The following is a 143,647-nucleotide window of genomic DNA, read 5'->3' as shown; positions in this document are numbered from 1 at the left end:
TTTAAGTCTAGAATAACTACTACCTACTGCTGATGAGTGTCTTCATTTACATATTTGACATGTATGGACATTTATATTAATCCAAAAAAGGAAAATTCTACAGATTTACAGTAAATGCTCTGTACTTCTAATGGACATTTCTGTTAATCCAAAAATTCTAAATTCAGAAAAACACCTATGAAAAATCATTCCAGTAAATTCCTTCATATTTACGCAGTATATTGGCCCGTATGTCTATGGACTTTTCTAACAGTGCAGGTTATTCCAGCTGTAAACATAAAGGCTTGTTCATGGGAAGGCAGTTTTAGTAACAAAAAAATCAATTTACTTTTTATTATGTATCAATGGTTTGGCAGACGAGGTCCTCCATAAAGTGTGCAGAGCTGTCTCATGTTACCAGGCTACGTCAGTGTCGTCTCTCTCTCCAGCCTAAATAGAACAGGACAGGCCAGAGGCCAGCTGACCAAGCACAGGCCTGCTGCTGCTGCTGCTCATTGCCATGGAGAGACTGGAGCGAGCTCTGTTCCGTCTGGAACAAGGTAGGACTACTATGCACTTAAAGCAAAGCATGTGCTGAACACACTACACCACAAATATATAGCACTGCTATATTTTCAGCCAGAAGTACAATGCAACTGTACTAAACCTAAATAATACAACACACTCACCATATTTTACATGTTTAACCTTTCAAAGTGTGGTCCTGCAACTGGGCACTTTTTTCCAGTCTGGTCTTTTCATTGCAAGGCTATCTGATTGAAAAGATTAATTCATCTTTTCAACCTGTTATTCAGTCAGTAAGCTTCACAGGGAGCAAGGCTCTTTATTTTAGATTTAACATAAATAAGGAAAGGAATGGTTATATGGTTAATCTCATACCCAATGCTGCATTCAAATTGAATTAATTCCTCATTTAAAAGAACCCTTATTGTAAACAGGTGCACCATCGGTTAACAGTGTATTCTGGTAGTCCTCATTTCTCCTGCTGTCTTCAGGCTTTGAGTTGCAGTTCCGTCTTGGCCCTACCCTCCAGGGTACGGAAGTCCAGGTCTACACCAACTACCCTGCAAAAGGCCACAAGTTTGATCGCCTAAAGTTCCGTCCTTTGGACTGGGTCTACCCAAACAGCCGGGAGGATGACTGTGATAAATACTGCATCCTGGACCTAGTGGTGGCTGGATCCTACCAGTACTACTTCTCCTGTGGGTAAGTTGCTTTGTCACCACTACTGCATTTTTATATATTCCATAATTAGTGTATATTGTATTACTACTGTTAAGTTCTTCTGTTATTACTGTCACTTCCCTTTATTACTTATTTACTTAAAGGTGCTCTAAGGGTTAGGGTTAGGGGGAGGGGCTAGCCTCGTTTTGTTTGAAAATACTTCAAACGTCAACAAGAAGTGCCATCACCCAACATTGCTTAGAGCACCTTTAAAGTGGCTATATATAGCTTTCAGTTTGTGTTGATTCTTTGGACAAAACTGGTAGTGTTTTTTAAACGTTACAGATGCATCGTTGCATTTCAAGTGTTGCATACGGTAACTTAGCTTACTTTGGAGGTATCGTGAGCTAAACCTGGTATCACTGTCACTGTGGTATGAGCCAAAGCATTAAAGGAACACGCCGACTTATTGGGACTTTGTCTTATTCAACATATCCCCCAGAGTTAGATAAGTCCATACATACCTTTCTCATCTCCGTGCGTGTTGTAACTCTGTCTGATGCACCTACCGCTAGCTTAGCCTAGCACAGATCCTGGAGGTAACCGGTTCCCTCTAGCCTACTGCTCCCAATAAGTGACAAAATAACACCAACATGTTCCTATTTACGTGTTGTGATTTGTCTAGTCACAGCGTGTACAAATAACAAGGTCACATGAGACACAGCCATCTTCTAACCGTGTACATACTGGGAACTATATTCTCAGAAAGGCAAAGCACTGCTACTCTCTGCTCGGGGCTTCTCAGGTGCTGCAAACAAATCACTCCGCCCAAGTAGCAGAAGTAGCAGGGCTTCGCCTTTCTGAGAATATAGTTCCCAGTTTATATACAGTTAGAAGATGGCTGTGTCTCATGTGACCTTGTTATTTGAGTGAAACAGATCACCCTCCAGACTGTTACACTGAAAACCATCAGTCCAGATGTAGTGAACAGCAGCAGTAACCCATTGGTTTATATTTAACATGTGCATCAGTGATGCTACGGTTTAAACAGACTGTGCTTACGTGTGTACGAGGGAACAACTTGTGCATCAGAGATCTGTGCGTGATACACTCTCCTGTGGTGTTGTGTTTACTGTTGCTCGGAAGCTTCGGAACATGGAAATTAACAAACAAGTGCAAGAGCAATAAATGGACTACAGTGCCTGGTAAATTGACTCTAAATTGATTGAATCATTTAGAGCTACTTCTTTACTTCTTTCACATGCATGTCCAATCCATTTGGTGTTCATGCATTAAACTGATATGTGTCAATTGTGAGTGTTTATTTTTTTCTGTTTGACAGGGATAAAGAGAAAGTGGGTGGAGGTTACATTATAGTAGATCCAGTGCTAAGGGTGGGAGCCAATAATGTCATCCTTCCACTGGACTGCATCTGCAGCCAAACATACTTGGCCAAGTGCCTCGGCCCATTGGACAAATGGCTTGACAGGGTCAGGGTCGCAAAGGAGACTGGTAAGTGGACCAGCAAACAAACAAACGTTTCAATACAAGTATTTTACATTTACGATTCAGATGTTTGGATATTTTGTCAATATATTTAATATATTGTTGACCAGCAGTGAGCACAATTGAAACGGCTGTGTTTATTATTATTCTCTCCAATGAATCCCATTTCTAAGGGGCTTAAGTTGCATGAAAACTCATCAATATTTGCACATGCATCCGAACTAGCGAAAACTCTCTTTTTTTGCTCGGGTATGACAAAATGGCTTAATAGCACCCCTTACAAATGTTAAAAGTTGAAGCCCCCTCTTTAAAATTTCACATACACAAAAGGAAATTGGTACGCATATGTAACATTGACACATACTAAAAATCCTATTGGGGGTGTACCCTAAACTCAACAGGAAGTCAGCCACTCTGAGTTTACAGTTCAGTTTAAGCCATTTCTAGGAGTCATACTTTAACAAACTCCTACAGATTTAACCCTATTGACTTAAAAAAAAAATCTGTGCAATCTACAGACCTTAAAGGAACACGGCGACTTATTGGGACTTTGTCTTATTCACCGTATCCCCCAGAGTTAGATAAGTCCATACATACCCTTCTCATCTCCGTGTGTGTCGTAACTCTGTCTGACGCACCCACCACTAGCCTAGCCTAGCACAGATCCTGGCGGTAACCGGCTTCAACTAGCCTACTACTCCCAATAAGTGACAAAATAACGCCAACATTTTCCTATTTACATGTTGATTTGTATAGTCACAGCGTGTACAAATAACAAAGTCACATGAGACACAGCCATCTTCTAATCGTATACATACTGGGAACTATATTCTCAGAAGGCGAAGAACTGCTACTTTGGCGGAGTGATTAGCGCAACACCTGAAAAGCACCGTTGTTACTCTCTGCTCCTCACCACGGGGCTTCTCAGTTGCAGTGATTTCTCTCCCAAATGATTTGCCCAAAATTTGTCAATCAAACTTTACTAATGGTGTAAGATCTGCCCCCAGGGACAGATTAACCTATCTAATTTATCTTTCCGTGCATTGATCTCTTATGGAACTTTTTACTGTGCTTTGTTTGTATGAGCTCTGGCAGGTGCCTCTGCCATATGACTGACCTATCCAACCCAGTGACATTAACCCATGACTTTAAGCTATATCTAAAATGTTACTATTATATATAATATATACACACACAAATAAACACTCTCTTGGCTCTGTTCTGTGTAGGTTACAACATGATCCACTTCACCCCGCTGCAGAAGCTTGGTGTGTGCTACTCCATGGCTGATCAGCTGGAGTTAAACCCTGACTTCTCGCCTGAGGGGAAGCACTATACCTGGGGAGATGTCGGTAATCTGGTGGAGACGCTGAGGAAAGACTGGAACATGGTCTGCATCAGTGATGTGGTCTATAATCACACAGGTAATGTTGCAGTTAGATTACTGAATGACAGCTGTGTCGTTTGGAGTCGTTTTGTTTCCCTTTTCATACTGGATATCTTGCTCCTGTATAGGAGGAGAGTGGGCTTTTAGGGCTGCAACTAACAATTATTTTCATTGTTGATTAAAGTGGCTATATGTAACTTTCAGTTTGCGTTTATATTTATTGTAGGGACTGCTTTGGACAAAAGTGGTAGTGTGACCCGGGCGGCAAAGGCTGGCTCTGGGGACATGGAATGTCACCTCTCTGTGGGGGAAGGAGCCGAAACTTGTGCGGGAGGTGGAGCACTACCAATTAGATCTGGTGGGGCTTACCTCAATGCACAGTCTTGGTTCTGGAACCATACTCCTGAATAGGGGTTGGACTATTTTCTTCTCCAGAGTTGCCCAGGGTGTGAGGCGCCAGGGGGGTGTGGGGATACTCACAAACCCCCGGCTGAGCGCAGCTAAAAACTCTGACTGTTGTTTGTGCATATGCACCAAACAAAAGCTCAGAGTATTCAGAATTCTTGGAGACCTTGAATGGAGTCCTGCATGGAGCTCCAGTCGGGGACTCCATAGTTCTGCTGGGAGACTTCAACGCATGTGGGCAATGATGGAGACACCTGGAGAGGAGTGATTGGGAGGAACGGCCTCCCTGATCTAAACCAGAGTGGTTGTTTGTTGTTGGACTTCTGTGCTAGTCATGGATTGTCTAGAACGAACACCATGTTCGAACATAGGGATGCTCATAAGTGTAGGCCGAAGGCCAATGATGATTTTATAATTGTATCATCTGATCTAATGCCGTATGTTTTGGACACTGGTGAAGAGAGAGGGGCGGAGCTGTCAACCGATTACCATCTGGTGGTGAGTTGGATCAGGGGGTGGGGGAAAACTCTGGACAGACCTGGAAAGCCCAAATGGGGTAGTGTGGGTAAACTGGGAACTCACCACCAACTACCAGTGTGGCTCCACATACGTGGTCGTAGCGATCCATCTGGAGGCTGACCTGCCATGGCCACGACCCAGCCACAGCATCAGAGCCACCCACTATCTTAGTACGCTTCCTGGGCCTGGTGCCACAGCCTGGGACACACAGGGAGACAGAGGAGGAGACAAAAATCATGATAGAAATTTTGAGCATTTTCAGTTTTTAGTCACAATTACAGGAGTATAAGGTTGAGTTTTGTGAGTGAGAATTTACCACAGCGCAGTTCATCAGAGCCGTCTACGCAGTCTTTGACTCCATCACACTCAGGGTTAACCTTACTTAGACACTTTCCGTTGGCACATTTGTATGAGGATGAGGAGCAGCCTTTAAGTTCTAAAGAGAAGGAATGACATCATTAGGCAGTGTGAAACAAATTGCACTTAAAATAAAGAGAAATGTACTTATAAATACAACATATTGCAATAAAATACACTTAAATTGATCAGTCAGTGTAACCAGTGTTGTCTGATGTCATGAAAACTCACACGCTCTGGTACAGTTGAGTTCATCGCTGCGGTCTTTGCAGTCAATAACACCATCACACACTGAAGACTTTGGCAAACAGACATTGTTGGGACACACGTGGTAACATTTACCTGTTGGAAACAAACACATATGTTTTAATCATCAAACTACGAACAAGCACATGCATGTGTTGGGACGGTGACAGTCTACTCACCACAGGCACCCTCTTCACTGCTGTCTGCACAGCTGCTCTGGCTCACACACTGGCTGCTTTGAGGCTTACACTGGCCATTCCTACACAGCACTTCACCTGGCCTGCAGGATGCTACATGTTTTACACATATGTGCAAAATATGCACATAGAAACACACAAACGCATACAAATCTGAGTGTAGCACAAAGGTCATGTCTTTCAGATTAACTGTTAAGAATAAAAGACTGTGTGGGTCAAGTGAACAGCCCTTTTGTATCTACAATAGTGTCTTCAGGCAACAGACTTACAGCATTTAGCCTCATCTCGTCCATCTAAGCAGTCTTTTACTTCATCACACACCTTCCTCAGAGGGATGCAGCGTCCATCTCCACAGCGTAAATGCCGAGGACAGGCTGGAGATAGGCAGGCATTTACAGTGTTGCTAATGGTAACTTAGCCTACTTTGGATGTATTGTGAGCTAAACCTGGTATCACTGTTTTACAAGCCAAAGCATTAAGAGATTGTTGTAGCAACCAATGTAAAAATGACTTAGATTAATATACCTAATTTCATAAAAATCCAAAGACGCTTTATACAAGTACAGGGGGACAAGGGCAAAATTATTTTCTTGATTAATCAATTAGTTGTTTGGTCTGTAAAATGCCAGAAAATGGTGAAACATGTCGATTAGTGTTTCCCAACGCCCAAGCCTCAAATGTCTTGTCCACAACTCAAAGATCTTCAGCTTAGTGTCAGAGAGGAATGAAAAACTGGAAAATATTCCCATTTAAGAAGCTGAAATCAGAGAGTTTTCTGTGCCCAGGGGCCCATTGTCTCATAGTTGTTCCATGATTATACTGATTATATACAGTAGTTTTGATTCATGGTAGTGATTTGATTTTTGGATAACAGTTGAGTCTCTGGCAATTTGTAACAACAAATGTTTAGGGAGCTCCATACTGTGCATTTGCTTTCTAGTCTCACCTTATGTCCAGACTGGTCTTTTTGAGTTGAGGCAGACGGTTTGAAACCGTTCGAATGTGGAGAATTGGAGAAGCTTATTGCAGATATGTACAATATTTATGAAGTTTAAGCAGTGTTATTTAATGGTTGACAGATTCTAAGGCCTTCTTCATATTTAAACACACTTCCCTAAATACACCGCCCTTATCCAACTTTGACTCAAAGGTAGTTCCGTTTCACAGGCATTCACAAAAGCAGTTTACTGTCTCAGTTAAACAATTACTCCTGAACCCAAATTGTAATGAATAAAAGAACTTAATCTGATTAAGATAATCAGTAGGCTGGTCAGTTACCCATCTCCTACAGTAACTATCTTAAAAGTACGAGAAGGACTTAAGGTGATTGTGCTCACCATATTGTTCTTGGGGTATATATATATATATATATATATATATATATATATATATATATATATATATATATTATGTCTAGTTTGGATGGGTTATTATTTGGGGTGATTTAACTGACAGATGAAACATGGACAAGGGTAGGTGATAGTTGAAAAAGAAAAAATAAATGTGTATATGTACAGTATGTGTGTATGCATGTGTGTATATGGGTATGTATGTGTATATGTGCGTGTCAGTAGGTATATATTCATGTACTGTATGTGTATGTATACATATATAAACAAGTGAATAATTAAATTGTTTGCATACAAGTACACAAGTAGAAAAAAGAGGTAGAACCAGAAAGGTTTTTTTTTACTTTTTCTTTCTCTTTTTTGAACATGGGAATCCTTATTTGAATCATTTACAATCATTTTGAAAGATATGTTTGCTGAGTATTTTGTTTTTGTTGGTTTTTCTTGCTTGTTCTGAAATGTACAGTAAAGGCCAAAAGTTTGGACAGACCATCTCATTCAATGTGTTTCTTTATTTTCATGACTATTTACATTGTAGATTATCACTGAAAGCATCAAAACTATGACCACCCTTTGCTTTTTTTGATAACTCTGCAAACCCTTGGTGTTCTCTCAATGAGCTTCATGACATTTCACCTGAAATGGTTTCCACTTCACAGGTGTGCTTTGTCAGGGTTAATTAGTGGAATTTTTTCCCTTATTAATAAAAAAGCAAAGGGTGACTACTTTGAATAATCTAAAATATAAGACATGTTTTCAGTTATTTCACACTTTTTTGTTATGTACATAATTCCATAGGTGTTCATTCATAGTTTTGATGCCTTCAGTGAAAATCTAAAATGTAAATAGTCATGAAAATAAAAAGGAAACGCATTTGAACGAGAAGGTGTGTCCAAACTTTTGGCCTGTACTGTACATGTTCTTATTATGATTATTTGTTCAAAATAAACTAAACTACTACTACTACTTAGGGTAAACAAATTAATATACAACCTTATTTGGGCCATATGATTTTATGAATTTGAGAATTATAATGAACTGTTTTAATAATTGCTGTGTTTGAGGAACTATTGCAAGGGTTGAACACACTTTGTGTGTGGTACAATGTGATATAAAGTGACTGTTGTTTTCTTCTGTGCTGTATCCTATTTTTATCTGCTGCAGTGACTCAGTATGATGAGTGAACATATCTTGTTTTATTTTTAACAAGGATAGTGGCAGTGCTGCGGTGGAAACATACCACAGTTGGCCTTTCCAGCAGGCAGCTGTGGCTGTTGCATCACCGTCTCAGTTTCCTCATTGACATTTCGTCTCTATTCATGCTGAAGGTCATATACATAGATAGACTGCTAATAGAAACAGGGTGCACTTTGTCAAGACATGACAGCTAACTTTACATAGAAAACCTACCCTGACGCGGAATTGTTATCATCAATGTATTGTCAAGCAACTCCAAATTCAACTGTCAAAGTCAAGTCAAAGCAATTTCATTTATATAGCCCGATATATCACAAATCACAAATTTGTCTCAAGGGGCTTTATAATATGTACAGCATACAACACCCTCTGTCCTAAGACCCTTGATTTGCATAAGGAAACACCCCCTGTTAGAAAAATTATGCTTAGAATGGTTTTGCTTCAGTTTCTTTGTTAAATCATTTGCATCCGAACTGCTGTTTTAGTATGTCTGTCTTTCATGTGTTAATCATGAAAGCTGAGTGACCCTGGAAAGAGCACAGGATGTATCCCTGAGGGCAGAGTGCATAATGTAGAGGAGATGCCGGGCCTGACCAGAGACAAGAAGAAAAGCTACTGATTGCATGAACCGAATAACTAACTTGACTCCTAACTCCTTTAAAAAGAACAAATAATAATATAATAATATTAAACAACCTTCAGTCATTTTCTGTACTTATGCTGAAGTGCTGTAAACTGACTCAAGTAAACAAACTTTTAAGAGAACTCCAGTGATTTTGTACATTCTTTGATAGATAATTGATAGATAAACAGAAAATTACAGTATAGCCAATCAGGATGACATAATTATAGAATAGATTGTAAATAAAAATAAGGAAAGGATTGGGAAGGATGTCAAGCAACTCCCTGGTGTTGCAAAACAGATAGAACCTGAGCCACACAACCAGTGTTAAAGTACTTGAGATCGGTATTGGTCTTAAGACCAGTCACTTTTTGAAGGTCTCAAAATCGACCGCATTTCTATTGGTCTTGTCTCGGTCTCGGATGAAGAGGACTCTGGATTTTATTTCCAGACCGGTCAAGTTGCCTCCGCATTGTCTGATTTTATGTGTCAACATCGTTACTGTGATTGGATGTAAAACTTCCTGCTTCAAATGCAAACAATAACTTGACTCAATTCTAAGTTGAATGTTCTTACCATTAACCCACTCTCCCCGCCCCCTTAAACACGTACTCCCAAGAAAGTGAATGCGAGAGACAGGAGAAGCTCTGGCTGTCTCGGTCTTGACTCTGTCTCGCCCTGCCTTGGTCTTAATCTTGACTTGGTCTCAACCCCTCAAAGTCTTGGTCTTGACACGTTTTTCTGCCATCCCGGATATGCTGTGTGGACTAGCCATACCTTGCTTCGCAGCGCTGTGGTGGAAGGTCTGGCAATGCGAGACTTACTATAATATTACTGTACTGCAGCCAAGCCCCCACCTGCCAGAATTCCTTCATTCGGCTTTATGCACCTTCTCACTTGCTACAGTCAGCCAAATTACAATGACTAGCTGTCCTGTCACTGCGGGCAGGATATCCAAACTCTTCTCCTGCTCTGTCAGTGCTGGAACGAGTTACCTTCAGCAGAATCCCTCTCCATCTTCAAAAAGATAATTCATTTGTACGCTCTTCTTTTTTCTTCTCTTACCTTGTCTCCTCCTCTCTTCTCTTGTCTCTAGCGGTTAGCAGTGGGTGGATTCACCTCCATCCTGAGTGTGGTTACAACCTGGTTAACTCTCCTCATCTGAAACCAGCGTGGCTCCTAGACAGAGCCCTGTGGCATCTCAGCTGTGAGGTGGCTGATGGGAAATTTTCTGAACAAGGAGTACCAGCACTCTTTCAAGATGAATGGAACATGAATGTGAGCATATGCATTCTTAATTGTGGGTACTTGTGTGTCGAAGTTAATGTCATGTTAAAACCTCATGGACATTTTAACATCTTATATAACTTCAGTCAGGAACTCTCTCGGCAGATTTAACTATATATTGCAACGTTATGGAAATACAGCTATGCTTGGCCCCGATGGCTGTGCACATTTACATGCACACCAATATTCCACTATTATTCTGAATATGACAATATTCCGAATTTGATACGTAAAGGTCATGTAAATAGTATATTCCCGATATTCCGAGTAAGGCCTGTTTCAAAATTTAGCATTTTCTGATTAAGACGTGTGGGATATGTCGGTATTATTCACTGTTTGGAGATGTATACAGCGCATTTGGAATATGTGTCTCAATCTGGGTTTTTACCACAGTTTACAACCAGTTTGTGGCCTCTTGCCTGTTTATGACTTATTGTCAGCTCTGTGCGTTGCTATGGTTGCTGTACACAAACCAACCAGCTAACAGTTTGGAAGGCTGCAGACCCGATAAGAAGGAGAAGCACAGCTACTTTTAAACTATTTTAAACTTTGAATCATGTTAGGACTCTGAACTAGGAAGGTGGAGGCAAAGCTTTGCCAGCAGCAGCAGTGAGTGAAGCAGCGTCAGTGTAGCAGGGACCAGTGAGGAGGGAGGCCCATTTAAAAGGATCGGCTTGATGTGAGAACGGCTGTGATCGGTGTGTGACTGATAGAAATGATGATACAATAAGAGCGGGGTTGATTTCTGTGTCACTATGCATCATTTCACAAATCTTATATCTTTTTTACCAGAAACCAGATTTGTTTGTTTTTGATGTTGTTCCCATAACCCCTTGGATAATAAATCCGCACAGTGCAATGAAACTAGGAGATTTATTTCATGTAGAACTAATTGGCAACAGCAAATATGTTCTGGCAGAAACATATGGCCTAATGCTATATGTGTGTGCATGTGCGTATGTCTGTGTGTGTATGTGTGTGTGTGTGTGTGTGTGTGTGTGTGTGTGTGTGTGTGTGTGTGTGTGTGTGTGTGTGTGTGTGTGTGTGTGTGTGTGTGTGTGTGTGTGTGTGTGTGGCCCTGCGGGGCGTCCTGTGGCAGCAGGTGTTCTCCAGGCTGAGGCTGTGGGAGTTCCTGCAGGTCCGTGTGGATGAAGCTGTGGAGCAGTTCAAACAGCGGCTGCAGGCTGGTGAGAAAACAATGACCAAGGGACATGCTTCAGTCACACACCTTTCTAAATTAAATTAAAGTCAAAGTATAGTAGTAGTAGTAGTAGTAGTCTTCATTGAGATGAACTTGAGATAAGTGTCCACTCACATGGTAGGGGGACACAGGGAAAATTGATAATTTACAAAATGATTCCACTGATGAGTCTGTAAGAGTCTTGCCAAATTTAGCTTTGTTGTAAAATGTGGATGAGACTAATGTGAACATTTGTGAAATATATTGCAGTTTCTTATAATTAGCACACCCGTCTGTCTGTCTGTCTGTCTGTCTGTCTGTCTGTCTGTCCGTCCGTCTGTCTGTCTGTCTGTCTGTCTCTCCGTCTGTCTGTCCGTCTGTCTGTCTGTCCGTCTGTCTGTCCGTCTGTCCATCCGTCTGTCTGCCTGTCTGCCTGTCTGCCTGTCTGCCTGTCTGCCTGTCTGCCTGTCTGTCTAGGTTCAGGTGTCGGGTCCAGTCCAGAGTGTAAGAAGCAGCTGAAGGTGGTTCAGGACCCTCAGCACCGACGCTTTGGAAACACAGTGGACATGAACTCTGCCCTGGATATTTTCACACCTCACAGGTGACTCTTCTCTCTGGCCTTGGACTTTACCTACTATGGGACAGGAACAGCAGGCTTGACTGTATATTACTGTAACTAAGTGGAGTGCAAAATCTGTAAATAAAAAAATCTGCAGTTTTTTACAGTAATACGAGTAGTCTCGCATTGCCAGATCTATCTCCACAACGCTGTGGAGTAAGGTCTGTCTACACCACAGATACGTTCTGGGATAGGAATAAAAAACATTATGGGTTGTTTGCATTTCTTTAAACCAATCACAATCCTCTTGGGTGGGGCTAAGCTCCAGATGCAGTGACGTGAATCTGCAAAATAGTCTCGGGAAGGAACTTGTTTTGGTGGAACATTTGCACCCTGCAAAAGAAAACCCCACATACAATATTAAATAAAGTTCACTGTTGACACAATACAGTAACGTGAGTTATGTATATTAGCTGATACATGGTTAAACCTCATTAGCTCTTACCAGTGTATCGCCGTGTGTACTTTGTCCATAGCATCCCGCACGTGGCTCCCACGCCAGATGTCGCTGACCTTCTGCTCTCTGTGCGTTGCTGTTCTCAGTTTGCTTCGGGAAACAGCAAACAACTTCAAACTAGCAAGCAACGCGCTGAAAAAAGTTTCAAGAAAATTTTGGATCGTGCAACAAGGCAGGCCTAGCTTGGTTTGTTCGGGAAATGATTGTAAAGATTTACAAAGAAAATGTTTACAGCATTTCCTCTCTAACTGGGACGTTTTGGGATCGATTGGTGAGATTGCTGTGGACGAAGTACACACGGAGATACACTGGTAAGAGCTAATGAGGTTTAACCATGTATCAGCCAATTTAAATAGCTCACGTTACTGTACTGTGTCACCAGTTAACTTGATTTAATATTGTATGTGGGGTTTTCTTTTGCAGCGTTTTCTCTTATCGGGCTGCAAATGTTCCACCTGTGGTGGCATTTCCAGAAACACCATGAAGTGGTATGATGAGACTAAAGGGAAAGCTTAGACATTAGGTCATCATAGGTCACATCATATGTGAATGTTTTGTTTCAGGACAATCTCCTTTTAGAGGTCAGTGTAAGCTGTGTAACAAGGTGACATAGTTTCTCATGTGCCTAGAACTATGCTCAAGGTGACCATCTTTTTTTTGGCGCCATCGATATCTTGAGATATCACATACTCGATAGTTGGGGCTAGGAATATACAGTAAGCATTAGGAAAAGGCTCAGGACCTCAGAGTTGGGGAGGACACTCCAGAGTAGCACATTGTGGTTAAACTGTACTGTCTTCCTTAATCTCCACGATCAACATCAATAAATTCTTGTGTGTAAGACAAAGTCTCCAGAACCTCCATGTATCCTATAGAAAGCTGTTACTAAGTTTTTCCTTAACACCACCAAACAAGTTCCTTCCCGAGACTAATTTGCACCGCCACCGTCGTCCAAGAAAATTGTGATTGGTTTAAAGAAATGCAAACAACCCAGGGCGTTTTTTTCCTCCTATCCCAGAATGTGTGTGTGTGTGTGTGTGTGTGTGTGTGTGCGTGTGTGTGTGTGTGCGTGGTAGAGCCAGACCTTACACCACAGTGCTGTGGAGATTAGCCAATGGTTGATGGTTTAATTCCCCCTCTCTCTGGTAACAGTATGAGCCCATCAGACATCCAGGAGTGCTGTATCTGTTTCAAAAAGAGACTGGAGGAGCTGAACTCGGGGTTATACAACGAGATGAACCACCACGCAGAGCAGGTGTGTGTGTGTGTGTGTGTGTGTGTGTGTGTGTGTGTTTGTGTTTGTGTGTGGTTGTGATTTTTCAGATTTTACACATTCCTTTTTTCAGTTCTTGCTGACCAACTTTCTTTTGGTTCCAACCCCACTGCTAATTTTTCTCCTCAGGCGATCAACTGCATTGTGGGAAATGTAGTTTATGAGCGTCTTTCTGATCAGGGGCCAAAGCTGGGTCCGGTCACAAGGAAGTACCCTCTGTGTAGCAGGTAGGCGCTCCAACCCTCTGACCTGTCACCATGTGTAGGATTTTTTTAAATCTCAGTATCTACATTTTTTCACTATTTTGGGTTAAAATAAACGTGTATGGACCAGTTATTGACTGTAAAATGAATCTGACAAGAAAAAGGCACAAGGAAATATTGGGGGGGTAGTGTATAGAAATAAAATAAATGTAAGAGTCTCCCTAAATTGTCCTTTTAAATTATTCTTAGAGATTCTAAGAATGTTTGTTATTGAAAAGTGTAATATCAGAATCAGAAATATATTTAGAAATAAGTTTTTTATTATTATTATTATTATTATTATTATTTATATAAGGTAAGTAGCACTTACAAGGAATTTGCTTTAGTTGATGGTGCATATATAAAAACAATAATATAAAATAAACAAACAATATATACATACATACATACATACATACATACTGTACATAGATACATAAATACATACATACATACATAAATACATACTGTACATACATACATAAATACATAAATACATGCATACATACATAGGTACATACATAAATACATGCATACATACATAGGTACATACATAAATACATGCATACATACATACGTACATACATAAATACATACATACATACATACATACATAAATACATGCATACATACATACATGCATACATACATAAATACATAAATACATGCATACATACACAGGTACATACATAAATACATACATACATACATACATACATACATACATAAATACATGCATACATACATACATCTGCATTGTCATACATACATTGTTTACGTTTATTTCACACGTCAACATTGTATCATTAAACGCTTTTCAGAAGGTACAATAATCAAATGTAGGCCGCTTGAAATTGGGAACCCCAAATAAGCTACTGAAAGCTTTTCGGAGGCTGTATGGTACAGTATGTACAAAAATGTAGAGGGATGGGCAAAAAGTTCAAAAAGGAAAAATAATTTATAGAATGTGCAGAGGATACTATTACTTGGTTGGATATTATGTTTTGATCTACATGTCAGTTCCTGTGCCTCCTCCAGGTATTTCTCCTTCCTCTTTAAAGATATGACCCTTGATGAAGAAATGCAGCTGATGGAGCAGAGAGAGAAGGCGTGTCACTTCCTGGCCCATGATGGCTTTGTGAAGGGAAATGACCTGCTCAGGAACTGCGCTGAACCACGTAAACAAACTTGGCAGGCGCAAAAGTGACCAATGCATCACCCTATACCATCTTGTCTTATTTATTTATCTATTTATTTGTAGTAAGAGAAACACCTCAGCCAAATTATCGTTATTACTTTTAGAAGTAGCAGTTGTGTTTGTATTATTATTGTTATTAATGTTAATATTTGTGCTATGAGTCTTAGTTTTTCTGTTTGACTGTGCACTTTACTGGATACTACATCTGTTGTGGCATATTTCTGTGTTTAAGTTCTGTTAATTACTTTATATAACAAATGCTAGCTTGGCTGAACATTTTGATTGTCAGGGTGCAGACCCATTCATATAAAAACAGTTCCGTTTAGAGCTAGTAGCGGTAAAATCCACAGGGTGTCTTTATCATTGCCAAATCTCCACAGGCAGCCATTGAAATCACACAAATGAACAGAGAGATATTTGCACCACCATGTTCCTCAATCTGCCATTTCTTCCTCTCCTGTTGTCCACAGGCTCAGAGGCCTACTTACGGAGAGAACTGGTCTGTCAGGCTGACACTATCAAGCTTCGTTATGGAGAGAAACCGGAGGACTGTCCTTATCTGTGGGCTCATATGAAGACATACACAGAGATGACAGCCAAAGTCTTCTCTGGTGTATGCCTGGTCAACTGCCTGTCCACCCCTCTGCATGTGGCTGAGGTATTCTCTATCTACTATTCTGTGCGAAAATGCAAAATCCTCCTGAGCCTATACTATTGAAGGTGTTTTGTCAAAATGTGCGATAAAATATAGATCTTTGATCCTTGAGACCAGAAGCATTGCTACCCCTTCTTTCCTCCCTCTCTCCATTAAAAGAGCATCTAGCTCTAGCTGAAGTGCCTGAGCATCCATAGCAATATCCAAGGCAATTAGAAACAAATAATGCAAAAGTAGAAGTCCTAGAGTGAGAGGACACAGTACACACAGTACAGCACAGTAACACACTGGTTTATATTAAACGTGTGATTGCACTGTAATCAGACTGTGTTTGACCTGTGTAGATTTGAGCGATCCACTTGTATCAGAGATCTTTGCATGCCACACAGAGCGACCAAAAAGAGACCAGAAACTTCAGTCAGCCACTCACAGCTGTTGAGTTTACTGGGCCATTTTTACATTGAGTGCAAGCAGATCAAACGGTGAATCAACCCGTACAGTGTGAGCATAGTTGCATGCTTCAGCCGTCCAGAAATAATAATAATAATAATAATAATAATAATAATAATAATAATTGAAATGTATGGTGTAAGTTAATGCAATGTAACAGATGGACTTAAAAAAAAGGTTGAGTGGTAATGATAATGATTGGTCACAGCCATGCTTGATTTATCCATATATACTAGCTTGGTACTTATATATACAATATATTTTATTAAATATATACAATATATTTATAAAAATAAAACATATCAGAACTTGTCAGCAGTAGAAGAGTAAATTCCTGGAGTTATTTTCATGATTGTCCTATTTGCGTCATGAGTAAACTGCATACCCTTCTCCACTGTCTGGAGAGCCTCTGGACAGGATACACTGACACATAGTATCATAATGAATTAATACTGATAATAAAAATAATTTAAAAATGAATCATTAAACGAATGTAAACTCTGTAAAGCTCACTAAAGTCACTAAATCCGACCATAAATTTGACAAAACAATCTTACTTCAAGGTATTTAGTAGCTGCTCTGGGTCATAGTGTGCTTGTGCTTAAATGTCCTTTTTCTAAGCACTTATAGAGTAACTTAGTACTTATTAACAGCAGGCTAGAAACACATTGTTTTACTGCCCTCTCCAGTTGAAAGAGTGTCATGAAACCGTGCCATGTATTATGCTGCTTAAGTACACTTTAAGAACAAATATTACTGGGACAAGTACAGAAAATTGCAGATGAAAATTGAATATCCAGGAATTCACATAATAGTCACTACCATTGACTATCCATATAATATTTCATAATTTAGGACTGTGACCATACACAGTCCAGCCATATTCTAGGTTTCGACCTAGCCTTGTTTCTTGGTATTTTGTACGTACATGGACATACAATTGGTTTATTACAATATATCAGTGTCCAGTGTGATGTATGAGGGCCCGTCCGTTACATTATTCACAATTACCTTACACACATACAAGTGAAATGCTCTCACACATTATTGAAACGCTCTCATATAAACTACTGAAATGCTCTCATATACACTACTGAAATGCTCTCACATACGCTATCTTCATACTAGTTTCAGTAGTGTATATGAGAGCATTTCAGTTGTGTATATGAGGCCATTTCAGTTATGTATATGAGAGCGTTTCAGTTATGTATATGAGAGCGTTTCAGTAGTTTCCATGAGAGCGTTTCAGTAGTGTGTGAGAGCATTTCACTTGTATACGTGTGAGGTTTCAGTATAGTATGTGAGCGTATAATTTTTCAGTAGTTTATATTAAAGCAATTCAGTACTGTGTGTGAGAGCACTTCACTTGTATGTGTGTGAGGTAACTATGAATAACGTCCCAGACGGCCCCTCATAGAAGACCGGTACACAAACAACCCACGCAACATACGATTATTTGTTATTAGTCCCATGTTCTCATTCTTGTTACTGCTGGCTTTACACATACTGCCGTCCTAAAAATGTAGTCTTTGGGTTAATGCTGAAACATTTAAGGGGCATTCCTACATTGACCTGGTATAATAGAAAACACCCATTTAGCTATGATGGATAGACACCAGGTTAATTGCTGTGTACATAATGTGTTGGTCCCTGTAGGCAATGCTGGCAGCAGCCAGAGCCATCAGGCCTAACCTCTATGTGATGGCCGATCTCTTTCCCAGCAGTCAGCTCATTGACAATGTCTTTATAAACCGCCTGGGAATCACCACTTTGGTGCGAGGTACTGACCCTGACACCGTCACCTCGCTCCATTTCTGCTCGCTGCTCTGCTGGAAAATGCACAGTTTGAACAAAACACTGAAAAGTCTGCTGGATTGTAAAGAACTGCAGTGATTTGTTTGATCTTGGAATGACTCTCTTTTCTTCTTTTTGTTTGTCTCTTTTGGCTTTTTAATGCAATTGCCTCTGACATGTACATGCATCTTCCATATTTCACTTTTATTCTGTCATTTCAAATGCGTTTTTTATTGTTACATAATACTTAACTAAATATCCTTGGCTCCCCTATTATTTTCACTCGTTTCTCCGTTCCCATCAACCAATACCATGGTTAATCTGCATGCCGCATGTTCAATCTTTTCTCCTTTTTTTTTGCATATCTGCTCTGTCCATCTATGCATCCACATCATTTCCCTCCCTTTTGTTGTCACTCTTCTTCCTATCTCTGTCTCCCTCCTTCTCTTTTTGATCTTAACTCTGTGCCCACCTTTGCATGGTGTGGGGGTGACCATGCTGGCTGTGATTTGGGTCTGCAGTACATGCTCGATCAGGCTCGTTTTCTGAGGCCAGACCTGTATGTGGTGGCTGAGCTGACGATTAGCAGTGAGGAGCTGCAGAATGTCTGTGTGACTAGGCTGGGCATTACCTCACTCATCAGAGGTAAGCACCCACACCAGCAGTGTGTGTCATTTGGAACGCAATTTTTTTACATTACATATATCCATCTCTGGCTTAAAATGGCTCTTATTCAGATTTTATGTTGTATGAGTTGGGGATGCACACTGCAGTTTCCAAATGATAGAATATTTTTGACTAATCACAAACTTTAGTCCAAGAGCCAATCACGGAAGTTTAGTATGCAACAAAATTAACGTAAACATTAAAAAGGTTACTTTAATTCTTAATTTTGTTTACTTGTATAACAGGACAAAGCAACTAAATGTGGGAACTTAGTCAACAGGAATCTAAAGCTACAGAACCAGAGAGCCAAATGGTAGAATAGAAAAACTGATGTGGAAATCCCTGCGAATAGATCAATGCATCGTTCCCACACATTAATAAACTTTAAAAGAGAAAATAAACATATTTGGGGAAGTGCTTAGTCAAGTTGTGTTAGATAAGATATAAGCATAAGCGATCGAAGACATCCAAAATGGACCTCTGACCTTCAGAATAAGAGAGGGAGTTAAATAGTGGCAGGGTTATGTCATTTGTTATCTATACTCATTGAATTAAAGCACAGATTAATACTTGATGTCAGACAAACAAAATATTATGACCATCAGCAAGTCAGAGGAGCCGAGTGTTAATCTGTCCTAATTGTTAAGGGGGACCTTTTAGGCTTTTTCGTTTATTTTCTGTCATATCTATAATGTTGCAGAGTTGGATGTTCATATTAAACATGGCAAAAAGCCTTGAATAATGAATTAAACATATTTAAAAGAAATCCCCAAAACATAGTATAGCCAAGCCAAAAACCTTAGATTTCACACTGGTCTGAACACTCTGGTTTAAACAGTTACTCTCATGCAGGGGTCGCGTTTATTTTATATATGGTCATCTTTGCAGATGTTGTTCATTACCACATTCCACAAGTTGAACCATTAGTTTGAATACATATGTAAAGCCTCTAATAACTTTTATATATATATATATATATATATATATATATATATATATATATATATATATATATATATATATATATAAATATATATAGGTGATTATAGATGGAATTAAATAGCATTTAACGGCACTCTAATGAGTTGGCATGCTGCATCACTACTTTGGGATCGCATGTTTTCATATCCAGTCTTGTTATTATTCCAGACCTGGCTGATATGATGTGAGGCAGCTTCTTTTCCTCCGTCTCTCCATCAGATGCTATGGGTGCAGCAGAGCGTCAGAAGGAGGAGGGCTCGCTGTCCTGGTTTGGCGCGGAGCCTGTAGGTGCCTTCTTTCAGCCCAGCCTTCGGCCCCTGATCCCAGCCGTCACTCACACCATGTTCATGGATGTCAGCCCGAACAATCACAGTCCCATCCAGGTCTGCTTTCATCTAGGACAGGGGTCTTCAACGTTTTATAGGCCAAGGAGCCTTTGCTTAAAGAGAGACAGAGTAGGGACCCCTTACTACATATACTGTAGACAATTGAGTCGCATATTAAACTTAACTGGTTTACTGGCATTTCTTTAAACCAATCACAATCGTCTTGGGCGGTGCTAAAGGCCGGACACAATAATGGTGCCGCTGCAAAATAGTCTCGAGAAGGAACTTGTTTTGGTGGAACATGTGTACGTTCAAAAGTTGTTTTAGTCGTGCAACAGAAAACTCAGAAACAGAAAAATCTGAGGAGCAGTAAACTGCTAACTGCTAACTGCAATTAACTGATTTTTCTGAGTTTGGATGGTGGATTTATGAGGACTATGGTTAACAGTTAGACCATAAATCCACCATCCAACACAAAGAAAGAGCAAGGTAACAGACATCCGGCGGAATTTCCGGTGGCACCTGAACAATCCTGTAAATAAATTTGCCGTCGATATAGACTAAAATAAACAATTCATAGTGATAGATATTTATAAATTACCATCCATCCAGTGTCTGAGGGACAGGGGTGAAAAAAATAAAACATTAAAATGAAATAAACAAACAGTAAATGCAGAAACATATATGTACAATATGACTTTTTAAGAAAAAAGAGGCTGTATGGACAAGTGCAGGATGTGCAAAAATGTTAAGGGATGTGCAAAAGTGAATGTGCAAAGGACAGGTACAGTATATAGTCTGTTTGTTTTTAAGGAATCATATCAAGTGAAAATCACCTAAAATAGCTTGTTCCAAGCCAAAAACATATATAAAACAAATAAATAAAATTAAATATTTATTTATTTGACAGGGACAGAGTTAGCTAAAAGCTCATTTTCATCTGTAGCACCTGGGCAGGAAACACACAAGCATGTTTTGGTTCAGTCATGCTCTCTCCATCTCTATTTATTCTCCCAAAATTCAATTGAAAGACTCACCTCGTTAGAAAATGTCATTGTGCACAGTGACAGAATGTGAACGACCACATTGTAAATATCAAGCTTGTTACTGAATTGTTGATTTGGACCATACAGGCCAATCTTAACCTGTTGTGTTGTTTCAGACGTGTTCAGTATACGACTTCTTGCCCAGATCTACCCTGGTTTCTATGGCCTGCTGTGCTACAGGCAGCGTCAGAGGATATGATGAGCTGCTTCCTTGTCAGGTAAAATCAAATGGACGTAAAGTACCACAGCATGGCACGGCTCTCATTGTTGACTGTACAGGGACTTTACTGAAGCTCAGATGGTGTTCACGTTTTAAAGTGCTCATATTATGCTCATTTTCAGATTCATAATTGTATTTAGAGGTTATATCAGAATAGGTTTACATGTTTAATTTTCCAAAAACACCAATTTGTGTTACACTGCACATTGCTGCAGCTCCTCTTTTCACCCTGTGTGCTGAGCTCTCTGTTTTAGCTACAGAGTGAGACCTCTCACTTCTGTTCCATCTTTGTTGGGAGTCGCGCATGCTCAGTAGCTAGGTAAGGACTACTAGCCAGTCAGAAGCACAGTATGAGGGCATGCCCTGACAGTACCTAGGTAAGGACTACTAGCCAATCAGAAGCAGAGTATGAGGGCGTGCCCTGACAGTACCTAGGTAAGGACTACTAGCCAATCAGAAGCAGAGTATGAGGGCGTGCCCTGACAGTACCTAGGTAAGGACTACTAGCCAGTCAGAAGCAGAGTATGAGGGTGTGCCCTGACAGTACCTAGGTAAGGACTACTAGCCAGTCAGAAGCAGAGTATGAGGGCATGCCCTGACAGTACCTAGGTAAGGAATACTAGCCAATCAGAAGCAGAGTATGAGGGCGTGCCCTGACAGTACCTAGGTAAGGACTACTAGCCAATCAGAAGCAGAGTATGAGGGCGTGCCCTGACAGTACCTAGGTAAGGACTACTAGCCAGTCAGAAGCAGAATATGAGCACTGTTAAAGCTCATCCCAACTCTGGTGCGGATCAAACAAACCAACTCTGGTCTGCAAAACGCGGATCTCTGTTCACTTCTAAGTTTGCTAAAGTTCAGTTAACTTCAGGTGAGAACGCGATCCGACCCAAAAACAGGAAGTGAACCAAAAACAGAGCATTTACTAACCTGTAATTTCAACCTTGCACACAATTTACGGACCTATATAGCCTATGATTTCAATTCAATTCAATTCAATTTTATTTATAGTATCAAATCATAACATAGGTTATCTCGAGACACTTTACAGATAAAGTAGAGTAGGTCTAGACCACACTATAATTTACAAAGCCCCAACAATTCCAACAATTCCAGTAATTCCCTCAAGAGCAAGCAGTGCAACAGTGGCGAGGAAAAACTCCCTCTTGGGAAGAAACCTCGGACAGACCCAGGCTCTTGGTAGGCGGTGTCTGAGGGGCCGGTTGGGGGTGTGATGAACAGTGGCGATAGTAGTCATATTAATAATGGAACAGATTCTGGATCTAGCGGGGAGCTGCAGGGTTCAGCAGGAAGCAGCATGACATTGCAGGGCACCGCTGAGCTCAGCAGGGAGTGCAGCAGGACCACGGCGACAGCTGGAACCAGGATCTTGGTGCCGACGTTCTCCAAGGAAATACGCTGGGGGAAAAAACATAAGGACTCCGGGGAGTAACTCCCCAGAAGCTAGGATTAGTAACAAGCATTTCTGGGATGGGATACACACAAATAGTAATAGTAAAAGTAATAGAAAGGGAGAGGAGAGAGCAGCTCAGTGTGTCAAAGGAAGGAAGGAAGTCCCCCGGCAGTCTAGAACTATAACAGCGTAACTATAACAGCGTAACTAAGAGAGACAGGTCATAAGGAGAGGTAGCTTTTTCGGGCTTAGAACTCTCCCCCTGCCGGATCGGGCTTGGCTGGCCTGCCTCCCTCTACTTTGTTATGTATTATTAATCTAACAATTATGAAGAGAAGCAGGTGGGCCAGTTAGGTGAACACTGCAACTCCTCACTCCCTAACTATAAGCTTTATCAAATAGAAGAGTTTTAAGTTCATTCTTGAAAGCGATTACAGTTTCTGCCTCCTGAACCCAGATCGGGAGCTGGTTCCATAGGAGAGGAGCCTGATAACTGAAGGCTCTTGCTCCCATTCTACTTTTAGAGACTCTAGGTACCACCAGTAACTCTGCATTCTGGGAGCGCAGTGCTCTAGTGGGACAATAGGGTATTAGGAGCTCTTCTAGATATGATGGTGCTAGACCATTTAGAGCTTTGTAGGTCAAGAGAAGGATTTTAAACTCAATCCTGGATTCAACAGGAAGGTCGTTGTAGCACCGTCTACAAATGTATCAATTTGAGAGGGACTGAGGTTAACATTGAGGTCCTCTGTTATGTTAAGGCATGACATAGAGTCGAATGCTGCTGGAATATCTTCTTTAAATTTAGCTATAGCACTGTCAGATAGGCATCTGGTGTAGAAGCTTTTATCTAATTTAATATAGTCAGGTAGTAAGAATTCGAAAGTGATTAAAGAATGATCTGTTAATACCGAATTCTGCGGAAATATTATTAAATCCTCAATTTCAATACCATATACCAGCACAAGGTCGAGGGTGTGGTTAAAACAGTGCGTCGCCTTGTGCACACTCTGACTGAAACCGATTGAATCCAGTAATGAGTTGAAAGCAGTACTAAGGCTATCATTGTCAACGTCCACGTGGATATTAAAATCACCTACAATAAGTACTTTGTCTGATTTAAGGACTAAACATGATAAAAACTCTGAGAATTCAGATAAAAAATCAGAATACGGACCTGGAGCCCTGTAAATAACAACGAATATAATTGGCTGTAATGTTTTCCATTTTGGATGTTGAAGATTAAGAACAAGACTTTCAAAGGAGTTATAATTTAATTTAGGTTTAGGAGTAATTAACAGGCTTGCATCAAAGATGGCTGCAACTCCCCCTCCTCGGCCTGAGCCTCTAGGAATTTGAGTATTAATATGACTGGGAGGAGTGGCTTCATTCAGACTAACATAGTCTTCATGGCCCAGCGATGTTTCCGTAAGACAAAATAAATCAATGTTATTATCGGATATCAACTCGTTTACCAATAATGCTTTAGAAGACAGAGATCTAATATTTAATAGTCCACATCTAAGTTTCCTATTTTGTTCTATCGTTTCAGTCGTTTTAATTCCAATTAGGTTGTTAAGTATAGCGCATCTTTTGTTTACCTTTGATTTAACCGATCTGAGTCGGGGAACAGACACCGTGCTTATTAGACTATGAGTGGGCGACTGCTCCAACGGAAGCACAGAGGGGCGCGTAGTACTGCACCCCTGATTACTAATATCAAACTTGGGTTGTCATGGTTTATGGCTCCGTCCCAGGTGGGATGAATGCCGTCTCTCTCCATCAGACCAGGCTTTCCCCAGAACGCCCCCCCAGTTATTCACATAGCCCACATCGTTAGCTGGGCACCCCCCCGACAACCAGCGGTGGAAGGATGACGTACGGCTGTACATTTCATCATTGGTCAGGTTTGGCAGGGGTCCAGAGAAAACGACATTGTCTTTGCGTATGCACAAAGTGACTCAACGTTAATTTAAGGGATGATAACTTTCAGATCCATAACCTAATATGACCACACATATCGCTGGTCGTCTGTGTGGCATCATCATCTCTCTCTCCTTCACTCGCTGTCTGTCAGCTGCTCATTGTTCGCCTTCTTCTAAAATATTAGAAACACTAAAGCAGAACCAGAAAACCCAAGACGTTATAAATATGGTGTTGCTCCATTATTTCTGAGAGCAGAAGTGTCCAGTTTCAAATATTCTGTCATATGTTTACAGTGTTTGGTGCGTTTGACAAAGTGCAGTGTGAACGCAAACCCAACCAAATGAAAAATGCAAAAATATTGCAACTTCAAGCCTGAATCGCACGAGTCCACCGAACTACAGGTGTGAAAGCGCCCTAAGACAAACCAAGCCATAGAACACATTTATTGTATGTACTCCATCCAACACATATATCCAATATAGTCCAACTGATGTGTGTTTGGATAAGCACACAACTCTGCCACTGGACATCATCTGGGAAAAAGAAATACCCCGAGAGGATTTCAATGCACTGGTCGTTAGCTGTTGTGTGTTTTGTCATTTAGCCATGTAATGACGAGAATAGACTTAGACTAGAGTTTTTCTTGTGAGCATGAGAGTGTGTTGTTATGTTGTGATAGATTTAATGTCAATGCGTTCATTAGATTTTGTAACACAGCACAGTTACTGGATGTTTAAGTGGCCTTTTGAGCCTGTGGGTGGCAGTAGAGTAAAGGACAAGGGGTTACTAGGTCCAGTAGGTTTTACCATATGGGCTATGGAATGCCATTTAAATGTCTATGAATACATTATACATACATGTACATTTAAATATATAAATGTGTCAATTAAGTTCAATAAATGAATAAATAAATAAATAAATAAATAGGTGTCACTTTTATTAATTTCAGGGAACTTTTATTTTATGATGTCACATTTATTTACTTTCCCCTCTTACGTTCAAATGTATTTGTACATAACATTATTTAATATTGAATAAAATGGCATTCCATTATGGGCAGCACTAATATTAACAACATGGTCTGATCTACCAGTTAACACAGCTATACCTTGGTCCAGTCCCCACCTGGCACAGATAAAACTGAGCGTTCTGATGTGTTTTGTGAGCTGTTCAGGGCTTGACCTTCCGTGTGCTGTACAGATCTCAGCGGTGAGGGAGGACCATCAGTACACCTGCTGGAACTCTGAGGCCCGGACACGTGACCAGGTCAACCTGCAGACTGGGATCCTGGCTGGGAAGCTGGCACTGAACCGGCTTCACCAGGAGCTGGCTGCTGAGGGCTTTACCCAGGTCTGTTCTCTCTGTTACGGTGGAATGTCAATTTGAACCCAAAGGGGTCCAGGTTTATCAAGGGGAGGGGGCAGGTCTGCGGTACTCCGAGGCAGAGTAGAGTGGTGCAGCAGGTCAGATGAGAGGGCTTGTGTCAGTGATCCAGTGGGTGATATCCAGTCCAGTAGAATCCAGTTCCTTGGGTGCCTGGGTAGCTCACCTGCTAGTGCATGTGTCCATATACAGAGTCCTCGCTGCAGCGGCCGAGGGTTTGGTTCCAACCTGTGGTCCTTTGCTGCATGTCATCCCCCCTTTCAATAAGCTTAGCATTTTGAAATCCTGAATTTAAAGCTTTAAAGCTTTAGTGACTTTTGGGTATTAATGAACGTCCATTATGATCATGGATCAAGACTTGTATCATGTGGATGCGCCGACAATTTTGTTGTCATTAGTTAGAATTCCTCATGGGGGCGGCAGAAACTACACACAGGCTTTTTTCTTTGCTTGTAATGGAGTGATGTTGCATGACTGATGAGTGGGTGATGACATCAGAATGGAAAGCCTTGGAAAATCGTTTTAAAACCTCTATAACTTGCTCTCACGCCCTCAATGTTTACTTGTCATGCACAATTTATATGTAACTAAAAATGTAACTATTCTTGTCTTTTTTTTGCCAATGTGCTCTTTTAAGCTGTAGGCCTTATAGTTTCTGAATTATCTGCCTCAAAGCAACAAGATACCCTCTTCTGCTTATCATCCACTTCAATGTTGTGTAGCTTAATCCAGTCTTGAGCGCAAACTCTTTTTTTTAAATGTGATATGAGTAATGTTTAACTTAATTTACAAAAATAACATGTCTACAGTTCAGAAAAGTCTTGGGATGCTCAAAGTGAAGACATTTTTAGAAATAGAGGTTTAAGGTTTTCAACTGCAAAGCATGAAAACCAGCAGTGTGCTGTCATTCTCTGAGATTCTAGTTCTCCGAGGTGTCACTTTTCAGCTATCACTATGACAAGCAGCTTATGAGCCACACCTGCTGTTTTTTTAACCATGACACAGCACTTTCGGCTATCTGCCTGCCTGCCTGCCTGCCTGTCTGCCTGCCTGCCTGCCTGCCTGTCTGTCTGTCTGTCTGTCTGTATTATTCAACGTTTGAAAGACATTCAAATTAATTAAACCATTTCCACTTTTGCACATTTTCCTACAAATTCACCTTTTTCATAGACATTGAAGCCAGCAATTCAGTATAGTGACAGCTTTTCAGAAAACCTGAATATTTATATTATATTTATATTATATATTTCACTTTTGTTTCATACATATTTGGTGTTATTTAACACTTTAATGAAATGTATACTAATTTAATCCTTTTCTACTTTTCCAACTGTTCTCACTGCTTTACCTTCTTCTAACGCATTAAATCCAGCAGTCTAGTTTAGCTTAAGGAATTTAGCTTTTCAGCATTCACAAGCACTTAAGAAAATGAATTATGAAAGTAAACACAACTGAGGAAGCAATTGTGGGGGGACAACCCATACATCATTATTTGTTTTTATTTTTTTGTGGCATTTTTAGGCCTTTATTTGATAGGACAGCTTAGACATGAAAGGGGGAGAGAAAGGGCTGCAGGCCCAAATCAAACCCGACGCCGCAGCGGCGAGGACTGAGCCTCTTTACATGGGGCGCACGCTCTACCAGGTGAGCTATCCAGGCACCCCGCACAGATTAATGCAGTAAGTAACATTGTTAATATTTGAACTCAACTGCCAAACAAATACAACCCCCCGCCCCCTTCAGAAGCTTGGCACCCAAGATTCACGGACTGGCTGGCAGGCACATTACCCCGCCCCCTACCATCAACTGACGCTGCCTGTTGCTGATTGGCTGGAATAGTGTTTTGTGGCCCATTTACACTATGTATTTACTGTGTATTAACACCAGTTTTTTTTTCCAGCGCACACAGAAGATAGAGAGCTCGGGGACCGTGAGGAGATATTAACTGAATTTGACAAAAAGTGTATTGGATTAACATACCTTACTTTACCTTTAACGAATGATCTTTTCAGTGTCATTAGCATCAACTTTGCACATTAAACTAGATGCCATTGAATCTAAAAAAATATATCATAGCCTTCATATGTAATGAACTCAGTTGAATCCCTACATAGGACGTGACCTCAGTGTTCTCATTGTTCTCAGATAAAGCACATTGGTATCGTCTGATTTGTTTGTCAAATTTGAAATCGGGCCTTTCTGGTTGGATGTGCAGGTGTACGTGGAGCAGCTGGATGAGGGCGTGGTAGCAGTGACCAGACACTGTCCCAGCAGCCACCAGTCTGTGGTGGCTGTGCTGCGGAGGGCCATCAAGAACCCAGAGACACAACGTCATACAGAAGATGTTTCACCGATGTTCATACCAGGTGATAGTCATACAAATATATCCTGATCCGAAGCTCATATCTTTTTTTTCCTGTTTTTTATGCACTGAAAAAAATCTTTGAATCTTTTGAATTTACTTGATTTTAATGTGTATATCGGTCCCACATGATCAGAATGTGGCTAACTGACTTTAACTTTTTTTCTCTCTCGCTATTACTTATTTCTTGTCAAACCAACATATTTTATTCACATTAGACTGTCTATTAAAATTGTGTTAATTTAACATATTATTTTTCAGTTACAGTAATAAGAATTTATTGTGTAGTAATTTCACCATGTTCAGGATACCTGATTTTTAGACTAACTGCAATACAAATGTATTGTGTAATGTTAAGTAATTTCATCATGTTCAGGATACCTGATTTTAGACTAAATGCAACTTGATTTCTTAAAGCTAGTATTATTTAAAGGTATTATGTAACGTTAAGGCAATTTCATCATGTCCCTGGTACCCAAGTGGGGTCTCTAAATCTAACATGATTTGTTAAAGTTAACTCTATCCAAAAACTGTAGCCATCGGTTCCTTGTTGTGTGTGTAGGTAAATACAGTTGTATGTGTATCTGAGTCAGAGTTCTGTACTCAAAATTGTCTAAATTGAGTATTAAAACTTAGAACGTACCAATTTTACCCAACACGAATGACTTTGTGCAGTAACCATAAACAGATTTCACAGAGGGATCAAAAATCTTAACCTCTACATCAACAGCAGTGGATTTAACCACACAACTATGCAAGCCACAATGTTTTCAAATCGTTGTATATTCTGCATACAGTGCAATGGTTTTAAATATAAAGTAACCTCGCACTAATCATATTCACAGTGTAGCAACAGGAGCATAAACATACTTCAAAAAAACACATCTACTTAAATAAAACATATCTTCATAGTGGACTTCGAACAGCAAAGACATTTATGATACTTCAAACATATCTTCAGTGGACATGGCAAAGACAATTATAGTACTCTTCACATTAGATTTAAAAGTGCAAATACAAAATACTGTGAATTGTTATCACAAACAGTGCTCTCCCGAGCGCAAATAAAAAAAGAATACAATTTCTAAATCAAACATGGCACAAAGTGAATAAGGCAAAATAAGAGCTTGTGCTTTGTTACTAAGTTTACTCCTAAGCTTAAAGGGTAACTTTTTCAACCTGGACCCTATTTTCCTATGTTTTTGAAAATTGGTCCAGCATTGAGCAAGATCGCTGTGAACTGGGCTGCAATGTTATATAGGGAAACTGTGCATGGTCAGTTAGTGTCCACTAAAAATTCAGTTTTTGCTGCTGACAGACTCAGATTATTATTCTAAGTGTCTGACAACATTATAGAAAGGATCCCTACAGAGATAGGCCTTTTTGTTAAAGAGTAAGATCCTAAACAGTACTTTTAAGTCGGGTGGGTTTGGTGATTGTGATTTCGGGGCTGTTTCATGTTAAACAAAAAGGATCTTACGCTTTAACAAAAAGGTCTATCTCTGTAATGTTGTACAACAATTAGAATATTAATCTGAGACTGTCAGCGGCAAAAACGGCACTTGGACGTAAATTGAAGGTGCGCAATTGTCCTATAACTCAGTGAGTCTGCGCTAGTCTTAAAAATAGCCTCCATTTGAAGTTTGTAGCAACGTAGAAGAACTGACATAGTAACTTTAGCTAAATCTGAAATGTTTTTTTAATAATTTACAACAACAATAACTACTTTTCTGGTTCCAGTGCGTTAAATCTGAGGACCTGTTGTCAGGACCTATGGATGTCACAATGGGGGTGCCACAAGGCTTGATTATCGGGCCGACTCTTTTCTCCCTTTACATCAATGATGTGGCTCTTGCTGTTGGGCACTCACAAATCCACCTCTATGCAGACTACACCATCCTGTACACATCGGGCCCCTCATTGGATAATGTGCTATCAAACCTCCAGGAGAGCTTCAATGCTATTTAGCTCTCCTTCCGAAACCTCCAATTACTTCTAAACTCTGGCAAAACCAAGTTCATGCTTTTCAATCGATCGCTGCCCACCCCTGCCCATCCAATTAGCATTACCATGCTGGATGGGCTGGAATTAGAAAATGTGACAGCGTACACATACTTAGGTGTCTGGTTAGACAGTTCCCTCACCTTCCAGCAACACTTCAATCTAAAGTTAAGTCTAGGATCGGTTTTCTATTCCGCAACAGGGCCTCCTTCACTCATGCTGCCAAACTCGCTTTGGTGAAAATGACAATTTTACCAATTCTCAATACCCAATTTTAGTGATGTTATTTACAGAACTGCCTCAAACTCTCTCCTGAAAAAACTGGATGTTCTCTACCACAGTGCCATACGATTTGTGACCAGAGCCTCTGTTAACACCCAGCAACCTCTATGCATTAGTTGGCTGGCCCTCGCTACACACTCAACACCTAACTCACTGGTACCAACTCATTTACAAGTCCGTGCTAGGCAAAGTCCCGCTGTACCTAAGCTCACTGGTCACAATAGCCCTACCCACCCGCAACTTCCGCTCAAGCAGTTACATCTCCTTGGTCACCCCAGAAGCGCACACCTCCTTTGGCCGCCACTCCTTCCAGTTCTCAGCTGCAAATGACTGGAATGAGCTACAAAAAACCCTGAAACTCAAAACCCTTATCCCACTAACTACCTATAAAGCACGTCTGACCAAGCTCCTGTCCGATCACTGCATGTCCTAATTGTTCTCTATCATTCATACATTGTTTTTATACACCCTATCCCACTGCCTCTGTTATGCCCCAACGCACATTTGCACATATCTGTTTATGCGCTTTTGCACTTTGCATCTGCCCTGGCATGCAAAACTGTATTTCTCCCCACCATTGTTGCATTGCCTTGTTGTCACACAACTTTTGTACATCTACAACTCAACAAATCACAACAAATCTACACTGACCTCACTATTTAAACCACTACCTGCACTAACTGTATACTGACTCTTTACTACACCTCAGCATTTAGATAGTTCTGTCTATTCATGCATATTGTGCTAATATTGATCAACATCACTATCTAGTCCACACTTCGCACAAACTGTACATTGACTCTTCACTTCATCTCAGCTGTTATCATTCATATAGACTGTTTTTACATGTATGCTGTGTTATTCCTGATTCTGCTTCACTACCCAGACAAATATTTGCTCTAACTGTATATAAATTCTTTACTATATTCATTATTCAGACAGACTGTTTGTTCATGTTTACTGTGTTATTATTGATCCACATCACTATCTAGATTACATATTGCACTAACTGTATATTGACTTCACTACTTCTCAGCATTCATATAGACTATTTCTATATACTGCGTTATAACTGATCACAGGATCCACATCACTATCTTGACCACAATTTAATTTGCACAACCTTTATTCTGACTCTTTACTACATCTCAGCAACGTTGAACATTGTCTTTTCATGTATATTATGTTATCACCATATCACTTTTGCATATAAATCGACTTACTTACACCTCACTTTGTGACTGCTTTGAACTGCCTACTTAATCTGTACCTTTATTGTCTGTTGTATTCTGTTTTCATGCACTATATTGAATGTGAAACTGTATGTTGTCTTTTACGCTTATGCTTTTCTTGGCCAGGTCGCCGTTGCAAATGAGAACCTGTTCTCAACGGCCTACCTGGTTAAATAAAATAATTTTATAAATTGGCATTTATTTAAACCAATCACAATCGTCTTGGGCGGCGCTAAGAGCTGGACAGAGCCACGGTGCCTCTGCAAACTAGTCTCGGGAAAGAACTTGTTTTGGTGGAACATGTGTATGTTAAAAAGTAGTTTAAGTCATGCAACAGAAAACTCTGATTGGACAGATAATCTAGCTAGCTGTCGGGATTTATCCTGCAGAGATCTGAGGAGCAGTTAACTAGTCCTCATAAATCCACCAGAGTTTAGAACGCCAACACAAAGAAAGAGGAAGGGGACGGACATCCGGCCGATAGATATAGACAATGTAGAGCCCCAGTATGTATGTGTATAACTGTGTTTATTTTATTTTAACTGAGAAAGAAGGGGTGATAGAGAGAGGAATTCAGAAATGTCAGCTAAGCTGGACTTTTTTCCTGTCTGTTTTGCCTTCAAAGGTCATATTCAAGAGGTGGTGTTGGAGGCTGTAACCAACTCCAACAAAAAAGAAGACAAAAACATCAATGGCCTGCCAGAGTGCACTGTAGAGATCCAAGAACACATCCAGGTAGAGACTTCAGCCATCTTCAGTGGTGTGGGATTCTGGATACATTTAAACTTTCTCATGAGTTTCTGTGTCTGCACTGTGATTAGTACTTCTTTAGTATATTTGAGCTGTAATAAATGGTCTATAATAGGCAAAACTCTGCTATGGTGCATACAAGTCATACTTCAAGTAGCTTTATATCTAGGAATTTAAACCATTTCAAATTATCTTCCAGCTGAAGGACAGTAAAATGGTTAAAAAGGCAGACATGGTGTCCAAACACAACAGCGTTTATCAGGAGATAATGTTTGAGAAGTTCACACCAGGCTGCGTCATCATCTTCAGGTGGGTCAACCTGGGGATGGACTGAAAGAAAAGTGCTGTCCGTAGTTTATCAGAATCATTTGATCCGCTTTATGTCATGACATGCCTGGCTTGGATCTACTTGTGTTCTGTCTTCTTCTACAGGGTGACTCCGGAGCCCAGGTCCCAGGAGCAGCTGGGGGCTCTGAGACACCACCTGATCCAGTTTAGTTCTCAGTACCAGACCGGCTCACTGGCTGAACACAGTACACCATCCATTCTCACCGCGCCGCTGAGGATGTTCGTATGCCTCAACAACTATCTATGTAGCCATCATAATGACTGTGCAACAAGTAGTTATCATCATGACTGTGCGGTAAAAGTATGAGTATTGGTGCAAGAATCTGATAAACTAAATTTAGAATGTTGATGTTGATGCATGACTTGGCAGATGACGAAACATGCAGGTACCCTTCACAATTGGAAAAATGTTTTGCGTACTGTTGATGTCAATGACATTTTTGTGGGTGACTGCAGAATGCAAAAGAGAACACGTAGTCTCATCAGTTGCCAAGTCCTTACGCTTTTTGGCAACAGGGAAAATGTAGCTGTGCAACAGTGATGATTCTTAATACGACTATTGTCATGAATCAAACTCTTAACAAGTGCCAATAATTGATTAGTTGTCGGTTTGAGTTGTTTTTGATTTTAATTGATTCTAGCTTCTAAAGTGTGAATATTTTCTAGTTTCTTCTCTCCTCTGTGACAGAATATATTTGAGTTGTGGGCAAAACAAGACATCTAAGGACATCATCTTGGGCTTTGGGAAACACTGATCCACATGTTTCACCATTTTCTGACATTTAATAGACCAAACAACTAATCGATTACTTCAACAAAATAATCAACAGTGAAAATAATCTTTAGTTGCAGCCCTACTCAAGGAGCAGATTCATTAATGTCCCCACCAGTTAAGGCGAGGTCATTGGAAAAACAAGCTACTAAAGATGTTTATTTTGTTGCTGTGTTTACCAATGTATCAAGATACAGCACTTATATATATTTGTGGGGAGAGTGTTGTATACCAGCAACATCTCACTGTCTCCCAAGAGTCGTCCTCCTGCTGTAATAGTGCTTTCAATAATCATTGTCATTCCCGCATTCACTTCATCAGGTGATCGGAGGATAAATGTGGAAACACAATCATGTGTTTCAATGATGTCAATGGACTTGTTGCACAACTACTGAAACACACCCATCATCAGTGTTTCCTTGAAGGGATTCTAAGAAATGTGTTGAATACATGTTGCAATTAACGTGAGAATGAAATTACCTGGTCTGGATAAGTGTATATCTTTCCTAACTCTAGAGGGATTTGTGCTGTGTTGATGACTCACCTCAGACTTGGTACGGTTTGACGATGGAAGACAGCCGATAACCCGGTCCTCCGGTGCTTTGGCCCTGCTCCCCTGCTCAGCCTCACCTGGCCAGCCCTGTTCTTCCTTGTTGTCATAGTTCTGATTTTAAAAGTGGGGTAGCTCATTCCGTCAGGTAGGAAATATCTATCAGAATGGACTACTTCCTCTTCAAATGTAGTTAAAAGTAGGGTAGCTCATTCTATCAGGTAGGAAATATCAATCAGAATGGACTACTTCCTCTATAAATGTAGTTAAAAGTAGGGTACCTGATTCTGTCAGGTAGGAAATATCAATCAGAATGGAAATCTTCCTCTATAAATGTAGTTAAAAGTTGAGTACCTGATTCTGTCAGGTAGGAAATATCAATCAGAATGGACTACTTCCTCTATAAATGTAGTTAAAAAGGTGTATACAAAAGTTTGTGTTGTGGGAAACACTAGTTGTTCAGTCATTGTGCTCAGTTGTGTGCTCTGTCGAGAGTCCTGTTCTCTAAATGGCCACCCCCACACACCTGTTGATTTGAGGTTATATCAACACACAACCTGTCCCATGTCACGTGTCAGTACTTTACCTATTGACTTACTACTCAAAAAACACGAACTGATAACATAACACGTGCCTTACAAACTGTTGTGCAGTACATGAGTTTCATGAGCCTTTATCCTGCGCATAGATGTATTTCTCCGTACCATGTTCATCTGCTTACTGTCTACTAGGTCTGCAAATAACAGTTATTTTCATTATCGATTAATCTGTGGATTATTTTCACAAACTATCGACTAGTTGTTTGCTCTAAAATATGAAAAAATTGTGAAAAAGGTTTTCAAAGCCCAAGATGACATCATCAAATGTCTTGTTTTGTCCACAACTCAAAGATATTCAGTTTACTGTCATAGAGGAGAGAAGAAACTAGAACACATTTAAGAAGCTGGAATCAGAGAACATAAAACAATGACTCAAACCGTCAGCCGATTATCAAAATAGTTGGCGATTAATTCAATAGATGACAACTAAGGGATTCATCTTAGCATTTCTACTGTCTACCTGTCAGTTCGTCACCACTGTCATGCTCTTACTTCCTCAGCATCATGTCAAAGCTGACTCTGGCTGACATGAACATGCTGCTGTACCGCTGTGATGCAGAGGAGAGAGAGGATGGGGGAGGATGCTACAACATCCCTTCATGGTTACCTCTCAACTATGGAGGCTTGCAAGGTATTTAAAAACACTAAACAAAAGCCACACAAGTTCAAGGTATGCACCAATATAATCATTCTCATTTATCCCAGAATGTATGCAGCGTGAATATTCATGCAGAGGTTGTGGTTCTTAGGGCTGATGTCAGTGATGGCAGAGATTCGTCCCAAGAATTATCTTGGTCATCCGCTCTGTGATAACCTGAGGCAGGGAGACTGGTTGATGGACTATGTCTCCGAAAGACTGTTGGCCAAAGGTGGAGCCGTGGGAGAGGTGAGCAACAGTCATGTTACCAATCGGGGCCAGACTTTATCTGGATAATGTCATGCCAAGTGTATCTAATGAAGGAAACTACTGCACTTTAAGTTACATGGAGATTCCGCTCAAAGCCAAACCAGTAAACACTTGAGCATGGAGCTATACTCTTGATCTTGGAAACAGTAGTGTTGCAAAATAATTTCAACGCATAGGGGTTAGGATATTAGCTTATCCTTACTTGTACACTAATCTGAGAATAAGCAAAATGTCAGTCTGTCACCAGTCCCCCAAGGATGTGCGCCTTTAAAGAAAATTGAACATAGCAGCTAAACAGTGGAATTGCAACTCCTAGCCCATCACGTGATGCTCTTTGGCCAAAAAGACTACATATACTCACAAAAAAGAAAGACACATCTGTAAATCAGTGGAAATCTTTTTTTTTTTTTTGAGCGCCACAACCCCCGGGAAATCACTCAAAGAAATTTGATCATTCAGTCCGATAACATTTGGAAAGTCTACATCCATTGGCTAAGCCCTACTTACCTATGCACAGTATTCTGCCAACAAACAACATGTCACTGATAACACCTGTATCATATGATCAATTTGCACTGAAATACAAAAAGAGGTGATCAAAGTCAAACGTGACAGGACAGAGCTTTAACTGCAGCTCAATCCCTGAGTCTGACTAATATCTGATTTGACAATGTAAATCGAAAGGATATAAAACAGGAGACAGGGCTGGCAGAGCAACGAGTCAAGCTTGTCAAACCGCTTTGTTGATCCAACCAGAGTTCATAAAAAAAAAAAAACATTAATGCAATACTTCACAGTTAGGCTGTTTTACCGGCCACAACTTAACTATTGAGATTCATAGTAATTTCATTATGAAGAGCATTCATATAAAAAAGTCTAAGAACTTGTCTGCATTAGTGTGGGTTTGGGTCTTGGAGCTGCTGAGTCATATGTGGTCTTTATGCAGTGCAATGCAGCAGAGAATCTGTGCACTGTTGATGTTGACCTTTGACCTACAGGTGGGCCAATGGTTCCAGGCCATGTTTGGCTACCTGAAGAACATCCCCCGCTACCTGGTGCCTTGCTACTTTGACTCCATCATCCAGGGAGCCTACACCAGCGCTCTAGAAGCCATTTTCAAATACATGTCAAGGTGTGTTGCTTTTTCATTTCTCTTTCCTTTCTCTAATGCTTTTTGATGGAGGGCTTAGTAAGGCTACATCTACAGTACACTACTATACGTTTTGGTTTAAAAAAGCGAATATCTATTGCTAAGTCCAGGCTTCGCATTTACACTAACACTGGAGTTTCCAAGTCCTTAAAACAGAGACATTTGGAAACACTGACCCATGCTTGGTATGAGAACTCTGGGGTTACTTTGTCATCTGGACGGACATGTCTTGAAATGAAAAATAATACTCATGCAATACTCATGACACACTGTGACAACTCTGTGTCCTCTGGCTACATTAGCTTTGTGCAGAATGGTTCCAGCCTGGTCAAACAGCTGGCGCTGGGTTCGGTGCAGATGTGTGGTGTGGGTCACAGTTGGGGTTTGCCCACACTCTCTCCTCACCTTAAAGATGTCCCATGCCACCTCAGTGAAGTCACTAACCAGGTGGAGCAGTGCTGTGTGGCACTGGCAGCAGGTATGAACTTGCTTTCTCATTTCATTAGATAAGATGAGGTGAGACAGGTGCATTTTAATCCTGAAACATTCTTGTAACCCATGCCACCCAAATAACATAGTGAAATTAATATATACATTACATTGTATACTAAATATATATGGTATTATAAATTATACAAAATACACAGGGGTGTCCCAACATCAGAATTGTTAGTCGAATCATGTTGGTGGAGGCGGGTGCAACCGTCGGTCATGGATCATAGAAAGTGAAACTTTAATTAGTCATGGGGCGTTTGGATTTATTTACTTACTTTAAAAAACATTTATTAAAAGCTTCAAAATTCCCTGACGAGACGAAACTGATTTAGAACGTTGCAGGGGAAAGTTGCAGCGGTCTGAACCGGCCCGGAGCGCCAGTAAGCACAGTATATGGTCTTGCAACTTAGAGAGTGAACAAAGAGCGCGAGCGTCGTTAAAACAAAGCAGGGAATCAGAGAAATAAAACGTTTTCGCCGATTCATTACTAGAAATGTAACTGTAGCAAGCATCTCACTATCACTAACGTTATCCACATTCATATTTAGACGCAACAAATGTTATCCAGCTACAATACAAGCCTGAAAGTCGAAAGTTAGAACAGAAGTACAAAGAGTCGTTGTGCTGCAAGTGGGTGCAAGTTTACACTTGTCTCGTCCAGAATCTTTGGTCTGAACTGGACTTTGGGCTTCGTCAATCAGGCTATTTCCTTCAAAGAATTGAATATTCGACTATTGGGGGTCACCCCTAATACACATACTAAAAATGCAGAAAAGCCTTCAGTGCTCTTCCTTCAATTAAGCAATCCTCTCCAGTTCTGATATAACTGATGCTATTACAACATCTATGCTAGCAACCATTGTTGTTTTGAACCAACAGTCTCTCTGTGTCTTTACACACCTAAACCACACCCAGAGCTGCCAGTAGCTCCTCACATGATGTTGACTGGTCAGTCAAAGTGGCTAAAACACTAATGCATTACAAAGCCTGACATGGTGGATTCTCCTGTGATCTCGTGATATTGCAAGAATCCAGCTGCTGTGTATTTTTATTTATTTTTTATCTTTATTTGACCAGGAAGAGACTCATTGAAATTAAAAATATCTTTTTCAAGAGTGTCCTGGCCAAGATAGGCAGCAGTACAACCACACATACAGTACATACAAACACAAAATACACAAAAACACTAGAAATATAAAACAACTGAAACAGCAAGTCCTTCAAAGTCAACCACAATCCTAAACACATCAGGCAAAACATCTACAGCCTGATGTGGCTGCCTCCAAGTCAATCAACACCAGTGAGACCAATGAGATCAGTAAGTTTTTAATGGATTTCTGTAACTTGTTCCATGTAGAGGGAGCAGCAAACTTAAAGGCCTTTTTCCCCAGCTCAGTTCTAACCTTTGGAACAGACAGAAGGAAAAGATCCTGGGAACGAAGATTGTAAGTCCCGGTACACTGTTAACAGTCTACACCAGACTATTACTATTTTTATGTTATTTTATTTAACCTTCATTTAACCAGGTAGGCTGATTGATAACAAATTCTAATTTGCAATGACGACCCGGTCAAGACAGAGCATAAACGTGCGAGACAACATAAAGTTACACATTAAATACGCAAAATATAAACATACATTATACAGTAAAGAATCAACCAAAAATGCAGGTCTAATGTAGAGTCAATAAACAGTTTTTGCAATGTAATGTCTAAGTTGTATGGCAATAACGCAATACAATACAGTAGAGTGTAGTACAGATATATGGTATGATTTAGTTATGGCACTTAGTGTTGCATCTATGTTACTACATTACTATGTTAATCTCATGTCAGTGTTTATATATTTTAACACTTCCAACAGTAACTTGGAAGTGCTTACTTCCAAACTTCTGTGAGACCTCGTAGTGGCAAATAATAGCTTCAAATACAAGTTCAAGTTTATATGTCCCACTCTCAACATATGTCTACATTGGGCAGTGAAATACAATACAGTACTTGACCAAGTGAAGCAAACATTGCTATGGATCCCCCTGCATCTCTAAACTGAACATTTATAAGGGTGAGAGAATGATTATATAGGGTATTTCACACTGTTCCTTAAGGTTTTCCTAATAGGGTATGTAACATTGGTTGGGCTGAAAATGGCCCAAGTGATTTTCTGTGGGCCATTAACTACCCTGTGAATATGGCCCTATTTTGAACAAGAGCTTTTCTTTCAAATATGGTATGCTCATGAATATTTAGAAGAGCTGTGCGCCGATTGGTTGAGCGACCCACATACGCATGCATTGGAGTCTCATATCACACACACACACACACACACACACACACACACACACACACACACACACACACACACACACACACACTGTCTGTTACATGCCCAGACATGCCCGGGCGCGAGCAGGCTGCAGCGGCTGTAGCTGAGACAAAATGTTTCGTCACTTTCATTATAACTAGTGTATTTGTAACGTTACCCTTGGGACATAAAAAACCTAAACCCTTTTCTCTGGGCCAGTAGGTTATTCTGTTGTACAGTCTGGAACACTGCATTTACGACCATGGTTCATTTTCAATATATTTGAAAAACTTCCAAACTTAGTTCTTTCTAAAGTCCTACATAGCGCAGCTCGTGTGTGAGATCATGACAGAGCTCCAGCTCAGCGGGTCTGTGAAGGGGGAGAGACCGGCAGGGAAGGCAGCAAACCCGGCCAGCAGCCACCACGTGTCCCGGCAGATTGTGGAGCTTGTGAAGTCCGACACTGTCTTACCAAATTTGCAATTAGAAAACGGCCCATATTTGAGCTTTACATAGTTGATTTCTTCCATTAAAAAGTCTCAGAAGTGAATTTAGTGGTAAAATAGCAGATGAACAATGTATACAATTTCAGAGATCTGTGTGACCTAGATTCAGAAGACTAGCTGACCTCAGGTCAGTTGTGTAGCCTATGTAAATGTTGGGGCGTGACAAAGACTAGAGACTAGAGCCAGATGAGGAGGAGTTGAGAAGTTGACCTCAACTTTTAGCTTTGTTGAGATTCGCCCGTTTTCAGCAGCAGTTTCAAATTGTGAGATTTGCAGAGGAAAGAGGTGTCAATGGGATTTTGAGGTTCTATGTATGTCCTATTTACCCACCAAACTGTCATTATTCAACTATAACAGGGTAAAATTGGTTTTGCATTCTATCACCCCTTTAAAGGATTCTAGAGTGGTCTATTTGCACTCGGAAGACGAACTTTCCGAGGTCAAAGTCGGACACACGCCCCCTGTGCATCAACAGTAGTGAAAGCTGTACTAACCTACAGTTATTAGCACTTCTGTCTTATTTGTGTCTCACTAAATCAGTCGTACAGTCCTGTCCAACTTCTATCAGTGGACATATTGTTACGCTGTTTGAATGCACAAAAAACTGCGTAATGGATAACTGGTATTGCTAATGATGGCTAACCTTGCTAGAGCTAACCCCACAATGAAAAATCTGACTTGTAAATGGATCGCATTCAACTTGGGTGTGACGTCATTCCCAGCTCCGGCTTCCGAGTTCCGAGGTGAATGGAACACATTAGCCTGGTGATATGCTATAGTTTTGTATAGTATGCTATGTCCTCTAACAGGTATTGTGTGTATCAAAAGCCTGACATATCTTATTCCTCTGTACCTTAGAGCTCCATTGTTGTTGTTAAATGCCACACCTTTGACCTGAGTGAAATGTTCATTCATTACCATGAACACACTCTGTAGTTTAGTTTAGATTCAATCGCCTCACACCGTCCTGTTGCCACAAATACTCACTACAGCACCAAATGTGGATAACTGCTACAGCCAATGCTAATAATCCCCAACAAATGCATCATTTTCTCCTCTTTGAGTCCCATTTGCTAGAAATGTCAGCCATTTTAGAATATCGCTGAGTGTTTTACTATACAAATTAAACCATGTATTTGTAAGCCGTTCTTAAAGATTTAAGTCTTCAGTAGACAGAGTGGAGAAGTCAGAAAGAATTAAGAGACGGACTTACACATAAGAAACATACATCTAAACACCAGCATTATCTTTTAATAGTATTGATATAAACTTTGCAAGGCACAGCATGTAGGTTCTATCTAACGTTTGGTTCATAAAATAAATAGTATTACATAGGCCATAAATAAGTCCGTAAAATAACAGAAAAAGTTATTCAACTTTGTGTTGTGGCTACAGTAAATATACATTTCTGTTATTCAAAATTCTCTCATACAAAGCTGCCCAGTTAGTAAACTTCTGAACACTTCCGTAATGCCAAAAAAGCAACAACCGTCACAAAAGCAACAAAAACACTGGGAAAAGCTTCAAAAAGTTTGAAAAAACCCAGACAAAAATGTCATTAAAAAAATGTTGAAAAAAAAGCAGCAAAAACTTAAAAAAAACCTTCGACAACGGTAACTTCTTTACTCTCCTAAAACCCACCACCGTGGCTGACAAAAGTTGTCGGAGCACAAATGATGCAAAAACTGTGAATCACGTTCTACGGACAATGCTTGTTAAAATATAATCATGTTAATACACAGATATTTCTTAGATTGTACCCAGACCGACTTTTGCCCTCAGGTAATGGTTGTTTGTCTTTCCTTCAGGTCTACCTCACTTTTGTACTGGGGTGTTACGTTGTTGGGGCCGTGACACCTTCATTTCCCTGAGAGGCCTGCTGTTGCTGACTGGCAGACACCTGGAGGCTCGGTGAGTCCACCACACAGCTCCACCAGAGGGGAGAATATGGGCTTCGAGACCTTTAGGGCTTTGAGACCTTTAGGGCTTCGAGGCCTCTAGGTCTTCGAGGCCTTTAGGGCTTCGGCTTCAAAGGCCTTTAGGACTTCGAGACCTTTAGGGCTTCGAGACCTTTAGGACTTTGAGATCTCCACCTATCTTGCGAGTCTGTTTGCTTCATCATTGAACAAATTCTAAATGGAGGTTCTTGGGGTAACGCCCAGGAAATCTTGAGCATCAACCACTTAATTTCCTGCTTGTGGTGAAATTTTCTGTAACAATTTGGGCTTTTTCTGCATTAAGTTATGGTGCAAATGTCTTTATTCATGTAATTTTTTTTTTTTTTAATTATCTTTTACGTAATTAGGTGGCATTTTAGAGGAATTGTTTAATTATGTTGGTCAACCTGCTCTCACATGACCAGACTGTATTATTGACTGTATTATTATCTATTGACTTCCAAAGAGTCTAGTGGCTTAGTGATAAAAATTGTATACAGATGTGTAACTTTACATCACATGATTGCAAAGTATCAATACTGGAGCATCCACAACATGTCATCTGAGGTCCTGTTTTTAACACCTGTCCTGTGTTATCTGATCACAAAGGGGATAGCTCTAAGTCTAAATGTCTCTGTGTTTATGTTCCGGTGCTCTGCACATATCTGAAACCTGTCTGCCTGCTCTTTTCTCTGACTCTTTGGAGCTTTGTTTCCCACTGTAGCCTGGAACATATAATAATAATAGTCTGTTGTTGCTATTTAGAAGCCAACGAGCCCTGGGTGACCTGCCAAAGGAGCTGATCTCATTTACATGAGTCAGTGTCTTTGTAAATAACCCTCTGAAATTGCAAAACTGCAACAAGTCCGCTTTTTTCCACTGGATTTTTTAAAAAGCCGTTTCAATTTAGCATTGCCCCTTTCATATGCTATTTATACTAAAATGGACTTTGCCTAAACACATACAATATTGTGTGTTGTAAGCACCGTTGATAAAAGGTCACTAGCAGATATCAACAAACCAGTGCACTTAGTGCAGTATTGTGATGTACAGTAACAACATAGTTCATTATATATTTTAATGGGACAACACTGAAGAAATTACACTTTGCTACAATGTAAAGTATTAAGTGTACAGCTTGTATAACAGTGTAAATGTGCTGTCCCCTCAAAATAACTCAACACACAGCCATTAATGTCTAAACCGCTGGCAACAAAACCCCTATGTTAAATTCCCATAGAGGCAGGCAGATGTTTATTTTTAAAGGCCAGTTATTTCATGGATCCAGGATACTATGCATCCTGATAAAGTTCCCTTGGCTTTTGGAATTAAAATAGCCCCACATCATCACATACCCTTCACCATACCTAGAGATTGGCATGTGGTACTTTCCATAAAGTCATCTCTCAATGCAAATCAAACCAGCTATTAGGCTAACCTAACCACCAAAACAAGTTCCTTCCCGAGGCTATTTTGCAGAGTGACGTTGCTTCATATGACGCTTAGCGCTGCCCAAGACGATTGTGATTGTTTAAAGAAATGCCAATAAACCAGAGCACGTTTTTCTCCCATCCCGGAATGCTGGGTGGACTAGCCAGACCTTCCTCCGCATAGCTGTGGAGGAGGGTCTGGCAAAGACTATTTATAGCCTAAACTAATTTGTAATGCCCATCCCTGGATGGGCCTTAAAAACTCAAACAACTCAACAATAGATGCATACATTAAAATTCAAAACTCAGAACTCATCAAGAAAATACAGATTATTAAACCACTGTCCTGATTGTCACAGGAACATCATCCTGGCCTTTGCAGGCACACTGCATCACGGCCTGATACCCAGCCTGCTGGGCCAGGACAGCAGTGTGCGCTACAACTGCAGGGATGCTGTGTGGTGGTGGCTGCAGTCTATCCAGGAGTACTGCACACTAGTACCAAACGGTGTTTCCATCCTCAAGTGTCCTGTCCAAAGGATGTACCCCACCGACATGTCTGGGACTCAGCCTACTGAAGCCTGGGTAGGACTGTGTGCTGTATTCTAATTGGTTCTCAACGTGAGCGAGAGCCACTGCTGATCAAATCCATACGAGCCTAAGCGCTAAAATTACCTTTTTTAATATATTAGCATCTCATCAGAATAGCAGCGTCCTCACAAGGGCGGAGATCAAGCTAGGAGAAGACACATAAAACACTTAGACCACCGATCGAAAGTTGCTGGCAAAAGCTATCTCACTGAATCGAGCCGTAGCGTAGTTTACCACAGAGGTGAATGGACGAACTGGCAAAGATTGGTTGCGGAGCTGGAGTTTATCACAGAGCAGTTTGATCGTACCCTGGAAATCCAGTTCTCGCGAGAGCACAATTTGAATTCAGCGAGTCGCTCTGGCATTCAGTAATGATGCTCATTAACTATGCCCTTGTAGCCGAGCTGCACCAATCACATCGGTATATCTGATATAGGCGGGACAGAGGCGAGCTAAACAGATGACGACAGCGCTGCAACATCAAAGTCATTAGTAAACATTGCAAGATGGCTACAGATGAACCAGTTGTTTGAAACGGCTTTGGCCACAATGAACGAGTTAGACTTGGCTTTTTATCTGAAAGAGGAAGAGAATGTAAATGGAGTATTTATATAGCGCTTTTCTAGTTTTAATGATTACTCAAAGCGCTTTACATAGTACAGGAACCATTCACACACTGTCACCGAGGCTGCCATACAAGGTGCCACCTGCTCATCAGATAAACATTCACACACATTTACACTCCGATGGCGCAGCATCGGGGGCAACTCGGGGTTCAGTGTCTTGCCCAAGGACACTTCGGCATGGGACTGCAGGGCCAGGGATCGAAACACTAACCTTCCGATTGGCAGGCGACCACTCTACCACTGAGCCACAGCCGCAGACAGCACTCCAAGAGTTTAATCTACCAGTTAGCTCCGCTGGTAGCTAAGAGTTTAATCTACCAGTTAGCTCCACTGGTAGCTAAGAGTTTAATCTACCAGTTAGCTCCGCTGGTAGCTAAGAGTTTAATCTACCAGTTAGCTCCACTGGTAGCTAAGAGTTTAATCTACCAGTTAGCTCCGCTGGTAGCTAAGAGTTTAATCTAACAGTTAGCTCCGCTGGTAGCTAAGAGTTTAATCTACCAGTTAGCTCCGCTGGAAGCTAAGAGTTTAATCTACCAGTTAACTCCGCTGGAAGCTAAGAGTTTAATCTTCCAGTTAGCTCCGCTGATAGCTAAAAGTTTAATCTAACAGTTAGCTCCACTGGTAGCCAAGAGTTTAATCTACAAGTTAACTCCGCTGGTAGCTAAACGTATGGGGCTCTGGGTACGTCACCCCTTGTATTGTTGTGATTGGTCATAGTGTTATCCAATTGCGTGCAGTGAGATTTTTAAATTCATGCTTGGTGCCGCCCATCGAGTTGGGCCATTTTCATTACTCATTGCCAGGCCCTTAATCTTTCAGATTTGGGTGCAGATTTCCAGGCTAGGTTGATTGTGGGATGAGCTTCAGGTGTGAGACAATGCCGGGGATCAGGTGAGGGGAGCGAGTGGAGCTTGAAAGTCCCGCCCCGAAACACACACAGACTAGACAGAACATGACAAACAATGACAGACAGAAACAGCAGGGAGGGGAACCAGAGGAAACAAAAGGGATGAGAGAGAAACACAGCCAGACCATGACATGTGGACATGAAGATTGCGGTTATGACCTTATACCGTTTTTGATCAAATTCGAGATATGATGTTGACATGGCACACAGAGGAATCATGTTATTAACATCCGTACAGGCTCACTGACAGCTGTTTGCTCTCATTATAAAAGTAGACTTTAAAGGTATGAACTGCCATAAAGAAATTTTCAGTTGCCATTATATTCATAACAAACATAAATACTAAATAAAATCCCTTCGCAGTATTGTAAGTCCTTTGGATCAGATTTGTTTTTTTGTAATAATCATATCACACAGCGAATTTGAACTGTGTGTTTTTTCTTCAGGATCAGCCGCTGTATGATGTGATCCAGGAGGCCATGCAGAGTCACATGCAGGGTATCTCGTTCAGAGAGTTCAACGCTGGGCCACAGTTGGACAGCAATATGAATGATGAAGGTATTTCCAAGCACTCATTAAGAATACTGCTTACTGATTCTTACATAAAGAAGATCTAGCTAACTCAGGTCACACCAGGCTTCTTCCAGGAACCTGGGTATTGGCACAGTCAGCGGACACACTTCTTTCCATACAAAATACAATCTGCAGGGTCTGCATACACAGAAATGTTCCACATATTTGTTCTATGGTGCTCTATGCTCTATGGGCAGAGCATGCTCACCAGATTCATAATGCCAGCTAACTTCCAGGATGGCGCTATCAACAAATTCTCACTCTCCCATTATGTAAAATAAGGAAGCTTTTGGCGTTTGTTATTCACGCTAAAAGTCTCCTTTAGCGTCGGGACTCTTGACATCACGCTCTTGGTCAGGGCGTACTGACTGACAGTTAGGTTTAGGAAAAGATGGTGGGTGGGGTAACAAATTGTACGTTTAAGTGACATGCGGTAAAGAAACGAGACACAAAACCCGGTCTACTGGGTCAAAGTCCTGTGTTGTTTGACCCATCCACCCCCCCCACCACCCACCCACCAATCTCCTAACATGAACAGGTTTTTAAGTAAACAGGAGAATAATTATTTCCTTTATATAAGTAAACCTTTGCACCACCAGGATTTAACGTAGAGGCCGGAGTGGACCAGACCACTGGCTTCACCTACGGAGGAAATCGCTTCAACTGTGGAACTTGGATGAACAAGATGGGTGAGAGTGAGAAGGCACACAACAAGGGAATACCTGCTACACCCAGGTACAGTTCCTCCATCTTTGTTTGTTTAGCAAACATCCATCATTATTCATGCAAGCAGCATCGGTACAATGAGTAAAACTTACAACTTGCATGTTAGGTTCATGACATCAGTAAGATGGCCGGTAGAGGAACAACCCACACAGATCAATATTTTTACTTAGTTACAACTTTTTCAGCCTTGTTACTTCTAGCTTGCACCAACTCTTTGTATGTGTGTGTGTGTGTGTGTGTGTGTGTGTGTGTGTGTGTGTGTGTGCGTGTGTGTGCGTGTGATCCAGGGATGGCTCTGCAGTGGAGATAGTGGGCCTCTGTAAATCTACTGTACGCTGGATTGTGAAGCTCCACAACGATGGGCACTTCCCCTATGCAGCAGTCAACATTCCCAGAGAAGGTACAGTCACATATTACATGCACTCCGTAACAGTCTTATAGTGCAGAAGACTGGCCATAGTTTTTGTAGTATTTACCATAGCAGTTCTAAATGGGCTTTCAGTGGTTTAGATAAGAATCAAATGATCCCCTCCTGCTTAAACTACCAATAGTTTAAGCAGGAGGGGATCATTTGATTCTTATTTAAACCAATCTTATTTAAATCTTATTTAATGACACTAAATCACTTCGTAGTAACTAAGCAGTTGCAGGAAGCATCTCCAGTTTACAGCTGTTCTTCCTATTAGTGTTTGTGGCAATTTAACTTTACAGATGGGATTTTACAGTCTCTACAACCATCTTTAAACCACGTCTTGTTCATCCTAAATGTTTGATTTCAGGACAGACATATTCTGTGTCGTATGTGGAGTGGGATCTTAAGATCCAAGAGAACTTTGAGAAGAAGTTCTACATTTCCCATGATCCCCAGGACCCTGAGGAGAAACAACCTAAGCTGGTCCACAAAAGAGGCATCTACAAGGACAGTTTAGGGGCTTCCAGCCCCTGGTGTGACTACCAGCTCCGGCCTAACTTCCCTATTGCCATGATGGTGGTAAGTAGCTACAGTCACTGTGCCAGAGTGTACATTTAGGTAACAAAAAAGGTTTTACTTTTTGTTAAGGTTCCATTTACCCCGAGAGGTTTTAGCCATCCCCAAAGGAAAATCACCAGCACCAAAATTACAAGAATTAATATAATACCAGGATTTGCTAAAAATGAGTGAAGGAAATTTAATGTTTTCAACATTGCTAATTAATCAACATTTCATATCCTATGCTGCCCATCTCATTTTCAATTCTTGTTTTAAAGTTTTTTTATATATATATATATATATATATATATATATATATAAATAAATGTTGAATATTAATGAATTTGATAATGGCTTTAAAATAATTTGGATTAGATAAGCAGATTTGAAACTGGATTCACATTTGATAAAATCATAATAGGCACCAGCGCAGGTCTTTCAGCCCGAGCTGGGATTTGGTGAATGTGTTGCACTCATGTGTCACAATAATTAATGGGAGCAAATGATACATTAATACCATGAGACTTGTTATTAAAACATGTTACACCTTTGATTCCAAATGTAGTTTCCAATGCATATACTGTATACAGTATGTGCTAGCCAGCCAAAAACAAAAATAAAGTACTGTATAGTAAGAAAGTCTAGTTAATCCAGTCAACGTTATTTGAAGTTACGGTAAAAGTGTAGTTTTAGGTGAAAATACTGTATGTCATATTTTTCATGAATAAATATAAATATTGTATAATTATACGTCAATAAAAATATTTAGTATGTGTAATGTTTTATCATGAGTAGGTACATGATTTGTGTGTGTGTGTGTGTGTGTGTGTGTGTGTGTGTGTGTGTGTGTGTGTGTGTGTGTGTGTGTGTGTGTGTGTGTGTGTTGCAGGCTCCTGAGCTGTTTACTGTGGAAAAAGCCTGGGAGGCTCTGGGTGTGGCTGAGAAGAAGCTGTTGGGTCCCCTGGGGATGAAGACCTTGGACCCTGAGTTAGTTGCCTTCTTGAGTGCTGAAGGCTGTTTGGCTTTGGATGGTTAGGGGTGGGGGGTGCAGCTCCAGCCTCTTGTTGACTTTGCACTCTATCTAGTAGTTCAGGTTTTAAAAGGTGTACTTACAAATGTTTGTGTGATGGGAAAACAAGAAAGGCAAAGTCTTTTCTGTCAGAAAGATAAGATAAGAAAAACTTTATTGTCTGTCACATGAGACGGACAATCCTCTGAGCTGAAGATGCAAAAACACCCATCGTCAGAGAATCCAGTCCAGTCGTCCTACAGAACCTGTGTTAAAGTGTCAAAAACATAAGTGGTGTTAAAATGAATTTGCATTGTTCAAAATCAGCATTTAGGAGCAAGATCATTGTCAAAGAACATGCGGGGTGCTTCAATACAAGATGTGATTGTAGGCGATCGATCTAAGACAGGTGATGTTCTCCTTCTACCTTGTTATTCTGCAGTGACATGGTGTACTGTGGCGTCTACGACAACAACCTGGATAATGATAACTTCAACCGAGCCAAGGGCTTCAACTATCATCAAGGGCCAGTAAGCAAGTGTACAGTAACCCCCTCCACAACAGCAGAAAGTCCAGCTGCCATTTAGAAGCGCTGACACCTTTTTCCCCTCTTCCAGGAATGGTTGTGGCCCGTCGGCTACTTCCTGCGAGCCAAACTGTACTTTGCCAAGAAAATGGGAAAGCAGACGTATGACGAAACTGTTAACCTGGTGAAAAACATTCTGTCTCGTCACGCTGTGCACTTGGAGAGGTATTAACAATCAACATGTTATTGCTGTGACTGAAATTCTTACCTGGCAGTAGCATGTTTAACTTAGTGTATCGTGAAGAACCACTGGTAGGACCCACAAAGGTAGAAAATCAATGAAAAGTATTGATTCCCATTAATGAATCTGTTTCAACCATGTTTGTGATAAATGGCCACTTTGCTCTCCACCGTCTTCCTCTAGGTCACTTTGGAAGGGTCTTCCTGAGCTGACCAATGAGAATGGCCAGCACTGCCTGTTCAGCTGTGAGTGCCAAGCCTCATCCATGGCTACCATCCTGGAGGTTCTGTATGACCTTTTACCCCAACAACCTTAACAGCCCCATCAAGAGTGACCTCCACCAGCCTACACCAATACAACGCCTACTCTAAATCCTAAACGAGCTGCAAAGTGTATGAAAAGCTCACTGACAATTAACCATATGCTATTTGTCATTTCCTACTGCATAACTATGCACAATGTTTCCCTGAGAGCAGGGTGTAGAGTTGGGTATCAAACACCACTTATGCATCTGAATTAACACATTCATAAGAATTCAAGGATTCCTGAATAAACAGCATTTTCACTTGTGCTTATTGATTCCTGAAAGAAATTCTAGACCGACTTTGCCTCCTTTTACTGTAACAATAATTAATGTGCTTAACTACTTTGCATAATTTGTGTGTACCCAGAGGATTAAAAAGTGTATCACCTCAGTGTTAGAGGAGGGCTGAAGCATTCCTGGAAAACATGGGAATATCATCTATGAGAACTCAGTCTCCTGCTGGCCTTACACACTGACGTATTGCCCCAACGTTCATGGACTTCCTTGCGTCTTAATACGATAAGATATAGAACCTAAAATCAACAAGAACTGGAATCAATATGTTGAAAGATACTACATTCTAACTTATATCCAACAAAAAAAAACAAAGAAATGTGGTACCTGCATAGCCATTGTTTTACCATGGCATTACCATTAATAATTTAGATGTTGATATAATGTACCAATAAAAGCACATCAAATGTACCATTTGATGTGCTTTTATTTATTTCATGATTTAAAAAAAGAACCACCTACAACATTGAGTGGTTCTCAAACCATGTGTCATGGAAGCTCATTAGGGTACATCTTTTACTGAATAGGGAGTCACACTCAGATTGTCTGGTGTAGTAAGTGATTGAAATAAAAATGTACAAACTACTTCATGGCTGGTTAAAGCTCCAGTGGGTAGAATGCAAAAAAACGCCAGAATTTGAAATAGAGTGAGACCTCTTCCTACAGCTTTCCTTCTCACCTCTTTGTCATACGGGCAATGCATGTGCAGAACAGCCAATAAGAACACTTTCTCTCTCTCTGAAATAACCTGTGATTGGCTACACTGTCCCTTGACTAGATTATCTGAAACCTGAATACAGAGCCAAGATGAGGTGTAGAAGTCTAGTTTTCTCTCAGACGACTTGAATTACAACATGTTGATGGATTATTATGGAATTTTTTTCCCAACAATGCCAACAATAAAGACTTTTGATGCCTGAAAATTGAGCTTCTCACAGGAAGAGAGGAACCGCTCATTTACACATGCTGTTAAAAATTAATTATGGAACTGACCATATTCAACATTTTATTTCATGTAATAAATAAAAAAAACAAAAATTGCAAAGCACAGGTGTCTTTTTTTACTATAATCAATAATCCGGTAAAGGCGATATTACCCACAGCGTAAGCATATCTACTGTAACCTCAAGTTCAATTAATGTGGTTTGGATATTTCAAACTTATAAACTAGGACAAACAAGTTCAGACATGTTTTTTTTACCACTAGTACCAACAGTGTTTTGATTCTGCCTAGACATTCAGCCGCTTGTCCATACGCCCCAGGCGAATCGCATCGCAAGCTCTCTGTCTACCCCTACCCCTTCATCTTACCCCTAGCCCTTGTCCCTCGAAACAGAGTGGTAAGGGCTAGGGGTGAAAACATACTCCTATGAAATGTGACACCACACTTGCTTACGGTTACGTCATCATACATCGTTGCTAGCTGGCTGCTACATCACCAGAGGCGACAAGTATTGATCACAAACTTCCAAGATGCCGTCTGCAAGTGTGTATGTCGATTGCGTGGGTTTTGACAACAGTGTCTGTATATACAGTATATCACAAAAGTGAGTACACCCCTCACATTTTAGTAAATATTTCATTATATATTTTAATGGGACAACACTGAAGAAATTACACTTTGCTACAATGTCAAGTATTAAGTGTACAGCTTATATAACAATATAAATGTGCTGTCCCCTCAAAATAACTCAACACAGCCATTAATGTCTAAACTGCTGGCAACAAAAGTCAGTACACCCCTATGTTAAATTCCCATAGAGGCAGTCAGATTTTTATTTTTAAAGGCCAGTTATTTCATGGATCCAGGATACTATGCATCCTGATAAAGTTCCTTTGGCCTTTGGAATTAAAATCATCACATACCCTTCACCATACCTAGAGATTGGCATGGGGTACTTTCCATAAAATCATCTCTCAATGCAAATCAAACCAGCTATTAGGCTAACTGAAATAAAACCATGCCAATCTCTAGGTATGGTGAAGGGTATGTGATGATGTGGGGCTATTTTAATTCCAAAGGCCAAGGGAACTTTATCAGGATGCATAGTTGTTGCTATCACCTAGCAACTGTCTGTAAGTGAGGAAAGTTGTGAAAGGTGAAATTTTCAGAGGAATCATAGCCAAATCAGTCCAATACATTGATGCCATCAACACAAAGTTTAGGAGTGCAATACTAATGATTAAGTTTGAAGTTCCTATGCCGTGACGTTTCCAGTCTACGGTTCAGACTCAAACACATGGCGCTGAAGCAGACCTGTGCGTCGCTTAGTGTCCACTCTCGCTGTAATAATAGAGACTTCCGTGGTCTGTGCAGCTTTAGGTTTATAAAGGACTCTGCTGTGGTCATGCTTCGGCAGATGTGACGTGTTTGCGCTAGTGATGGTCAAATGAAGCTTCGCGAACCAGTGTCTTTACTTTCTGAGCTCACTAGATGGCGCTCTCTTAAAAAAAAAGGTTAAAGGGGTGATATAATGCAAAACCGATTTTACCCTGTCATAGTTGAATAACGACAGTTCGGTGGGTAAATAGGACATACATAGAAGCTCAAAGTCCCACTGATACCCCTTTACTATGAGAATTTCAAGTTGACGTCAACCTCCCAAAAAACGGAACCTTTGTTAGCCCATGGGTGTATTAAGAGAACGGTCACGCCCCAACATTTACATAGGCTACACAACTGACCTGAGATCAGGTAGTCTTCCGAATCTAGGTCGCGTAGATCTCTGCTATTCCATTACAAAATTCACTTCTGAAACTTTTTTATGCGAGAAATCAACAATGTAAGGCTCAAATATGGGCCATTTTACGAAAATGGATAGCTAATTGCAAATTTTGTCCAACTGTGTGTCGGAATTCAGCGCCGGTGCTGCCTGTGTTGCTGCCTCGCCGCCTGGCCTGCCTTCCTTCACAGACCCCGGCCTGCTCTGAGGTACATGGAGCTCCGTCACGACTTGCAGCCCACAGCACTCCATACCCGCTCAAAGTCACTGTTTTTTGGATGATGGACTACTAAACGCTGGTGCTCTGACAGAGCTCCAGGGCCTGCAGCTCCCCTCTTCCTGCTAGCTAAATGCCCGGTGTGTGTGAGTGAGAGCACGGTCAGCGAGCTTGTTACGCCAGCAATCTGTTACCACAGGTTCCAGTTAATCTTTTAATGTGTGTAATTATAATGTGTTGAGTTATTTAAACAAACGATTGGGGAAATAAACGCCGCTTGTCCGCGAGTCTCATTGATAGAGCCTGCAGCTGGATGTAGCTCTATCAATGAGAGCTAGCTCCTCCTAGAATTCCTCTGAAATTCACAAATATTCATTAACTTGAAATCGGACACCGTTGTTAGCTTTATAAGACGTTTAGAGATATGTTGTATAAGTGGCATGATGAAATTCAAACTGTAAATATAGCTAGTTATGCTGACAGCCAGCCAAGATTAACTGGAACTGTTGTAAGAGATTGCTGGTGTAACAAGCTCGCTGACCGCGCTATCACTCTCACACACGGGCCATTTAGCTAGCAGGAAGAGGGGAGCTGCAGGCCCTGGAGCTCTGTCAGAGCACCAGCGTTTGGTCCATTAACCCCAAAACGGTGACTTTGCGTGGGTATCAAGTGCTGTGGGCTGCAAGCCGTAACGGAGCTCAATCGAGCTCGGAGCAGGCCGGGGTGTGTAAAGGAAGGCAGGCCGTGCAGCGAGGCAGCAACACACAGTCTTACCAAATTTGCAATAAGCCATCAATTTTCATAAAACGGCCCATATTTGAGCTTTATATAGTTGATTTCTCGCTTTAAAAAGTCTCAGAAGTGAATTTAATAACGTAATAGCCCGACCAACAATGTATAACTTTGCAATGAGACCTGCTGTCGAATCTCCCATGTGTTTCTATGTAGTTTGCTCAAACCAATCAGCGCGTAGCTCATTCTGAATATTCATGAGCATACCATATTTGGAAGAAAAGCTCTTGTTCCAAATAGAGCCATATTCAATGGGTTTTCAAACCCTCTGTTGAACAGACAGCACCATCTAGTGAGCTCAGAAAGTAAAGACACTGGTTCGCGAAGCTTCATTTGACCATCACTAGTTTGCGCTCCGTGTATTTCTGCCGTAGTTTCGGTTTTCCACCTCTGATGTATAGCAGCGTACAGCCACTTCCCTAAACTTTGTCTAAACTCTGGTCTCATTCAGAGACCAGAGTCTCAAATGGGGCTCTGAGTCTGTCAGAAGGTCTGAGATCTACCGTCTTAGCAGAGCAATCACGTAATGCACAGCAGACTATGGTGCAGGTAGATTATTTCTGAAATATAGTGAATGTATTCTTGTAATAGCCTCTTATCACTTTATTTTTCTCAGAATATCACAACTCCTCCAAATCACAGAGAACACAGATATATTTTGAATGTGCAAAAGTTTGGAACATGAGCAGAAATCTTGCTCAAACACATCTGAAATATTCATTAAAATGAATGAATGTATCATTGAGGTGAATAATTGTCATATGCACATTTAAGGAGGTTACTTCCTCAACAAAAGACACAAAAGAGGGAGGAGTAAATGATGCCTAGGCTACATGTGTGCTGACTCAGATATAATTAGAAAACATCTAACTCTACAGGAGATAGGAATAGGTTAATGATAGGAATTGTTTAAAGCAATACAGAATGCCTAAGAGACTTACTGCAAACTATTCCATTATGTTTTTGTTTTTTTTAATTGTCCCCCATGTTTCCCTTTACATAAAGATATTTCCAGCATATATTGATCCAGAACAAGGTAGAAATAGGTCCCATAAAAATTCACCTGAATGCAGGAAATTAAGTTTTTTAATGCTCCAAAAAAATTCATAGTAACTGACTCATCGCCTCTCCGTGAACCATCACCTTATCGTGGTGGAGAGGTTTGTGTGTCTCTGTGAACCTGAGGGCTGTGTTGTCTGGAGCTTTGTGCTCCTGGTAGGGTCTCCCAAGGCAAAGTGGTCTCAGGTGAGGGGCCAGACAAAGAATGGTTCAAAAACCCCAATGAAAAAGCTAAGCAGAGATGGAGTGACCCTGCCCGGAGGAAGCCCGGGGCCCCCGTCTGGAGCCAGGCCCAGACGGCGGGCTCGTCGGCGAGCGCCTGGTGGCCGGGTTATCCACGGAGCCCGGCCGGGCACAGCCCGAACAAGCTACGTGGCACCTGTGGGAGGAACCGTTGGGGTCAGGTGCGATGCCACATGGGTGACAGTGAAGGTCAGGGGCCTCGACGGACCAGACCCGGGCGGCAGACGCTGGCTCTGGGGACGTGGAACGTCACCTCTCTGTGGGGGAAGGAGCCGGAACTGGTGCGGGAGGTGGAGCGCTACCGGTTAGATCTGGTGGGGCTTACCTCTACGCACAGTCTTGGTTCTGGAACCATACTCCTGGATAGGGGTTGGACTCTTTTCTTCTCCGGAGTTGCCCAGGGTGTGAGGCGCCGGGCGGGTGTGGGGATACTCACAAGCCCCCGGCTGAGCGCCGCTGTGTTGGAGTTTACCCCGGTGGACGTGAGGGTCGCCTCCCTATGCCTGCGGGTTGTGGGGGGGGGAAACTCTGACTGTTGTTTGTGCATATGCACCAGTTCGGAGTATTCGGCCTTCTTGGAGACCTTGACTGGAGTCCTGCATGGGGCTCCAGTGGGGGACTCCATTGTTCTGCTGGGGGACTTCAACGCACACGTGGGCAATGATGGAGACACCTGGAGAGGCGTGATTGGGAGGAACGGCCTCCCTGATCTAAACCAGAGTGGTTGTTTGTTGTTGGACTTCTGTGCTAGTCATGGATTGTCTATAACGAACACCATGTTCGAACATAGGGATGCTCATAAGTGTACCTGGTACCAGAGCACCCTAGGCCGAAGGTCAATGATCGATTTCATAATCGTTTCATCTGATCTAAGGTCGTATGTTTTGGACACTCAGGTGAAGAGAGGGGCAGAGCTGTCAACCGATCACCATCTGGTGGTGAGTTGGGTCAGAGGGTGGGGGAAGACTCTGGACAGACCTGGTAAGCCCAAACGTGTAGTGCGGGTAAATTGGGAACGTCTGGAGGAGGCCCCTGTCCAACAGACTTTCAACTCACACCTCCGGCGGAGCTTTTCGTGCATCCCTATGGAGGCTGGGGGCATTGAACCCGAGTGGACAATGTTCAAAGTTTCCATTGCTGAAGCTGCGGCGAGGAGCTGTGGTCTTAGGGTCTTAGGTGCCTCAAGGGGCGGTAACCCACGAACACCGTGGTGGACACCGGTGGTCAGGAAGCCGTCCGACTGAAGGAGTCTTTCCGGGATATGTTATCCCGGAGGACTCGGAGGCAGTTGCAGGGTACCGAAGGGCCGAAGGGCTGCAGCCTCTGCCGTGAAAGAGGCAAAGCAGCGGGTGTGGGAGAAGTTTGGAGAAGACATGGAGAAGGACTTTCGGTCGGCACCAAAGTGCTTCTGGAAAACTGTTTGCCACCTCAGGAGGGGGGAAGGGGAACCATCCAAGCTGTGTACAGTAAGGAGGGGACACTGTTGACCTCAACTGAGGAGGTAATAGGGCGGTGGAAGGAGTACTTTGAGGAACTCCTGAATCCGACTATCGCCCTCTATGTTAGAGGCAGAGCTGGAGGATGATGGGGAATTGTCGTCGATTTCCCAGGCGGAAGTCACTGATGTAGTCAAACAACTCCACAGTGGCAAAGCCCCGGGGATTGATGAGATCCGTCCAGAAATGCTCAAGGCTCTGGGTGTGGAGGGGCTGTCCTGGTTGACATGCCTCTTCAACATTGCGTGGAAGTCTGGGACGGTGCCAAAGGAGTGGCAGACTGGGGTGGTGGTTCCCCTTTTTAAAAAGGGGGACCAGAGGGTGTGTGCCAATTATAGGGGTATCACACTTCTCAGCCTCCCTGGTAAAGTCTACTCCAAGGTGCTGGAAAGGAGGGTTCGGCCGATAGTCGAACCTCGGGTTGAGGAGGAACAATGCGGATTCTGTCCTGGTCGTGGAACAACGGACCAGCTCTTTCACTCGCAAGGATCCTGGAGGGAGCCTGGGAGTATGCCCAACCGGTCTACATGTGTTTTGTGGATTTGGAGAAGGCGTATGACCGGGTCCCCTGGGAGATACTGTGGGAGGTGCTGCGGGAGTATGGGGTGAGGGGGGTCTCTACTCAGAGCCATCCAATCTCTGTATGACCAAAGTGAGAGCTGTGTCCGGGTTCTCGGTAGTAAGTCGGACTTGTTTCAGGTGAGGGTTGGCCTCCGCCAGGGCTGCGCTTTGTCACCAATTCTGTTTGTAATATTTATGGACAGGATATCGAGGCGTAGTCGGGGTGGGGAGGGGTTGCAGTTTGGTGGGCTGGGGATCTCATCGCTGCTCTTTGCAGATGATGTGGTCCTGATGGCATCATCGGCCTGCGACCTTCAGCACTCACTGGATCGGTTCGCAACCGAGTGTGAAGCGGTTGGGATGAGGATCAGCACCTCTAAATCTGAGGCCATGGTTCTCAGCAGGAAACCGATGGAATGCCTTCTCCAGGTAGGGAATGAGTCCTTACCCCAGGTGAAGGAGTTCAAGTACCTTGGGGTTGTGTTCGCGAGTGAGGGGACAATGGAGCGGGAGATTGGTCGGAGAATCGGCGCAGCGGGTACGGTATTGCATTCAATCTATTGCACCGCTAGGACGAAAAAGAGAGCTTAGCCAGAAGGCAAAGCTCTCGATCTACCGGTCAGTTTTCGTTCCTACCCTCACCTATGGTCATGAAGGCTGGGTCATGACCGAAAGAACGAGATCCAGGGTACAAGCGGCCGAAATGGGTTTCCTCAGGAGGGTGGCTGGCGTCTCCGTTAGAGATAGGGTGAGAAGCTCAGTCATCCGTGAGGAGCTCGGAGTAGAGCCGCTGCTCCTTTGCGTCGAAAGGAGCCAGTTGAGGTGGTTCGGGCATCTGGTAAGGATGCCCCCTGGGCGCCTCCCTAGGGAAGTGTTCCAGGCACGTCCAGCTGGGAGGAGGCCTCGGGGAAGACCCAGGACTAGGTGGAGGGATTATATCTCCAACCTGGCCTGGGAACGCCTCGGGATCCCCCAGTCGGAGCTGGTTAATGTTGCTCGGGAAAGGGAAGTTTGGGGTCCCCTGCTGGAGCTGCTCCCCCCGCGACCCGACACCGGATAAGCGGACGAAGATGGATGGATGGATGACTCATCGTCATCATCATGATACAGGCACAGCCAGCAAACTGATCATAATATTTTTGTTATATGCAAATAAATTTCAACACACACACGGACACAAACACCCACTCATGTGCTCACTTACTCACTCACCTCATTAACCCAAACCCGCCGGCGGGTTAGAAAAAAGAAAAAACATTTACACTAGAAAGAAGCGAAAAAAACGAATTGTTAGTCGGATTCTCAAAATTCGGTTGGTCCCTGAATGCACATCGTCAGACCAAGCTGCCATTATGTAAAAAACAGTGGCGGCTGGTGATAATTATTTAATACAAAATAAATAAAATAAATACAAAGCAGTACTTTGAAACTGGGCAAAACAACCAGCACAACTTTATTTAAACAACTATGTATTTAAAAAGAGCTTTCAAGATTCAAGTTACAAACATAATAAGATAGTGACTCACTGAGTTTTTTTTAACTCACAACAGAGTAACTTGACTTAACTGTAGGGTTATTTTTTTTCCTGTCTTCATTTAACTCGTAGCTTGGGCATGAAACAAATTGCACCCACGACCAGTACTACTTTAAAACTTGAGATTATGCAAAATAATCTTTTACCAGAAGTCTAGCATGGCTAAACTAAATGATTCAGTGTGGTAATCAAAATCAGCTTGGTAGATAGGCCAATTAGGTTCAAACCCAATGTACCCAAACCACAACTTAAATATCAAAAACCTGACAAAGAAAATAAAAATATAAAACCAAATTAACCAAAAACTGAGATCTCTTATTTCATAGAGATAACCAGGGGAATACTAAACAGTCTGTTTGTTCAACCCTGTTGAGTGCACTCAAGTTCCTACCACCACCCTTAGCAGGTAAAACTGTCCATCTGGCTCCTCAGAGAATAGAGTAGGGAAACAACGTGAAAATCCTGTGAGTAGTGGAGATGATGATGGCGAAGGTCTAGTGAGCGGTAAGAAGATGATGGTGATGAAGATGAAACCCAGGAGGCAGTATGACGGCGGTGACTTGAGCAGCACAGTTCTGTCTCCCAGACGCTTCGGATGTAAAGTTATTCGTCTGTCAAGTGACGTAAAAAAATAATGGCAGTCAGCGGAATGCTAACAGGAGGTGATGGCCAGTTAGCAACAAAATGGCGCCATGATGGCTCGAGTTCTGAAGCGAAGCTTACCCCTTGCTCACATACACATCAAGGGGTAAGCTTCGCTTCAGAACTCGAGCCATCATGGCGCCATTTTGTTGCTAACTGGCCATCACCTCCTGTTAGCATTCCGCTGACCGCCAAAGCTGTAAAATGCATAACATTTTACAGCTTTTCAGCTACGCGTAGGCAGAAATCTTTGTTTACTGCCATGCACAACCGTGTAATGAAAATTCATCCAAACTGAATGAGACCAGCACCGAAACACAGCGCAGCCTAGTGGTGAACAGTAGTAGAAGAAGTATTCAGATCCTTTACTTAAGTAAAAGTACTAATACTACACTGCAATAATATTCTGTCACAGTCCAAGTCCTGCCTTGAAATGTTACTTCATTAAAAGTATATAAGTAACATCAGTAAAAAGTATTTTAAGTATTAAATGTAAAAGTACTCAATGCAAAACTAGTAACTAAAGCTGTTACATTCCACCACTGGTGTTACCTTTGTCAAAAATGTAACTAATTATTGTGTGAATGTGTGAAGGATTTACAGCCAAATGTATTATTGTATATACATGTGTTCCCTTAGGGAAATGTTGAATTATATGTTACAACAGTTTGTTCTATTTTTTTAAATAAATTATCAAATAAATGTAACTTAGGTTTTTCCTTTTTGTTATGTTTATGCCATTATTCTTTTGTTATACTGCTCAAAAGACATTTGCTTCTGGCCATGGTTGTGCTTGTTAATTTGAGATGCAGATAGAGTGAAAAATGAGCTCACAGTGAGTAATAATGTGACTCAAAAAACGCTCAAAAATGGCCTGGGTTTCAGAGGGTTAAAAGCAAAGCTATGATAAGGTACAGATAGTGGGCTCTTCAAGACCCCCTAGAGGTCGGAGGTCCCTGGGTTTTGTTATCTTGCTGGTAAAAACCACACACGTTGAATCTGTCTTCTGTTCTGCTGACTCATTCCATGCTGACACTGACTGAGTCAACTCTCCAGTGTTTTATTGCCATAACAAAACACCTTAAACACAATATATTTAATGTTACAATAATGCATGCAGCACTAGCTGCCACATTTAGCTCAGTTGGAAGAGCTCACACCCATATGTTAAGGTTTATTCCTAGACGCAGAGGCCCAGGGTACGCATTTAACCTGCAGCATTTTCCTGCATGTCTGTAGTTGTACACCATGAGATACTTCTGCAGTTGACAGATGGTATGTGGAAAAATTGTAGTAACCAAACTAGTTTGAAAAAATATATATTATGATTTGATTAAAAGAATATACTGTAACACATAAGCATTGTGTTGCAGTTACGTAAGAGTGTGTGAAAACTAGTTAGCAAGTTCAAATGGTAGCAATAAATAGCTATAATTAGGCTGACTAAACTGTTGAAATAATTAGCTCAAAGTAGCCTACAGGATAAATGGTTGAATCATTCAGCTTCCAGTACCAGCCTCTAGACTAACATATGGTCATATTTATCTTCTCAATTCTCAGCAGTTTAACCAGAACTTGTAACATTAAGTATTTGTATGTAGTTTGGTTTTGCATTTGTGACTGTCTTGTGTTTATGTCTTGATGCAGAACAAATTGCCCTACGGGGACAAATAAAAAGTCTAAACTAAACAAAACTAGTAGTAGTCGCTGACCAAACCAACCTTAATATTGACAGTTTAAACACTTAACAATATCCACTTTATATAATAAATAGTGTTATACATTTGGAACATACATTATCATCATGAGGCTACAATACTACATGTGTAATGGCTGGAACTGTTGGGTGTAGTTAATAAGAAATTAGGTAAGGGAGCTGAAACACAGCAAGGCATTATACATGCTCTATACATGTGGATTTGTGGTCTCATCTTGGGAATCATCTTCCAACAAACAGCCGTTGTCTAGCTACAGCAGTGACTCACACAGCTCTCTCTCTCTTTTTCATTCTTTCTCTCTCACGCACGCATAGAAACACACACACTAACATACACTCAAACACAGGGATAGATTTTCAAACCTCTAAACATCCCATCTCCTGTGTCACTTTACGGGGAGCTAGCTGTGATACAGTGAACAAAACAGGTATCACGGTCTACCTGTGGGCTCCTCCCTTCCTCCCTCCCCTCAGTCATTCTTACCTACACAGACTCCACCTATAGTCTCAGCTGAATAGCAGCACCATACTACTCATGGTCTCTGTTTTCCACCAGCTGTTCACGGAATAGAGCGTTAACTGATCATTTCATCGCAATGGACCGTGTTGTGTTGCTGCTGCTGCTGTGTGTTGCTCCACTGGTTCGAGGCTACCCTACAGGTCTAGTTACGGACAGTTGTGTTAACATGCTACCCAATCACTCTGGGCATAGCCCGCAGACGAAACCAGCACCCTTCACTGTTATGATGGACCGCAGCAGCTACAAACTCGGAGATCAGGTGAAAGGTAAGCCTGTATGGCATATAGCTAGACTGGATATTTATTGCAGATATACGTAAGTTAATCATACCTAGTCAAATGGAACATTTAATAAATCCGCAGAATCATTCTTCCTAGGACAAATGACGTCGCTTTTGCCATTCGTGTGCTTTGGGCTTTCAATTTCAGATATCCACAATGTCTTTCCTCCTATCCAGAATTAACATTCTAGATATCTGCAATATAATTATTACTAGGAAGAACTCTGATTTCAGATATCTACAATCCAATTGTTACTAGTTATAATTTAAATTTCATATATTCAAAATGGAAACCGGCCATTCCGGCCATCCATAATGTAATTTAAAATATCTAAAATACATTTTGACTGGTACTAATATGGATATCTACAATGGGAAGCATCTATACGGAGGTTGGGTTTAGGAAAAGAAGAACGGGGAAAGGACACATCACACGCCGGGACATGGTCAACAACAACAGGACGGTTGTGTTTAGGAAAAAGAACAACAGGGAAAGGAAACTTCACACACGGGCCACGAACCCCGGTCTCCCTGCACGGATTTTCGGCATTTCATACTACTCGCTACCCTAGTCGTGCTGTGATCACGAAAGATGCTTCCCATTGAAATACATTAGTTTAAATAACGTGCTGGGTTGGGATATTTGTTTTTCCATTTTGGATATTTCAAGTTATGACTAGTAACAATTGGATTGTTTAAATCTGAAATTGTTCTTCCATTATGGATATTGTTCTTGAATTATGGATATCTACAATAAATATTCAGTTTAGCTATTAAATGTTAAAATGGCCACTTGTACTTTTTTACAGATTTAAAGATATCTTAACCTTAGTTTTGTCTCGTACAATCATAGTTGTAAATATATTGATTTGATACTATAAATAAAATTGAATCTTGAAATACAATTACTACTCGTAAGAATGTTATTGTGGATATCTTTAATTACCATTCCGACTGGTGAGAATGTAATTTTGACTAAAGCTATTATGGATGACTAAAATGCAGTGTTGTAATTCAACGAATTACATAACTTAGTTAATTTTACCATAGCTGTACTTAACTTAGTTATTTATATTTCTGGAAACCTTTACTTTTATTCCACAACATTTCCTAAATAAAATGTTAAACATTAACAGAACATTATTAACACACATTTTAACTAGGACATAAACCGTTCGGAACATGTTTTTTTTCCATGAGCCTTTGCATCGCTTCGGCGCAGAACAGTTCAAATGACCCAGACATTTCTTTTTCAGAAAACTTTTAATACAAAAATATATGTCTTAATGTAAGTAATCAACTGTGGAAGTTTCATGTTGATATCTGTTGGTTATTTATTTTTTACCCCATCACCTTGCAAAATGTCTGATATTTTATAATTTAGATCTTTAAATTTTTCTCGAAATGGGTTTTTCTCCGACTCCGAGTCAGAAATCTCCACTTCAGTAGCACTTAAATACAACAAACTTTCCAGTTTCACTCCTATCTATATTCTTGAGGTTTTTAAAGAGGAGGTTGTTCATTTATTATTCATAGCCTAATTGATGTAACATTTTATACCTAAAATCGTATCAAATGGATTTTTGTGGCTGTTTACACCATATTCTGATTTATGCAGTGATAAAAGGAGATAGCCTCATGACTCTAATATGTCAAACAAAATAAAAGAAGAATTTTGAATTTTACTCTGGACATGTGTGCAAACTAGCACATATTTAACAAGATAATGCTTCATTTCTATATTTAAACATAAAATGTGGTGAAAGTCCTGTGTTGTTTGGCCCATCCACCCCCGACCAACCACTATGCACGGACTTTTGCCTTATCAATACTACTCGCTACTGTCATCGTTCTGTGATCACGACATGTGCTTCCCATTGAAATACATTGCTTTAAAATTCGTAATCGCCACATGAAAAACGACATTTACGTGTCCTGTCCACGACTCAATAGATTCAATAACGTGACCATATCACAAACTGCCATGAGACCGGGCTGTGAAATCATGCATTCAAAGTTCAGCAGTCTTCATTCAGTGTATAAAACAAAGAAATGCCAGTACAAAGACAAAGAAGTGTTTCTAGTGTTAAGTTTACATTAGTAGTCATTAGTAAAAATCATTAGTAAACAAATTATTTTTCTCTGGAGTCATGTTAAGGTAAACGTGCAAAAAAACTAAAATAAAAACATTAGGATTCTTATCACTACTAAAGAAATTATTTGTACATTATAAAGTATTGCTTATTTTCCTTGATAATATAACTTTCAGATGAATACATTTTATACAATTGTTCTAATAATACTAGAAAAGGAAAACAATCAACACATAACATTGACATTTTCCAATGTATTGTGGTGAGCTGCATGGGAAGATTGACTCAGGAGACTGAGTTACTGATTTCCAAGATATGTATTTGACATTGAGCAGACTCTAACTGCCCCGAGGGTATCAGTCCCCACCAGGGTCTCGGTCATGCTACAACAATAAACGTAGATAACATGAACTAAATCAATCTCACAAAACTAAAACCCAGATAACATAAATGCACACCCAAAACATTAACACAACCTTATAATCACACATTTTAACTAGGACAGGAACTGTTCAAAACATATTTTTTTCCCATGAGCCTTTGCACCAATTCAATTCAATTCAATTTTATTTATAGTATCAAATCATAACATAGGTTATCTCAAGACACTTTACAGATAGAGTAGGTCTAGACCACACTCTGTAATTTACAATGCCCCAACAATTCCAACAATTACAGTATTTCCCTCAAGAGCAAGCAGTGCAACTCCCTCTTGGGAAGAAACCTCGGACAGACCCAGGCTCTTGGTAGGCGGTGTCTGACGGGCCGGTTGGGGGTGTGATGAACAGTGGCGATAGTAGTCACATTAATAATGGAACAGTGACTGGATGTAGCGGGAAGCTGCAGGGTTCAGCAGGAAGCAGCATGACATTGCAGGGCACTGCTGAGCTCGGCAGGGAGTGCAGCAGGACCACAGCGACAGCTGGAACCAGGATCTTGGTGCCAACGTTCTCCAAGGAAATACGCTGGGGGAAAAAACATAAGGACTCCGGGGAGTAAACTCCCCAGAAGCTAGGATTAGTAATAAGCATTTCTGGGACGGGATACACACAAATAGTGATAGTAATAGTAATAGAAAGGGAGAGGAGAGAGCAGCTCAGTGTGTCAAAGGAAGGAAGTCCCCTGGCAGTCTAGAACTATAACAGCGTAACTATAACAGCGTAACTAAGAGAGACAGGTCATAAGGAGAGGTAGCTTTTTCGGGCTTAGAACTCTCCCCCTGCCGGATCGGGCTTGGCTGGCCTGCCTCCCTCTACTTTGTTATGTATTATTAATCTAACAATTATGAAGAGAAGCAGGTGGGCCAGTTAGGTGAACACTGCAACTCCTCACTCCCTAACTATAAGCTTTATCAAATAGAAGAGTTTTAAATTCATTCTTGAAAGCGATTACAGTTTCTGCCCCCCGAACCCAGATCGGGAGCTGGTTCCATAGGAGAGGAGCCTGATAACTGAAGGCTCTTGCTCCCATTCTACTTTTAGAGACTCTAGGTACCACAAGTAACTCTGCATTCTGGGAGCGCAGTGCTCTAGTGGGACAATAGGGTATTAGGAGCTCTTCTAGATATGATGGTGCTAGACCATTTAGAGCTTTGTAGGTCAAGAGAAGGATTTTAAACTCAATCCTGGATTCAACAGGAAGCCAGTGCAGAGAAGCTAATACAGGAGAAATATGATCTCTTTTCTTAGTTCTTGTGAGAACACGTGCTGCAGCATTCTGGATCAGCTGGAGAGTCTTAAGGGACTTATTTGAGCAACCTGACAGTAGGGAATTACAATAGTCCAGGCTGGACGTAACAAATGCATGGACTAGTTTTTTAGCGTTGTTTTGAGACAGGATATTCCTAATTTTGGCAATGGTACGAAGATGAAAAAAGGCTGTTCTTGAAGTTGTTTTAGATTGGCATTAAAGGATATATCCTGATCAAAAATAACTCCTAAATTTCTGACAGTAGTGCTGGAGGCCAGGGCAATACCATCCAGAGCAGCTATGTCTTTAGATAATGAGGTTCTGAGGTGTTTAGGTCCCAGTACAATAACTTCAGTTTTGTTAGGATTTAACATCAGAAAATTATAGGTCATCCAGGATTTTATATCTTTAATGCACGCTTGAAATTTAGCTAGCTGACTGGTTTCGTCTGGTTTGATTGACAAGCATAATTGGGTGTCATCCGCATAACAGTGAAAGTTAATTGAGTGTTTCCTAATAATATTGCCTAGAGGAAGCATATATAAGTAGAATAGAATTGGTCCAAGCACTGAGCCTTGAGGAACCCCATAAATTTAATAGTCCACATCTAATGTTCCTATTTTGTTCTATCGTTGCAGTCGTTTTAATTCCAATTAGGTTGTTGATTATAGCGCATCTTTTGTTTACCTTTTGATTTAACCGATCTGAGTCGGGGGACAGACACCGTGCTTATTAGACTATGAGTGGGCGACTGCTCCAACAGAAGCACAGGGGGGCGCGTAGTACTGCACCCCTGATTACTAAGGGTGTGACAAGATCTCGTTTTACGAGATCTCGCGAGATTAAAACGTGACGAGACTTCTCGTCGAGGTGAAAAGTTGTCTCGTGAGGCCATGTGATGTCGGCGTGATGGAGCGTGAAATTACTATTGAAGATCCCCCTGCCACTTTTAAATAATTTGTGTGCAAACATTTTGGTTTTCCTGCGGAAATAATAAACGGCGAAAGAGTGACAGACAAGACGAACACAATATGTAAATATTGTAAGAAAAAAATGCCGTATACCGCGGCTAACACGAGCACTATGCAAAAACACTTACAGCACCACCACAGCTCTCTACCAACTACAGCACCCGCGACGAAAACATTAAAAGGCCAAACAACTCTAAAAGCCTTTGCATCTCTGCCACCGGTAAGTGCAAGAGCCACGGCAATAACGAGGGACATAGGCGTTTTCATTGCAGCTGATATGAGGCCATTTTCTGTGGTGGAAAATGTCGGATTTCGGCAACAATATCCTTTGCTGTCTCCACTTGCCAAAGCATACCTTTCCATCCCTGCTACCTCAGTTCCAAGTGAGTGTGTTTTTTCTACTGCAGGAGACATAGTTACTGCCCAAAGGTCTCTACTGCTGCCAGAAATAGTCGACATGCTTATATTCTTGAAAAATAACATGACCATATCTTAGGCTGTTCTGTGTAGTTTATCTTATAGAAAGAAATTGTTTCTGTTTGCACTTGTAGTTTTGAGAGAGCAGTACTTTGGTTATTGATACACTTACTGTTTGCATTTAAACATTTTCTGTTGTTTACACATTTATTTTATTTATACTGTTTATTTTTTTATGTTCGATTTGTGGAAAGGAGTTAGATTTCACAGGGCAGAAGCCAGTTGGTAGATTTTATACAAAACATTTTGCAGTGTTTGCATGTCCTTTACTGCATATGATTCATTAAAATAGTAAAAAAAGTTAAATAACATTCATCATTAATAGTTGATTTCAAAAGGCACCTAAATTGTTTTGCATTTTGTGATTTTTCAGTTGAATAAAAAAACTATTTTCCATTCATATATTTCATCATTGAGGATTTCTTTAAAAAAAAATTTAAAATCTCGTCTCGTCTCGTTCTCGTGAACCCAATCTCGTGATGTGTCTCGTCTCGTGGAGTAAGCGTCTCGTCACACCCCTACTGATTACTAATATCAAACTTGGGTTGTCATGGTTTATGGCTCCGTCCCAGGAGGGATGAATGCCGTCTCTCTCCATCAGACCAGGCTTTCCCCAGAACGCCCCCCAGTTATTCACATAGCCCACATCATTAGCTGGGCACCACCCCGACAACCAGCGGTGGAAGGATGACGTACGGCTGTACATTTCATCATTGGTCAGGTTTGGCAGGAGTCCAGAGAAAACTACTGAGTCCGACATTGTCTTTGCGTATGCACAAAGTGACCCAAAATTCAATTTAGTGATCTCCGATTTACGACCATTACCCCCTACGTGAAGTATGATCTTACTGTATTTACGGTTCTTTTTAGCCAGCAGCTCTAGATGGGTTTCTATATCGCCCGCTCTAGCCCCGGGGACACATATGACCGTAGGTACTGTAGCCGCTAGGGCCGCCGGCTTCACATATCACAGTATAGAGCTCCCAATAACCAGGATTGGCTTCTCAGCGGGTGTATCACTGAGTAGGGAGAAACTGTTAGATAGGCGAAGACGCTCCGGTTTAGAGCGACCGTCATCATGTGCACTCCCTGGTCTAGATCTAACGCTACGCTTCCCTCTAACGCTACGCTTCCCTCGGACAGTCACCCACTCGCCCGGCTGCTCGGGGTCTGACGGGGGACAGCTAGCAGAAGTTAAAGAAGCTACAGAAGCTACAGTATGGTGGTCCGCATTAACTACATGGTGCTGGCTAGCTACGGAAGCATATGATTCTGATTCCATGGTGCGGAGCCGTGACTCAAATTCACTAAGCCTTGCCTCCAGAGCAGCGAATATACTACATTTATTACATGTATCGTTATCACTAAAGGAGGCAGAGGTATAGCTAAACATTTGACACACAGAGCAAGAAAGAGCAGGAGAGGGAGAGGAATTAGCCATTGCTAATGGCTAAGTTAAAGTAGCTAACAGCGTTTTAACAATTGTAAATTCAGCGAGTCAGTCACTGTAAGTGAAGCTAAGTATAAGTGCTTGAGTAAAACAATTGTAATTCAAATGCAATCCAGGCAAATAGCCACTAATTTAAACAGTAAAGCAGAGTTCAGTAAGTTTTTGCAAACTAGCGGTAGTGACACAATACGCTCACCTTACACGTCAGCATGTCAGCCTCCAATCCAGTGCAGAACAGTTCAAATGACCCTCCTATACAGAAACTTAACATCCTCAGTTATCTCTGCTTAACATGATCTGTGCACTGTATACTTAAGCTGCTTATTACAAACAACTATGGCTTTTAACAAAACATGAAAGACTAAGAAGTGACCACTAAAAAGTTGAATTACAACCAAATCTGGGTTTACAGTATTATGTAAAATACATGAGCACTTATGATAAACAATAAACACAAATAGTATACGCCTCTCCACGGTAGGCCTTCCAGAAAGCTCACATACTTGTCTATTGTAGACATTTAATATTGCAAACCGTTTATTTTACATTTTTTCAGACGCTGCTACTCTAGCCATCTCACAAGCCTACTCTTGGATTGAAGCAGCAAATCCTAGCACATTTGGTGCCCTAGGCAAGGTTCAACCGTGGTTTTTAGGCAGCATCAGCAACCACTAGATTGAGTGTATGAGCCACAAACAAAGCCCTTGGGTTTTTCTGCTGTAGCCTAGCCATTACTCCCTTGTTTTTCCCTCCTGTGTTCACACCATTGTCATATGACTGCCTTCTGCAGTCATCAAAGGGAATCTGTACAAAACATTGACATGTTCCAATGTATTGTGGTAAACTGCGAGAAAAGATTCACTCAGGAGACTTAGTTATTGATTTCCAAGCTATGTGTTTGTAATTGAAGTGCTTGTTTACTCGGGCGTCTTCATTGAGTTTCACAATTCTGATTAACAGTTACAACTGTTCATTATGGCTGACATCTTGGGTACAAAATTAAAATTATGGAAAATTACCTGGATTCCTTTATCTACTGCACCATTGTTGATACAATCTTCCCACTTATGCATTCAATCAACTCAGTCTGAATGTGTTTGCTTAAGTAGCTGAAATGGGATGCTTGACTTTCAAGCATTGTGGATGTGGTCTTCATCACTGGGTCAAATTGTGCCAGAAGCTTAACCTCTTTCAAAAAGTTTCCATTGAAAGAGAGTGGAGTCTTTCTGTGACCCCTCTAAGTGCCATATTCCTCACTGCCAGAGATTGTACGTTGGCAGTCAGCCATACCAGCACTGCTCTCCATTGCTTTTTCTCAACCTCAAACAATGGCCTGCTCTTATTTGTCGATAGTTTCCCCTTAGTTTGAGCCGCAACTCAAATTCGTTCCATGATGCCAAATTATTTTGCCCTCGCAATGTTATTGTGTTTTTTGTGTGGGACCCTCAATTTTAACTGAAGTTTAATAAACTGAATATTCTCTGGTCCAGCTTAGCTAAAAGCACAACCCCGGATCCGTCAGCACGTTAGCTTGTTTTTTACTACCAAGCCTGTTTGCAACCGGTAGGCTACCCACAACATTATCTTCTCTTTGGGGTCAAGTTCAAGAGCCCAGCATGCACGGCAACCAGTCCTGTCATTGTCTATTGGTATTTTCCTGAGACCCAAGAGAGGTTTGTGGTCTGTGACACTAACAAAGGGCTGCATAAAATAGTTCATAGTTCTCTGTTGCATGTTGACAATTTCCTTTCTACTTTTTGTTAGAACATGGCTGGCATATGCAATTACTTTCTCCTGATTTTTCTGTCTATGAGATAGCACAGTACCGATAGCAGAGCTTGAAGCATCAGTGTGGAGGGAGAATGTTATCATGAAATCAGGGAATGCAGCCACTGAAGGGCTTGAGAGGGCATGTTTCAGGTAAATAAATGCATCCTGACATTAAGAATCCACTGGAAGTGTGCATTCTTCTCAGTGAGTGCATGTAGCGGAACACTGATGTGCAAAGTCCCTGAAGAACTTGCAGTAGTGTAAACAAAGTTCTAGAAATGTTCTTGCTTCTGAGTTTGGAGAAGGTCCCGTTTGAACACTTGGCTGGCTGAATGCGTGTCCGCTGAGTGTTTACTGAATACTGCAGAGTATTTCTGAAACAGTGATTATAGAGACTGAATGTAAATTGTCAGGTTTGCTTCATCTCTCATTACAGCAGGAGCTGCATCATGTGCATTTAAGGTTGCACATGTCTCGTCGAATGGCATAAGGTGTTGGCCAGAATGCAGCTCAATGTCTTCTATGGGTGGATTTAGGTGGAATTTTGTACTTCACTGAGACAGTTGGTCATGACACCACAGTAGTCCGTTTGTGTGGGAGAAGCAGGTGTGGCTGCTGACACACAGGCTGTAATTATCTCATAGCTGGAGTCCTAGTGAGACACATTACACGTTACAGCAAGCCTTTGGGCAATAGGGACATTTTCATGTCCCACATTTGCAGTATCAAAGCTGGATTAGAGTTTCGAAAATCTTCACTCACAATGGAGACAAAAGAGCCAGAGTCAATTAAGCACACTTCAATGCCTTCAACAATAGCGAATATGTTAGAAAAAACAGTCATCCAGTTATGAGTCATTGTTATCAGGCATTAACTGTGATGTATCATTCTAGCGCTGTGATGCAGTAGCTGAAGTTTGCCCCTCAGCAGCAGTTAATGAAAGTTCCCCTGTCGGTTGGAGCTTGTGTGTGCATGGGAATCAAACACTGCCCCTAGTGTGTGAACTTGCAGCTCTTTTTTCTGTGTCTTCGTCATGGCGACCATACCTGGAGTACTTGTAGGATGGACGCGATGGAGGGTGACCCCCCTGTCACGTTCTTCATTGTTGTTCCGCTCATTGTTTTTCTGATAACCTGAGATAACACTGCTCAGGTGACTAGTAGTTTCTAGGGGGTTTGCCTGGTATGGTAGGCCAAAGGAGAGGAACTGCATGCACTGTCAAGTATGACAGAACATGGGCGATTTTGCTACTACACTGTTGCTGTAGCTGTATCCCATCTAGCCTCGACCCTTCATCAGGGTAGATGGTAGATCGGACCTGTGACGTGTCGACGTCACAGGACGTGCCTCGTGGCCCACCTTAATCTGCCTCTGATTGGTTTACCCTGGTATTCTTACCTTCACCCTAACAAATCCCCAGTCCCCACGCCTAAACCTAACTACATCGACACATCTAGCGGATCCGATCTAGCATCTACCCTTCATCAGCCATGTGGACTCGCTGAGAATTCTGCCTTTATAGTATGATTATCCACAAAACACTCTGTTCACATTTCTTAGTTTTTTAAGAAAGTCTCACTGAAAAGTTTTCTCTAATTCTTTTTATCTATAGAGAGCCATTGGTCTTTTATATATCATTGTAAAATTCATACTTGCTCTGAGAACGTGTGATGAAGTAGCAGTTACATTTAACTGACACAAAAATCTATTTAAAATAAAACATAGATAATTAAAATAATTTCAAGCTGCCCTTATCTAAAGGTGAGTGTACTGTAAATAAATGAACGTGTAATTTACTAAATGTTTAGCTAATGTAAATGTGCTGTTGTGTTTTTTTTACCCCCAGTTACGCTCCAGGCTCCAGCCCCCTTAACATTCCGTGGTTTCCTGTTAGAGGCTAGAGAAGTGGGGGGTCTGTCTCCTGTGGGCTCCTTCTCCCTGATATCAACGGATGCTCAGCTCCTAACCTGCAGCCAGAAATCTGTGAGTTTTCTTCCATTCAGCAGGTTTTACTGTGAACAGAATGCAGGCCTACAGCAGCCAACATATGATACTATGAGAACAATCCAGCTCACTGTCTAGCTTACTGCTAAGTATTCATTGTTTAACTTTTGGTTTTATAGAACACATTATGCAGTACCATATCATAGTACACCAAACACCTGTGCCATTCAATATAAACTAAAAAACTGAGATATTTCAACTGTCAGTGTTTCTCTGTCAACTTGTTCTGGCCCAACCTTTCCGTTCTAATCAAATCCCAAAGCGCTAATCCAAACAATGGTCAAAGAGATGGAGTGGTGATGGAGCTGAGGCGAGCTGAATGAAGCCTACAGTCTCTGCTTGCCTACTGTAACGGCACCCCAAGCGGAATGCCCTTAATTATGCATGACTTTAAGCCTATGTAGGAACGTGTGAGTTTTTGGCACCTCCGCGTTGGCTTCATTTTTCAGCACCAGGATTGGTGCCGCTTGGTGCAAACACAAGATGCTTTCAGGTGATAAACCTTTTAGATAGAACATGTGACAACATCCTTTTCTCTCTCTCTCTGTGTGTGTGTGTGTGTGTGTGTGTGTGTGTGTGTGTGTGTGTGTGTGTGTGTGTGTGTGTGTGTGTGTGTGTGTGTGTGTGTGTGTGTGTGTGTGTGTGTGTGTGTGTGTGTGTGTGTGTGTGTGTGTGTGTGTGTGTGTGTGTGTAGAACTCAGCTGTAGCCCACAATTCAGGGAATATTAAGACCTCCATTCAGGTGAAATGGACACCAGACGCATCAGGAAACGCAAATAACATTCAATTCCAGTAAGGTTGAATTAAACTATTTTTCTTCTATTCCATTCTGTTTTTTTTATTACCATGCTCAAGTGGGTCACCAAAGTGATTCATTACTTTGCATAACTGCCATGTGTTTCAACATCTGCAGCGCAACCTTCGTGCAGGATTTCAACACATTCTGGGTTGTTACAAGTCCAGCCTTGACCTTCGCTAATGGTGTTGCTGGTGGACCTACAACTCTCACCACTTCAACAACCACAATACAGCAATTTACACCACCTGTTAGTAATTATTTTTTCATTTTTTATTGAACCAGGAAGTCCATAGAGATAAAAAAGTTCTTGTTGGTGGGAGACCTCTGATGATTAGGAACAAGGTATGAAAATAGCCGTCTAACTACCAAACCACAAAGTAGGCTGACAGAGACACCAGCCAAATATGGCTAAAAAACTTCACACTACAATCTTCACAGGGTAGAAAAGATGGAATATACTATAAAGTGAAAGTTTAGAAGATGAGACTGATTGACTGCTCTTAAGTTGGATCTGGGCACAGTGGCACTGGATCCTCTTTCCAGTCCCACAGCAACCCTTATAGAGGGTCGAAGGCATGGATGTCTTGCCAAACCCAGACCCTTTGGAGGGATCACATACATTGTAGGTTGTAATGTATTACATGTATTATGTTTAGATTTGTTTAAATATTTAAATACTTATCCACCCCTTTGCCCTGGGACCCCATCCAGATATAACAGCCATGATCAGGAGTTGGAACTTGGACTTTGTGTCCAAGACCTTAAACTATTTCGTGCCCGTGCAGTTTGACCTTATACCCTCATTGGGAATCCATCCTGCTTTACACAATTATCTAGAAACTTACTGTTAGCTTCATTAACCTTTGGTCTTTTAGCTCATGTTATAATGCCTTCAAACTGCTGTTTTTACTAGACATGGCTTTGACAAATTGATATTTATGTTTATTATAGATAGATATCCTTGATTGTTTTAGGAGATGTTCTACTCCTTTGAGAGTGATTAACAATAGCCTAAAGCCACTAATGCCCTTTGTTTGGTGCTAGCCTTACTTCCAGGGCTGGGTATTGAATTTTAATATCTTTTGGCGTCCATAGATGGATATACTGTGTCTATAAAATAAAATATATAATAAAAATTGTCAAGTATATATCAGATTAGTAAACAGAATGTGTCTTTGGAAAATTGGATGAATGGTTTCTAATAATGGGCAATGTAGATATTGCATTAAAGATCAGCCACTTCCCACACAACCCTTTTGCGATTATGTAAGCACATAATGTAATCTGAAAACTGTTAAAAAAAAAAAAAAAAAATCTAATTGATCTCAGCTGGTATTCTTTCTGTAATGGAGTGGAATGGAAATTTCTAAGTGACCCCAAACTTTTGACCGTATATATACCAAGCCCCAGAGAAGATATTGATATTGATATTGAATGATTTTTGCAAAAGCCCATATTACATCCAATTAAATGTTCTCATGTCCAATGATGATTATTTGTGTATGAATACTCCAGTGCGGTTAAGGTTAGTGAATGACCGTAGTTATGGTTAAAAAAGAAAATATTAATTGCATGTCTTTGAAAGTCAACACTATACACTAGATTTGACAGGATACAAAGTGAATGCCTATTGTATACTGTCAATCATGAGGACCAGCTTGAGTTGTGTTCCTCTGGTTATATTAACATGATTACGTTTTTCTTTTAGTCTTTAGTCCAGCAGACGAGTATCTCCAGTGCAAATTGCAGCATCAGCAAGGTGTGTTTCAGTCAGCCTTCAAACTGTGACCCAGCCAATGGTGACTGTTATTTCATGTCAGCCCTGATGGTGTCAGGTGAAGCCATCCGCTATGAGATGAAAGGTCCTTCTAATGGATACATCGCTTTTGGATTGTCAGATGATCAGAAAATGGTAATTTGAAGACTGACATGTTTCCTGCTTTCTAGCAATACAGCTCTTGGGCATCATTGTTCACATACTTGCCTTCGTACATTCTGTATGCCTGGAGGATTAAAAAGTATATCCATCAGAGGGCAGAGTAGGAAGATCACCAACATCTGAATATGTTCCTTGAGATTCTGAGACTTTGCACAATTATTCATTGCAACTCAGTATTATGCAGTTATACATTTTCAGCAATGATCAGAGACCTTTCCACACATCCTGGTAAATACCGCCCCCATAGTTCATGTTCCTAATTTCATTTTGTCAATACATAGCAGCACATTCTGAGGACACACAACCAACGCTCTGAAGTAACACATGATAAACAAGGGAAGCCATCATGCTTATGCAAACACATGGTTAAAAGCAGGTATATCATGATCCTAACATGGTCAGTGAGCTCTGTCATACTGTAAATGGCCTATGTTGTAATGCCAAGACCCATATTTTTCTAAAATGGCTCATTGAAAATCAAGAGTCAGCATGTTTTTACCTTGCAAACAGAAGGGACAATGGATGGTGATGTTGGATGGTTTGTCAGTTGATCAGTGTTTCAGTCTTTCCAACCATACCATACCATATCTCAAAAGCTCATGCCAAACTTTAAGTTTCTGTGGATTGTCCTATCAATTAGTCGTTCTATGTGATTAGTTTGACTTTTTTTGTAGTACCAACTTCAGGCAACAAAATTTCTAATTTGGACCCAAGCAATCTCAAAATCAAATGCAATGACATTTACTGAGCAGATTGAAGAACCATCAGCACTCCAAAGATGACATTTGTCATTCCTAGCCCTGCCTGACAAACAATCATGATTATGTTCTGTTTACTTGTTCTTAAGAGCCACTAATTGGGCTTTATAGAATATCCAGCTGTATTGTTATTCCAACCAAACATGGCAGCCACTGATTTTCTGTTTTAATAGAATAAACCAGTTACTTGTCACTTCTGGTGAAAGCGTGGGTGTTTTATTCTTAACTCTATCTCTCCACAGGGAAACGATGACATTTATATTTGTGGCATCGACGGTAACGGAATTGTGGGGGTGCAGCATGCCATTTCAACAGGACGAACATATCCAACTATTCTTCCTCTGGTATTTAAGTCATTCTGATAACACTCATTTATATCTGGACAAGGTGAAAGGCCAGACTGTGAAATATTTAATGCTATGTCTTTGCTCTTACAATGAATGAACTGCATATGTAACTGTGTGGATTCCACTTGACGTTGAAATGATTTCCAACTGTCCACCAGGGGAATGTTTCTAATATAACAGCGTCAGTGCAGAACGGGGTGATCAGCTGTTCCTTCACCTCCATGAACATTATTTCTCTTACGAGGACCGCTGGCTTCAGCAATGCCTACTATCTCCTGTTTGTCCATGGACCCAGCAGCAATGGTAATAAAGACGTTGTGTAATGGTGGAGGAGGAAGCTATTTATCTGTGTCAAGGATGAAAATGATGTTACAACTAGAACAAGGATCTTCAAACTTTTCATGCCCCATTAAGAAAAACATATAGAGCAAGTCCATGAGTCTTTTAATGTAAGAGATTTATCTTAAATCTAATAAGAGAGTTTTAAGCACTCTGAGATGTACTACTGAATCGGTAGTGCGATAGTTTTTCTCACTATTCAATTCACTCAGTAGTAAATATCACTCCTAATAGTGATGCTGGGCCTTGAACCAGTGGCGGATCTAGAAAATTTTACATGGGGGGGCAAAGGGGTAGCGAGAGATCTTGGTAGGGTGGCAGGGGAAGACGGTACATGGGAACCCCCATACGTAAACTGCTATACCCTACTACGCCCCGCGACGCCCTGCTATGCCCTAAACTGCTACGACTATTATTTCTAGTCATAGTTCCATTATCTTTTTTGTTACTATAATTAACATTATTATGAATCATAATTCTCTATATCTGTATCCATCTGTATCTAACCGGCAGTGGCCACCAAGACCCTGGGTCTGTCTGATGTTTCTGCCCAAAAGGAAGTTTTTCCTCGCCACTGTTGCACCAAATGCTTGGTGCAACAAATGTTTTCCCAGTTTGACAGTAAAGTATGTTGCCTGGTTTAATTTTTGCAGCCTTATTGTCGTGATATGTGAGAGGAAGTGGATTTTATAGTACTCCTTAACTAATCATATACAAATGATTGGTCTCAGCAAGCGCTGTGTAGTGTGTTGTAACGTAACGCCACCGAAATAGCTCGGTCGCTCCAGTCTTTGCCGGGATGCAGGGCCACCACACCGCAGCAGACTCGCTGTGTGCGAGCCAGACTGGGCGAACGCCGCTTAGCTCTGCACGTTTGATGCAGGGACGTAGCTGAGTATTTGAAGGGTAGGGGGCTAAGATTACATCTACAATTATTATTTATTATGAATTAATATAAATTAATTGTTTGTTTCAATGTTTTAAGAAGTTTGTTTTTACAAGCAACGTTTTTTTGAACACCAAAGTTAGGGGGGCAGCTGGGGGGGCAAGGCCCTACAGTGGGGGGTCAGCTGCCCCCCCTTGCCCCCCTGTAGATCCGCCCCTGCCTTGAACTGAAGAAACAGAAGAACTGCTGTCAGCTCAAGTCTTGTCATGGAGATTCATAGTACATCACAGAGGTGACTTGGCCATCGGTCTGCTCTTGTAGAGCCTATAAACAAAATATGTAAAGCCAAATAAACTGAGCATCCTTTTTCCTTCATACTCTTCTTTAAAGAGTATCATCTGGGTGCCCAGGTAGCTCACCTGGTTGAGCGTGCGCCCCATGTAGGCTCAGTCCTTAGCCTAGTGGCCTGGGATTGAGTCCGACCCGTGGTCCTTTGCTGCATGTCACTCAGGGTTACATTTTTCAATGAATAAGTATGCAATTATACATCATTTTGGAACATTATGAGTACCATACATGTGTCTAAAATGCTGAATAGTAAACATTCAGCTGTCTGTTTTATGCATCTTTTGCAGGAAAAATCCAGATCCATACAGAAACCTTCATCAGCACCAAAACGATAAACATTTCCGACCCTGGAGTTGTCCAAGATGAAGGTGTACCTAGTATCGTCAAAGCCCATGGTGAGATGTCCACAGTAGCACCAACTGAAACCAGACACTCTTTTTGTTCTTGTCCTGCTAGCAGCAGTATGTAAGCATGGTGATGATTGTCACTAGGTTAGTCCAACACCTTGACAGCTACTGGATTGTGATAACATTTGCTGTGAAGGTCTTTGTGATTTTGACGCCCCCTGGCCTTGCCTTTAGCACTTGCATCCAGACGGCACTTTAACACATCTCTCAAAGATCTGGAGTTTGACAAATTAAAAAAAAGAGTGGGCGTCCTTCCTAAAATAAATGATTCCCCAAAGTCATCACCAACTATTCTGTGGAAACAGGGAAAGCAGTTTTAAGAGCACACAGCTTAGCAAAGAAGAAACCAAAACTTAATTAAACAATAACCTAGGACAAACTTTGTACTTCCCTTACGGTAATCTTAATAAGAATAGCACCAGGACCCGATGGCTTCCCTTCAGAGATCCATAAACACTTCTGGTCCATTCTATCTCTTTAACAAGACAAACACAAAAAAAATGTGCCTAGGCTCGTGCACAGCGCGTGCACACCATGCTTGTTACACACACACAGGGATGCGCAGCAGCACACAAACGTGAGCAGAAGATTAAAAATAAAAATATTACAATATGAAATGTATTTTAATATGATTTGCTTGCGTGTTTTCATCACACACGAGCAGATCAGTTTCTTCATCTGAAAATCTGTCCTTCCTGCTCAGCAAATCCTCCATCATAATAGCAATGCGCCATGATATAAACGCGCCTGGCTTTTCAAGGGAATGGGAGATGACAATCTGATTGGTTTATTGCATCTTACTCCCAAAACACACCTAATATTAATTCAGGCACTTCACGCTGTGTGCTTAGATCATTAAAATAGGGCCCATTGAGATTAAGAATAGCTTTACAAGAGTGTCCTGGCCAAGACAGGCAGCAGCACAATTAACAGAGTTTCAGACATAAAACATAGAACAGTTCACAATGAAAACACATAATACATTACAGGGTCATAAAATGTCAAGATATTCAACAATGTTTGCCAGAAGTCAACTCATTCAGGGATCAAACAGATCAATCCGTCCAAAACATTTACAGCCAGATGTGAAGTTTGGCACCTCCGCCATGTTGATTAATATTTCTTTAAAAACATCTAGTGAGACCAACTCACGAAGGTTCAGGCAATTTTGCAAATCGTTCCACGTAGAGGAAGCAGCATATTTAAACACCCTTTTAAACAGTTCAGTGCAGACTTTAGCGACGGATAACAGGAATAAGCCCTGGGAACTAAGACAATGACTTCCTGTTTTTTCTCATGGATACAGCACTGTTGGTAAGACGGAAGCAGACCGAGAACAGCTTTATGAATAAACAATATGACAATGATTAAGTCTGTGAGGGGACAATGCAGACCAGCCAACCCGAGCATACAAGGAGCAGTGGTGAGTTTTAAGATTATTAACCTAACCTAACAAAGACCCAATCAATCATCAGTAAGACGCTTGTTCACGGAATAGAAAAAGCCACAGATTACGGTGTTTTGGCTTTGAGGAATCATGTATTACCTGGGTCAAGATTCTGTAAACCTCACCTTCAGCCACTGTTATCACCAATGGACAAGCCTCACAAAGCTTCACACTGCACAGGCGGGGGACAAGGCACCCCTCCCACCCCCCCTCTATTTACCATGGTATTGAACCTTCAGCTACAACCATTCGCCAGAATGTCTGTTACCGTTTGACTAGGAGACATAGCAACAATCAACTTGACCAAAACAACAATAAATAGCTGTAGTTATTGCTAAGAAAACTATCCTCATCAATTGAAAATCAAGGAAAAACAACTCAACAACAACTAATATCTCCTGTCCTGTATTCACTTACATTTCCAACATTAAATTGTGTTTCAGGAGCACTGATGCTGATAGCCTGGATGACCCTCGGATCACTGGGAATGATGGTAGCTCGATATCTGAAAAAAACGGCCAAAGGAAAGAAAGTGATAGGCAAAGATGTCTGGTTTGTGGTAAGACTTCATAGATACAACAATGCACCACAAAATATCTTTTTTAAATATCTCACTTTTCATCAGGTTGTCTTTTTCAGCAAGATGCATGAACAAAAACATTTGAAAAAAGCACACAAAGATATGAGATTACAAAGTCAGCAGGAACTTGATCAGTGAACAAGAAAGAGAATATTAGCATAAGCTGACTAAAACTGTTTAGTAATTACATTTTCTTCTACAACCTTAAGGTTGGCATCATTTCCCATTTTAATTTACCCCAAACTGAGCTTATGTCTTTAGTTATTACTGAGGATATCAATTAGAGAAACATTTCAGATACATTGTAGATGTGTCCAAATTATCACAGTAGGGTTCGTGCATCCATTCCTGCTGCACGCTACCAAAAAAGGAAATAAATAAATTCAACATATAGTCACATTTAAAGGAAAAACACTAATTTTATACATATGAGAATATATCAGAAAGGTCCAGCGTGTGTTTTGTCTCACTGACTTGTTAGTTCTGACAATATTAGACTGTTCCTGTTAAATGGGTTACTGCCATAACACTCTTCAGAGAGTTTGGTCCAAGCCAGGGATTGACTGATTATCGACTCAGCTACAGTTCTGTGTCTGACCCTCTTCTTCAGTTTCACTCCCCACTGAGTCTGACTTCATGTCCCCACCCCCCCCACAACACTATCTGACTGTCTGTTACTGGGGATTATGGTGAAAGTTTCTCATTTATTAAATAATTGCTTAAAGCACTTAAACACAGTTTTGTGTTGGAGTTTGTAACATTCCAAAATCCTAATTTTGACTCAAAGATTTACATTTTCACTGTAAACGCATATTGGTTCCAAATATCGGTTAACTTTTTCATTAACTACTAATAATCGGTATCGGCCATGAAAAAACAGTATCTATCTGTCGATCCCTAGTCCAAGCCTGTCCTCTCTCAGGTGCATTGATTCTGCACGTTTCCTGAGCTCTGTATCACGTTGCACTTTTTGTGTTTCCCAAGGTCCATGTTGGCGTGATGATTCTGACGGTGGCAGCCACAATCATCGCCTTCATCCTCATCTTCTCATATGAACAACAATGGTCTGGGGTCAGTACACCAGCACTGCTGTGGGCGAGTAGTGAGAGAAACTAAGTGTCTCCTGTTGTTTCTGACTACGGTGGGAAATCTGGAGCAGGAAAAGTTAACCCTCTCCTTGATTTCATGTTGTTTATGGAGAAGGAGAACCAGGAAATGAGTTGTGTGGGGGGGGGAATTTAACACTACCAAGCCATGACTGGGCGTTGTACGCCGCCGCGACGTGTAGTTACATTTTTTGAGAGCCACACATCAGGCTATGGTGTAGAAACCTACGTACGTAGCCATGGCGTAGATTTTACGCAGAAGTATAAATCACGCTCAATGTTACTTTTGATCAGGCTATATCCTTGATCTGCGCTTGTTTTTTTTGCCACCTCAGAAACATTGCGAAACTAAGCTGAATTAGAAATGATTATATATACCTTTGTTTCCCCGTGTTTGGATTTTTGTTATTTTCTTTTTTACTTTGCACTCAGCAAATCATATGTAGATCGCTTACAATTGATCGCAGAATTCTGCTTCTAGGCTGTTGACAAAGTCTAGGAGGTCATGTCACATTACCCCCATCCTGGCCTCTGTGCACTGGCTCCCTGTTAAATTCAGGATGCAGTTCCAGATTCTTGTTGTTACATACGGAGCCATTCATGGCCAGACACCGACTTACATTAGGGATCTGCTGCGCCCTGATGTTGTCATCAGATCTTTGAGGTCCTCAAATCAGGGCTCCCTGGCTGTTCCCCGTACAAAGCTGAGAACTAAAGGTGACAGAGCCTTCAAAACAGTGGAAGGCAGCCTCTGTTTATTTTTATATTTTTATAGCAGCTAAGGACGCATCTTCGTCAGGCGTTTGATTAGCCCCACTGCTGATTGTATTACTATGTAATGTTATGTTCCTTGCCCTTGTGATGTATTGTGATTTTTATTGGGTATCGATGGGTTTTAATGTATTCATTTATTTGACATGTAAAGCACTTTGGGACTGACTGTGATACGAGCTGTATAAATAACTATTCTACTTACTTTCAGGGAGTCCATCCCGTGTTAGGCTGCCTGGTCATGATCCTTTCGTTCCTCCAGCCCATTATGGCTCTGCTGCGCTGTGCACCACAACATCCACGGTAGGTACCCAACTGTGTGTGTGTGTGTGTGTGTGTGTGTGTGTGTGTGTGTGTGTGTGTGTGTGTGTGTGTGTGTGTGTGTGTGTGTGTGTGTGTGTGTGTGTGTGTGTGTGTGTGTGTGTGTAGAACTCAGCTGTAGCCCACAATTCAGGGTTTGTTAAGGCGATGACACACTAACCCGATAATCAGGCGAGGTCGGTGACTCGAGTCTGTTCGGTGTGTCCTGTGCCATCGTCCATCTGTCAGCGTTCATTTTGGCCGACCTGACATGTTCAGTCGGAGGCAGGGCAGTCGGGACTCACCTGGAAATGGCGAGCGGAATGACTAGAGTCTCTCAAAATCTGACAAAAGTCTTTTAAACTGACCTTTGTTGATCTGAAATGAAGACAGATTCAGCAACTTCACGGCCTATTTCTCTCTTAAAATGTTTTCAGAAACACGTTTCGGTGAACTATTTTAGTACAATATGAGATCGTATTCTGAACGGCCGCCATGACGTGTTCGTCCAATCAGCTTTTTTGGGCAACAATACAGATTAGAGCCGCCTGCTGTTATAGAGACGTATTACGTCTCGTCTCTTTCTGCATCTCTAAATGCAGAAACCAAACACTGTCAAAAAGCCCAATATTCAGCCGAAGCTGAATCCTGGATTCGGTGAAGCCCTGATTTAAAGGGGAACTATTCCATTTTTTTAGCTTAATTTACCTTAAACTGAACAGCATCGGAGTCATTGGAGTGGTTATATGACTTTTTTCGAGTTGAATAGTGGTCTTTTCGCCACCCTTGCAACTTTCAGCCGACGCCCATTCAGAAGCCGGCCAACAAGGTAGTGATGGAGTTTTTCACACTATCGTCATGGCTGAGAAGCAGAAAGCTAGGAGAGCATTGTCAGAGGAACAGAGAAAGGGGAAACGGCGACTGTCCGAGCGAGGAGGCAGACACAAGTAAACATAGGAGCGGCCAAATATCTATTCTGAAGCTGTAGGGGGAGCTCTATAGAGAAACCTGTAGGGGGGGGCTCTATAGAGAAACCTGTAGGGGGGGCTCTATAGAGAAACCTGTAGGGGGGGACTCTATAGAGAAACCTGTAAGGGGAGCTCTATAGAGAAACCTGTAAGGGGAGCTCTATAGAGAAACCTGTAGGGGAGCTCTATAGAGAAACCTGTAGGGGGAGCTCTATAGAGAAACCTGTAGGGGGGAGCTCTATAGAGAAACCTGTAGGGGAGCTCTATAGAGAAACCTGTAGGGGAGCTCTATAGAGAAACCTGTAAGGGGAGCTCTATAGAGAAACCTGTAAGGGAGGGGGAAACCTATAGAGAAACCTGTAGGGGGAGCTCTATAGAGAAACCTGTGGGGGGGACTCTATAGAGAAACCTGTAAGGGGAGCTCTATAGAGAAACCTGTAGGGGGAGCTCTATAGAGAAACCTGTAAGGGGAGCTCTATAGAGAAACCTGTAGGGGGAGCTCTATAGAGAAACCTGTAGGGGGGGCTCTATAGAGAAACCTGTAGGGGAGCTCTATCCTCCTGAGAACCGAGGAAAATTTTGTTTTTCCTAATCAGATTTTTTTGTGATTCCATACCTGTTTAAGGTTAAAAAAACATCTTACAATTTAAATTTTTTTATTTTTATTTATTTAAAGAATGTCCACTGTAGTGGACAACAGGATCATTTGAGTACGAAAAAAGACAAATTTGGTAGATGTGGAGTCATTATTTACATGAAGATAGTCCTGATGTCCACTATAATTGACATTCATAAAATGCCAATTTTTCAAAAGATACATAATGTAGTTTCTATCAGAACTTAATATATGATTCCTAACACCTTAATGAACAAGAAAATATATGATTATCATAGTAACAAAACCATAGACAAATAATATTTGACTCATCTCTTATCTTTCCATAAAATGTGCTTGTTCCTATGCTGTCCATTTTGGATTGAAAGAAAGAGGTGGTCAAGAGGAGCCAATCAAATAACACATCACTGAAAAGCCCAGGATGTCCTCTGTACAGTACAGCAGGAATTAAGAGACTTGCACAAACGATTCCAAGGAGAGGAATGAAACTCAAATGTCCACTACAGTGGACATAAGTCAATGGGCTGGGTCTCAGGAGGATATACAGAAACTTGTAGGGGGGGGCTCTATAGAGAAACCTGTAGGGGGGGCTCTATAGAGAAACCTGTAAGGGGAGCTCTATAGAGAAACCTGTAGGGGGGCTCAACCTGTAGGGGGGGCTCTATAGAGAAACCTGTAAGGGGAGCTCTATAGAGAAACCTGTAGGGGGGGCTCAACCTGTGGGGGGGCTCTATAGAGAAACCTGTATGGGGAGCTCTATAGAGAAACCTGTAGGGGGGCTCTATAGAGAAACCTGTAGGGGAGCTCTATAGAGAAACCTGTAGGGGGGGCTCTATAGAGAAACCTGTAGGGGAGCTTTATACAGAAACTTGTAGGGGGGGGGCTCTATAGAGAAACCTGTAAGGGGAGCTCTATAGAGAAACCTGTGGGGGGGGCTCAACCTGGGGGGCTCTATAGAGAAACCTGTAAGGGGAGCTCTATAGAGAAACCTGTAGGGGGGGCTCAACCTGTAGGGGGGGCTCTATAGAGAAACCTGTATGGGGAGCTCTATAGAGAAACCTGTAGGGGGGGCTCTATAGAGAAACCTGTAGGGGAGCTCTATAGAGAAAACCTGTAGGGGGGGGGGCTCTATAGAGAAACCTGTAGGGGAGCTCTATAGAGAAACCTGTAGGGGGGGGGCTCTATAGAGAAACCTGTAGGGGGAGCTCTATAGAGAAACCTGTAGGGTGGGCTCAACCTGTAGGGGGGGCTCTATAGAGAAACTTGTAGGGGGGGGCTCTATAGAGAAACCTGTAGGGGAGCTCTATACAGAAACTTGTAGGGGGGGGCTCTATAGAGAAACCTGTAGGGGGGAGCTCTATAGAGAAACCTGTAGGGGGCGCTCTATAGAGAAACCTGTAGGGGGGGGCTCTATAGAGAAACCTGTAGGGGGGAGCTCTATAGAGAAACCTGTAGGGGGCGCTCTATAGAGAAACCTGTAGGGTGGGCTCAACCTGTAGGGGGGGCTCTATAGAGAAACCTGTAGGGGAGCTCTATAGAGAAACTTGTAGGGGGGGGCTCTATAGAGAAACCTGTAGGGGAGCTCTATAGAGAAACCTGTAGGGGGGGCTCAACCTGTAGGGGGGGCTCTATAGAGAAACCTGTATGGGGAGCTCTATAGAGAAACCTGTAGGGGGGGCTCTATAGAGAAACCTGTAGGGGGGGCTCTATAGAGAAACCTGTAGGGGGAGCTCTATAGAGAAACCTGTAGGGGGCGTTCTATAGAGAAACCTGTAAGGGGAGCTCTATAGAGAAACCTGTAGGGGGGGCTCAACCTGTAGGGGGGGCTCTATAGAGAAACCTGTAGGGGGGTCTCTATATAGAAACCTGTAGGGGAGCTCTATACAGAAACTTGTAGGGGGGGGCTCTATAGAGAAACCTGTAGGGGGAGCTCTATAGAGAAACCTGTAGGGGGCGTTCTATAGAGAAACCTGTAAGGGAGCTCTATAGAGAAACCTGTAGGGGGGCTCAACCTGTGGGGGGGGGGCTCTATAGAGAAACCTGTAGGGGGTCTCTATATAGAAACCTGTGGGGGAGCTCTATAGAGAAAACCTGGGGGGGGCTCTATAGAGAAACCTGTAGGGGAGCTCTATAGAGAAACCTGTGGGGGGGGAGGCTCAGCAAAAAGAGAAAACAGCGAAGAAATGGCCAAAACTGCATAGTTTTGCTTTAAAGGGTTGTAAATCTAGTTCTTCAAGTAAATTGTATCACACCACAGTCGACTTTAATAAAATGAAATGTAATTTCCCACAAAACTGTGGCGAGTGAAAAAGCTGAGTGGCTAGTGATAAGAATTCTCTAAAAGACGTGTTCGTTCTGATTTCTGGAGGAGGAAGGAGAGGCTGGGGTCGAATTGAAAGTTAAGCATTGGGTACAATACTCTGTAAACAGCGGACTTCAACGTGCTTCCCCTGTCGGGGTCACAGATTGAAGTGCCGAAATCACCTCAGTTTCCGAATTATATTCCTGTGGAATTGTGGGTCTCTGATTAAAGACACACCTCTGATTTTAGGTTTACCCCAGGTCACAGACAAAGGTCAAGTTTACAGAGTTTGCATTTCCTTTTTTCTAATCACGTCTGGCCCTGCAGGGAGTGGCTCCCCAAAACCAGAAACAATAGTTACCTTTCCTGTGGGGACAATGAGTCTTCTTCATATGCTAAATGTCAGACATGACCTGATCAATTCTTTAGAAGCTAGGTTTTGGATGAGGCAGTCAAATGCTGATTAGTGTAGTTACTTGATTAAATTTAGCTGCAGGCCCCATTAAACATTGTTTTCAAAACATAAGCCGGGTTTTAACTTTTTAACTTCAACACTAGTGAGTTTGGAAAACCACAGTGGCTGGTGAAAGTTACTGTCAAGCCCTGCTTCTAAACACAACAATGCAACAAACAACCAGTGATGCTGTTCTTCTACCGAGGACAGTCTGGTTTCAGCAACTGATCATTTGATGTTTTTTTTTATTCTTTCTTTGACAGGAGGTTTTTGTTCAACTGGTCCCATGCTTTAAATGCCCTGGTTATAAAAGTGTTAGCCGGTAAGTCCTCGTCTAACATTATGAACTGCCCTAAAAGCAGCCTGCTTTAGTACACTATTAAATAAAAAATGGATATTCTACTTCTGCTACCGTCTTGAAAAGAATGTTGTTGTTTTTGTGACCTCACACAGTGGCAGCCATATTCACAGGCCTGCAGTACCTTGACAGCACCACAGACCAATGGCTGGTGAAAGTGATGGGTGGTATGGTCGGCTGGGAGGCTCTGTTCTTCATTCTGTTGGATGTCCAATCAAGATGCATGGTTAACAGGACAGGTAAATCAACTTTTGTATCTTGTTGTTTAGTAATATTATCATTATGGCTCTTGATAAGGGGTTATATGCAGCTGAGATAAAAGTTGATCTGAAACATATTATAACCTTTGTGAGTCTCATTTAAAATGGTTGAAGCTGTATATTGTTTCATAAGAGGAACATGTGTGAAGGTAGGAACAAAGCTAATGTTATTCCTGTTTTTGTTTTTTTGTTGTTTTTTCTCACGCAAATGCTGTATGTTGTACTGGCATTGCATGCCACTTTCTACTTCTACTCCGCTACATCTCAGAGAGAAATATTGTACTTTTTACTCCACTACATTCATCTGTTACAGCTTTAGTTACTAGTTACTTTAGTTACTCCACTACATTCATCTGTTACAGCTTTAGTTACTAGTTACTTTAGTTACTCCACTACATTCATCTGTTACAGCTTTAGTTACTAGTTACTTTAGTTACTCCACTACATTCATCTGTTACAGCTTTAGTTACTAGTTACTTTACACATTAAGACTTCTGCACACAAAACTCATGTAGTTTATAATGGCCTACAAGTCCAGCTGAGATGATTAGACCATTAAACACACAACTGGTTGAGTCCTTTATACACACTACAATGGGAGGAGAGTTCTTTACTTTTAATACTTCTTATATAAATAATAAAAAATCAATTGCTGACATTAGGAGAAACTCATAAGAGGTAAAAACAGGAGGGTATACATCAAAAGGGCAACACATCGGTGGTAGAAAGGTTTAAGAACGGGATCGAGAGCGGCTGTGACGAGGCGAGTAGCGGGGCGATCCTTTGCCACATTTTCCTGAAGATACTTACATACTTTTACTTAAGTAACATTTTCAATGCAGGACTTTTACTTTTACTTTTACTACCACAGTGTGGTATTAGAACTTTTACTTCTGGAAAGCATCTGAATACTTGCTAATACCACAGCTAATAACTGCCTTGGTGATGAGCTGGTAGTCAGGTCTGTCAAAATGTTTTGCAGCCTCTTTTCCTCAATCCACACAGCCCAGGTCATTATATAGTCACGTTATTATAATCTATTAAATCGTGGACAGGTTACGTAAATGCCATTTTTTTTCGTGTGGCGATTACGAAATTGAAAGCAATGCATTTTAATGGGAAGCCTATTTCGTGATCCCAGAACGTAGCGAGTAGTTGATAAGGTTGGTCCGGGTGGTGGATGGGTCAGACAACACAAGACTTTCACCCCGGAGACCGGGGACCGCGCCCCGCGTGTGGCAGTACCTTTGTCCCGCGTGTTGCAGTTCCTTTGTCGGCGTGTCCCGTTTTTTTTTCCTAACCCCAACCGTCTCGTTATTGTGGCGTTTCATTTCCCCGTTGTTGTGTGCCCCTGCGCGGGTGGATCGTGAGTGGCGGCCCGTCCCGTTGTTTTGGCCGGCGTGTGGCCCCTCATTTCCCCGTTGTCGCGTCCCCCAGAGCAGGTTCGAAAAGCGTGACCTGTACACGTTCAAAAGTCGTTGCATATACACAAAAAAAACTTCAAAATCGTAACCTGTACACGAATTTATGAATTAAAATAACGTGACTATTACACGACCTGGCGTGAGACCGCGTTGATCCACAATACACAAATGCAGATTAAATTAGAGATTATTTTAGATTAAAGATTTAATTTGTTCAGATAGATGACGTAAATCCTCATTTAGCACATTCTATAGTGCACATTCTATGTATACCTTCATTGATGATGAAATTGGCTTTGTTCATTGATTTCTATCAAGTTAGCAAGACGCACACCAAGTACAGTAGCTCAAAGTAGTGTTGTTTTTGGCGCCCTGTTTTAATTTTAGTTTTAGTCTAGTCTTTGTGTCAAGCTGTCATTTTCAACGTTCATACTCAAGTTTCAGTCGACAAAAAGTCTGAGCATTTAGTCTCTTTTTAGTAATGCAGTTCTATTTATTCCAGTCAATATAGTATAAGTACCTAGTAGTATAGACTAAACCAAATGTTGAGTCAGTCAGGTAGGAACAAAGAACCCACACACGCTCTCACACAAACAAATTGTGGGCTACAGCTGAGTTCTGCACACATGTTTGTCTCAGTCGTTTTCAGCTCCAGTGGCTAACGTCTAAAGCTAACGTTAAAATGAGACACATTAGCCGGTTTCCGACCGGAGGGGTTTTTGCAGTTCCTAGAACATAACGTTCTAGGACCAATTTGGGGATTATTAAGTTCCTCTGGCCACAGTTCCTGTAACTCTTTCAGCTCCTACTTCAGGGCAGGGTCGTTTCTCTTTTCCCTTTTCCGCATAGTGGTGGTTAGATGGCTGTGATTATAATAACAAAAGGTCAGTTCCTATGGCCACTTGGCCAGTGTGAATGCAAATGGAAAAAAACGGTTTTAGGGGAGAGAAGTTAGCGGAACTGTTTAGAAGTGGACTGTTCCTAGAACTACGTGCCTGTAACTACTCGGTCGGAAAGAGACTAACAACCACAGCCTCATGAGCTCAAATGAGCTTTCTAAAATAGAAAGTAACACTACGTTAATGTCTTGACTTACCTCAGTTTCATTATGGAATGGCTTGAGATGTCTCTTAGGTTCGTGGTGTTTTTTCCTGTGATTTTGTGGCCGCATTTCTCTCCATCTTTTTCCACAACACATTTCGTTTTCTTTTCCACTTCTATGTAATGAAAGTTGTTCCAAATGCCGTTTATTCTTTTTCTCCCAAAGACGAACTCCGGCTGGCCAGCCACGGTCCCAGCTTTCTCTGTGTCATACTTCATTTAGTTTGTTGTCGTTTACGCTCGTCACGCTCTCTAACTCACCGCTGCATCTTCTAAATTAAATAACGCCGCGACAGGGCTTGAGGAAGTAACGTCGCCCCTGAAGTGAGACGCAGGGAACAGAAATACTGCAAAATAATAATAATAATAATAATAATAATAACAAGACTTAATGAGATGAAATAACGTTATAACATTTTGTCTCGTCTCGTTTTGGTCAACGAAAATGAAGAGACATTTTAGCATAGTTTTTATATGTAAACCACATTTAGTCTTGTTTTTATTCGTCAACAATATTGCATTATACATTTCATTATAGTCATCGTCACAGACCAGCATTTACGTTGCGTCTTGTCTCGTTTTCGTCACGTGAGACAGACTAGCCTGCAAGAAGTTACTACGTCACTAAGCTTCTAGTAGCAAATAATAAAAAGATTTTTTCTTTTGGGCATTTCCGCCTTTAATCATTAAGAGGAGAAAGGGAAAGAGGGAAGACATGCAGGAAATCGCCACAGGTCAGATTCGAACCCAGGGCCTATGTGTTAAGGGTCCTGTTTTGACCACACAAACAAAATATTACCTGTGGATTCTTTTTTCTTGTAATTGTTTAAGTATCCTGCAGTAGCTTTAACTTGTCCCTTTTCTTTGGATTACAGATACTTTGGATTTAACAGCGGTAAGTTAAAAATGCTAAAAGTCAAAAAGGAAACAATAACATGCTACTGATTTCTAACGTAAAGTGCGTTGTGTTGCCAGATGACAAATGAGGGCCTGCTGGTGGCTCTGTTCTTCCTGGGAAACTTTGCCTTTCTGGTGGCTCTGCTGGTTGGAATCGGGAGTTCATAAGAAGAAAAAAAACAGAGCAAAGCAGCCCGACTCGACCTAGTCTCTCCTCCTCAGCCTGTCTCGACTTTGTCTCTCCTCCTCAGCACAGATTAGTCTAGGTCAAGCCTTGCTTTATTTGTTATCCTGGATTTATAAATCTTTTGTGAAAAAGCCCCCAGGACTCAAATTGATCTTGTAATAGAAAATTGTTTTAATAAAATGCTTAAACATATTGTAATGTTCCTCCTTCATAATAAATAAAATAAGATTTATATTTGTTTGTGTTGAGCCATCTAATTGCCCAAAAATAACATGGATGGTTCCATAAGTTCTTCAGGTAAAATTAGTGATTACTTTCATTCAGTCTTGGGTGTTTTATTCAATTTTATAGCATTTCAAAAATGGTTTTAAAACAGTATCCTGACTAAAATTTGACATAAACCAGTCTCTGATTATCCACTCATCATCCTCTGAGCTTAACTATTAGTCAAAATAATTCATATTTTATAGTGTACTATATAGTGAGCTGTGTTGCACCTGTTAGGGCAGGACAAATGACAGCTTTGTCATCCTTATTGGTAGAAAAGATTTGTGACCTAATAAGCTCCCATCAAAGCTCCGGCCCACCTTCAACCTGAGCAGAAGTGTAATCAGATAGAATAACTGAAAACACGTGTGTGTGTTCGGAGCTAAGCCTATTAGATGGTCAGTTATCACCATCTAGTGGACACATAGTAGAACTCCATTTGATTTGTGACTTCTCTGACACTGAATGGGTATCATCAACATGTTGACATTGTCATTGTTAAGTACATACAACCAAATTAAAAGTGCTACTCAATGGTGCAAACATAAAAACACACACTAAACTGAAATAATATTCATAATATATACAATACAATGTAATAAATGAAGGCAAAACCAAACAACAGTAGGCCTAGCCTAGAAAACTAAATGTTTTGAAAATGTGCAATGTAATGGAAAAGTGTTCCTGATTGTCCTTTATAAACTGTGTGTGGTTGTGTGTGTGTGTGTGTGTGTGTGGAAGGGGCTGGGAGGGTTCAGAATCAAGAGTTCTTGGGGGAAGAGGGAACGGCTGTACTTCCCCTTCTTCTCCTCCTCCTCCTCTTTTGCTTCCTTATTTGCCGTCGAATTATTGACGTACACGTCGCAGTATGCTGTTGAGTCTTCACCTTCTTGTGCGATGGTGGTATAGTGGTAAGCATAGCTGCCTTCCAAGCAGTTGACCCGGGTTCGATTCCCGGCCATCGCAAACGTTTTCGTGTAAAGGCGCGTAGAGCGGTCAACGAATGTTATTTTGTTGTCTGTCTAGCAGCGCTGCCATCTCTGCACTCGCGCATCACAAACTGCGTTTAGTCGCACTCGCAACTTCTTTCATGTATCATGCTTTTAAAAGTGTGAGGTCTGAGTTTACACTGTGTATCAGCGCACTGTCCACAGCAGCTCACAGACAGGCTGTGGAGGCGTTTTTTCTACCTTATTTAAGTATAATGAAGAGCTCTCGCACGTTCAGTGTGGTGTAAATGTAAACGTTTACCGTAGGCCTACCGACGCCCGTCACGGACGGTTTTGCTCTACGCATTACTCCTGCAGTAAATTTATTTTAACTTTAAAACAATGCCGAAAAATGTAAGCCGTTGTTATTTAGCCAGGGATCTAAGAGTCAGTCCGGGTAGCTGCAACGTGTCATACTTGCTGGGATGTTACCTGATATCAGTTACAGTAGGAGCATAGGTTTCCATATTTCCCCTTAATTTGTCCTGTGTATTAGAGATTTGCTATGGCCGGGAATCGTACCCGCGGTCACCTGCTCCTGCGCGCTTAACTCTTTTTAACGTTTACCATTCATTCTCTATGGTAACTCTGAAAGTACGGCTGTCATATATTTGTGGCCACAAGCCGGATTTGGGGAGGCGCTGTTTCCCCCTGTGGATAAAGTTAAGGAGAGCCTCTTTTTTCTTGTTTCCTTAAAAACTGTCGGACTTTTATGAGTCTGGGAGACACAAAACAGGCACTTATATATTTGTCATTAATAAATAAATGCATCACTTTAAACTTTCATGTATAACATTCATGGATGTAACAAAATCAGAGGCAACATGTTTCATGCAAAGACTTTTATTTATTTGTTTATGAACAGTCTGCAGTACTGTACAATAGCACACACTTGTCTCTATTTCTGATCATCAACACTCAATGATCATTTCCAAATATAGACAAACGTTGTGCCTTCAAAACAGTTCCCTTTTCACAATAATCTAAAAAATACCTTGTTCTGTTTTAAATATGTAGAATACTTTTTTTTGGAAAATAAAATATACATTTTATGAAATATAACAGTTGTTTATTGGATAAACTATATAGTACCAAATGCAAATATATGCAAATATGCCTTCTCTCTGTGACTTCTTACGCATTTCATGCACAACAAAAAGGAGAAAAAAATTAAAAATAAAATAAAGATGCCGCGCTTACAAAAGAAGCTGTACATACTTCTGTATGAAAATAGAAAATATCAAAGCAAGATGTGCACCAATAGTCTATATCATGTTACAAAGAACTTGCAGTACAAAAAGACCTACGAATGGCCAGATAACACATTACCTGGAACACAGAGGTACGGGTACTGGGTTGGTAATAGGACAGAGACAAAACCTTGCGCTGAGCTTCCACTAGCCCCTTCTATGCAAGTCTACAACCACATCCAACTAGGTCAACATCAAATACTGGATCAAAGAGTGACAGGGTCAAACAAGCAAACCAGAAGTTTGATATTAAGCCCAGTAAATGTAGGTGTCCAATGCATAGGAAAAAGTTTGGTTTGGTATGTTTTTTAATCTTCTTGTATTGCTACCCCATACGTGAAGTGAGTGTAAGCCAATTGCCAGTTATGCCCACAACACACAAACAACACACTGATATGTCAACACGAAATGATTGAACATGTTCAGACACTGTGAGTATTCCAACAGCAATGTTCTGTACAGCGTCAATATTAAGCTTCAACAGCTAAATAGTATTATTATTATTGCCACAAACAACTCCCAAATGTTTTCATTAAAGTAAAAATTAATCACTGAAGTCCAGTTGAAATTGAGATTTGTTAAAAACTGACAATACTGGATGCGTTACACACAGAAGAAGTTCTCCACAGAAACAGTGTGTACAAGGCACACTGCGATCAATATAGCTACATCAGTTATTTCCCGCCCAAACAAAAGCACTTCTGAAATCACGCACAAACTAAGATGTGGACGGAACATGGTTAAATAAAAACTTCAGGTAATGCCACAAAATACAAATTTCCTTCTTTAACAGTATGAGAATGAACAAAAATAACACTTAAATCAGACGCTTCTGATACACGTTGCTGATGCTGAGACTGACGGCGGTGGAGAACGGGGAGGGCGCCAACAGGAATCCCTCCAAGTGTAATCTCGGAAGCATTTGAAGAGATTACCAGGTGCTCACTGGTAACATAAAGCCAGTAATCTCAGCAGTGCAAACCTAACACTTGTACCAAAAGGCGGAGCTTTAAAGCGAGACGTTTAAATGAGATCAGCTCCTTGAAATGGAGACTTTACTCTCAAATCATGTCACAGATTTCCCGTGTACGACAACGATATTGCTCTTATAGTGAAACTATTCAAAGACCACAGTGTTTCTAATTGCAATCCAGGCTCTCTGAGTACATTCTCTATCACACAAGTATAAGAATAAACAGGGGGGTTCATTATTAGTAATACACCCAAGGACCACACTTTCAAAAATCTAGTCTTTTCTTAACATAGATAAGAAAATATACATTTCTTCAGCAATTAAATGATTTTAATTGATTATTTTTATATTCTTAATAAAATGTTATAACTCTTTCTTATTTACATTTGGTGTAGGTTAATACTGATTGTAATGCAATACTGTTGCTTTCTTGTTTTGTTTTTTTACATATGACATTTCTTATTAATTAATTTGTTTGTTTGAGCAGAAGCACTTTTACATTCATTTTTCAACACCGAAGCTCGAGAAGGAGCCCAAGTGCAGACGGTAATAATGACATGCATTTTTCCGAAAATCCCCCAAAAGAAAGACAACTTCAAAAGGAGGAAGTCCTCCGCTTGCTTGAGCAAACGAACATTTGGAGAGGCGGAGAGAATGGAAGGACGAGGACGCTGAGGTTGAAAAGGCCTGGAGAATTAGGACCGGCGGGGGCCTTTATTTGGCTGTAAAAAATGCTCTCGCAGCACCAGGACAGTCAGTTCAGTGGAATGCGCGACAATATTGGAGGGGTCACGGCTGACTAAGCGGTGAGGCGAGATGAAAGCCTTTGTTGTTGGGAAAAAGCTGTTAACTTGAGAACAGACAGATTTCCACTGAAGTTACACTCTCTCCACTCGACTGGGGTCGTAGGAGTCTGATGAGGAAAAGAGAGGAAAGAAAAGGTGAGACAACACAATCAAAACAAGTCACAGCGATATTATTTGCCCTTACAAAGGTGGAAATTGAAGGTACCCTGTGGAGTTTTTTGATCATGCGTTAAGCTCAAGGATTCACACGATGCCTGTTGGTGAGTAGTCTCGCTTTGCCAGACCTTCCTCCACAGTGATGCGGAGGAAGGTCTGGCTAGTCCACACAGCATAGCATCTTTAAACCAATCACAATCGTCATGGGCGGCGCTAAGCGCCAGACGGAGCAACGGTGACGCTGCATAACAGTCTCAGGAAGAAACTTGTTTTGGTGGAACATGTGTACGTTCAAAAGTAGTTTTAGTCGTGCAACAGAAAACTCAGATTGGAAAGATAGTCTAGCTAGCTGTCTGGATTTACCCTGCAGAGATCTGAAGAGCAGTTAACCATAGTCCTCACAAATCCACCGGAGGTTAGAACGCCAACACAAAGGAAGAGGAAGGTGAGGGACATCCGGCCAAAATTAGGGACATTCGGCGGAACTTCCGGCAGCACCGGAGTAATCCCGGAAGTGGAACGTCGTGGATATAGACTAGTTGGTGAGTAACACTGAATGTAAACAATAACTTTGTTTACAAGAAACTCCTCAGGAAACCTTTAAAACAGGGATCTTCAACAGGGGGTACAGGACACCTAGGGGGTCAATGCAGGGGGCCACCAAATTACATTACATGTCATTTAGCTGACGCTAAAGATTGCTACGTATGTCAGAGGTCGCACGCCCCTGGAGCAACTAGGGGTTAAGTGTCTTGCTCAAGGACACATAGGTTGATATACTGCAGTGGGAATTGAACCACGATGTCCCACACCAAAGGCATGTGTCATATCCACTGCGCCATCACCACCAAAGTTATTATTCATTTTTTAAAGTTTAAAAAAAATAATTAAAAAGTCTTAACATGAATCCAACATATTATTAGCAAATCTAAATCCCCACTGCTTGCTGATCTATAGGTAATGTAGCCATCCACAGATACAGTTAATAAGGATTCACTCTGCCACAAGTATGTATGTTTAAAATTAAACATGATTTATCAAGTCATGCCAACAATTATAAGGCTATTATTAAACCACATACTCACTCAAGCTAAGCACTATTGCACATACACTGTTATCCCGAATTAGTTGACTTTACTAGAAATTTGCGTGGAAACCCGTTGCCTTAAACTGTTTAAGTTTTTACACAAGGTGAAACTTAACAGGTGAAGTTGTATTAACACAGAGCAGTAAATCAAGTTTACATTAGTAGGCATTACTACAAAATCACTTACTTTTGTTAAAATATAATAAATATGAGACATAGGCTCTACCTATCAAAACTATAAAAAGGAATCATCCTTATGAATATGTTTTTTACTTTATAACAGTATAGTTTTAAGAACAATGTAGGCCTATTCAATACATTAGATCCAGTAAAAAAGAAAGGATGACAAAGCATAAATTGTAATCTGTGAGTGGCCTTACCCTAGCTCCCTGCCCAGACCCCATCAGTCCCCGCCCGGGTCTTGGTCTTGGTGCAACAATAAATGTAGATCACCATGAACACTAAATCAACCAAAACTAAAACCCAGATACTATAAATGCACACCCAAAACAATAACAGAACATTATTAAAACACACTTTAACTAGGACAGAAACCGTTCACAACATATATTTTTTTTCCCATGAGCCTTTGCACCGCTTCAGTGCAGAACAGTTCATACCCTCCCATACAGAAACTTAAGATCCTTAGTTATCTCTGCTTAACATTATCTGTGCACTGTATACTTAAGTGGATTATTACAAACAACTAATGTGATTTAGTAGTGAAGATGGATTTAACAAAACATGAAAGAATAAGAAGTGACCACTAAAAAGTTTAATTTCAACTAAATCTGGATATCAATTAGTGATGTAACGATACACTCAACTCACGATTCGATACTAATCACGATTTTAAGTTCAAGATGCGATTTTCTCACTATTTGTTTTAACAGAATGAAATGACTGAAATATATTCTTTATATGTATAAACTGTGCAAAACAGCAGATGTGTCTTCTTATCAAAAGTGCAACTGAAATAGTATTTTATCTTAAATCGCAAACAAAAAAATTAAAGATGAAAGAAATGCTGGTTTATTGCTAAGGCCATATGGTTACATTTAAATGACTTATTTAAAATGTAATACCAATAACTTATAACCACAACGTTTTTCACCAGTCATTTGCTGTTACACAACAAAAAGAAGAAACACTAGATGGCAGAAGTGTATTTTAACAACACTGACACAACACAAGCTTACGGAGCAACACCCAAACGCAACACTTCCACCACTGTTGTTTATCCGACAGCGGCAGTGTCCACACTGTCTCAAAGTGCAGCTAGTCTCCTCTGTGTCTTTAGCTGCAGACTGTTGTAAGTCCCGCTGTTGGAATCCTTCCCAGTGAAATATAGTCAAACTTTACGCCGTTTAGCTGTCAGCATTAAGCCAGCTAATGTTACTAGCTAATGGTAGGCTTACGTTACCTGCTGTATGTTAACGTAGCGACACCCTAGGCTGTTGCATCGTGATTCATTTTTTTTTTATCTTTACACATTTAAGTTGATTTTTAATCGATTCACGATGGATCTTTACATCATTTCAACTCACACTGAAAGAAAGCAAATAATATATCCAAAAACATTTAACTATCCCTTTAACTATAGATTCACATTCACATGTATACACATTTGTACATAGCTAATATCCATATTATAGAATGACGCTGCTTCACTTTAAAGGCCAAAAAAAGCATGTCAAATGATTATTCTCTTAATTCCTCTGTACCCACCTGAGACAGAGAGCATCTCCTCATCCTCCATATTCGAGGGACCACAGGTCCCAGTGCTGAAGCGGAGAGGCAGCGTTATTTCTCTCTTGGGAACGCTGCGAGGTTTAGGAAGCAAAGGAGGCTTCTGCAGCCTGGTGCGCTGCTTTGGTATGGGCAACTTTTCTCTGCCAGCGTCTTGTGTCGCCTCAGCTCTGGCTGTATTATGTCCATCTTTTACCTCCTCCAAAGGCTTTTCTTTGCCATCCTCCGCAATTTTCAGCTCCACTTCTCCTTCTGACTCCTCTGATTTTAATTCACCATCTACTTTTTTACTCCCTTCATTTTCTGCTTTTAGTGCAATGTCAACATTCATCTCTTCTGCCTCCTCTTCTTGTCTTTGCTCTTCCTCACATATCCCTTCATTTGCTTCTTTTTTAGGTTTACAATCTTCTTCAGGATCTCCCAACTTGTCATTTGTTCCCGTCCCTCCTTCTTCCTCCAGTTTCTCATCCTCTTCCTCTTCTCGTTGCTCTACAACTTCCTCCTTTGTCACTTCCTGAACTTGGCTCTCCTCTCTGTCACCATCCCTATCCTCAGAATCAACTTCTCCTCCAGACTCTGAACCTTTGAGGCTGAGGCGCCTTATTCGAGACACTGAGTCCAGCTCTTTCAGACGGGCCATTCTGTCTGGGGTTGACCTGCCCAGGGAGGAAGCAGACGAAGAAGCGGAGGAGTTTAGCTTTTCTTGCAGGGATTCGATTAGTTTGCATGCTCCACCTCGCCCCCTCCTCTCCACACTGCACATGCTAAGTGCTAGCTCGTCATCAGGGGTGACAGGGAGGGATAGGGGAAGCTTATGAGGTGGGAACTCGGGAAGATCCAGTACCACCAGGGACTGAATCTCAGTATCCTCGTTGTTTTCACTATCGCTGTGGTTGCTGCTGTGCTTTTGTCTGTCTCCTTCTTCTTCGTGGTCCACTACTGATCCTGTCCCCTTAGCCTCCTCTGTCTCTGCTCCCTGGACAAGGGACTCATCTTTGACTTGCTCACACTCTCCTATCACCTGCTGTGTCTCTTCTCCTGGACTTTGTAGTTTATCAACTACAGTGGTATCCATATCGTCCTGGTTGTCCTCGGACTGTTTGTCAGCCACTCCCAAGGCCTCCACTGGAACAGAAATACCCAGAATTCTGGCAGCCCTCTGCTCGATGGACTCATTTTCAGGGATACCTTTTGCGCATTTAACCTCATACAGGTTGCTGAGGTCTTCTGCAGGTAAAGAATTGGCTTTCTCCAGAATCAGTAAGTTCTCTAGATGCTTATCTGCAATGGTTGACTCATTCTTGTAGGTCAGGGGCTTAGAGATGGCGTATCTCCCATTGCCATCATCATCCTTCAACACAAAAGAAACCCCCCTGGTCAGTCTGGTGATATGTGGAGAAACCTCTTTCTGAGGTGATCTGCTGCCTTCACTCCTGGTTCTATAGATGCTTAAATTCACCTCACCCCTGAATCGTGGAACATTGTCTGATTTAGCCTTTCTCTCAGTTTCGACCTCAGCTTGAAGCTCTGTATTTGAATTGTGCTCGGGGCTACCACTATTTTTAACAAGTGCTGTCCTGCTCTCACACGAGAGCTGCACTGACTGACTAAGCTCCTTATGATCGAGCGGAGGGGGGACTGAGAGTGAGCGCTGCATTGGCTCCCCAGGACCACCAGGAGTCTCTGTGTAAACGGTTAACCCCACATCCCTCAGCAAGGACTCTTGAGGCACTGGGATGTCCTGTCTATAGAGCCGGTTTGACTCATTGTGTGGGGCTAGTGAGGGCAGGAGGCAACTGTCTCTGGGGCCTGGGTTGGAGAGTATGGATAGCTCATTTTTTTGTGATATGTTGTTAGCCTGTAGTCTGGAGAAAGAAATATTCATGTCCATAGAGTCTAGATCAGTGGTAGAAGCAAAGGACTTTGATCTGACTTTTATGTTGGGTTTTTCTATGTGCATTGGTGGAAGACTGATTGCTTCCCTGCCTGGTTCTGGACCAGCAGTGAAATGTGCTCCTGATTTAAACCGGTCTAATCTCTTATTCACCCCATCTAGATCGTCAATGCAGTGACCCGCATTGGGTCTCTTGCTGATTGTGTCTTCCATCTCCTTATTAATGGTCTCCAGTTCACCAATGGCATCACAGGGTCGTCGGTTCACTGGCTTTAAGAGAAACTGCCCAAAGCTCACTTGCTCTGTACTCTCCGGGGGACTGGAGTTGCTCTTCCTGGGGGAACATGGCTGCTCTCCCTGATCCTGGGCCTTTGATGGGGAGAATGGGTCTTGTTGAGTGGGTAGAAGGGATGTCGGTTGTGTTGGGCTGAGGCTAAGACGGGAGAAGGCGCTGTTGCTGGAGGGATGAAGGTTTTTCTGGCCTGCCATGGGGTAACCATAAGAGGAGCTACTGTCTGTCCCCACACCACTGTCTGTGGTTGTGTCTGAGACAGACTGAGCAGGCTCTTGTCCGCCAGGGGGACTCTGAGGTTCTGAAATTTTCACCACCGTCAAAGGTGAGCCAGTCTGTGTTTCCTGGTTTCGGTACTGGTTTCCAGGCCAGGACCCAGCATAGCACAACTCTTTGTCTTCACTGGCTTGAAGGGCCCAGGCATCTATTATCTCCTTCCTTAGAGGAGCCCTCTTGTAGTTCCTCATTGAGGACATGCTGCTGGTGTGAAAGTGAGAGTAGTGGTGTTGGATGGGCATCTCATTCACTGACTTGCTCCGTACATTGGGGCTCTCTTTGAGGCCTACAGCGAAAGTGTTTGTGTTGGTGACAGTCAGACTTGCTATTGTCTCATTGTTGTTCTGATCTGCTGCTAAGTCTTTGCAAATGTTAGTCGGTGTGTGAACAGGGACGGACACAAGGCAGAAGATGGTCTCGCTCACTCTTCTCTTAGTGTTCTCTGGCCCTGAATCTGGGACAATTTTCTTCACTTGTGTGATGGTTTCTGCAAAGACCTGATCTGAGCTGGACCCCTGGCGAGAAGAACATCTTGGTAATGGGGCCTGGAAGGCTGAAGAGGGAGATGAAGGAGGACGTTGGTTTTTGGGATATCTGTTGTTGCAGTTTTGGTCAGTTGCTGGGAAGTTATCGACAGCCTCTTTGTGCAAATCACTGTGCCACCTGTTATTGTCATTGTCAAAGTTGCTAGAAGACGTCTGGTTAACATCATCGGCCAGTTTGGCAGCGATGAAAGGCCCCAATGGCGGGGGCAAAAAGGCACTGTCGTTGGATACAGGCTCCGACACGGTGACGCTGGGAAGCTCGTTGCGGATGTGCCGGATCTTGTCAGCATCCGTCAGGGAGTTGCCATCCAAGGCTGAGGATATATGGCGGATGCGGGGGTCATCAAAGGGGATATATTGGATCCCTCCACCAGGGCGCTCCTTGGTAGTATATACAGGGTAAAGCTGCTTCTGGCTGGACATGCTCCTTTCTCTCTGGGGATCCTGCCAGGAACAGGCTGGATGTCTGGTGAACCAGTGAGATCCATCTGGAGCCACCTGTATCTGCTGGTACACATCCCCTCTGTACCTAGGAGTAAAAAAAATACAGTTGTACTTTATCTAAGCAACAATTACTTCAACAAGACAAAAGGGAATAAACAAACAGTTATAATAATTAAAATTATGTTAACCTAATTATATTGCTCTACACCAGGATCTGTTTAGCAAGTTAAGAACTACTTGGCACTCAATTTCAGAATACAACATAGAAGTACTTTCATTGCACTGGAGAGATACATTTATCAACAAATATCACAAGAGATCGTGAGCCTCTCTGTTGTCACTGCATAACGTAAAACCCATTCAAAGAGATCTGTCACAATCTGGCCTTACATATAAATAATATAGTAGTCTCGTGCTTTGTCACACTTAAAAATTGAGTATAATTCGAGATGTATAGGTGTGACATGGCATATAGGATTAAGGGGCTGTTTCATCTGTGGTCATGAACATTGAGTATATTTTCCTACAAGCCAAATTTTATTTAAAAGGCTCAAATTCAGTGATAATGTCCTTTAAAGCATTCTTACACATTCTAACAAATAATTGTATTAAAATATCTTTAAATGTTTGGTATATTCAATTTCAATTCAATTTTATTTATAGTATCAAATCATAACAGAGTTATCTCAAGACACTTTACAGATAGAGTAGGTCTAGACCACACATAATTTACAAAGCCCCAACAATTACAGTAATTCCCTCAAGAGCAAGCATTAGCAGTGGCTATTGCGACAGTGGCAAGGAAAAACTTCCTTTTTTATATATGTGGATGATCTGTACTTTCTGCAACTCTGAGCTATACATTTCTTACGTTAAAATAAAGATTTATTTTAGTCTCATGTTTACACTACAGAACATTGCAGCCTCTTGAAGAAGTCCAACCAGATAATAATGCTAATGTAAAACCAAGAGTTGGCTCTTACACACTCAGTGTTGAATTTAAAGTATACATTTAAATTCACAGCTAAATAATGTAAAAGGGAAAACTGTCTAATTTAGGATAAAGAAAATATTTACCTGTAGTCAACAGCAATTTCACCATATCCCCGGCGCCCGATTCCCATTATAGGAGCTCTTTTATATGATGGGGGAGGGATGTATCCTGGAGGTCCAGAGTCCTGTGCAAAATAGTCAAGTTGAGGGTCACCTGTCCTTGATATTGGAAGTGGAGTTCTGTCCCTGGCCTGAGGAATCACTGAGTCTCTCCCGGACAACATCTCACAGCTTCCCCTGATCTGCTGGTGCATCTCATAAGAGGGAGGTCTGGGGGGTCGGGTGAAGCGGGGCTTTGGTGTCATTAAAAGTTGGTTGGCGCTAGCCGGCCTGCCATTCTCCGGCCAGCGGGGTGCCCTGTAAAGGTCGTGGTGTGACAGTGGGTGACCATTGACCCGCCTGTACAGTTCCAGGCCGGACGAGTCTATGTCCACATATTGCAAGCTCTCAGGCTGCAGCATCCTGGGCAGGGACTGGGATTTGGCTTTGGTCCTGGGATGGACTACCATACCCTCTGGTGTCCTGGCTTGGAGCCGCTGCTGCTCCTGTGCCCAACGCTCACCCTCACTCTGTGACAGCTGGCGGCCAAAGCTCACGGCTGGACGCCACTCATCTGTCCCCAGGCTCTGGCACTTCCTCTCACTCGCCATCCTCCAATGATGGAGAGCAGCTTCCCTCTCTCTAGAGCGGGCCTGAGACTGGACCTGGGCCTGAGCCTGCACCTGAGCCTGGGCCTGGGCTGCCCAGCGCTGCCTCTCCTGAGCTGCTCTCTGACGCTCTTCTGCAGACAACTCTTGGCCTCTTGCTTGTTGAGACCCCTCTGGCCTTCCGTAACCCACATGGCCTCCTCCATGGGGCTCTTTGAGGTCAGCATAGTCCAGCAGCACAGCAAAGTCCTGGCCTCGTCTCCTCCAGTAGGACACATCCTTGGACTGTGACTGAGGACCTCTGGTGCCATCACAGAAGCTGTGAGGAAACACAGGCAAATAAAGGTGTCAATATGCTTAAATGCTTAAATCAAAGTGCTTGTTGGATGGTCGAATAGTGTCTCAAACACCCTCCCCCTACACGTTTCCCACATTAGAATTGGGTTTTTGTAACAATCTGACAAGCAAGCCCAGTTAACACAGCGATTGGTCAGGTGTGCAGCGGCAAGTGGGGTTTGAAAGCTCTTTTTTTCCCATTCTTTACACGATTACTTCTGTCCCTTTTTGTCTTCAACACTATAATTTACTTCCATAAAAGACTGAGCCAAAGTGTCTACTTTTATCCATATTTTTGATCGAGGATGGCAGACAGCCTTGGAGTATGGCCGTTTGGAACAGCTATTCAGCCTTCAGACAGGCTATTGGCAGGCTATGTGTCATGCAAACTACTTAGTATTAAGCACAACCCAATCTATGTTTTCTATTATTTAGAGATGCAATGTGGTAAGCTACTCACACTGAACATGTGTGAGCAAAGTTATGAGCACATTGAAACATTAAAGCATTAAAATAATCAAAACCTTGAAATACAATAGTTTAGGATCATCAAATGCCAACAAATAGATAATGTCCAAATGATAAGAGGAAAATAACCACTAACAGTCTACAATGTGGACAGTTCAAGAAAAAAGAAAGCTTCTCCCACTAGATGGAGACAGATGACCATGAGTAGAGGTGCAGTCTCTAGTAATTGGGATTTTCTATGGGGCATCATGAACACATTACACAATGATACACTGTGGCTGTTAGTCCCCGATGTCCTCCAAGACAGATCAACAATTTAGAGGACAATCTTTGTATTGCACTGTTCTTGCGTTACTAATCTGAGAAAATGAGCAGCATTTCTCTCAACCAGTGTAAGGAAAACTCCCACTATATCTTGGAGAGGATGTTCGACGGCAGACCTGATGGGCTACAACAAGATGCAATGGGTCTCTGCATACAGTCTGATCATTTTAGGCTATTTGTGGAGTGACTGACTGACTGAATGACAACGCAAACCAGACGCAAGCACATGTGTACACCCCCTCGAGGCCCAGGCCACTGAGTGTCCTTGACATTTCCATCCATGATCATCACTGTCCAGAGATGGTTGCTGGGGGAAGGGGGGCTAGCTATGCCAATCTGCTAAATTTGAGGGCATCTTACGTAAGATGAGTTACCATCATTAGCCTAATTGGGTCTAAGTAGCACTGCCTAATGGGAGTGCCAAGATAGGCCTGTTCCTTATCTAAACTAAAGCTGCCAGGCAAAATGGATTTCGATGAGAGGGAAAAAAAATGGATGAACAAATAACTGAAATCGCAGAACATACGTCTTAGCAATTCCCACATTCCCAATAGAATGCTCTGATAGCACTGGCAAAGAAGCGGCACGAAAATGCGGATTAATCGTCTCAAAAAATAAAACGGAAAAGGGAAAGAAAAAAACACAAGCACTGGCATTATTCAAGGTCATTTGACTATTTTCAGATGCTATGTCACTGGCTGGTGGCAAAAAGGATTAGGGGAAAAAAAGAAAGTCAGACTAACAAAATGCAAGAAAAAAAGGGGGAAAAGCTGTCTAATTGTGTGGACATTGGAACAGCTGTATTGACTTTGTCTCAGTTACAGCACACTAACCCCCAGAACTGGTGCAAATAGGCAAATTAAACAATCCTGTTTTCAAGAAAAAACAGATTGGCTGCAGCCGGGCGATATCTCTGGAAATATGATACGTTCTAGCAGTCCCTACCCAAGAGGCTTTCAATTGCATAACTCCAGACTAAGCTAAATATAGCCTATCCTTCATATACATATTTAAATACACCCTATATGAATCCTGTATTATTGATGGGGCATGCATTATATAAGCAGGTAAAATACTTGGAAGCCGGATAAATTAGTTATGATTGGGAGTAGAAAGGGTATCTGACTAACCTGGCAACCTGTGTGTGTGTAAGAATGGGCATGCTCAAAGGGGGCACAATGGTTTACCCCAAAGCTGTTTTGATTACAACTCCAAGGTCCCATGTGGCAGATTAAGACTCCAGCACACACTATCCCTCCTCCCCTGCCCACGACTTGATTGGGAAGAGGAGAAAAAGGGAATAGAGATGAACTGAGAGGAAGTTACACACAAAGGGAAATACAGACGCAACAGAGAGATGGCAGGAGGGACTGAGCAGCAGTGTTAGGCTGTTCCATTTAAGATTGCCAAGCAAAATCCCCATGCAAAACTGCTCGATGGGGTATTTAATTTAATTAATCTGCTCCATCATGGCACCATAACAGTGAATGACTGTGTCATTTATCAATAAAGATTGAGGACAACCATAAGCAGGATAGGGCATGCAAACAGGTCGCTCAGACAGAAGCACATCACCTGTTCTCAAGGTACAGCACAGACTATGTCTTACCCGCTGTCCGAGGTCAGCGACTCTCCCAAGGAGTGGGTGTCAATTTGGCCCCGGCCCTCGCCCTCCCGCCTGGACAAGCTTCTGTCCCTGGCTTCGTTGTTGTTGTTGGGACAGCCGCTGCCATATGCTTGAGGCTGCCTGGATCCACCACCGTTTCCACAGGGCATCCCGGGACCTCTTTCATACCCGTTCACCGTCCTGGGGCCGGGCCTGTTCTCCAGGATTTCGTGGTGTTTGCTGTAGGACGGCGGCGAGGACGAGGGAGCCTGGCGGGACGATGACGCGGGGGCTGGGGTAGGGGTGGAGGAGGTATGCTTGGGCAGCTTGTATCCATGAGAGATGAGGAGGTCCTCCACGCTGTACATGGTCGCATTTGTTTATGCTGGTGTGTTTTCTTTTTTTTTTCCTCTCTCCCTTTTTTTTTTTTTTCTTTCTTTTGACAGAGAGAGAGGAAGGTAGGTCGGTTGTCAAGGCGTCTCTGCTTCTTCCCTACGTGCAGCGGCAGGATCACCGGCACAGCTGCGCAGCTGAGGCCATCACTGGGGGGGGAAAAGAGAGAGAGAGGGGGACGACATGAGGAGACAAGGAGAGAGACAGAGAAAAGAAGGTGACGCTAAAACCATTACACCCACTACCCGTGTCCAGTTTTTTTTGAAGGGTCCCAACTCATATGGACAGTTGAGAGGATGAAAACAAACCAAAAAGACCCCCGAAAACCCACAACAAAACCGAGATCACCCGCCATTCCGGCAGCCTGTCCCTCCCTCCTCTCTTCTTCAGTCCTCCTAGCAACAACCCTCTTTCCATCTCACTCGGAGATCACCGGCGCCAAACGCAACCATGTCTAGAATTGAGGAGGACGGGGAGGTAAACAAGGAAACCCTAAATAGCATGATGTTCAACGGCAACAAGAGTTTCACTGCTGGTGCTGCAGTGAAATGTCACTGTTTACAGTGGGCTCCCTGTAGACTTCCATACAGTAGGCTGTAAGGGAGCTGTTAGCAGCCAACCACTGCTCATGTTTTGCATCAATGAGGCAACTGGGGAATTGTATTCCTCTCTGCTCCCTTCCGCATCCTCTCTCTTGACATCTTTCTTCATGTCAAAGATATTTTCTGGGATGAGTAAAAAAATGTCAACTATATGACCTGAAAGATATTTGGCCCTGGATGAGGGTTTGTATATTCAGTACTACCTTCATTTCTGAATCCTTAGACATACACACTTGAAATCAACAAAAAAGTGTAGACTAATCAAAATCGAAAGGAACTAAACAAATGATTCAACATGCTCCATGCCCCCCTCTTCTAGTGTGTGTGTCTGTGTGTGTGGAGCTCCAATGATTAGCAAATGTAATTTGTCTTTGGCAAAAATGTCAAAGATTTGATTGTTCCTGCTCTTCAAATGTGAATTGTGATGGTTTTCTTAGTCCTCAGTCCTCCTTAGTTTCTTAGTATGATAGTCAATTAAATATGTTCCATTTTTTTGTCTGGAGAGATAAGACAAGCAACAAAATGACGGGATGGAAATCCTTCACTATTTGCCTGCGTTTTATAGACGACACAATACTTTAAGCTATAGTGCGTAGTTTCTGTCGCCCCCGTGAGGAATTCTAAGTAATGACAACAACACATTTGGCGCGTCCATACGATAGAAGCCTTACGTGATTGCCCCGCTGACTAAACTCTAATAATCTACAAAGATTATAAAGGTAAAATCAATGACTTTTGCGTTCTGCAGAAAGAAAGAAAAATGACCATAGGTATTAGTATCAAGGACTGATGAAGAATTGCACTGATGATACCCAGGGTGCATGTGCTCATGATGTAATGCCATTGATGAAGTCATGCTTGCTGCCTTGTCAACAGGACAGCTGCTGCTGCTGCAGCCCACTCATCCAATACTCTCCACTGGAGCAGACTGCCAACAACCTGGCTGTCCTTAATAAGAAATGGCTTTCAGGAACAGCAGTGTGAGACTCCTTGCCAGAATCAAACGCTGTTCAGACAGTTTAAAAGCCAATCACATTGATCGTTTAATGGCATGGCCAAATTGCTTGTTTTCAGTTCTGAAAATCCAACGGCCTGACACAGCCTCGCCGAAATGTATTCAGCTGCAAACAGATTAGCATTTGTTTTGCTTCTTAGCATTTGTGTAGCCATGGTAGTCCCATAGAGATGACAAAATCCATCTATGAAAGGGGTCCTGACTCAGAGGGCAGCATCACTACCCCACTCTGTTTTCTTCCGGCTCCCTCCCCCCCAACCCGCCCCCACCCCTCCTCCTTGTACCTGAACCCTAGGATAGCCTACTAGGTGATTAACAGGATCCGAGACCGTGAAATGCCGCTCTCTTTGTATGTCTGGCTCTCTAATACGATTATCTTCTTCATTTAAAACCTTAAACCTGTTAGTTTTGGAGGATTGACTCTTGGCGCTTACCCAGTTAATACTTTTGTCGAGTTTAACTCTTTCCATTTGCGTATTTTTGAGTAATCCCCTCAAGGAGAGGCTACTTCTGAGTTTGGTAGGGAGGTTCATGTGAACAATGTCGCAACAAAAAATGGGTTTTGGTTTTCTTCATTCGCTTCCAAATGAGAATGCAGACCTGGGAGGGACATAGTTTTCCACTGACTGTTATTTCATGAACTGTAGTTGAACTTAACGGGCAACAGGCCAGTGATTGTGTTCAAAAAGTCACATAGTACTGGAAATGCCGGAAATAAATGGAACCCAAGATGGTAATATTTGTGGTCGTTTGTCACTAAAGATTATTCAAACTCATGTGACGAACAAGAATGTTTCTCTAAAATGTTTCTTCTACACTTTAAATGAAGTCTCCCTACAGCGTTGGAGAAGCCCATATCAGAAGCCCGAGATCGGAGTCAGATTGGTCTCACCGCCCTTTGTCTTCCTGTAGATAAAGCCTATCCCTCCAACCAGGCAAAGGCTTACAATAATTGAGTGAGCCTTAGGTCAAGGGCTATGTTCATTAATATGATAATTCACTTTTGTTATGATGGCTGCACATGAATCTGTTTTAAATACATATCCATATGCTGTCTAATCTCGCTAAACCTTTAATCTGAGGCAATTGCTTTTGGTGTCATCACTACATGAGGATAATCTCCATCATCAGTAAAAGTGAGCATATCCTCCTGTAAAGTGACCTGCCTGCTTTCAGCGGAACCCACCACTACCCCAACCCCACTCCTTCCTTTCCCATGACAAGCTCTGTTTAAATACTGCTAATGCTGTTACGCAATGGAATTACCCATTTTATATCAAATAAAACCTCGGATTCAAGCAGCGGTATGCAACAATGGCCGGCTTTCATCCCCCTAAACACAACAACATTGTGTTTCGCAACAATGCCTTCTTGTGTGGAAACGACTGGCATTACAGGCTCTTGAATTTGGCAAAATTGGGGGTGGGGGGGGAGATCTGCTGTATTTTAATGACACGGCTCACTCAAAGAGAGAAATTAATGATACAGTTTATGGATAACATGTGCTGCAAAGTAAGCTAAAAATAAAAAAAGAGCCACATGGGGGCTGACGTTTCCCTACAGACGACCCTCAAACCAGCCTCCACATTTTCTCTAATCAGCCACTGTACACTACTACTGTAACATCATTTACATTTACTACACAGTGAAAGATGTAAGACCGCCGGCTTTGGGGTCAGTGAACTTTTGTCAAGGCCAGGCCAGGGCTTGTTTATTAAAAACTGATACAAGCATTATTTTTTTAAAGACTTTTTTTGCCATTTACTGTGACAGCTTAGATGTGGAGAGAGATGGGGGAATGACATGCAGGAAAGTGCCACAGATCAGAATTGAACACACCACCTCCACATCAAGGACTAAGACTCTATATATGGGCATGCACTCTGCCACTAGGCCACCAAGGCGGGTATGTGTTAGGGCTGCTTGATTATGGAAAACTTGATCACAATTATTTTGGTCGATATTGAAATCCCGACTATTTGACACAATTACTCATTGACTTTTGGAAAGATGTGGCAATTACTGAACTTCAACAGTGAAGTCAACAGTGAAAAAACACCTAGAACTGTGAAAACTTCCCTTGATACTTTTCCCATTTGAACATTTGTTTTCTTCCATTCAGAACACAAGACAAAATATGAGTTTACTTGCAAAACCTAATGTGATATATAATCGTTTTTCTCGATTATTCCGTTTTTCCGATCGTTGGGAGCCGAAATCGCCATTAAAATTGTGATTAATTGCACAGCCCTAGCCTGTGCCCATACTGGTGGCTACACCAGCTGCAGGCTGCAAGGGCATGACGGCTTGCAGGCTGACAGTTTGGTGTCAGCTCCTTATTCATGGCCCAACTGAGATGGGTGCATAGCGGGAAGGTGTGGAGGAAGGGGAGCAGAGGGACAGCATGGGTGGCAGACAATCAGCCGTGGAAGAATATTCAGATCCTTTACTTAAGTATAAGTACTAATACCACACTGTAAACATAGTCTGTTACAAGTTGTCCTGCATTGAAAATGTTACTTGAGTAAAAGTATGTATCATCAGGAAAATGTACTTAAAGTATTAACCCTCTCCTCCCATTGTAGAAAGTGTAAAGGATCCAAACTGTTGTATGTTTAATGGTCTAATCATTTTCATTGAATTTAGAATAAAACATTATAAACTACATGTGTGCAGACATCTGAATGTGTAAAGTAACTAGTAATTAAAGCTGTAACAGATGAATGTAGTGGAGTAAAAGGTCCAATATTTCTCTCTTAAATGTAGCGGAGTAGAAGTAGAAAGTTGCATGAAAAGAAAAGACTCAAGTAAAGTACCTCAATATTTGTACCTTAGTACAGTGCTTGAGTAAATGTACTATGCCACCACTGCAGACAATGCAGGACAGAGACCTAGATCAGGCCTCAGGGAGGACAGAAGTGCAGCTTCAGGGTGTTCGTAAATAGTCCAGAACGCAGGCATGGGTCACAAAGTATGTAAATAAACTTTATTGATATGGGTCTATGGAAATATACTGTATAAGAGAAGATATTTTTCACTGTGGTCAAAACATATTAAGTAACAGTGATAGAAGTCGTCCTGAAGAAGACACTGCGATGTGTTAAAATAGCACATCCCTCCTAAAAGTGAAGAACTACGGACCAAAACAAATCTAGGTTGAACAGGCTCCAGCATAAAAAAATAAAAAACACACCACAACAAAAGAAATCTCATATGCCAGAGCCGGGAACCAAAAAACACCATTAGCCTGCTTCCTAAAATGTTCCACAAGAGCCGCACCTCTCCACTACATTGTTCCCAGTCTCCTTGGATCTATAACAACTGACCCTAGTGGGTGTGTGCTTGGCTAGTCTCTGGCCTGCATCTGGGAGGACTGTGCACGCACAGGGATTTTCTCAGGGATGGCAGCCCATCACATTCAGCCAAAGCAACGGTCCACAGATTGTTTATCTATGTGACATCACCGAGTCCGGCAGAGGGGCTGTCTCTCTTCCTGAGGAAGTGCGTCGCGGTGGGGACGGAGCAGAGCCGACGGTGTCGCAAACGTTTTCAATCAGGCTCTCTGCAGGCTCCCTGTTTGTCCGGGGGGAAAGAAGTTGGAGGTTTTTTTTTTTTTTTTTTGGCTGGTGCCAGAGGAATAAACAGTCAAACAACCTCGGGCCATATTTTAAACACACTGACCTCTAGAAAGCACAAAGTTCTCCACTTCAGGTAGACTGTAACTCAGCAACATAAAGTGTGGGCATATTATCTGGGGAGCTATCTGCCCTCTGGACACTCTCCATCCATCAGAGAAATCCCACTATGCTCAGGAGACATTCAACTACAGTTTAGGGCAGAGATCTTCAACAGGGGGTCTGGGACCTCAGAGTTACTGCAGGGGTAGTCTAAATCTTTGACGTTCCACTTCTGGGATTGCTCCGTTGCCGCAGGAATATCCGCCAGATTTCACTCATTTAGGCCGGATATTCGTTGCCTTGGGCTTCCTTTGTGTTGACATTTTAAATTCCAAATTTGTAAATGGTTTTAGTCGTGCAACAGAAAACTCAGATTGGACAGAAAGTCTAGCTAGCTGTCTGGATTTACCCTGCAGAGATCTGAGGAGCAGTTAACCATAGTCCTCAGAAATCCACCGGAGGTTAGAACGCCAACACAAAGGAAGAGGAAGGTAGCGGACTTCTGGGCGACAAGAGTGTAATTCGACGGAATTTCAGGCGGAACCGGAGCAATCCTGGAAGTGGAAACAAGTTCCTTCCTGAGACTATTTTGCAGAGAGACCGTGGCTACGTCCAGTGCTTAGCACCACCCAAGACAATTGTGATTGGTTTAAAGAAATGCCAATAAACCAGAGCACAATTTCCTCCCATCCCGGAATGCTGTGTGGACTAGCCAGACCCTCTTCCGCATCGCTGTGGAGGAAGGTCTGGCAAAGCGAGGTCCAGTTTAAGATGCAACTTAATGTTATACAAAATATGTAATAGGGGTCCCTGATCCGTCTCTCTCTCTTAGCTAAGGGGTCCTTGGCTTAAAAAAACGTTGAATACCCCTGGTTTAGGGCAATTATGACCTATTGCAACAATGACAAATTGAAGTTGAAAAATCTCTGCAACAGGTTTGTAAACTAACAAGTGAATCTCTGCTTAACTGATGCGAAACAAAAAAGAAGATTTCACTAGCCATCACAAAAGAGAGCTGATCACCACGTTGCAGCCCACGTGCTTCCTCTAACGTCCCCGTCCTCCTCGTAGAGAGAGAAAGTAACAGGCATTGTGAATTAGCTCATGCAGAAAGGTTTAGCCAAAAACGCCCAGTTGTATTACTTTGCCGAGCATATCCCGTGGCAACAGTTGTTTTGCTTTTGTGAATGGCAGCTCACGGACAATAGCATGTGGGCTGCTAAGATATTCCCCGCTGCATTGTTCCACTCCTAAACTTATTACAGTCAGACTCCACTGGCAGCGAAATCAAAGGCAGGATGGGATGGGGAGTGTGGGGGGGGGTTATTCCACCATATTCCAACACATCACAGCCTGAGACAGTACGGTTTGGTTCTGATTCATTTCAGACAAAAAAGTAGTTCAGCCAAACATTTTTCTAATGCAGTATCAGTGTTTCAATCCAAAGAAAATGTTCCAACAACAACTGGCTCACGCACAAGAGCAGTATAGCTTACAGTGAATTAATGCACAGGCAAAGCTGTGCAGCAACCAGTAAGACACTGACTATGTGAGGGTAATTATACCAACGGACCCAGTTTCCATTGTGGAGCGGGCTTAGCTCAGTTCAGCTGCAATGTAGCGATTTGACGTCATGAGATTTCCTTCAACTGAATGCATCCGGCACTCTCCAAAAACGGCACAGCTCATGCCAACCTTTGAAAATGATCACGTCATATGAGGAACAAAAACAAAACATAAAGGAGAGGTTATTAGGCGCGCTAATCCAACCGCGGCATCACCTGCACTGAACTATTCCAAACCCATGCTGTTTCGGAGCATGCCAAACTGGCTTCGTTGTAATTAGTGTCTGTCAAGGTCCGGGGCTTGCTAGGGATGACAGTGGCATGGTTTATCAGCCAGAAACACAGTGATCAAAGGGTTAGCACGCTCTGGCTTCCTGCTAATCAGATGAACTCTGCATGCCTCCTGCATAGCATTATAGGAGGAAAAGTAATAAACAATCCCACATAGATCTATTTAACCAAACCAAGAGAGTAGGCCTCATCAGGACAGCTTGAGCACATCAAGAGTATGATATTTAAAGGTCCATTGTGTAACGCGTTCAGTTGTTCATTATCAAAATCTGTGTTGCCCGTTCACAAACTTGTCCTTTTTCATGAATATTTACCGCCACCATCAATTCCAAGTATTCCTTTTGGCTTGAAATTTTACATTCGCATTTGCATGAACTGGGGTAGACGCTCCATATTCATGCTCCATCTTGAAATACGTTAGCCGGTAAGGGACATACAGGACACGTTTGCACTGTCACGTGATAAACTCACAGGTGCTGCTAATGCTGCTAATGGGTATCGTAGCTTCCCGGCGCCGGCTAGTTTGAAGAAGGAAACATGGAGGACCAAACGTATTCAACATCCAAATTTCAGGAACAGGAATCTTCTTCTTCTTCGCCCAGAAACAGAAAAAGGATATTGAAAAGAAAAAAAAAGAGTGAACATTGGAGCTGCCTTCCAAAGATGGATAAACCTGATGAAGAAAAAGGGGATCGAAAGAGACGCCGAATTTGCTTGCTACCTTCTGGACAGGTAGGTTAATTTAACAGTCTGAATTCTAAATGTTTATTTCATTGCATGATCGTGTAACAGTAGACCTATGCTCTCCACTGCGTAATTGAAAAAGCTCTTGGCATAGGTTAGCGTGAAGGCTACCGTAGCTGTAATACGTAATTAACTGCGCGGCACGAGAGAGTTGATTGCGATATACGATCTCAACGCTAGATGGAACAGCAGAGTTATGTTGACAGATGATTGTCTTGCAGATTACAGGTGGGATGAAATGGCTCTCCCACGCATTGTAGATAACGTGTGTTAAGTAGGGCTGATCAATAATTCAACATGAGAATTGATCGTCTTTCAATGGAATATCGTGATGAAATCATATATCGAGATACGGTGATATACAATTACGTTCTCTAAACTGATAATGACAAGCACATAATAACTCCATTTTCTCAGGAAATCTGTCGTGAAACATTTTGAAGGAATATCATTTGAAGAATTGTAGATTTGTTTTTGTGCACGCATGTGAACATAGTCAGTATATATCTGGGAAGAAAATATTTATTTTTTCTCTATAATTTCACTTGAAGCTGTTTACCACATTATTGATGATTATGTATCTAAAATCTCATTGTAAAAAATATTTTGTGAAAGCACCAATAGTCAACCCGACAATATCGTTGCAATATCGATATTTGGTCAAGAATATCGTGATCATTTGATTTTGCTCCATATCGCCCAGCCCTAGTGTAAAGTGTGGCCTGGTACATTTGGAAAAGTGCTATGTAAACTGTGGCTGCACAATATGAGGGAAATATGCGATAACTTTGTTGAATATTGCGATAACGATACTACTTGCGATAAATAAACAGATATTAAAGCGTACTCAGTTCAGCTGCTCTCAGTGTTCTGCTAAAATACAACAAATTGCTCGTTGAATTTAAACGAATGAATGGAAATAATTTCCAACATTCTTTTTGTGAACAAATTAAACATTTAACTGAAAGGCACCACTAAAAAAAGAATAACAGTTACATTACATAGTGCAGTTTTCTCCTGATATGTTCTTTCAACTAACAAAAAATTCTCTGAGGGTCTTTCGGGATGTGTTTATTTCCTGATGTGTTTATTTCGTGATGTGTTTATTGGGCCAGTTGATATCGCGATGACGGCAAAAAAAAACATGCAGCCCTAATAAAGCAGTAAACACGTGAAAATGAATGGTCAGGGTTATCTCAAGGGCTTAATCGCCGCACTGGCATAAAACTGACACGCAGAAATCCCAACGCAGGCAGCTCGACCATCTGCCACACATATGAACATCAACCAGCTAGCATCCAGATAGGACGTTAACAGTATATTCACTGAATACTTCTGCATGGCGTTACATGCCTCACATTCTCTGCCCCTGCGCTCTCACTCTCTACAGGCACACTGGCAGATGTCAGTAGCTTTCACACGTTTCTGGCTGGCTTCATCCACGGGCCTCCTTCCTCCTGCCTGCGTCACCTCTGCTCTGACATCACGTGTGACATCAGGCAGGACCTCCGAGGGGATCCCTGTAGCCGGGCAAACATCAGAGGACTTTCAAAGGCTTTGGCTTTAGCTACCCTGATGGCACAACAACTCATTTTCTTCATGCACTTGGCCTAGAAACTTGAGACAGACAGAGGGTGGACTGAGGGAGTAAGATAGTCTGTCAAACCTGCTAAAAACAACTAGTGCAGTGCGCACACGCTATTACTGGAAAAAGGGAAAGTCTAGCCCTGGGACGACCGGAATGCCTGCAACAACAAGAAGTTATTCCAGCCCCTTATCGCTGGCTGTTTTGGACCACTCCTGAAAGTTGAACCGGTATGACTCATTTCATAGCAGTGGAGGGCCCCTCCAGTTTCGCTGACCAACCCTTTCCCCCGCTGCTGGAAGGAATTAATGAGCTGCTTCCCTTCTTAATATGTTCCGCGTCTCACCATCTCCCCCCCCTCCCCTCACCTCAGGGCATCTAGCAGGGCCTTGTGTTCACACACCATCCCAGTCTCAAGGATGTGTGAAAGACTCACCACATAACACACATGGGCCTATGCAACACACACCTACGATTTTCCCTTACCCTTTTTCTGGCGCTGGTGTGGGAAATGCAAATCCTGCACACTGTCAGGATGCTTCTTTACTGACATTTACTAACAGCTTTTGATGTAAGCTCACTGAGCTATGAAAGGTCTTGGCGAGATGGAACGGATCACTCCTGGGCAATGTTAATAGACTACTACCATAAATACTATAACCAACGCAATGTAAAATAATCTGACCTGAGGCCATGACAGACCAGTCCAAATAAGACGTGGGTTTAAAATAGGAAAACAACACAAACACCTACTTGAGATGATGGCAATCCATTTGTTCACTGTAGCAACATCATAACTAATGTTTCACTTGAACGGATTAGGGGGAAATCTTGGCTTTCAATCAATCAATGTGGCCTCTAGAGGTCCCTAAAGTGACAGTAACAATTTATGTGCAAGACCTTCTAAAATTAGAGCCATCAAGCAATTGCAAACACTGTGACATAATGCGAGGTGTGATTGAAGAGCAGGGAAGTGATTTACCATCCAGTCTTGAAGGGTATTAAATATTACAACGCTGTAAAACCTTTTAAGTTCAGCATTCAGTATAAGAACAAATGTAAATCTTAAGCACATAACATACCAATTTCAGCAAACTGGCAGCAGGATGGCTGTTTTGACAGTAGACTATAAAATAATGCAAGACTGTGAGGCAGAGCGTTGCAGGAGGCATGCATGGGGGGGAGAAGAGAGGTCAAGCAGCAGCCATCATCATGCAAACAGCAGGTGTGACAAAGTGACAGCGTGCAAACATCAAAGCAACCTAAACTTGGCATACCATTTGCCAAGGGCTGTTTGCAGCTCATTTCCATCGCCATTTGGCGTCCTTAAGCGTCCGATCAGAACCGAGAGCGATACGCGTTCCTGGTCCCGACTGTTGCCATCATTTCGTTATACGAAATGATTGACAGGCTTGGGATGATGCTAGCCCTGCTGGTTGCGTTGCAGGTTGCTGCCGTAGCATACTAGCCTAGCCCCGATGCGCGCAGTTCACAGACGCCGGGAGACACCACGCCAAATCCCGTTAAAACATCAGTCTGTTTAAAGGTACGTTAGAGTAAGGAAGACATGCGTACCTGTTTCGACAAGACTTAAAGACCTTGTACGGATCAGTAGAGGTCCATGGTTAAATTCGGCGGAGGGATGACCCACTATACAGACTGTATTTCAATGATGGCTCTGTTTTATAACTCCAACTGCTTAACTGCTTACTGTCGCCCATCACAGCACATTGTGGATGGAATCCCACTGAGGAAAAGGCAAAGCAATTCTAGCCTACAAGTTTAAAATGTATCTCTAAGTAATAGCTTTTTGGAGTAACACAGAATGCCTACCGAATACAAGCCATGGCCGCAGTATTTCACTTAAGTCCTTAATTAGTGTCCCACTCACTATAAATATCTGCTGGAAAGCCAGGACATATAAAGCTGCGTAATTTGGACGGAGTTTGGCCTCTCTTCCAGAGCCGACAAAACGGCACATAACGGGGCTAACGTTAGCCTGGTTAGCTCCATCGGCAATCTTTAACCTTCAGCTGATAGGCGTGCGTCCGCAGATAGTGGCAGTCGCCCCCACACACGCTTCAAGTTAAAAAATAAACACCGCCATCCTCCCATGCCTTCACCTTCTAACGCCGCGTCCCGAAAGTGCCACAGTATGGTCCTAAATCCTCCTAACGCCGGCGGAGGAAGCAGGGACAGCCCGGACAGGAGATCGGTAGCTGGCTTAAGTGGCAAGTTGAGGGACCGCTGGAAATGTTGAACGCAGAGCAGATGCGACTCTCAACCTCCGTGCACTCCTCACAGCAGCAGCTCGCCTCCTCAGCCGCCCGCACGGGACGTGTACATAAACACACACACACACACACACACACACCCACACACAGACAGAGCTCCAACGAAAGTCGGTGTGTCGCTCGACCTGGAGCCACTCTACCTAAGTAGCCTACCGTTACCTGTGAAATGCGTCGTTGCGTTGCCGCCTAGTCCCCAGCGCTCATCCCCGCCGCTGCTCTGGACGGACTGAGCTGGGAATGGGATCTGCTGGGGAACGTGGAACAGCCCTCCCCACAGCACAGCACGGAGGAGACATCCCTCTTCTCCAGCGGGGAGGCAGGCAGGCAGCAGCTGGATGCTGCTCAGCGATATAAGGTCACTTCACACTCAGCGTTTCAAGACAAAGTAATCAAACTCTGGCGGTGTATAGATCTATAGGCCTATGTATCTTGTCCTTAACTAGGCAGACTACTGGAATTAAATTATTATATAGAACCTAACTGACGGAGCCTGCTGTAATTACGGCACTATGGCTGTAATCAGAATGATTGATGTCAAGCTATGAAGGTTTATTACTTGCGAATTAAAATGTGTGTAAGCTGACCATCAAATCCACACATCTGTTATTGTAGCCTATTGTGTCTTTATGTTTATGCACAGTAGGCTTTATATGCATTCATATGCTAAATATTGCCTTTGAATTTTAAAGTGATACGATTCAATATTATAGGCTATGAGATGTTTTAGCTTATTATTCTACCCTCCCAGATTAGTCAACTTAATCATTAATTAATTCATTAATCATTGAAGCTATTTCATAGGGACAACACAGGTCGGATTTGAACCCTGGGCCGCCGTGGAAAGGACTGGGCCTCGCACGCTCCACCAGGTGAGCTACCAGGGCACCCCGAAGCAATTTGAATTGTCAAGCAAAAATTCCAAAAGTTCTCTGGCTCGAGGTATAAGATATACCTGTATATATATATATCTATACATGTATCTGCTAGAATGTCCTTCACGGGGTCTATATGGCAGAACACAATCATTCTTTGTGTATAACATCATAATATAAAAAAAGAAAGTTATTTACAGCATGTTAATCCAACTTTGGTCCACTTCTTTTGTTTTGGTTCTCCTGTAAGGTTTGCCAAAACCTGCTTTACACCCTTCTGGCTCCAGGCCATCGGAGCTGAAAGCTGTACTCCCTTTCCACCTCTTAAAAAGAACAGAGGACTCTAAAACCTCCATAATATTGACACAGATGTTGCACACAACTGAATTCCCCTGAAAATAAGGGGCTGGTCGGCTTCTGTCGGCCCTGGCTTGTGTATTCCCACAGTGAGAATCATTTCAGTACACTGCTTAGTATCCGACCATTGTAATACAGTACATATTTGCCTGTCCCCTTTGCCTCAATACAGCTGTTAATGTGTCCTCTTGGCAATAGCTGCAACAATAATGATCATGTTTACACAAAGTCAGCTTAACTATGAATTACCTACTTGATGATTATCTCCTTTCCTGTAACAATGTTCCAGTTGTTGACTTTACATATCCTGTTGCCACTAACAAATGGAGAAAAAACATCCATAATGACTAAATAGAGTCAATGAGACAGTGGTGTTTGAGTTTCCTGTGGCGCTTACTTGGGCTGCATAATACTATATCGTTTTTTTTTAATTGTTATCACAATATGAACTGGTGTGATAAACATACCGCGAAAGGCTGCGACAAATCGCGAAAGACTCTCAGCGAAGTTGGTAGAAAATAAGAGCGGAAAACTGCACTTTAAAAGTAACTGTCACTCCTGGTGCATTTTATATATGCATTTCAATGTTCAATTTGTTCAAGGAAATAAAGTTGGAAATAATTTCCTTTCATCCGTTTTAAATCCAACAAGCAACTTGTTGTATTTTAGCAGAATACTGAAAGCAGCAGAACTCGGCACACTTTAGTATCTGTTTATTTATCGTTAAACAGAAGTATGGTTATCGCGATATTAAAACAACGTTATCTCATATTTTCCTCACATCGTGCAGCCCTAGCTTGTGCACAATTTGTCTCATGTCATGAAGCGTTTAGATAGCAGAGGTTATGACTTTGGACAACATGACATGTTACGGCGAGGAGAAAGTGAGAGGAACCTGACAAGAGCAATGGGAGTGATATGAGATACTGTAGCTGCTGTGATACAGTAGTTTGGGAAAAGACGTATCATTTGATTTGGCCTGTGTGACTTACTGGCATCTGCTCAGTATCACTGAAGGTCAACACGTGTGCTGCTCCCTGTGTTCATAGAGTGCACGCCGCCTGAATACTGCCCCGGCAACCAACCATCTGGCTGTGTCTGTTTTCAATTGTGCCGTACATATGCAGCTCATATGCAACGCACTGAAATGTGGTGCAGAGACGATGATGTCACCGCTCCGTTTTGCCAGTTGTGGTTTTGGAGTCTGAGCGTTTCGGAGCTTGTGTGAGCACTACTTGAGTCTTTTCTTTACATGCCACTTTCTACTTCTACTCTGCTACATCCCAGAGAGCAATATTGGACTTTTTACTCCACTACATTCATCTGTTACATCTTTAGTTACTTTACACATGAGTTTTGCACATAAAACACGTGGTTTATAAAGATATGATGTTTTACTAGAAATTAAACTTCCCATGCATGGCCAGGTTGGCTTAGTGGGTAGGGCAGGCGCACATATACTGAGAGGTTTATGCCTTGATGCAGAGGTCCAGGGTTTGATTCTGATCTGTGACGATTTCCTTCATGTCTTAACCCTTTCTTACCTAGCTGTCCTGTCAAATATTAAAGGTTGAAAAGCCTAAAAAAATGATCTAAAAAGAAACTTCCCAACAATATAACAGTGTACATACAACTGGTATTGGTGGATTAAACAAAGAACTGCTTTTTTTTACACTTTATTTGACCTTTTGTTTCCAGTTTCTAAGATGTAAAAGTACATTTTCCTGATGGGACTTCCTTACTTACACTTATTTAACATTTTCAATGCAGGACTTGTACTTGTAACTATTGCTACAGTGTGGTATTAGTACTTTTACTTAACTAAAGGCTCTGAATACTTCTTCCACCACTGGTGACACTATATACAGGGCGGTAGCTGGATTTCTAACAGAGCAGGAAATTAAAAAAGCTGTCTGGGCAATAAAAAAAATAAAAATAAACTGAAATACCAGGGACGTCTTGATAGAGTTGCAGTCCATTTTGCACAAACCACATTTGACTTGTTTCAAAGCTTAAAAATCCTCCCCTAACTTCTCAGCATTTGTTCATGTATTTACGTCCTCGTTTGTGATTGGTACAGATTTAAAGGAATAGTTCGACATTTAGCAAAATGCACATATTTGCTTTGAAGATTGATGCCACTCTCGTATTTGTCCGTTAAATAATAAGCTACAGCCAGACAGTTAGCATAACTTAGCATAAAAACTGGAAACAGCTGGAAACAGCCCCTCTTGAATTAGTCACACATATGGACATTAAATAGTCTAGCCCATAGTGACAAGAGACAATTATTAGTGTAGCTTTAGGATTTTGTCACCTTCTAAACAAGTTAGCTGTTTCCAGTCTTTCTGCTAAGCTAACATCCCCTAACTGTAGCTTTATATTCAATCAACCAACCAACCAACCAATCAATCAATCAATCAATCAACCAACCCTTCAATCAATAGATCGATCAATCAATCAATCAATCAGTCAATCAATCGATCAATCAGTCAGTCAATCAATCAATCAATCAATCAATCGATCAATATATCGATCAGTCAGTCAATCAATCAATTAGTCAGTCAGTCAATCAGTCAGTCAATCAAGCAATAGATCAATCAATCAGTCAATCAATCAATTGATCGATCAATCAATAGATTGACGATCAATCAATCAGTCAATCAATCAATCACATCATTTCACATAAGGTACAATTCCAGTGAAATGTAATCTCGCCAGTTCCTTCAAATTGTGCATTAAAGAGTTTAAATATAATATTAATAATATATGTGTACGATAGTGGCCTGAGGGTAGAAGCTCCTCCTGAGCCTGTAAGTGCTGGCCTGGTGTTGCCGGTACCGGGAGAAAAAACGGTTACCTGTTTGGATCTTTACTGATTCTCCTAGTCTTATTCTTGGAGCGCCTGTGTACAGGAGAAATGGAAAATAAAACAGAGGGAATTATGGCATTTTTCAATCTGGACCCTATTTCGCCATGCAAGAGTCTTATGTGAAAAAAATCTTTTAATTGGTCCAATATTAAGCGAGAACACTTTAACCTGACAGGCTCAGATTATTACTAAGTGTCTGACAACATTCTTGGAAAAAGTCTTTTTTTCCTAATTTAAAGATTGTTTTTTGGGGGCTTTTTCCATATATTTGACAGTGGATAGACAGGAAAGGGGACACAGAGAGAGGGGATGACATGCAGCAAAGGGCCGCAGGTCGGATTTAAAACCCTGGGCCGCTGCTAGGACTCAGCCTACATGGGGCGCACGCTCTACTGGGTGAGCTAGAGGTCGTCCCAAGATGGTGAAGTCTTGTTCGGAAATCTCGTATGGTGACTTGCTGGAAGACAGCGGCATGGAATGTGAGTGGAGAGACATGGGTTCTGGGGAGTGTGTTTTGGAGTACAGGAAGTGTAGCTTTTTATTGCGATTTTACAAATTGTGCCTACAAAATGTCGAGCTACACTTAGCACAGCTCTGATAGACGTTACCTTTTAGATAGGTTGAAGTTGAGGCTAGTTGTGCTATAGCTACAAATGGATCATAACTCCGGTCCATGCAGACCAGATGGTCCGGGGGATGACTACTGCCAGCCAAAGAGGAGAAGAAATCCTATACCAAAGTACATTTTCCTGAAGAACAATGCTGCAGACAGAGTAGAGGTATGCTAATGCTATTAGCTAAAGTTACTGTGTTGACCTGGCATCAGTAAGTTACACAGGAGAGCGTGGCAGGATTAAAGGCAACTGCATTTTTCCAAAATGTAGTCAGACAATTATAATAACAATCTGAGCCAGTGGCAAAGCAGCACTTTTAATGGACGTACATTGACGGTGCACATTTGCTCCTATAGCAGAGATCTTCAACAGGGGGTCCGGGGCCCCTAGGGGAGTTACTGCAAGGGGGGCCACAGAATTATTGTTAAAAAGTTTTTCATACAGGAAAATACTTTGCAAGTCAAAAGTTGCAAAGAAACTCCTGCACGTTGTCTAACCTGCAGAAAATAAATGTAAAAGCAGGCAACATTTCGGTACAAGACCATCATCGGGGAAAATGAATGAAGGGAGTTTCTTTGCAACTTTTGAACATTTAAAAAAAAATTTAAATGTCTTAACATAAATCCAACAAATCATAAGCAAATATATATCAGCCTATTTGTGGTTAAAAAACAACCCATTGATGATAGACTTACTGGCCTATAGGTAAGGTCTCTAAGGTAGCCATCCACAGACAAAGTTCATCCTAAACATTCACAGTGTATGTATGTTTAACATTAAAACATAAAGGCTTTGTTATTGTAGGCCCACTTTAATATGCAACTTAATTTTACACAATATATGTAGTAGGGGGTCCCTGCTCCGTCTCTTTGTCAGTTAAGGGGTCCTTGGCTTAAAAAAACATGGGACACCCCTGCCCTGTAGGGTTACATTGCAGCCCGGTTCTTGGCTGCCGGTTACAGCCGGTCAAAGAATTTTGTATTTGTTATTAGTCACTTACACAAATGCATGTGAAAATATGATCCAGGTTGAAAATTACCGAAATTCCCCTTTAACTCAGTGCACTCAACTGTAACGACAGCTCTGTCTGGATAGACAGACCCTAGAATTATGTCCAATCAGTGTACATGGTGTATTGCATAAGTTACCTCTACTGAGGTGGGCTCACATCAAAGGTGGCCGTGGAGACAGGCCTGCTACAGAAGCTTTAAATAGACCAGCAGGTAATGGAAGGCTGTAATTGTAGCAATCCTAACGTAGCGGGTGAGGCCACCTTTTAAAGCTTGGCATGGGCCGGACAGATTACCATCAGGTGGCTACAGTGCCACCTGGCAAACACGAGCATTTCTGTGATCGGTCTAATTTACGGCCACCGGTTATCCAGAAGCTGGCTCGCAGGCTCTTGTCTCAGCATTTGTTTTTAGTTCTCTACTGACAAATAACTGATAATAATTCTTCTTGGCAACAAAAAAGAAAATGGGCCTGGCCATTTTTAAAAGATGCAGGGGTTAAGAAACCACTTCCAGACCGATTCTATTTAACGTCACCGTGATGGCTCGCTCTCAAAGAGAATTGCCGAAGAATGATTTTACGCTGCTTCTAGTCTATCTAGCTGATTTTAAAAGTTGGATGCTTTTTTTCATACAGAAAGAATGTGCTAAACTTGGCTCGGCTATAATAGCTGCACATTTGTGGGCCTCGTGGACCAAAATTGTCCATTTCCCATCAGAATCCATCTGCAGACCTATAATTAGGATTATTTTAAGAACGCCAAAGTATCCAGTGGTCACTGCATCCTCTGAATCTATCTCACAGAGCCACAGGAGCTGCCCTGAACCCAAACAATTGCACCACAGTGTAACACAAACACAAAACTGATTCTGTGTTACATTCCTCAATCCATCACCACCGCCTCAGATGAAATTGTGAATCAACAGCAGGAACCCAGTGTCAACATTTGGGGTTATTGTTGGGCTGTGACTATGAACATGTGCTCCTTGTTTTCCGCTCGTAATACTGCTGTCTGTAACAAAATGTCTGGATACCAAAGTCATTTGAAAACAAAACGTGTTGTTCAGCCATCACATGCTACGAGATGATTACTTTTCAAATACACTGAGAAGGAGTGAGCTCACTACATCATATCCCAACACTGGTTATCTAATCTACTCAGTTTCTTCCTCCGGGGAGCTTTTATTTTCCTTGGTTGTGATCCCACAGCAACTGGATAGCTGAAACAGCAGAGAGAAATTTTGGGGGAAAGTAGTCTATATCCTCCGGATGTCCCTTTTTTTCGGCGGGATGTCCCTCACCTTCCTCTTCCTTTGTGTTGGCGTTCTAAACTCCGGTGGATTTGTGAGGACTATGGTTAACTGCTCCTCAGATCTCTGCAGGGTAAATCCAGACAGCTAGCTAGACTATCTGTCCAATCTGAGTTTTCTCTCGCACGACTAAAACAACTTTTGAACGTACACATGTTCCACCAAAACAAGTTCCTTCCTGAGGCTATTTTGCAGAGGCACCGTGGCTCCGTCCGGTGCTTAGCACCGCCCAAGACGATTGTGATTGGATTAGGGAAATGCCAATAAACCAGAGCACGTTTTTCTCCCATCTCAGAATGCTGTGTGGACTAGCCAGACCTTCCTCCACAGTGTTGTGGAGGAAGGTCTGGAAAAGCGAGACTAGGGTGAAAGCAATGATATTCAAGGCATTAACAAACACATACAGTCCCATGTTCACACAAACAGAAGTACTGAATCTTCTCAAATCAATCAAAAAATGATTTTAAGGCCTCTTCCCCACATAACACAACCGTGATCAAACCAGCTCCACACCAACTGAGCAAATCCCTAAACAGCTGGGTTTTGAAGGAGTAAAGTGCCTACTGTAACTGAGGACAGATGTGGAGAGGGCCGGACTGTATGAGGTCTGCGCCTCCCTAGCGATATCACACCACCCACAGGCATCTGCTCAGGAGATCTGAAGGCCCGACCGGGGATTTTGTGTGTGTTTCGGTCCAGCCTTGGATTGTGGTTATTGTTGTAAGGTAAGAGATCTGTGGGGAAGAGGGCACGCAGGCCACTCGCAACACATGAGGATCATGTAAAGCCCCCTCACCTCTGAACCCGTGGTGTGAACAGCTGTCTCGTGTTGATGCAGAGATGAACTTTGATCCACCTTGATCTGGATTCATGCACACAACTGAGTCGCTTTTGGAAATTGCATGATGTTCATCTACCTGCGTTTATGATCTACCTGTTTGGATGTAATATTCTCCCACCAGGGCCGGATTAACCCGCTTGCGGGCCAAGGGGAAAAAAGGGAGTTGTGGGTCCCTATACATTTCATTGTTATTTAAGATTAAAAAAAAAGTAATGTAAAGTGTGATGTTATTGCCCTTTGATGTTTTTTTGTGAGGACTCTTGTTGTGTTTATTGTGATATTTTTCCTCTATTTATCTGTTAATGGATAAGGTACCAGCGGGTTTTGGAAATAAGCCTAAATATGAATGCTCTACATAATTTTTTTGTGGATTAATTATATATATTATTTTAAGAAATTGACATCAATCTGCTATAAATCACTCTGGTATGATAAGTATATATATATATATATATATATATATATATCTATATTTATTATGATTACTATAGAGGGGTTGAATTGAAGTTTAAGCTCTATCTATAGTAATGGATATGTGAATGAATGTTATGTATTTATGCCTGATTTCATGTGGAAGTTGTTAATTGGTGCATACAAAAAATGGTTTCTCAGGATGGAACACCATTTGCCTGAAGATAGTCTAGTACCTATTATTAAACTTTATATATATGTTTTGCGAGTTAGACAGTTTGCAGCTTTGCAACTTTTGACCTGCTTGTTCCCCTCCGACGCACCTGTCTCACGTTGAAGATGTGCAAATAACTTTGTTGAATATCGCGATAAAGATATTACTCGCAATAAACAAACATTGATTTGAATGTAAAAGGCACCACTAAAAAAAGAATGACAGTTACATTATAAAGTGCAGTTTTCTGCTGATATTTTCTTTCAACTAACACAAAAAAAATGTCCAAGTGTCTTACAGTCATGGAGATATGGGTGAAATGTCACGGTGAGAAAGAGTGATAAGAAGTATTTTCTGAATGTACAGTACTTGATTGGATCGGATTCCTGCTTCTGTGGGTAGAGAAAATGGTATGTCAAGAATGCAAGGTACTGGATATCAATAATAACTGTATATAACATTTGCTACAATGTAAATTTGTCTTAAGAAATTCCATTGACCATCTTTCTGTTAATGGATGGACCTTTCAGCGTGGCTTGAAAAAAAAGAGGGACTGCAGTGCACTGAGGAAGCAGTTTGCATCAATACAATCCTTATAGTTAATTGCTTGTTTCAGTGAATCGCAGATATTTAGTCAAGGACTGCAAAATAGTGAGCCGTCTGGCTGCGGACCTCATCAGCCTCTCCTTTTTGCTTTACCAAGATTTCATTTAATCTGCTTAAACTGCTTGTTTTAAAAGTGGTGAAATAATTGGTAGGAGAGGAACCAATTAAGTAATGATACACCCATTCTCTCCTCGCATTATGGTACATTAATTTAATCCACTCCTCATTCTGCTGTTGCCAGCCTAAGAGGAGCATGCAAGGTCACTAGACCCTACTCGTTTTCATTACGTTTAAGCCCTTTCCTGAGGCATGGGCGTCCATTTCATCTAACAGATGGGGGGGACAATAAACATAAAATGTCTTAAGAGCAATTATTGAAAGGGACACTCATACAGCCACAATTGTACTTGTAGAGGATATGTGTAGTTGTGGAACTCCAGTAAGTAGGCTGGCAAAGCTATTTTATTCACTTTAAACATCGGATGAAGGGAGTCTTTTCTCTAATACAGATGATGCTGAACTGAGAACTGAGCCTTCTAGAAAGCTGGCTAACATTATTAATTAAACTTAAACAGGTAATGTAAGTCCAAACTGCCTGCGAGCTTCTCCTGACTGTATGGTAATTTCTCTACTACGTGACTAGAAATCGTTAGCCTATTTTTACAAAAACGTCTGCTATGGAGCCATAACGTGAGATACAAGGTAATGGAGCCTTTTAGACATTGTCGTGTTTCTTTAGAAATAAACAATGGACAAATAGAGTCTTTAAACGCTTCAGATGTAAATGTATTCGCTGTCAAAGTGATGTCAAAATGAATGGCAGTCAGTGGAATGCTAACGGGGGGGGGCAAACCACTGTGAGGCAAGGGAGGGGGGACTCATGTTTCTAAACTTAAAACACATTTTGTTGCCCCGAGTGCGTTTGTATTGTTTAACTACTTACACAATTATTTGAAGTGTATATTATTTACAACTACACAGCGTGGTTTAAATGATATTTTTAAGAGGGGGGACAATCCTCAATCCCCGAATTCTGCTTATGTTCTGAGGCTCAACAATTTAATGTTTTTGCTCAAAAGGCACAACAAGCTTGAGCACTTTCGATCAAACTTGTAACCCACAGAGAACTGAAAGAGCACAGGGCACTAGCCTGCTGCTCTCTGCGACATGTCCCTTTGTTTAAATGCAGCAGTATGTCTTTCATTATCTGAATTTGATAAGATATAGATGCTCCGTGAAGGCAGGGCACGAGGTGCCCATGGGCGAGATATTTGACCTCTGTTTGGTATATGAGTCATACAGATAAGTGCTTTCATGCGGACATCATGGCTAATTTGAAATGTCCACATCAGGGCTGCTCATGCCAGAGATGACATCAGTACACTTTGCAGAGGGCCGGAGCATGAGAAACTCAGTGTGACTGATGGCTGTCGTCCTCTGTGCTTATACAGATAAAATATCGCAGGGCTAATAGCAGAGTCATGGTGATCCAATTCACATTACTGTCTGCAGCAAGGATACTGAATCCCACTGCACATAACAGTCACTCATAAATCAATAAGTTTAATTCATTTCGCCACACGTAGCATTTGGATGATAGATCTACTCGGGAGTTATGTGCACTAACATGGATCACTCTTTCGGAAAAAATGTTTGCCAGACTTGGTAGACAACTAAGTGAATCAATCTGTGTGTTTTGCCATCCCAGTGTGTTGCTTGCACTCCTCCTTGCTCCCTCTAAGTATCACTGGGCTGGCAAAACACACAATCCCAGTAACAGTAACACGCAACCACACACACACACACATGGTCAGAGCAATACAGGCTGTCTTCAGTTTCTCATGGGATCTGACTAGAGTGCATCAGACATACAGACAGCCCAGTGAGCCAGACATGGAAAAGAGAGGGAAGGAGAATGGAAGAGTGCCAGAGGGAAAATACAGGCTTATCGTGTAGACAGCCCAGTGTTTCCAATCTGCAAAAAGTTTTATAAGTTAGCAGTAATGTGTAATTGCACCACAGCTAGCCTAATTACCAGCCTGACAATGCATTACTTCAGGGCCAAGTGGTGGATGATGTAGAGGTGACAGGACGACAGCTACAGAGGTTTTAAAGGGCTCGTTCACCCACATTACAAAAAAAACTTCACTTTTTCTCATTTAACGCTTGTGGTGTCTGGCCACGCAGACAACTTTTCTTTAGTTAGTTTCTATTTTATTACTGTATTCATATAAAGAGTTTTCCAGGATAATCTGGATAATCCACAGAACACACTGTCAACCGTTTTCATTGGAACCATTACACACTATATACATGTAAACATGGTTTGTGTGTTCTGGAGTAACTGACGTTGCTGTAAAACCTTTGAAATGTAATTTTTTTTCATGATTCTAGCCCTCCAAACCAAACTCCATTCATCTTTTTTTAAAAGTCCCATGGCATGCACATTTTTTTAACATTAATATGAGTTTCCCCAGCCTGCCTATGGTCCCCCAGTAGCTACAAACGGTGATAGGTGTAAACCGAGCCCTGGGTATCCTGCTCTGCCTTTGAGAAAATGAAAGCTCAGATGGGCCAATCAGGAATCTTCTCCTTATGAGGTCATAAGGGGAAAGGTTACCTCCCCTTTCTCTGCTTTGCCCGCCCAGAGAATTTGGCCAACCCATGAGAGAGAGAGAGACATCATGGCTTTCAAACGAGCAAAGTGGTTGGTCAAGGCTACACCCCCACCCTCCACCTCCCCCCCCCTCTCTCCTCCTCAATAGCTAAAGACACAGAAATGGCACATCCTAAGGAAAGCTCATTGTGGGACTGACTCTAGTGGCTGTAATTCTGCACCAAGGCTGAATTTCGGGAAAGAGACTTCAGATACAGTATTAGGGGACCACTAAGGTCTATATAAAAGAGACTTCAGATACAGTATTAGGGGACCACTAAGGTCTATATAAAAGAGACTTCAGATACAGTATTAAGGGACCACTAAGGTCTATATAAAAGAGACTTCAGATACAGTATTAGGGGACCACTAAGGTCTATATAAAAGAGACTTCAGATACAGTATTAGGGGACCACTAAGGTCTATATAAAAGAGACTTCAGATACAGTATTAGGGGACTACTAAGGCCTATATAAAAGAGACTTCAGATACAGTATTAAGGGACCACTAAGGTCTATATAAAAGAGACTTCAGATACAGTATTAGGGGACCACTAAGGTCTATATAAAAGAGACTTCAGATACAGTATTAGAGGACCACTAAGGTCTATATAAAAGAGACTTCAGATACAGTATTAGGGGACCACTAAGGTCTATATAAAAGAGACTTCAGATACAGTATTAGGGGACCACTAAGGTCTATATAAAAGAGACTTCAGATACAGTGTTAGGGGACCACTAAGGTCTATATAAAAGAGACTTCAGATACAGTATTAGGGGACCACTAAGGCCTATATAAAAGAGACTTCAGATAGAGTATTAGGGGACCACTAAGGTCTATATAAAAGAGACTTCAGATACAGTATTAGGGGACCACTAAGGTCTATATAAAAGAGACTTCAGATAGAGTATTAGGGGACCACTAAGGTCTATATAAAAGAGACTTCAGATACAGTATTAGAGGACCACTAAGGTCTATATAAAAGAGACTTCAGATACAGTATTAGAGGACCACTAAGGTCTATATAAAAGCATCCAAAAAGCAGCATGTCATAGGACCTTTAATGATTTACACAGCCAAAGTCCTAAAATCACACAGGCTAACCACTGTCTCACTAGCAACACGATCTTTCCAAACAGATTTAATTCATCTGTCTTTCTAGAAAACTGTCCATGTTCTAAGATAGTTGAGAAACTAATGCAGCACTTGCTACAAGAAAATTGCTACAAGAAAATGGCAAACTTAAAGAGCAGTTAATGTGTTAGCATTAACTGTGAAGAAGATTTATTTATATTAGGACAATGCACATTAACCAACATTTCTGTAAATGCACCAGTGTTAGCCAGTCGGCTAATTTTCAACTGTAGTCCTAGTTGCATGCATGTCTTTATGGTGGGAAGAAACTGGAGCACCTGGAGGAAACCCACGCAAGCACGGGGAGAACATGCAAACTCCACGCAGAAAGGACCTGACCTGGGTTTGAACCCAGGACCTTCTTGCTTTGAGGCAGAAGCGCTAACCACTGAGCCACCGTGCTGCCTATTCAGACTATGTCATCATAACGGTTGGTTTCTCCTTTATTTCTCCCTCATGATATGTAGATAGATAGATAGATAGATAGATAGATAGATAGATAGATAGATAGATAGATAGATAGATAGATAGATAGATAGTCTTTATTGATATCGAAGGGGAAATTCATTTTGATCTATCGATCTATCTATCAATAATTAAATAGATAGACAACACAGTACAAAACAATATGATATGATATCTACACACTCTTTTCTAATGTCATCTTTTGTGTCTAACATCTAAACGGTTTGTCCCTCTCAGTTCTGCTGTTGTCGCAGACATGTCTGAACTTGCCTCCTCTGTAGAGCTGGTGAAATCGAATCGGTGCCTCTGCAAAATAGCCTTGTGAAGGAACTTGTTTTGGTGGAAAAATGTGTACGTTCAAAAGTAGTTTTAGTCATGCAACAGAAAACTCAGATTGGATTAGTCTAGCTAGCTGTCTGGATGTAGATATTGACTAGGGTAAAGGTAGAGATCTCAAAAGTCAGGTCTTGTAGTCAGGTGAAATGTAGTTCAAATTTTAACCAAATTTCCAGAAAAATCAGCAAAAGAAAATGCAATTTAATGTGCGGTTCCATTGACTACTGTTAAGTGACTATTAGGAGTTGGATGTATTGAGATCAACATTTAGTGGCACTAATTTCTCCAGTCAAACCTCATACGTTGGAAGACAATGTAGAAAACATTGTTTTATTGTTTTTCTCTCTCACTTATTATTTTCTCTGTTTTTTGTTCTATATGATGGTATAACATTTTTAAATTATCAAGGTGGAGGATTCAAATACGCTCACTGGGTTTTTTGCCTCTCCTTGCACTGTATTTGTTTGTTATCTTTGTCACTCTGTTAACTTTAAATTGTGCAAATAAACCCAAACCTAAAATGTGATAGAAATATGATTCAATTCAATTTTTTCATAGTTTCAAATCACAACAGAAGTTATCTCAGGACACTTTACAGATATAGTAGGTCTAGACCACACACTATAATTTACAAAGACCCAACAATTCCCCCCAAGAGCAAGCATTTGGTGCGACAGTGGCGAATATACAATATAATATATAAATATGACATTTATGTTTCTTGTTAATTTGTTAACGTTAGAGTCATCCTCATCGCTCCCCCCAGATCTGATGCTTTTGTCTCACATGCTTTATATACATCACGATTTATTCTCTAAGTCTGTTTCCATTGCACTTTGACTTTTACACCATTGAGTATATGTTCGAGGGCTGGATTTTTAGTCATTTTTTAATTTGAATTCTTTTTTTTTCTTTTTTTTACCTCTAGAACAAACTCGTTAAGTTTCCGTTTCCCTTCAGCTCTCTGTTGGGGTGGAGGCAGAAATCTCAGCAACAGATAAACCTGCACAAAGGAACCTATTTGGTTGGTGGCAAGTGTCTTTTTTTCGACGAGGGCCCTGCTGGAGCCAGACACACAGACTGATGGCAGCATTATTGTAGAGCCTAATAGTTTCTGTTATAACAGAATCATGGATGGAATCGTGAAAATTGAGAATTTAAAAAAACTCTAAAACAGATTTCATAGGGCCCCACATTAGGTCAGTGTTAAAAAAAAATTCCCAGTGACTTAGGCCCAGTGAGGGACAACTTAGGCCTAGTGAGGGACAACTTAGGCCCGTTGGGCCACCAGGCTTGGAATACACTGGGGGAAACACTGTTTATTATTTCAGTTAACCAACCCCTTTTAAAGCTGATGATCTGAGTGCCAGCAGGATGACGCTCCTCTGACCAGTACCAGGCACCCATCTCTACCGATCAACCCCCATTTTGCCCTCCTCCACCTACTAAGACCATACAACCCAGCTGGGGGGGATGATAAGCATTGTGAGCCACTGACAAGAGATGAGATAACTCACATCTGGAGCCACACACTCACTAGGCGCTGAGAAGGGGGACAGAAAACCCTCACTTGAGTCAGCTGTAAAGCTCATACTCACTCTGAGAAAAACCTCTCCATCTAGTCTACTACACTGGGCCCCCTCCTTATTCATTGTTCAGTGGGTGAGCAGAGCACTGGTTCAGTTAACAAGAGGCAGGAAGGGAACATTGAAACTGACCAAAACCACAGGATTGCACAATTTGTGTAAAGTCTTTCTTATCAAAACTAAAATGGAATTCCATAACAGCAAAGGGTGATGATACCATGTTTATTTAACTAAAACCTGCAACTTTTTATTGTGCCGGTTAATTTCAGCAGATGGTATATGTGCAAGACTTAGTCTGAAGTGTGACATGCAGTACTGTAGAGTCACACACACACTTCAGCATGCACGCAAACACACGGAACGACATCCATGCTTCCCAGAAGAGACATTAGCAGTATGTTTCGCTTTGTGGGGGCCAACAGGCGTGAGAGATGGAAGAGCGACAGCGGGTGATGGAGAGTGCACGCACGCACGCACGCACGCACGCAGGCACGCACGCACGCACGCACGCACACACACACACACACACACACACACAGATGTTAGACACGGTTGGGATTCCTCAGCAGTTTCCCTCCTTCTCTCGACATGTTGCTCAGGGATAAGGAACTCTCTTCCTCCACCCTGAGGACTCACAGCGGTCACTGTTAGCTTTCCACGAAACCATTCCAGTGACTAATTATAGTGTCAGCCTATCTGCACCCATTCCTACACCCAGCTGTTCAACATACTCCCTGGGCTTTGCTTACTATAGCAAAGAAAACGGTACTCTTCCAGGATGCAAGAAACTAGGCAAAACTCATATTTCTTACTTACTTCTTACTTTATTTTAATGGATGGGTTATGCAGGAGCGGAGTGGGAGCCGATGGCATGAGAAGCACTTTCAATAAAGTTACATAAGTCCCGTTGCACTTAAAAAGGCTTACCTGAATGTTCTGCTCTAAGGAATATAATTTTGAGTTCTTGGTAAATGTTGCCTGGTATGATTAAGAAATTTGAGAGAAACTGACCAAAAGAGAGAAAAATAGAAGAGAAGAGAAATAAATAAGCAGGTAGAAACTGGGAGGTAGAGCATGGATAAGTGGGAGAGGTGTGTCCGGAGTGTATCAAAACAAAACCACTGGCCTTTTTGTAAGCTCAATTGAACATTAAATCACTTTGGGCAAGGGAAATATGACACAGTGTTATTTTTGCAGAGCTCTAATGCAAGCGCTCTGGAGAGGTAAAGATTGAGCGTAGAAGTTGAGCCAAGAGGACTAAAAGCGTTTGTTGTTTTTTAGCATGTTGATCCTGAATGGAATCTAAGCTCTCTGTGCTGTTCAGTGCAACGCTGGAGGTCTGCGGCGAGGAATCGCTCAAGGATGAAGTCAAAGACCCAATCCGCAACTCTCATATGGCCCGTGGATGCTTCATTATTTTAGTTGCGGCGCTGCACGGTGTGGGACGGAGCTGGGAAGGGTGTCGTCTGTGTCATATTTATAATTCATGCATCTGGATGACTGCTCCTCTCCAGCACTTTGTGTAGGTGTAAACAATGCGACGGGGGACAGCAGGAAGCCTAGACTAGGGCCCCGTCCACACGTACCAAAACGATCTTGTTTTTACCCGTCTTCCCTGGATTCGTTTCAAGAATAGTTGCGTCCAAACGAATCCACTTGTAAATGACTCAATACGCTACTTCATATGCCAGGCCTATAGGCGGCGCTGTTTCTGCTACAGAAATTCACCAAAAAACGGAGAAGAAGAGCATGGTCACTTCCACTTTGCTTTTTATTTTGCATGATTGCAGCGCGCTAGCAGCGAGCTAACGTTAGCGCGCTAACGTTTGCTAGCTCTAACATCAGCAGAGTCAAACAAACATCAATGATCCATGAATGATGTCTTTTTAATAATCTATACGTTTTTCTTGTAGTAGCCTTTCTACAATAAGCCGTGGTAAAAGTTACTATAATCCGTTCAAGGAGTTGATAAGCAGACAGATTAGCTAGCTAGTTGATAAGTTGTCTACTTCCACTTTATAAACAGATAGCCATAGCAGCTAACGTTAAGGTTACGTCAATGGTTACTTCGCTGCTGTAGCGGTCAGCTACTTTAGCGATGTTTAACATTGGCTACATAAAGTTAGCAATATATCTTGTGTAGAATCCAGAGGGAAGGGTCAGGGAGCAGAGACACAGTATTTAGATATAGTGTGCTGGTTTGACCATGGAGATGGGACATGCTCGCTTAGCTTCACCGCAGTTGTGTGCGTCAGCAGCTGTGGGAGAGGGTGTAAAAGAGGGGTGTGGCGATGACATCATCGATACGGATCCGTATTCACCATCCATACGAAGCCAAACGAGAGCCGTTTTCGGATTTTTTTACCCTGAGACCTGGTTTCAAAAAAGTGCGTTTTCAGGCAGTGCGTTTGCAGGATTCGTCTGGACGGTCGGCCCAAACGATGCAAAACATGTGCGTTTGCACAAAAAAACGTTTCCGTGTGGATGGCCCCTAGATCTGGATGCTCCATTGTGCTGTGCCGCCCCGCCCGATTCGGTCTGCTACCAATCAACAATGTGTAGACCTCCTACGACGCAGCTGCATACGCACACATCGCTCAACACGTTCCACTGGCTTCCAGCAACTCATTTACGAACATTATCAGCAATTGCCCAGTTCACTGCGAGTCCATCGAAGCAGACCGGAAGCAGAACACAGGGTCAAACACAGTGCATCACCGCTAAATCATTCTTCCAGAGTTTACTCTGAGCCATAAGACCAAGGCTGCGGAATACAGATGTAGCGCTAGTGAATCACTGCTGCCTAAACTGCTCCAACCTCAAGCTGAACTGTACAGCTTTACAATATACCGTAGAGGCACTTGAGTTGCCCGCCATCCTCATTCTAATCACCATAATATATTAAACAGAACCTGTAATGCCAGAGGTCAATAATTCAGCACATTGATGCAGTAATTAGCACATATGTCCAAGTCAACACATGACCATTATTAATAGGATCTTAAAGCATTAAAAGGGATGCGGTGCTTTCATTAGTATGCAAATGTATGCATCTAGGTGCTCCAGTATCTAATCAGTTCATGTGCTCTGTATGTACTGCGAGAATCATATTCCTAACATGTATTGTTCTTCAACAAACACACACCGGGATTACACAATGCACCACGGTGAAGAGACATAATGAGGGAAGAGGCTGTGATGACTGATGCAGGACAAATGTACTACTTCACTGACTTCCAGTGCCGTACAGTCCCTGTGTATCAGCTGTATCTACATCCTGTTGTCTATAACTATAACCAGTGAGGGAATGTAACTAAGTACATTTACTCAAGTACTGTACTAAAGTACTAATTTGAAGTACTTTTACTTCACTTGAGTCTTTTCTTTTCATGCCACTTTCTACTTCTACTCCGCTGCATCTCAGAGAGAAATATTGGACTTTTTACTCTTACAATATATATTACTGCAAATATTGGACTTTTTACTTTTGCACACAAAACACATTTAGTTTATTGAATACAAGGTTTTAGTAAACTACACAACAATGTAACGGCCTACGGCACTTAGCAGGATTTGGTTTTGGGCCTCACCCTTATTGTAACCAAGGGTGGAGCGAAGGGGCTCTAGCCCCGTATGTTTTCTCAAAAGCCCCAAATCTTTTTTACTTTTAAAATAACTTTGTGTCATTTCCCCTCAACTCTCTCTGACTGGACCTGCAAATCAATGGAGCAAAAGTTGTATTTCTGGGGAAATATCGCCATTCATTCTCAAAAAAATAGGTTTTTAGGATTAGTAATGCTGTTTATGCCAAATTCCTACCCTACCTATGTTATGTAACTTAAAAATAGTAACATAAGACAACTATTGACTTCTGTTTAGGTGGCAGAAGTGAAAAGTAGTCATCTTCAACATTTTGTTGTGTTCTGGTTTCAGAAAGAAGAAAGGACATGACACAACCAAAACCACATAATAAAGGCAACCATATGTTAAAGAACATACATTTATTTCAATTAACCAATAAAACAAAGTCTGTGCTTTTACTGGCTGAAGTCAGCAACTCCTCTACTGACAAACTTAAATTACAGATAACGATACTTTTCCAGCTGCATCATGATTCAAACTGACTTAACCAGACAGAGAGACTGGAGACGGATGCACAGCAAGCTAGCACATCAACTTAAAGGGGCTGTACTCGGCCACAGGGGTCCTAAGCAGCCGCTTAGTTCACTTATGCGTCAGGCTGGTTCTGCTGCACAACAAAATAATCCTTCCAACTTTTTAGGTGCAATCTCTTGTCTGACCCTCACTGTCATGCTGGCACACATTCCTGGTGAATTGCTTTTTAATGTGAACACTGTATTTCTACTGTTTACCTTAACACGTCCCCACCATAGACTGTTAATATACAGTCTATGGTCCCCACCAACAGTGTATCAGTACACCATGACATCACGGTTGAGTGTGGTTACCCTACATACTGTTGGGTGTCTAGGTTACTCTAGATACAATGACGAGCACAGATGGCGAAACCTGCATACATAGCAGTGTTGTAGTCAAGACCACCTAAACCGAGATCAAGTCATTACCAAGACCAGAGTGTGTCGAGAACAAGACTCTGAGGGGTAGAAACAGCGTCAAGACCAAGACCACGGCAGGGCAAGACCGATTCAAGACCAAGACCAGACCAAACAACTGAAACATACAATATATACACCAATATGTATAGCTAATTTTCGCTAAATCACTTTGTCAGCTACATTCACTTTAGGAGTACATGTTAAGGGGGCAGGGAACAGGGGTTAACAGTAACACATTTCAAACTAGAAATGAGTCAAGTTATTGGTTGCATTTGAAGCAGGAATGTTTTACGTCCAATCACACTAATGATGTTAACACGTACAGTAAATCAGATGATACATTACATGTCATTTACCTGACACTTTTATCCAAAGTGACTTACAATTGCTATATATGTCAGAGGTCGCACGCCTCTGGAACAACTAGGGGTTAAGCGTCTTGCTGGGACACGTTGGTTGATGAATCGAACCCAGTTCTCACATACCAAAGGCATGTGTCATATCCACTGCGCCATCACCACCCCCATACTATACAAAGGCAATTTAGGGATATCCCTGCAGGTCTTGAACGGTCTTGAAATATAATCCCGAGTCCTCTTCATCCAAAGACAAGACCAAGTAAAATGTGGTCGATTCCGAGACAAGACCGAGACCTTCAAAAAGTGGTCTTGATCTTGAGTACTACAACACTGATACTTAGTACACATAAATAAGACATTTGTTCTCTCAAATGAACAGAATAGAATGTTGGGCTCTGCAAAAATCTAAATCAATCACCAATGTGACATGTGTGCTGGTAAAAAAAACATAAATGGAGTAGTGTGCAGGATAAGAACTTGGTCACGTTGCAGGGCAGATCTGGGGCTGCCTGGCATAGCCTGTTTTGCTCTGAGGTTTGTATGCACACAACCTGTGATCTGAAGCCAGCAACCAGCCACCTCCACCTCCCTCTTCCTCTGTAAACTGCATTAATCTGCCGTCCAGCTGCAGCTCAGGGACAGTGGTGGGAGTCAGGGACATGAGGCGGCCATGGAGCCTTGACACTGTAGCCAAGGGGAGATGGGATAATGTAGGGTGTGGGAGAGCCCTTGAGCCCTTCTCTTATTATTTGTTAGATAGGAGTTTTTCTGTGGCTATTGGCCCTTACATATCTGAGTTCACTGCTGTAACATGTGGGGTCCCCCAGGGTTTGGTTCTGGGACCAATTATATTCGCCCTTTATATGCTTCCACTTGGACAAGATATCAGTAAATTTACAGGTATTTATAACCACTGCTATGCGGATGACATTCAATTGTATTTATCTTTTAAACCCAACCAGACTGATCATCTAATTGTTTTACAGGAGTGTCTGTCTGCTATAAAAGACTGTATGGCCAGTAACTTCCTTCAGTTAAATGCCGAGAAAACTGAGGTTTTGATTGTTGGACAGCACTGTTGGAGGTGGCTAGCAGTATTTATTCACTAAACTCCAGTTCCAGCCTAAGAAGTCTTGGTGTGACTTTAGATCAGGCCATGAGCCTTGACAAACATGTAAAGTCACTAACCCGCACTTGTTTTTTTCCACCTTAGAAACATAACTAAACTCAGGCGTGTTGTATCCTACACTGAGTTAGAAATTATTACACATGCATTTGTTTCTTCTTCGGATTACTGTAATTCTCTTTTTACTTGCCTCACTAGATCATCTGTAGATCATTTACAATTGGTCCAGAATGCTGCTGCTAGGTTGCTCCATTTCAAAATTCTTGTTACCTACAGAGCCATCAATGGTCAGGCACCGGCTTGCATAAGTGATCTGCTGCACCCTTATACTGTCAGCAGATCTTTGAGATCATCACATCAGGGCTTTCTGGCTGTTCCCCGTACTACACTGAAAACAAAAGGTGATGGAGGTTTTCAAACAATCGCTCCTAGACTGGGCACGTGTTACCACATATTTTACGAATGTCTGCATCTGTTGAAATCTTAAAAAAAAAAAACTGCTCAAGACGCATCTTTTTAATCAGGCGTTTATCTAGCCAAATTGCAGACTATATTATTTTGTATTTATGATTTTGTGTTTTACTAAGATTTATTGTGTTTATTGTGCTTTTTATGACTGTTAATCTGTTTTAATGTATGTATTTATTCGGCCTGTGAAGCACTTTGCGACTTTGTCTGTGAAAAGTGATTTACAAACTTTTACTTACTTACTTACTTACTTAATAATGAAAACCGCTTTACAATCTGCTGGCACTTATTTTATTATGATGATCATTATTTCTTTCCCTCATCTTTTTCTTGGTATTCATCTTGTTCTTCATGTTTTAAAACTGGTGTTTAAAGGGTAATTCTGAAGGAGGAAACATGGAGGACCACACGTATTCAAAATCCAAATTTCAGGAACAGGAGTCTTCTTCTTCGCCCAGAAAAAGAAAAAGGATATTGAAAAGAGCAAGAGACCGGCGTAATCAGAAAAAAAGAGTGAACATTGGAGCTGCCTTCCAAAGATGGAAAGACCTGATGAAGGAAAAGGGGATCGAAAGAGACGCCGAACGGCTACCGTAGCTGTAATACGTACTTTGAACTGCGTGGCGCGAGAGAGTTGATTGCGATATATGATCTCAACGCTAGATGGGAGAAATTCCCACACATTGGGTGAACGCTGGAACCGGCAGCCACAGACCGGGTTGCAATCTAAGCCTATGGGGCAAATGCGCATTGTCAATTTGGTCCACTGAAAGTGCTTTTTTGTCACTGAAAGCCTAAGATTATTATTCTAAGTGTCTGACAACATTATGAAAAGGATCCCTACAGAGATAGGCATTTTAAAAACCTCTTTAAGACCTTTCTGTTTTACCAGAAACAGTTCTGAGGTCGCTAGCGCTAAACCCACCAGACTCCATTTAAAAATCAATACTTTTAGCGTGTATAGAGCCAACATATCTTTACGTGTAAATCAGTAAACTATGTGTTTATTTCAACCAAAACTAGAGTTGTGATGGTTGAAAAAGTGGAAAGACGACTCAAAACAGCTTTTCATAGTTTTATTTTGTTTCTGTCGACTTTGAATGAAGTGTATTTTACGATGCTAAAATTACTGTTTATTTAAATGGAGTCTGGTAGGTTTAGCAAATGCTTAAAAAAAGGATTTTACTCTTTAACAGAAAGGTTGACCTCCTTAGAAACCCTTTCCATACTGTTGTCAGACATGTAGAATATTAATCTGATCATGTCAAAACAAGCACTGCTGACTGCAGCGCTCTCGCTTATACTGGACCAATGTCAAAGATTGTTGTTCCCATCAGTCACTAAGACACAAAAACACAGGCAAATAGGGTCCAGGTTGAAAAAAAACGGAAGTTACACTTTAATTTCACACAGTGTCATCCCACAACAGATGGCCATGTGTGCGTGCCGGCTTAACAGTAGAAGAAGAGACCTCAATACACATCAGGGTGCTTCCGCACATGCAACACATTACAGCATTCCACTTCTTCTTGCCCCTTTTGCTATCCAAGAAAGACCCGAGAGCACTGACTAGACTGGGCCATAAAATCTGGGGCGGGGCGGACCACCAACGTAGCGAGGCCCTTTGGAGGCTCGTTTAGTGGTCGTTTTCTACAGCCTCCCCACCCTCCCCCAGTTAGCGGGTACTACGGGGTTTCCCCGTCCGGCCACATCAACCTTGCTGATGTCTGTGAAAATGAGACAAGGTAAAAGCCAACAATGAAAATATTGATCCAAGTGCTTTGGTGTAAAGGTTGACAGTGAGAAAAGATTTTCTGCTTCCTGGAGAATGATTTTGCTGTGTTTATGTGGGGCAGTGAAGAATGCTTGGACACCTGCAAGGGAAAGTGGATTAAAAGAAAAAAGCCCACCATTAAACACTTTAGTGCTGTTACAAACAGTTGTTGGTGATGTAACATTCTGTTTCGTGGTTTTATTCTCATTAGCCAAATATTGATTAATCAAAAATGAAGACCATCTTTGTTTAGTCACCATTTAATACCAATCAGTTCAGTAATCGTAAAGACAGAAATCTGTTGCTGAAGAGGTAAAGATCCCAGTTTCTCAAGCAGCTGTGGCCACTGTAAACCAGAATGCAATGCACAACATATGTTGCTTTGATCGCAGCTCTCACCTGGAAAAACTATGTTATCACACCGTCACGCTCTAGGAGTTTAGGGATGTCAGCATCCTGAGCAGCGGCACCGGAGCAATCCCAGAAAATGAAACGTTGTGGTTAAAAGACTAGTAGAGACCAAAACAGAGGTACAAGAGAGTGATTAGAGGACTTACATTTACCAGGTGGCCAGAAACACAACTCCAAATGAATGCTCATGTTTGTTTGGTCTGCTTAATGTGTAAATAGACAACACCTTTATGATAATATGTCAGTGTTGTTGGAGTTTACAGTTTGTTCTACTGCCCCCAAGTGACCAAGATATTAAAAATGCAGCTATAAAGATATATATATAACCAATATTAGATCATATTAAGGTAACTCTTATAGTACGCTCTTCTGAGTCAGCTTTTTTTAGACTTTAAACATTTTAAAATACATACGTTTGAAAAGGAATTAAATGATTTTCTCACCAGAATTTTATTCCTGTCAAATGAGAAAATGCTCTTAGAAAAAAGCAAAAATATTGTGCATTACTGCTTTAAAATAAAATTGACCAAAAATTGAACAGTTGAATTAATTGAATATGGAAAATAACTGACAGAGGACTGTTTAGTGGTCTGCAGGAGATGGTGGTGGGGTTTGCCGGATTGTTGCTTGCAGATAGGACATCAGTATTCCGGCCATCCTGGCGACTTGTGAATTTGAATTACAAAATTAAAAAAATATATATGTATGTTCAGTGCATTCAATGGAATGTCTGTTTTAAGGCAGCATTTCCCTTCTTGTAATTCAATATATTAAACAAGATGAATTCCTTTTTGCATTGAGTCCTCTCTCCCTCCCCCGTCTTTATCTCACACACTCAGTGGAGTCAGTCTCGACATCCAGACGTCATTGCCACTTCTTGATTTTTAGGCAAACTGTGATTTCTGCCGCGTCCTTAGCTTCGCTCTGAACAGCGTCTCTGGTAGGGAGACACACCCATCCCGTCTCTGTGGGAACCCAGCCAGTGTCCATCCACATTCCAAGAGATAACAGCATGGGAACACCGATAGCATG

At 41.8% G+C, this 143,647-nt stretch overlaps 3 protein-coding genes and 1 non-coding gene across 7 annotated transcripts; 3 read left to right on the top strand and 1 right to left on the bottom strand.

The window, feature by feature from the left end:
• Positions 1–456: 456 nt before the first annotated feature.
• Positions 457–50,427, top strand: LOC114549238 (glycogen debranching enzyme). 2 transcript variants are annotated; one of them, XM_028569469.1, is made up of 33 exons: positions 457–539; positions 996–1,206; positions 2,507–2,676; positions 3,900–4,094; positions 10,046–10,227; positions 11,312–11,423; positions 11,894–12,017; positions 13,645–13,747; positions 13,895–13,992; positions 15,046–15,185; positions 15,676–15,863; positions 18,626–18,749; positions 19,971–20,134; positions 21,240–21,341; positions 25,884–26,033; positions 28,282–28,432; positions 32,569–32,678; positions 32,893–33,002; positions 33,126–33,260; positions 35,463–35,593; positions 35,712–35,848; positions 36,868–37,001; positions 37,322–37,497; positions 42,130–42,232; positions 44,048–44,273; positions 46,259–46,370; positions 46,985–47,120; positions 47,399–47,511; positions 47,891–48,102; positions 48,971–49,068; positions 49,533–49,620; positions 49,708–49,841; positions 50,041–50,427. In XM_028569469.1, the coding sequence occupies exons 1-33, from the start codon at positions 500–502 to the stop codon at positions 50,171–50,173; spliced, it is 4,542 nt and encodes a 1,513-aa protein (XP_028425270.1). In that variant the 5' UTR covers positions 457–499; the 3' UTR covers positions 50,174–50,427. The 2 variants fall into 2 exon arrangements, with proteins under 2 accessions (XP_028425270.1, XP_028425269.1); XM_028569468.1 differs by lacking the exon at positions 18,626–18,749 and adding an exon at positions 17,967–18,090.
• An 11,608-nt stretch (positions 50,428–62,035) lies between these two features.
• On the top strand, positions 62,036–91,519 carry LOC114549578 (putative ferric-chelate reductase 1). The gene is made up of 16 exons (XM_028569957.1): positions 62,036–62,225; positions 67,180–67,212; positions 72,536–72,672; positions 73,388–73,485; positions 73,607–73,739; positions 75,201–75,404; positions 76,432–76,533; positions 76,695–76,839; positions 78,397–78,504; positions 80,407–80,522; positions 81,528–81,614; positions 82,632–82,723; positions 87,324–87,382; positions 87,514–87,657; positions 91,079–91,098; positions 91,179–91,519. Exons 1-16 carry the CDS (start codon positions 62,036–62,038, stop codon positions 91,266–91,268), a joined length of 1,758 nt encoding a protein of 585 aa, XP_028425758.1. The 3' UTR covers positions 91,269–91,519.
• A 929-nt stretch (positions 91,520–92,448) lies between these two features.
• trnag-ucc (transfer RNA glycine (anticodon UCC)) lies at positions 92,449–92,520 on the top strand. Its single transcript has one exon. It is a non-coding gene; the product is annotated as a tRNA-Gly (tRNA).
• Positions 92,521–93,370: 850 nt separating this feature from the next.
• On the bottom strand, positions 93,371–118,857 carry jcada (junctional cadherin 5 associated a). Of its 3 annotated transcripts, none has more exons than XM_028569709.1 (5): positions 118,769–118,857; positions 106,453–106,991; positions 103,093–104,034; positions 98,544–102,100; positions 93,371–95,679 (listed from the first exon to the last, which is right to left on the bottom strand). In XM_028569709.1, the coding sequence occupies exons 2-5, from the start codon at positions 106,815–106,817 to the stop codon at positions 95,645–95,647; spliced, it is 4,899 nt and encodes a 1,632-aa protein (XP_028425510.1). In that variant the 5' UTR covers positions 106,818–106,991; positions 118,769–118,857; the 3' UTR covers positions 93,371–95,644. The 3 variants fall into 3 exon arrangements, with proteins under 3 accessions (XP_028425510.1, XP_028425507.1, XP_028425508.1); XM_028569706.1 differs by having other exon boundaries at positions 118,775–118,842; XM_028569707.1 differs by lacking the exon at positions 118,769–118,857 and adding an exon at positions 118,445–118,638.
• Between the last annotated feature and the right edge of the window lie 24,790 nt (positions 118,858–143,647).

The sequence above is a fragment of the Perca flavescens genome, chromosome 22 (assembly GCF_004354835.1).
Source record: "Perca flavescens isolate YP-PL-M2 chromosome 22, PFLA_1.0, whole genome shotgun sequence".
Taxonomy (NCBI): domain Eukaryota; kingdom Metazoa; phylum Chordata; class Actinopteri; order Perciformes; family Percidae; genus Perca; species Perca flavescens.
This window is presented reverse-complemented; position numbering and strand designations above follow the sequence as displayed.

Bases quoted from the DNA above. Each gene is read 5' to 3' on its own strand.
- LOC114549238 (XM_028569469.1), top strand. From the start codon at position 500: ATGGAGAGACTGGAGCGAGCTCTGTTCCGTCTGGAACAAG. The intron at 26,034-28,281 runs GTCTGTTCTCTC...TTGGATGTGCAG, and splicing joins CTGCTGAGGGCTTTACCCAG to GTGTACGTGGAGCAGCTGGA. The intron at 49,842-50,040 runs GTATTAACAATC...GTCTTCCTCTAG, and splicing joins CACGCTGTGCACTTGGAGAG to GTCACTTTGGAAGGGTCTTC.
- LOC114549578 (XM_028569957.1), top strand. From the start codon at position 62,036: ATGGACCGTGTTGTGTTGCTGCTGCTGCTGTGTGTTGCTCCACTGGTT. The intron at 62,226-67,179 runs GTAAGCCTGTAT...TTAAAAGGCCAA, and splicing joins ACTCGGAGATCAGGTGAAAG to ACAACTCTAAAAGCCTTTGC. The intron at 75,405-76,431 runs GTAATTTGAAGA...ATCTCTCCACAG, and splicing joins TGTCAGATGATCAGAAAATG to GGAAACGATGACATTTATAT.
- jcada (XM_028569709.1), bottom strand. From the start codon at position 106,817: ATGTACAGCGTGGAGGACCTCCTCATCTCTCATGGATACAAGCTGCCC. The intron at 104,035-106,452 runs GTAAGACATAGT...GTTTCCTCACAG, and splicing joins TCGCTGACCTCGGACAGCGG to CTTCTGTGATGGCACCAGAG. The intron at 102,101-103,092 runs GTAAATATTTTC...TTTTACTCCTAG, and splicing joins GAAATTGCTGTTGACTACAG to GTACAGAGGGGATGTGTACC.